A 144,179-nucleotide genomic window follows, 5' to 3' on the forward strand; every position below is an offset into this window, starting at 1 on the left:
GGTGTTTTAGTAAGCTCAGATAAGGAGGAAAAAGAGGGGGAGGTGTGGCGCTGCTAGTCAAGAACAGTATTACAGTGGCGGAGAGGATGCTAGATGGGGACTCTTCTTCTGAGGTAGTATGGGCTGAGGTTAGAAACAGTAAAGGAGAGGTCACCCTATTGGGAGTTTTCTACAGGCCTCCAAATAGTTCTAGGGATGTAGAGGAAAGGATGGCGAAGATGATTCTGGATAAGAGCGAAAGTAACAGGGTAGTTATTATGGGAGACTTTAACTTTCCAAATATTGACTGGAAAATATATAGTTCGAGTACATTAGATGGGTCGTTTTTTGTACAATGTGTGCAGGAGGGTTTCCTGACACAATATGTTGACAGGCCAACAAGAGGCGAGGCCACATTGGATTTGGTTTTGGGTAATGAACCAGGCCAGGTGTTAGATTTGGAGGTAGGTGAGCACTTTGGGGACAGTGACCACAATTCGGTGACGTTTACGTTAGTGGTGGAAAGGGATAAGAATAACCCGCAGGGAAAGAGTTATAGCTGGGGGAAGGGCAATTATGATGCCATTCGACATGACTTGGGGGGGGGGGCGGGGGGCGGGGGGTTGGAGAAGTAGGCTGCATGTGTTGGGCACACTGGATATGTGGATCTTGTTCAAGGAACAGCTACTGCGTGTTCTTGATAAGTGCATACCGGTCAGGCAGGGAGGAAGGCGTCGAGCGAGGGAGCCGTGGTTTACCAAAGAAGTGGAATCTCTTGTTAAGAGGAAGTAGGAGGCCTATGTGAAGATGAGGTGTGAAGTTTCGGTTGGGGCGCTTGATAATTACAAGGTAGCGAGGAAGGATCAAAAGAGAGAGCTAAGACGAGCAACGAGGGGACATGAGAAGTATTTGGCAGGTAGGATCAAGGAAAACCCAAAAGCTTTCTATAGGTATGTCAGGAATAAAAGAATGACTAGGGTAAGAGTAGGGCCAGTCAAGGACAGGGATGGGAAGTTATGTGTGGAGTCTAAAGAGATAGGTGAGTTACTAAATGAATATTTTTCGTCAGTATTCATTCAGCAAAAAGAGAATGTTGTGGAGGTGAATGATGAGACCCAGGCTATTAGAATAGATGGCATTGAGGTACGTGGGGAAGAGGTGTTGGCAATTCTGGACAGGCTGAAAATAGATAAGTCCCCGGGGCCTGATGGGAGTTATGCAAGGAATCTCTGGGAAGCCAGGGAAGAGATTGCTGAGCCTTTGGCTTTGATTTTTATGTCATCATTGGCTACAGGAATAGTGCCAGAGGACTGGAGGATAGCAAATGTGCTTCCTTTGTTCAAGAAGGGGAGTAGAGACAACCCCGGCAACTATAGACCGGTGAGCCTCACGTCTGTTGTGGATAAAGTCTTGGAGGGGATTATAAGAGACAAGATTTATAATCATCTAGATAGGAATTATATGATTAGGGATAGTCAGCATGGCTTTGTGAAGGGTAGGTCATGCCTCACAAACATTATCGAGTTCTTTGAGAAGGTGACTGAACAGGTAGACAAGGGTAGAGCAGTTGATGTGGTGTATATGGATTTCAGTAAAGCGTTTGATAAGGTTCCCCACGGTAAGCTATTGCAGAAAATACGGAGGCTGCGGTTTGAGGGTGATTTAGAGATGTGGATCAGAAATTGGCTAGCTGAAAGAAGACAGAGGGTGGTGGTTGATGGGAAATGTTCAGAATGGAGTTCAGTTACAAGTGGAGTACCACAAGGATTTGGTCTGGGGCCGTTGCTGTTTGTCATTTTTATCAATGACCTAGAGGAGGGCGCAGAAGGGTGGGTGAGTAAATTTGCAGACGACACTAAAGTCGGTGGCGTTGTCGACAGTGTTGAAGGATGTTGCAGGTTACAGAGGGACAGAGATAAGCTGCAGAGCTGGGCTGAGAGGTGGCAAATGGAGTTTAATGTAGAGAAGTGTGAGGTGATTCACTTTGGAAGGAATAACAGGAATGTGGAATATTTGGCTAATGGTAAAGTTCTTGGAAGTGTGTATGAGCAGAGGGATCTCGGTGTCCATGTACATAGATCCCTGAAAGTTGCCACCCAGGTTGATAGGGTTGTGAAGAAGGCTTATGGAGAGTTGGCCTTTATTGTTAGAGGGATTGAGTTCCGGAGTGATGAGGTCATGTTGCAGCTGTACAAAACTCTGGTACGGCCGCATTTGGAGTATTGCGTACAGTTCTGGTCACCTCATTATAGGAAGGACATGGAAGCTTTGGAGCGGGTGCAGAGGAGATTTAGCAGGATGTTGCCTGGTACGGAGGGAAAATCTTATGATGAAAGACTGATGGACTTGAGGTTGTTTTCGTTAGAGAGAAGAAGGTTAAGAGGAGACTTAATAGAGGCATACAAAATGATCAGGGGGTTAGATAGGGTGGACAGTGAGAGCCTTCTCCCGCGGATGGAAATGGCTAGCACGAGGGGACATAGCCTTAAACTGAGGGGTAATAGATATAGGACAGAGGTCAGAGGTAGGTTCTTTACGCAAAGAGTGGTGAGGCCGTGGAATGCCCTACCTGCAACAGTAGTGAACTCGCCAACATTGAGGGCATTTTAAAGTTTATTGGATAAGCATATGGATGATAATGGCATAGTGTAGGTTAGATGGCTTTTTTTTTTGACTGCCCATGTCGGTGCAACATCGTGTGCCGAAGGGCCTGTACTGCACTGTATCGTTCTATGTTCTATGTTCTATGGGTTAGTGGAGGGGCGATCAACTGTCAGATGTAATTAAACAATGAGAAGTGTGAGGTCAGCATTTATTGAGGACAAGCAGTTATAGGGAGTACACAAGAAATGGGAATAGACTGAGAGGGTAATGAAGTGAGAGAGCTTGGTGTACATGTAAACAGATCCCCAAAGGTATCAGTTCAATATGGCAAGGTCGGAAAGAAAGTACATGGAATGTTCTCCTTCATTGGCAAAGGAATATAATATAAAGTAAGGGTCCACTGGTGGAATTGTATCAAATACTGGTGAGGCCACAACTGGAGTAATGGTCACCACATTACAGGAAGGCCATTATTGTACTGGACAGAGTGCAGAAGAGGTTTGTAAAAATGTTGCCAGGGCTCAACACGTGCAATTACAATGATAGATTGGATAGTTTGAGGTTATTTTCTTCGGTACAAAGAAGGCTGAGGGGTGACTTAGTTGTGCTGTGCAAAGTTATGAATGGATGTGAAAGAATGGACAGAATAAAGTGGTTTCCCTTGGTCGAGAAGTCTGGAACCAGGGGACATAGTTACAACTGAAGTGGTAGAAGGAGTAGAGGGGACATGAGGACGAACATTTTCACCCAGGCGGAAGTGGGTGCCTTGAAATCGCTGCCCGAGTTGATGGTGGAGTCCATGACCCCAAACCCTTCTTTAAAATCCCTCATCTGCACCTGATATGTTTGTGAGCGACAGGGTTATGAACCGGGTGCAAGAAGGTGGGATTATAAAGGCACCCTGGTCTCCCCGGCTGGCATGAACAAAATGGGCTGAATGTCCTCTTACAGAGTTGTAACATTTCCAAGTTTCGATAGGACAACTCCTGGTCATATTATACACACCAGTTGCAGACTTATCCATTACTCATTCTTTTACAAATGGAACATTTTTGAAAATTGCAGTCTGGTCCATTATCATACAACATCGAACATACAGTGCATAAGGAGGCCATTCGGCCCATCGAGTCTGCACCGACCCATTTAAGCTCTCACAACCATCCTATCCCCATAACCCAATAACCCCTCCTAACCTTTTTTGGACACTAAGGGCAAAGTAGCACGGCTAATCCACCTAACCTTCATATCTTTGGACTGTGGGAGGAAACCGGAGCACCCGGAGGAAACCCGCGCAGACACGGGGAGAACGTGCAGACTCCGCATAGACAGTGATCCAGCGGGGAATAGAACATGGGGCCCTGGCGCTGTGCAGCCACAGTGCTGTCCACTTGTGGTACTGTACTGCCAATCCCAAAAGAGATTGAAGTGAAGAAATGTCCCTCACAGAATCAGAATGCCTGACTATGATGAAGACCAATCTCCAACCAAACACAAATGTTTAAAGTTGTTACATCTGCTACATTTAACTCCACAACCGAAACAACACATGATCATTGTGTAACTTACAAATGTTAACATTTTCGAACATGACATTATCTTATCAATGTTTCAGCCTTTGTTGTGCAAAATTCAGCGCTGTTGCTTTAACTGTGACTTTAACTGTCACTTCCTCCTAGTAGATATAACCTCTCTCATTTAACATTTCCTGGTTTGAATTTTTGTGAAGTGGCACTTACCCGCCGTCCTTCCAACTCACATGTCCTCAGCTCCCTCAGAGTGAACATGGAGGGTGGTGTCCTCTTGCTATTCTTTGGTGAGTAGTGCAGCAATCTTTTGTTGATCCGAGTGTGTTTTTGGCTTCTGCTTGGTGTGTGTACTAGCAGAGGAATAGTGGATCTGGGCCCCGAGGCGTCAGAACGCTGGTAGCGGAGAGAGTTAAAGCAATGCCAGTGGTGGAGATTGCATTAGTTTGTACTATCGGACCAGGAACTTAACTGTGTTGAATTCTGTGTGAGCAGCAATGAAAAAGTGAAGCTGGCTTTAGATTGGGGGAATGTCGAGCGATTTTGATGACAGCAGCAAGCCAAGAGAGTGTCTGCTACTTCGACTGACCTCCTGGCCCTGTTACACTGCATTGATCAGTGGATGTACCCTGAGGACATTATCAGTTGATTTACATAGTGTTTAATTAGCCTGTTACACCGCCAAATAACTGCTGAGCTCAAACACCAAGTGGGTCCTTTCCACCAATGTGTGAGGCAGAGAATCACTTGCCCAAGGATCGTGTTGAAGGGGTGTTGATTTATGAATCAAACATTAACGCTTCTATTTGTGACAGATTGTATCTACTTGTCGAATTAATGTGGCAGCACGGTAGCACAGTGGTTAGCACAGCTGCTTCACAGCTCCAGGATCCCAGGTTCGATTCCCGGCCTGTGTCACTGTCTGTTCGGAGTCTGCACGTTTTCCCCGTTTCGACGTGGGTTTCCTCCGGGTGCTCCGGTTTCCTCCCACAGTCCAAATATGTGCAGGTTAGGTGGATTGGCCATGCTAAATTGCCCTCAATGTCCAAAAAGGTTAGCTGGGGTTGATGGGCTACTGGGATAAGGTGAACGGATGGGCTTAAGTAGGGTGCTCTTTCAAAGAGCCGCTGCTGCAGACTCGATAGGCAGAATGGTCGCCTTCTGCACTGTAAATAACTGAGATGTAATCTCTAATGTGAACAAACACTGGAGCCTTGCAATCGGTGTTTCAGCTGACTATTGTGCTCAGCATTTATCTCTCAGTCTCTTCACACCCTGCACTTACTTTTATCCTCCAATTTCCTTGTGCTACTTGTGGAATTGTTCTTCCCTCTTTGTCTGTTAGGGGCCATTCGTGGAATGTTAAGACCGTCATGCTATTGAATGACTAGATTTCATACTTTCTTGAGCAAATAGCAAATAAACGCGGTCCTTATAGTGTAACAGTTACGGTATTCAAGGCATTAATCCTTTTGAGCTTAGGTTGGAATCAAGTAAGCCAGATTCTTATGTAATAAGTTAATTGAATTTTGGTTCTCCAGCACTGCGTCGCCCAATTCCCCAATTTCTGTCAATTGAGTTTCTGGCGCTACCAATCAGCTCACAGCTTCGGCAGCTTTGAAGGAATCGTGGACCAAAAGCATTGACAGAGTCACTTAATTCTGCGCCATTCTGGGGAAGAAACATGCGTTGTAGTTGCCAGTGTTACCAAAGGTCGCGGTTTTTATCCCGCACAGGTCAACCAACCCACTCAGTGTCTGTGCAAACAGGTAAACATTGAGGAGGCGGGTGCTGCATTTGTGAATACTAATCCTGCCAAGGTATTGACAAAGCTGGTGGGAACTTTTTTTATTCACAGTATTGTGACATTTCCTACTGCATATATTTGGAGCTGTTCTTTTATCTTTGAGTCAATTTCATTTCTCACAGTTGCTAAGTTCCTCTTTCTTTGTCGTGAATCTAATTTGAGTTGAAACCACAGTCTTCCTGTCTGTTGCTCAGTGCTTTTTCTCCCATTTATATCAATGGCAATTGTCAGCATGTTTGATGTGCTTTCTGCTCTGTTACATTTCCTAATTTCAGGCGCTGTGTGATAATTTCCAGCGTATGTGTTGCGGTCTGCACAACTGAACTTTCCTCACTGATACTTCAGTCAGGGCTCAGCTGTATGAAATTGTCATAAAACCTTCTCCTCATTCTCCATTCTACAAATGGGCAACAAACTGAGCAGTATGTCTGCGGAGGGGGCGGAGTCAAATGTCCTTGATTAAAACAGCTATCAACACTCCTCAGAATATTTCTCCCCATCTACATCTTTCACAATATACATGATCACTTTTCACAGATACATCCATTCCATAATGGAACTCCGCCAGTTGTACTGCACAGTCTGTTTGGTAATCTGTGAAGAAATCTCCCATCTCTACAGTGTACAATTCTGCTCTCATCAATTTTTCGGTCTCGAAATCAATCAGTCGCATAACTATTTCTGAACAGTTGGAGCATGGGACCTCATTCACTAATATTTAATATTTGGGTTCATCTGTCAAAGTCCCAGTGTGGAGCTGCAGTTGATTGGAATACAGGAACATAGGAGCAGGAACAGAACATTCAACGCCTTGTTACTGCTCCTTCACTCAACAGGATCATAGCTGGTCCTCCACAATAACAGCATGTTCGTTCACTATCAAGTTATCGGTTGATGTATTTTTTACGCGAAAGTTTTCGACATATATCTTCAACATGCCAAGGATTTAGCCCAGAGTTATCTATCATAGAATTTACAGTGCAGAAGGAGGCCATTCGGCCTATCGAGTCTGCACCGCCTCTTGGAAAGAGCACCCTACCCAAAGTCAACACCTCCACCCTATCCCTATAACCCAGTAACCCCATCCAACACTAAGGGCAATTTTTGGGCACGAAGGGTTATTTATCATGGCCAATCCACCTAACCTGCACATATTTGGACTGTGGGAGAAAACCGGAGCACCTGAAGGAAACCCACGCACACACGGGGAGGATGGGCAGACTCCGCACAGATAGTGACCCAAGCCGGAATCGAACCTGGGACCCTGGAGCTGTGAAGCAATTGTGCTATCCACAATGCTACCGTGCTGTCTATCGGAGCGAACGCTAAAGAGTCAGCAGATTTTGAGTGACGAATGTCCTCCTGATCTATGTCTAAAATGGTCTCCTTGTAATTTAGAGACAGTCTCCCCAGGCTGCCAGGAAACATGCATTCTCCATCCACCAGTCGAGTCTTAGAGAGTAATGTTTGGTTCAGTCGGATCATCTGTCATTCGCAACTGTACACTAGAGAACACAAACACATTTTTATCAGTGTCTCCTGAGGGGACAGCTACGCAATCCCTGGGATGGATATAGTGAAGCGAGTCCACTATTTCTGTGGCACATATGTTTGTTCTTATGCCAGAAGGCCACAATTATAGGGAACGCTGCGGATATTGTTTCACCATGGCTCTCTAAATGCAAGAAAACATTTATATTCCTGTCCGAAAAAATTCTTGCAATTAATGACATTGTACATTTTGACATCCTAGTTGTTTGATGAATTTCCATGCCAGCTTTTCGTGAGATATGGACAATGACATCCAAGTTCCTGAGAATTAAATAACTGAGCATTTGGAAAGTGGGGAACGGATCGGTCCAAATCGGCATGGATTTACTGAAGGGAAATCATGCTTGACCAATCTTCTGGAATTATTCAGTATGTGACCAATTATTATTCAGAGTGGACAATGGTAAGCCAGTTGTTGCTGTGTATCTATACTTTCAAATGGCTTTTGACAAGATCCCTTAAAAGACATTGCTGGACAATATTGTAGCTCATGGTATTGTGGGTAATAGATTGAAGTGGATAAATAACTGGTTGGCAGACAGGAAGCAGAGAGTGGGAATAAAGTGGCCATTTCAGAGTGGCAGGCAGCGACAATTGATGTACCGCAGGGTTCAGTGCTGGGGTCCCAGCTATTCACAATATTCATCAGTGATTTGGACGAAGCAATTGCAAGCAGTATCTCAAAATTTGCAAACGACACAAAGCTGGGTGGCAGTGTGTGCTGTGAGGAGGATGCAAAGAGGCGGCAGGGTGATTTGTACAGGCTGGTGGAATGGGCACATACCTGCCAATTGCAACACGATGTGGATAAATGTGAGGTATCCACTTTGGTGGCAAAGCAGGAAGGATGATTAATATGTTAACAGTGGCAGTTTAGGAAAAGGGGAAGTGCAACGAGATCTGGGTGTCATGGTTGAACACAGCAGGCGGTGACGAAAACGAATGGCATGCTGGGCTTCATAGCGAGAACATTTGAGTATAAGAGTAGGAATGTCTTGCTGCAGTTATACAGGGCCTTGAAGAGGCCACATCTTGAGTACTGCGTGAAGATTTGGTCTCCTAGTTTGAGGAAGGACATTCTTCCTTTTGAGGGTGTCAAGAGAAGATTCAGCAGATTAATTCCAAGGATGGCAGGGCTGGTGTATGAAGAAAGACTGGATAAACTAGGCTTGTATTCAGTTGGAGTTTCGAAGAAAGCGAGGGGATCTCATAGAAACATATTAAATCCTGATGGAACTGGGCAGGCTGGATGCGGAAGAATGTTCCCGATGTTGGGTCCTCCACAACAAGGGGCCACAGCCTAAGAATAAAGGGGGAAGCCATTCAGGACTGAGCTGAGAAAGAACGTCTTCTCAGAGAGCTGTGAACTTGTGGATTTACAAACCACAGAAAGCTGTTGGGGCCAGCAAGTTGGATATATTCAAGAGGGAGCTGGACTTGGCCCTTGCGGCTAAAGGGATCAAGGGGTACTGAGACCAATAGGGAGTGGGATACTGAATTTGCATGATCAGCCATGATCATATTGAATGGTGGTGCAGGCTCGATGGGCCGAATGCCCTCCGACTACATCTATATTCTACGTTTCCATGTTAATATCAAATCTCTCACTATTTCGTAAAATCTCTGACTTTCTGCTTTTCCAACCAAAGCGGAAAACATAACATTTTTACCACATTACGGTCCATCCGCCAGGTTGATGTCCACTCACCTGTCCTCTCAGAATCCCATGATGCCTCATTCCATCGCCACTCAAGTGACTTCTCCACCTGGCTGCGTGCTGACAGCATATTTGCAGCTGTTGCCTTTATACCTGTCACCAAACTCATCGATAGAAATTGTGAACAGCTGGAGCCCAATCACAGATCCTTGTGGTTCCCCTGTTTAAACCTTGCCCGAGAGCATGAAATGACTTCCTTTATTGCTGTATTCCTTCCGTATGTAAACGTCTTTTCAGTTCATGCCAGGATATCGTTGCTGTTCACATGTACCCTACTTTTGCCCATTCATTTTGCGTATCGGACAGTTCTGACTTCCGTCTGTAAACTCAATGCATCACGCCAATTGCTCTTACAGGAATGTCCTTCCTGGGATTAGGTTTCTAGTGATATCCATCACCCACCTCTTGAACCTGATCTCTCTCTCAAAGCTTGAAGCAGTTGAAGTTGTAACTTGTTACTCTATTCAGGGACAGACAAATGTTGCACAGTGTCTGATAACACCCTCCAACCTAACCTATTTAGTCCATGTTATGCCCACAAATGCATCCATCCATGTTTAGATGAGGACGTGCTGGTGCAATATTAACTGTATTTATTTATTTATGTGACTGGAATTCAGATTACATCAATAAATACCTGTGAACTTGTCTGCTGCTTCTCTAACAGGTGTGATACACTTTGGAAGGATAATATTGTTTAAAACTGAAGTCTTGCCAGCAATATATCCACGATAGGTTCTAATTCTCTTGACGTGAAACAAACTTCCCACTCGGATGAGAGAGAGTCTTGTAGTGTGTGTTAAATTACAACTGATCATATGTGAAGGGTTCTTGAACTGCAGACATGGATTGTCAGTTCGTGCATTCTCCATTAATTCACGACTCAGTGCATTTGTTATTATTTGTATTTATAGTAGATAAAGAGGTCATTCAGACGAAGAGCTCAGGTGTTGTCATTGACACTCCACACCATCCTCCTCTTATACTAGTTCATACAACCTTATCAGTACTTCCTCTAACTCTTTTGTATCAGTCAAATGTTTACAACCAAATTTCTCCTGAACGACATGAATGTTACCAGCATCAGGTGATCTGGAAAGTATCAACTTCTATATCCCGTGCACTCCCTGGGGGGAAAACATCTCCTCAATTGCACATTCCATGCATTGATATAAAGGCCGACCTCCCGGTTTTATAGCTGGATGCTGACCCGATCACAAGAGAATAAAGGCAATGTTAGATAAGTTCAGCACGTCCAGCAGCATCTGTGGTGAGAAGCAGTTAACATTTCAGATCTAAATGACGATTCTACTGAACTGGCTCTGCTGACTCTGTGATGATTTTGAGCGGAAGGAACCCATGAAATGGAAATTAGACTGCTGTTCAGCCCGTAGCCTGGACAGAGCAGATAAGCTGGTTGCCCTGGATGTCCTCTGTGACGGCCAATCAGCTCAGTGTGCCAAAGCTATAGAAATGAAGCATTGACCAAGTGTGGTGATAACGCTGCTGAACCAGTGTTCAATGCAGCGAAGTGAACATGCGCTGAATGGGCGGGGAATTAGCAAAGATAGAAACAGAGCTAGAAAGGCCTTTAGTTCAGTATTACAACTGTGGTTCTCAGCACAGGCAATCAAGTTCAAACTGGCTTTCATGATGTATATGGTTATGCGGTGGGACATTGACCAATGGCATGATTCAGTCATGAAGGAGGAGCTTCCGGAGATATGGGAAGTTAAGTTAAAGAGCAGCACTTGAAGCCAATAATGGAACGTCCTGGAATGTCTAATTTAGATTATTCTGTTAGATCTGAGTCAAGATCCTTCCGGAAACAGCTAAGTTCCTCTTTTCTCAACTGAAGTCTCTTCGAGGTCAAAACTTTTCTTTCCACTCTGACACTTAAGTGCTATTTCTGTTATATTTAATACCGACCACGTTCAAAACGTTGGCTTAATTTTCCAGTCTGTCTTGTAGGAGTACGTTCCTGGAAGACTCTGTATATGTTAGGAGCTGATGAATTTATCAGTTATACAATCTAACGCTCCTCTTGAGAAAACCAGGCTGCGTTCTCCCTCTGACAACCTGTATTAACTTCACTTCCTCATTCAGTCTGCTGGAGTTTAGCACACCATTGATATAGAGGTCTGTAGACTGAGAGGAGACTAATGAGAGGCAATGCTCTTTGTGCTCAGAATTTCCTTGTCATTTCTCACACACATTGATACATAGAAGTTGGCGGTAGGAGGAGGCCTTCTGGCCCTTCGAGCCTGCTCCTCCATTCATCACGATTATGGCCGATCATCCAACTCAATAGCCTAATACTGCTTTCTCCCCATAGCCTTTGATCCCATTCTCCACATGTGCTATATCCAGCCGCCTCTTGAATATATTCAATGTTTTAGCATCAACTACTTCCTGCGGTAATGAATTCCACAGGCTCGCCACTCTTTGTGTGAAGAAATGTCTCCTTATCTCTGTCTGAAATGTCTTACCCTGAATCCTCAGGCTGTCACCACTGGTTCTGGACACACACATCATTGGTAACCTCTTCCATGCATCTACCCTGTCTAGTCCTGTTAGAATGTTTTACGTCTAAGGACGGCATGTAGCGCAATGGATCGCACTGGGACTCTGGCTCTGAGGACCCGCGTTCGAATCCCTGCCTTGGGTTACTGTTCGTGTGGAGTTTGCATATTCTCCCCATGCCTGCGTAGGTTTCGCCTCCACTACTCAAAGATGTGCAGGTTAGGTGGGTTGGCCACGCTAAATTGCCCCTTAATTAGAAAAATAATAATTGGATAGTATAAATTGATATAAATAAACAAAAATAATTTATTTGTTTTTTGTTTTTTTTTAAATAAATAAACAAAAATAATTTTATAATCCTCTATGAGATCATCCCTCATTCTTCTGAACTCCAGAGAGAACAATCCCAACCTTGTCAATCTCTCCTCATATGTCCCGCCATCCCTGAAATCTGTCTGGTAAACCTTCGCTGCACTCCCTCGAGAGCAAGAACATCCTTCCTCAGAGAAGGAGACCAGAAGTGCACACAATACTCCAGGTGTGGCCTCACCAAGGCTCTGTATAATTGCAATAACACTACCTACTTCTATACTCGAAAGGTCTCGCAGGATGGGAATAGAGGGATACGGACCCAGGAGGTGTAGAAAATTGTAGTTTAGTCGGGCAGCATGGTCGGCACGGGCTTGGAGGGCCGAAGCGCCTGTTCCTGTGCTGTACTTTTCTTTGCTCTTTGTTCTTTGTTCAATTCAGACCAACATACAATTGGCCTTCTTTACCGCCTGCTGCACCTGCATGCTCACCTTCAGCGACTGGTGCACAATGACACCCAAGTCCCGCTGCACACTCCCCTCTCCCAATATACAACTATTCACCTAGGAATTTGTCTTCCTGTTTTTGCTTCCACAATGAATAACCTCACACTTATCCAAATTATACTGCATCTGCCATTGATTTGCCCACTCACCCAACATGTCCAGATCTTGCTGTAGGATCCCTGCATCCTCGTCACAGTTCACCCTCCCACCTAACTTGGTATCATCTGCAAACTTTGAGATGTTACATTTTGTTCCCTCATCCAAATTATTCATATATATTGTTAATATCTGGGGCCCCAGCACCGATCCCTGTGTTACCCCACTGGTTACTGCCTGACAATTTGAAAAGGACCCATTAATCCCTACTCTTTGTTTACTCTCTGCCAACCCGTTTTCTATCCACCTCAATACACTTCCCCCAATCCCATGTGCTTTAATCTTGTACAAAATCGCTTTTGCGGGGACTTTGTCAAACGCCTGCTGCAAGACCAAATATACCACATCGACTGCCTCCCCCTTGTCAACTGTACTGGTTGCCTGTTTAAAGAATTCGAACAGATTTGGCCAGCATGATTTTCCCTTCATAAATCCATGCTGTCTCTGACTGATCGTGCCAGTGATTTCTAAGTGTTCCACTATAAGGTCCTTGATAATGGTTCAATCATTTTCCCCACTACCGATGTTGGCTTACTGGTCTATAATTTCCTGCTTTCTCTCACCCTCCCTTTTTGAATATCGGAGTGACGTGAGCTACCCTCCAATCTGAAGGGACAGTTCCAGAGTCTATAGAATCCCGGAAGATGGCCACCAATGCATCCAGTATTTCCAGAGCCACATCCGAAAGCACTCTGAGATGCAGATTCCCACGCCCTCGATATGTATCCAGCATCAATCCTATCGATTTCCTAGCACCATTACTCTACTAATGTTGATCTCCCTCAGTTCTTCCCTCTCACTAAACCTTTCATTCTCCAACATTTCTGGTGTCTGATTTGCGACCTCATTTGTGAAGACAGAACCAAAGTGTGTACTCCGTTGCTCAGCCATTTCGTTCTCGCTTTTTGTGCATCCCATGTTTCTGTCTCTAGGCACAGACTGTGGCAATTGAGACTGTATATCACAGTCTCAATTGCCACAGTCCATGCCTCCATCTTTTCCATATTGCAACCAGGGCATTGAGATTCACATGATTTGTCTTTTCCTGGACACGTGTGGATCGGTAAAGATCTGTGACGTTTACACTCACACACTCCACGCAGCTGCACCACTTCGTCTTTATAAAGATTGCACTCAGTCAGCAAATGGAGCTTGTGTGTTATTTAAAACTACTTTAATTCGAGGACTTTCCTGAAGATAATGTGAGGTTATTGATCCTTACCATGGAATATTAGTCGTTTACATAAATGGAGCACCCAGTATCACAAATATAATTATATTCACGGGAGTCCGTTACCAAGCATGATCTTGCCCTGCTGTGCTCTGAGGAGAATAACTGTAATTATCATTCGTCTCCATATAAAGTAAGTGTCACCCTCCCTGATACAATTGGATCAATCTCATTTCATCCCTATCAATTGTTGGATACCCTCCCTAAAGTACCTGTTCAAAATTGGAAATGATGGCATGTTCAGGCATGACCGGTGACTTTTTTCAGAATCATTTATTTCATAAAACCATGGAGGAAAGAAGTACTGCATGGGGCCCGTCTAGTCGATTTCGCAACTCAATGAAATTATATCCGATCTGGTCTGCTAATCAATAACTCCCGCTTTTCTGGCTTATCCCCATAATCATTGATTTCCTCACTGATTAAAAGCCTGTCTATTTCAGCCTCGTATTTGTCAACGGCCAAGATCTCCAGACATCTGAAATAAGGAATTCCACAGGATCACTGCCACATTAGAGAATAAATCCCTCCTCACATATCTCTGAAATGATCGGTCCTGAACCTGGGATTATGCCCTCTTGTCCGAGACTCCCTCACAAGGGGAAACAACCATTCCCCATTTACCCTGTCAAGCCTTTCTTGACAATTCTATATTTCTCAATAATGTTCTCATCTGATCTTTCTATGTTTAGAGATCCTTTAATCTTTACTATTTCACAGAGTCTTCCGCATTACCAGTAGTTTGAGTATTTTGTATATGTGGACACTCTTCTCAATGTCAGATGTTAGACAATCAATCAGAAGTACAATGCTTACTGTACAACTACAGTAGTACAACTACTGTCTCCCTCCTTCCTGGAATATCGGTGTAATATTAGTAAGGTTTCAAGCGGCTCCATTCATTCAGGCTGACGGGGATTTGAGAATATTACGCCGAATGCACTTGTTATCGCTGTGGTTCACTTCCATTGAGACCCGCGGTTCAAGGCCTTAGATTTGACGGGACTTGTAATTCTTCACTTCCATAAATGTGTCCCGTATGTGTTGTACCCTTTCTGTCTTGGTTTTAGCTCCCTCCCACTTTTTCGCCGACCAATCCCTGGATGGTTGTTCCCTAATTTACTTTGAACACAATATTTCTCTCCGTATCATTCTCTCGCGTCTGTCTGTCCATCTGTCTGACTCTCTCCATCTGTACACGTGAGGGTCCCTGTATCCATCATCCTATGTGTGTTTATCCCTGACGGTCACTCGGTCTCTCTCTCTCTCTCTCTCTCTCTGGCCGTATGGCTGTATCTGTCTGTCTGCCTCTCTGTTTGTTTGTGCAGCTCTCTCTGCCCGTCTGTCTATCTCTCTCTCCCTCATTCATAGTCTCTCTCTCTCTCTCTCTTTCTCTCACTGTCTCTCTCACCCTCTCTCTCTCTCCATCTCTCTCTGTGTGGCTGTATCTGTCCGTCTGCCTACTATGTCTGTTCGTGTATCTTTCTCTGCCCGTCTGTCTATCTTTCTGTCCCTCAATCAGTTTCTCTCTCTCTCTCTCTTTCTCTCACTGTCTCTTTCATCCTCTCTTTCTCTCTCTCTTTCCGTGTGATTGCAAGAGGATTCAGTCTGTAAGTCCGCCACTATTGGTGATGCCCGGTACAGTAATTAATTATTTAATTTGTTCAAATTATTTAAACAAGATTCTCAGAATGTATCGTCACTCGCCTTATAAAAAACATCTTCCCCTGACCCATTGTTTTTCAGTGATGTGTTAATATGATGTTTATTTTGTCTGAGTTGATCTATTTCTGATCTGAGACCACAGGTTTCCGTTATAATATTTACCAACTCTGTTAAATTTAACCAGATACATTTTCATATGTTTAAGCTATTGTTAATCTTAATCGAGGACTCTTTACGTTAATGCACCAAGTTTGAAATTGTGACAGTGACAAAACTACACTTGTAAACTGAATTGAAGCACGAAACGGATCGAATAATTTGAACTGCACTTCCTCCATTATTCTGCTTAATCTGCTAACACCATTGAGATAGAGATCTGTACAGAGGGAGGAGACTAATGTCCTTTTGTATACACTGTACAGTAGCTGCTGCTTGTGGTCAACATTTATCCGGCAACCTTCACATGTTCAATAAAAAAACTCTATGGTGAATGCAGCCAGCCGTTTAATGATGGTGGATACAGATATAGGCAGACATAAACTGACACAGAGACAGAGACACAGACTGGGACAGACAAACAGAGAGCGACAGACAGAGGCCCAGGTTAATACAGGTATACAGGCACAGACTGCTAAACAGAATGTGACAAATGCATAGAGACAGCTGGACACACAGAGTGAGACAGAGACACAGATTAATACAGATATACAGACAGAGGCAGCTAAACAGAATGTGACAAATGCAGAGAGACAACAGGAAAATCGGAGTGAGACAGAGGCACAGATTAATACAGATGTAAAGATATGGGGAGCACGGTAGCATAGTGATTAGCTTAATTGCTTCACAGCTCCAGGGTCCAAGGTTCGATTCCCGGCTTGGGTCACTGTCTGTGCGGAGTCTGCACGTTCTCCCCGTGTGTGAGTGAGTTTCCTCCGCGTGCTCCGGTTTCCTCCCACCGTCCAATCATGTGCAGGTTAGGTGGATTGGCCATGCTAAATTGTCCTTAGTGTCCAAAATTGCCCTTAGTGTGAGGTGGGGTTACTGGGCAATGGGGATAAGGTGCAGGTGTGGGCTTGGGTAGGGTGCTCTTTCCAAGATGTGGTGCACACTCGATAGGCCGAATGGCCTTCTTATGCACTGTGAACTCTATCTATAAACAGCTAGCTAAACAGAATGTGCCAAATGCATAGAGACAGCCGGATAAGCAGAGTGAGAGGCAGACACAGGTTAATACAGGTATACAGACTAGACAGCGAAACAGAATGTGACAAATGCATAGAGACAGCCAGACAGAGACACAGATTAATACAGATATACAGACACAGACAGCGAAACAGAATGTGACAAATGCACAGAGATAGTCGGACAGAGTGACACACAGACACAGATTAATACTGATAGACAGACACAAACAGCTGGTAGATTGTGACAAATGCATAGAAACTGCCGGACAGTATGAGATAGAGACACAGATTTATACAGATAGACAGACATAGCCAGCGAAACAGAATGTGACAAATGAATAGAGACAGCCGGAGAGAGTGAGACAGAGACACAGATTAATACAGATCTACAGGTACAGACGGCTAAACAGAATGTGACAAATGCATAGCGATAGCAGGACAAACAGAGTGAGACACAGACACAGATTAATACAGATATAGAGGCACAGACAGCTACACAGATTGTGTGAAATGCATAGCGACAGTCACAGAGTGAGACAGAGACACAGATTAATATGTTGCTCAGAAGGGAAGGGGGAGAGGAGTAGAGCATTAGTCATTGGAGACTCCATAGTAAGGGGGATAGATAGGAGATTCTGTGGGAACGAGAGAGTCTCGCGGTTGGTGTGTTGGCTCCCAGGTGCCAGGATGCGTGATGTCTCGGATCGTGTTTTCGGGATCCTTAAGGGGGAGGGGGAGCAGCCCCAAGTCGTGGTCAACGTAGGTACCAACGACATAGGTAGGAAAAGGGATAGGGATATAAGGCAGGAATTCAGGGATCTAGGGTGAAAACTTAGATCTAGGACAAACAGAGTTATGAAAATGAAATGAATGAAATGAAAATCACTTATTGTCACAAGTAGTCTTCAAATGAGGTTACTGTGAAAAGCCCCTAGTCGCCGCATTCCAGCGCCTGATCGGGGAGGCTGGTACGGGAATTAAACCGTGCTTCTGGCCTGCCTTGGTCTGCTTTAAATCCAGCAATTTAGCCCTGTGCTAAACCAGCCCCTATTATCTCTCGGTTGTTACCCGTGCCACGTGACAGCGAGACGAGGAATAGGGAGAGAGAGAGGAGTTGAACACGTGGCTACAGGGATGGTGCAGGAGGGAGGGTTTCAGATTTCTGGATAATTGGCGCTCATTCTGGGTTCGGTTGGACCTCTACAAACGGGATGGTCTACACCTCGACCAGAGGGGTTCCAATATCCGGTTGGGGGGGTGGGGGGGATTTCGTAATGCTCTTGGGGAGGGTTTAAACTAGTTCAGAAGGGGCTTGGGAACCTGAATTGTAGCTCCAGTATACAGGAGATTGAGAGTAGTGAGGTCATGACTAAGGTTTCAAAGTTGCAGGAGTGTACCGGGAGGCAGGTAGGTGGATTAAAGTGTGTCTTCTTCAATGCCAGATTAATCCGGAATAAGGTGGGTGAACTTGCGGCATGGGTTGGTACCTGGGACTTCGATGTTGTGGCCATTTCGGAGAGCAGGGACAGGAATGGTTGTTGCAGGTGCCGGGATTTCGATATTTCAGTAAGCACAGGGAAGGTGGTAAAAGAGGGGGAAGGGTGGCATTGTTAGTCAAGGACAGTATTACGGTGGCAGAAAGGACGTCTGACGAGGACTCGTCCACTGAGGTAGTATGGGCTGAGGTTAGAAAAAGGAAAGGAGAGTCGCCCTGTTAGGGGTTTTCTATACGCCTCCGAAAGGTTCCAGAGATGTTGAGGAAAGGATTGCAAAGATGATTCTGGATAGGAGTGAAAGCAGCAGGGTAATTGTTATGGGGGACTTTAACTTTCCAAATATTGACTGGAAACGCTATAGTTCGGGGACTTTAGATGGGTCTGTTCTTGTGCAATTTGTGCAGGAGGGTTTCCTGACACAGTATGTAGACAGGCCAACGAGAGGCGAGGCCATATTGGATTTGGTACTGGGTAATGAGCCAGGAAAGGTGTTAGATTTGGAGGTAGGTGAGCACTTTGGTGATAGTGACCACAATTCGATTAAGTTTACTTTAGTGATGGAAAGGGATAGGTATATAACGTAGGGCAAGAGTTATATCTGGGGGAAAGGCAATTATGATGCGATGAGGCATGACTTAGGATGAATCGGATGGAGAGGAAAACTGGAGGGGATGGGCACAATGGAAATGTGGAGCTTGTTCAAGGAAAAGCTACTGCGTGTCCTTGATAAGTATGTACCTGTCAGGCAGGGAGGAAGTGGTCCAGAAAGGGAACCGTAGTTTTCTAAAGCAGTCGAAACACTTGTCAATAGGAAGAAGGAGGCTTATGTAAAGATGAGACATTAAGGTTCAGTTAGGGCGCTAGAGATTTACAAGTTAGCTAGGAAGGACCTAGAGAGAGAGCTAAGAAGAGCCAGGAGGGAACATGAGAAGTCTTTGACAGGTAGGATCAAGGATAACCCTAAAACTTTCTCTAGATATGTCAGGAATAAAAGAATGACTGGGGTAAGAGTAGGGCCACTCAAGGACGTAGTGGGAAGTTGTGCGTGCAGTCCGATGAGATAGGAGAGGTGATAACTGAATATTCTTTTACTAAAGTTTTGTACAGCTGCATCATCACCTCACGGCTCTTAAATTCAATCGCTCCGTTAATGAACGCTAGCACACCATAGGCTTTCTTCACAGCTCTATCCACTGGAGTGGCAACTTTCAAAGATGTATGAACATAGACCCCATGATCGCTCTGCTCCTCCACATTGTCAAGGACTCTACCGTTAACTCTGTTTTCCGCATTCATATTTGTCCTTCCAAAATGGACAACCTCACTCTTTTCAGAGTTAAACTCCATCTTCCACTTCTCAGCCCAGCTCTGCATCCTATCTATGTCTCTTTGCAGCCGACAACATCCCTCCTCACTATCCACAACTCCACCAATCTTCGTATAGTCTGCACATTTACTGGCCCGCCCTTCAACTCCCTCATCCAAGTCATTAATGAAAATCACAAACAGCAGAGGACCGAGAACTGATCACTGCGGTACGCCACTGGTAACTGGGATGCAGGCTGAATATTTCCCATCCACCACTACTCTCTGACTTCTATCGGTTAGCCAGTTCGTTATCCAACTGGCCAAATTTCCAACTATCCTATGCATCCTAACATTCTGCAGAAGCCTACCATGGGGAACCTTATCAAATGCCTTACTAAAATCCGTGTACACTACATCCACTGCTTTACCTTCATCCACATGCTTGGTCACCACCTCAAAGAATTCAATAAGATTGTAAGGCAAGACCTACCCCTCACAAATCCGTGCCGACTATCCCTAATCAAGCAGTGTCTTTCCAGATGCTCAGAAATCCTATCCTTCAGTACCATTTCCATTACTTTGCCTACCACCGAAGTAAGACTAACTGGCCTGGAATTCCCAGGGTTATCCCGATTACCTTTTTTGAACAGCGGCACGACATTCGCCACTCTCCAATCCCCTGGTACCACCCCTGTTGACAGTGAGGACGAAAAGATCATTGCCAACGGCTCTGCCATTTCATCTCTTGCTTCCCATAGAATCCTTGGATATATCCCGTCAGGCCCGGGGGACTTGTCTATACTCAAGTTTTTCAAAATGCCCAACACATCTTCCTTCCTAACAAGTATGTCCTCGAGCTTACCAGTCTCTTTCACACTGTCCTCTCCAACAATATGGCCCCTCTCATTTGTAAATACAGAAGAAAAGTACTCGTTCAAGAGCTCTCCTATATCTTCAGACTCAATACACAATATCCCGCTACTGCCCTTGATCGGACCTACACTCGCTCGAGTCATTCTCATATTTCTCACATATGTGTAAAAGTCCTTGGGGTTTTCCTTGATCCTACACGCAAAAGATTGTTCATGCCCTCTCTTAGCTCCCCTAATCCCTTTCTTCAGTTCCCTCCTGGCTATCGTGTATCCCTCCAACGCCCTGTCTGAACCTTGTTTCCTCAGCCTTACATAAGTCTCCTTTTTCCTCTTAACAAGACATTCAACCTCTCTTGTCAACCATGGTACCGTCTCTTCTCTGCCTGACAGGGACATACATATCAAGGACACGTAGCACCTGTTTCTTAAACTAGTTCCACATTTCACTTGTGTCCTTCCATGACAGCCTATGTTCCCAACTTACGCACTTCAATTCTTGTCTGACAACGTCGTATTTACCCTTCCCCCAATTGAAAAGCTTGCCCTGTTGCACGCACCTATCCATCTCCATTACTAAAGTGAAAGTCACAGAATTGTGGTCAGTCTCTCCAAAATGCTCCCCCACTAAGAAATCTATCACTTGCCCTGGTTCATTACCAAGTACTAAATCCAATATTGCCCCTCCTCTGGTCGGACAATCTACATAATGTGTTAGAAAAGCTTCCTGGACACACTGCACAAACACCACCACATAGACAAACACAGACTCACAGACTGAGACAGACACACAGAAAGGGTCAGTAGCATATATTGAAATGTTCATGCTAAGATCGCTTCCCCACAAAACGATGCATGGTATAACTTGTCATTGCACGGTAATTCACTGTCTTTAACCATTGGCGCTATTTCTCGTGGTCCATCCATGTGTCAGATGTGGTCCCTCACACCCCTCCGCGTGAACGCCCACTCCCAATAGACCGGGCTGATATAGGATATTCAGAGGGACATGACGTCATATCCCACACCAGCTCATTCAGAACTTTGGAAACATATCTGAATACAATCCTGTTCTCAAATCGCTCCACCTCCCGCTTGTTTTCTCAATAGACTTCAATCAGAATTGTCTGATTATCAATGACATGCCAGTGCAAACAACCACTGCTCCTTCAGCCAATCAACAGCTTTAGTTATTTACCAAACATCTATAACCGCCAATTAATCTTGCTGTGCACCAAGGAGAAAGCCCTCAAATTGTCATATCTCCCCACCCAATAAAGTCCCTGTCCTCGGGCAGATGTATCGAGCAGTCTGCCTGTAACCCTTTATAATACTGTCCGACTCATCCGAAAGTGGTTCCTTCATAATTCGACGCAAAAAAACGCGACTGCTCGGACGGTCAATTTTTTTCCCAGAATTTATTCTTTCATAACGCGCAGTACGGTAGCACAGTGGGTAGCACTGTGGCTTCACAGCTCCAGGGTCCCAGGTTCGATTCCCCGCTGAGTCACTGTCTGTGCAGGGTCTGCACGTTCTCCCCGTGACTGCGTGGGTTTCCTCCGGGTGCTCCGGTTTCCTCCCACTGTCCAAAGATGTGCAGGTGAGGCGGATCGGCCAAGATAAATTGTCCTTAGTGTCCAAAAAGGTGAGCTGGGGTTGCTGGGTTACGGACATAGGGTGGAGGCGTGGGTTTAACTGGGGTACCCTTTCCTATGGGCCGGTGGAGACTCGATGGGTCGATTGGCCTCCTCCTGCACTCTATATTCTATGATTTCTATGGTAAGACCACAGGGTCGGGTGTAGGCCATTCGGCTAATCGAGCCATTCAATTAGATCATGACCGATCTGACGTGATAATCCTCAACACCACGCTTCCCGCTCTTTCCGCATAGCTCTCGATTCCATTACTGATTAAAAATCTGTCTATCTCAACACTGAATGTTTTTCACGACCCAACCGTTGGACACATCGGCGGTAAATAATTCCACAGATTCACTGCTCTCTGAAAGAATAAATACCTCCCCATGTCTGTATAAAATGAGAGATGTCTTAGTCAGATATTAGTGCCTTTTGAGTTCGACTCCCCCACAAGGGGGACAACGTCAATCATCGACACCGACAATCCACCGTGAGATTCCTATAATTCCCAATAATCTGCTTTTCTTTTTAAAAAGTGAATTTATTACATTGTTTTAAATTATTTTTTGACATATTCATTCGCTTTTACATGCCACTTTGAAGCTTCATGTATGGGAACACTGATCTCAAGGCCATATGATAGGTACCTAATCTATAGTGTGAGATCTGTGGAAGGCTGCCAACAATTTGGAATTTGCAATTGGTGGGACTATGAGCGCAGAGAAGTCATCCAAGATTACTAATACTGCTCAATAGGTGTATTTTATGGTACACAAACTTTAATCTAAACACATACCTAACCATACTCATATTAAGGAAACCTCTTTGCAATTGACAGCTAATACAGTTTGTAAATTACTGAAAAACACAACTTGATCGCACTATCTAAAGCTTCCAAAATATATTCAAGGTTAGTAACCTAATACACTTCAATTTCCACATCTAAATAAAGTCAACATCAGAGCTACTTGCTTCTGAAGAGGAACAACTAAACCGGAGGGCGTAGACTTATTCCGGTTACGGCACAAATTTAGCGTGGGGATTTTCGCGGCTAAACAAATCACTTACAAGGGCCCACCCGAGATGAGAAGTTGTGATCTGACCGCGACAGACTGGAGGGTGGAGTTTATTGTATTTATCAATCAATATTTATGGTAGAAATCAAGCACCAGGGACCACATAGGTAATTGTAACTTAATTTAATAACAATGTAATAAGTAAGTTGGGCAGCACGGTGGTACAGTGGTTAGGAGTGCTGCCTCATAGCGCCGAGGTCCAAGGTTCGATCCCGGTTCTGGGTCACTGTCCGTACGGAGTTTCATTCTCCCCGTGTTTACGTTCGTTGCACCCCCACAACCCGAAAATGTGCAGGGCAGGTGGATTGGCCATACTAAATTGCCCCTTAATTGCAACAAAATGACTGGGTACTCTAAATTTATTAAAAACAAGAATATAATGAGCACTGATTTTTTTATTGATTACTTACTGCTAGAAATGTCAGTAAGCGGGCTAAAATGCTTCCCCTGTGAGATGTGGGAAATCCTTGACAGTTCAAGCGTTCAAATCAAGTGTATCTGCAGTATGTATACCCAATTGCAGATCCTCACAGATGCCTTCAATCGGTTGAAGCACAAGTTGGATCAATTGAGGAGCATTCAGGCGACGAAAAGCATCACAAAGAGGCGTTCTAGAGACCTGGTCACACCCCCGGTACAGATGGGTGACAGCTGTCATAACAACAAACTTTATTGTCACCAGTAGGTGCATCTGACATGTGGGAGACTTCCAAAGTTTGACTCTGTCTTTCTCTCTCTCAGTTATTCTGTATCCATCTGTCTGTCTGTCTGTCTGTCTCCCTCTCCCTCTCTCTCTGTCTGCTACCCCAAGTGACGAATGCTTACTTTAGCTTTTCATTTCCTCTTAAACCCCTTGTCGAATAATATTGCCATGTTTTTTATTCAGTTTCATGGCGCTAAAATCCCCAGCACGTCGGCACAGTGCAATATATCTGCCTGGTAACATATTCTGCCATATGTGTGGAACATTTAAGAGTTAATTAATATTGAAATATGTTAAACATAATTGGATTCGTGCAGGTATGGATCAGTCTGGATAAATAAGTGCAGGGGGTTCAGTCTATCAATCCGACATTTATGACGCCCATTTATTCAAGAATTATCTGTTTCATTTTTTCGAAATATTTGACAGAGATTTTCACCAAGCATTGTTCAACAGGGTCAGTAAACAAGACTTCCGATGGCCCATTGCTTCCACTCTCAATGGTTAAGTTTATTTTGTATGAGGAGCTCTGTCTCTGATCTGAAACAACTGGTTTCCGCTACAAACGCTGACTGTCACTAAAATACAACCAGGCGGAATTTAAAATGTTCTATCCACTAATTGTGGATTTTGTTTCTTCATTTATGGATTTCATGTTGCGTTTCGGACAGTGCACAAACTAATTCCAGATTCCGAAAATTGAAACAATATTCGGTTCTTATTATTTAAACGGCACGTTCTGCTTCATCTCCTTGATTTAACTAATTGAATAATCTGTACAGACGGCGGAGATTAATGTTTTTTAGTGAACACATTACGTATGGATCCATATCGTGCCAGGGACAGGCACACAGATAGTGACAGACACACAAAAAGGTAGAGACAAACAGAGGGAAGCATACAGGGACAGGCAAACAGAGAGTCACAGACACACAGAAAGGCAGAGACAAACAGAGGGAAGCACACAGGGACAGACACACAGATAGTGACAGGTACACAGAAAGGCAGAGACAAACAGAGGTAAGCACACAGGGACAGGCACACAGAAAGTGACAGACACACAGAAAGGCAGAGATTAACAGAGGGAAGCACACAGGGACAGGGACACAGATAGTGACAGGCACACAGAAATGCAGAGACAAACAGAGGGAATTGGCAAATAGGTTTAAGGAAAATCCCAAGGCTTTTTACACGTACATAAAAAGCAAGAGGGTAGCCAGATAAAGGGTTGGCCCACTGAAGGATAGGCAAGGGAATCTATGTGTGGAGCCAGAGGAAATGGGCGAGGTACTAAATGAAAACTTTGCATCAGTATTCTCCAAAGAGAAGCAATTGGTAGATGTTGAGTCTGGAGAAGGGTGTGTAGATAGTCTGGGTCACATTGAGATGCAAAAAGACGAGGTGTTGGGTGTCTTAAAAAATATTAAGGTAGATAAGTCCCCAGGGCCTGATGGGATCTACCCCAGAATACTGAAGGAGGCTGGAGAGGAAATTGCTGAGGCCTTGACAGAAATCTTTGGATCCTCACTGTCTTCAGGGTATGTCCCGGAGGACTGGAGGATAGCCAATGTTGTTTCTCTGTTTAAGAAGGGTAGCAAGGATAATTCAGGGAACTACAGGCCGGTGAGCCTTACTTCAGTGGTAGGGAAATTACTCGAGAGAATTCTTCGAGACAGGATCTACTCCCATTTGGAAGCAAATGGACGTATTAGTGAGAGGCAGCATGATTCTGTGAAGGGGAGGTCGTGTCTCACTAACTTGATAGAGTTATTCGAGGAGTTCACTAAGATGATGGATGCAGGTAGGGCACTGGATGTTGTCTATATGGACTTCAGTAAGGCCTTTGACAAGGTCCCTCATGGTAGACTAGTACAAAAGGTGAAGTCACACGGGATCGGGGTGAGCTGGCAAGGTGGATACAGAACTGGCTAAGGCATAGAAGGCAGAGAGTTGCAATGGAAGGATACTTTTCTAATTGGAGGGCTGTGACCGGTGGTGTTCCACAGGGATCAGTGCTGGGACCTTTGCTCTTTGTAGTATATATAAATGATTTGGAGGAAAATGTAACTGGCCTGATTAGTAAGTTTGCAGACGACACAACGGTTGGTGGAATTGCGGATAGCGATGAGGACTGTCAGAGGATACAGCAGGATTTTGATTGTTTGGAGACTTGGGCGGAGAGATGGCCGATGGAGTTTAATCCGGACAAATGTGATGCAATGCATATTGGAAGGTCTAATGCAGGTAGGGAATATACAGTGAATGGTAGAACCCTCAAGAGTATTGAAAGTCAAAGAGATCTAGGAGTACAGGTCCACAGGTCATTGAAAGGGGCAACACAGGTGGAGAAGGTAGTCAAGAAGGCATACGGCATGCTTGCCTTCATTGGCCGGGACATTGAGTATAAGAATTGGCAAGTCATGTTGCAGCTGTATAGAACCTTAGTTAGGCCACACTTGGAGTATAGTGATCAATTCTGTTGCCACACTACCAGAAGGATGTGGAGGCCTTAGAGTGGGTGCAGAAGAGATTTACCAGAATGTTGCCTGGTATGGAGGGCATTAGCTATGAGGAGCGGTTGAATAAACTCGGTTTGTTCTCACTGGAACGAAGGAGGTTGAGGGGACACCTGATAGAGGTCTACAAAATTATGAGGGGCATAGACAGAGTGGATAGTCAGAGGCTTTTCCCCAGGGTAGAGGGGTCAATTACAAGGGGGCATAGGTTTAAGGTGAGAGGGGCAAGGTTTCGAGTAGATGTACGAGGCAAGTTTTTTTACGCAGAGGGTAGTGGGTGCCTGGAACTCGCTACCGGAGGAGTTGGTGGAAGCAGGGACGATAGTGACATTTAAGGGGCATCTTGACAAATACATGAATATGATGCGAATAGAGGGATACGAACCCAGGAAGTGTAGAAGATTGTAGTTTAGTCGGGCAGCATGGTCGGCACGGGATTGGAGGGCCGAAGGGCCTGTTCCTGTGCTGTACATTTCTTTGTTCTTTGTTCTTTGTTGACACAGGGACAGGCGCACAGAAAGTGACAGACACACAGAAAGGCAGAGACAAACCGCGAGAAGCACATAGGACAGGCACGCAGATAGTGACAGACACACTGAAAGGTAGAGTCCAGCAGAGGTAAGCACACAGGGACAGGCACACAGATAGTGACAGACACACAGAAAGGCAGAGACAAACAGAGGGAAGCACACAGGGACAGGCACACAGCTAGTGACAGACACACAGAAAGGCAGAGATTAACAGAGGGAAGCACACAGGGACAGGCACACAGACAGTGACAGACACACAGAAAGGCAGAGACAAACAGAGTGAAGCACAAAGTGACAGACACGCAGATAGTGACAGACACACAGAAAGGCAGAGATTAACAGAGGTAAGCACACAGGGACAGACACACAGAAAGTGACAGACACACAGAAAGGCAGAGATTAACAGAGGTAAGCACACAGGGACAGGCACACAGATAGTGACAGACACACAGAAAGGCAGAGACAAACAGAGAGAAGCACACAGGGACAGGCACACAGATAGTGACAGACACACAGAAAGGCAGACATTAACAGAGGGAAGCACACAGGGACAGGCACGCAGATAGTGACAGACACACAGAAAGGCAGAGACAAACAGAGGTAAGCACACAGGGACAGGCACAATGAAAGTGACAGACACACCGAAAGGCAGAGATTAACAGACGTAAGCACACAAGGACAGGCACACAGATAGTGACAGACTCACAGAAAGGCAGAGACAAACAGAGGGAAGCACACAGGGACAGACACACAGATAGTGTCAGACACAAAGAAAGGCAGAGATTAACAGAGTGAAGCACACAGGCAAAGGAACGCAGATAGTGACAGACACACAGAAAGGCAGAGACAAACAGAGAAGCACACGTGGACAGGCACACAGATAGTGACAGACACAATGAAAAGCAGAGACAAACAGAGGTAAGCACACAGGGACAGGCACACAGAAAGGCAGAGATTAACAGAGGGAAGAACACAGGGACAGACACACAGATAGTGACAGACACAATGAAAGGCAGGGATTAACAGAGGTAAACACACAGGTACAGGCACACAGATAGTGACCGCCACACAGAAAGGCAGAGATTAACAGAGGGAATCACAAAGGGACAGGCACACAGAAAGTGACAGACACACAGAAAGGCAGAGATTAACAGAGGGAAGCACACAGGGACAGGCACACAGATAGTGACAGACACACAGGAATGCAGAGACAAACAGTGGTAAGCACACAGGGGCAGGGACACAGATAATGACAGACACACAGAAAGGGAGATACAAACAAAAGTAAGCACAGAGGGACAGACACACAGTTAGTGACAGACAGACAGAAAGGAAGCGATTAAAAGAGGTAAGCACACAGGTACAGGCACACAGATAGTAACAGACACACTGAAAGGAAGAGACAAACAGAAGTAAGCACACAGGGACAGGCACACAGATAGTGGCAGGCACACAGAAATGCAGAGATTAACAGAGGTAAGCACACAGGTACTGGCACACAGATAGTGACAGACACACTGAAAGGGAGAGACAAACAGCAGTAAGCACACAGGGACAGACACACAGATAGTGGCAGACACAATAAAATGCAGAGATTAACAGAGGTAAGCACACAGGGACAGACACACAGAAAGTGACAGGCACACAGAAATGCCGAGAATAACAGAGGTAAGCACACAGGGACAGACACACAGATAGTGACAGACACACAGGAAGGCAGAGACAAACAGAAGGAAGCACACAGGGACAGGCACACAGAAAGTGACAGACACACAGAAAGGCAGAGATTAACAGAGGGAAGCACACAGGGACAGGCACACAGATAGTAACAGACACACTGAAAGGCAGAGACAAACAGAGGTAAGCACAGAGGGACAGGCACAATGAAAGTGACAGACACACAGAAAGGCGGCGATAAACCGAGGTAAGCACACAGGGACAGGCACACAGATAGTGAAAGACACACAAAAAGGCAGAGACAAACAGAGGGAAGCACACAGGATAGGCACACAGACAGTGACAGACACACAGATAGGCAGAGATTAACAGAGGGAAGCACACAGGGACATGCACACAGAAAGTGACAGACACACAAAAAGGCAGAGACTAGCAGAGGGAAGCACACAGGGACAGACACACAGAAAGTGACAGACCGACAGAAAGGCAGGGATTACCAAAGGGAAGCACACAGGGACAGGCACACAGATAGTGACAGACACACAGAAAGGCAGAGACAAACAGAGGTAAGCACACAGAGACAGACACACAGACAGTGGAAGACACACAGAAATGCAGAGACAAAACAGAGGTAAGCACACAGGGACAGTCACACAGAAATTGACAGACACACAGAAAGACATAGATTAACAGAGGTAAGCACACAGGGACAGACACACAGATAGTGACAGACACACTGAAAGTCAGAGACAAACAGAGGTAAGCACACAGGGACAGGAACACAGATAGTGACAGACACACAGAGAGGCAGAGACAAACAGCGGGAAGCACACAGGGACAGGCACACAGATAGTGACAGACACACAGAAAGGCAGAGACAAACAGAGGGAAGCACACAGGGACAGGCGCACAGATAATGACAGACACACTGAAAGGCAGAGACAAACAGAGGTAAGCACACAGGGACAGGCACACAGAAAGGCAGAGATTACCAGAGTGAAGCACACGGGGCAGGCACACAGATAGTGACAGACACACAGAAAGGCAGAGATTAACAGAGGGAAGCACACAGGGACAGGGACACTGATCGTGACAGTCACACAGAAAGGCAGAGACAAACAGAGGGAAGCACACAGGGACAGGCACACAGAATGTGACAGACACACAGAAAGGCAGAGACAAACAGAGGGAAGCACTAAGGGACAGCACACAGAAAGTGACAGGCACACAGGTAGGCAGAGATTAACAGATGTAAGCACACAGGGAAAAGCACACAGATAGTGACAGACACACAGAGAGGCAGAGACAAACAGCGGGAAGCACACAGGGACAGACACACAGATAGTGACAGACACACAGAAAGGAGGAGACAAACAGATGGAAGCACAGAGGGACAGGCACACAGATAATGACAGACACACTGAAAGGCAGAGAGAACAGAGGTAAGCACACAGGGACAGGCACACAGGGAGGCAGAGATTACCGGAGGGAAGCACACAGGGACAGGCACACAGATAGTGACAGACACACAGAAATCAGAGATTAACAGAGGGAAGCACACAGGGACAGGGACACAGATAGTGACAGCCACACAGAAAGGCATGAGACAAACAGAGGGCAGCACACAGGGACAGGCACACAGAAAGTGACAGACACACAGAAAGGCAGAGACAAACAGAGGGAAGCAGTAAGGGACAGGCACACAGATAGTGACAGACACACAGAAAGGCAGAGACAAACAGAGGTAAGCACACTGAGAAAGACACACAGACAGTGGCAGAGACACAGAAATGCAGAGACAAACGGAGGTAAGCACACAGGGACAGGCACACAGAAAGTGACAGACTCACAGAAAGGCAGAGATTAACAGAGGTAAGCACACAGGGACAGACACACAGATAGTGACAGGCACACAGAAAGGCAGAGACAAACAGAGGTAAGCACACAGGAACAGGCACACAGAAAGAGACAGACACACAGGAAGGCAGAGATTAACAGAGGTAAGCACATAGGGACAGGCACACAGAAAGTGACAGACACACAGAAAGGCAGAGTTTTACAGAGGTAAGCACACAGGTACTGGCACACAGATAGTGACAGACACACTGAAAGGGAGAGACAAACAGCAGTAAGCACACAGGGACAGACACACAGATAGTGGCAGGCACAATAAAATGCAGAGATTAACAGAGGTAAGCACACAGGGACAGACACACAGAAAGTGACAGGCACACAGAAATGCCGAGAATAACAGAGGTAAGCACACAGGGACAGACACACAGATAGTGACAGACACACAGGAAGGCAGAGACAAACAGAAGGAAGCACACAGGGACAGGCACACAGAAAGTGACAGACACACAGAAAGGCAGAGATTAACAGAGGGAAGCACACAGGGACAGGCACACAGATAGTAACAGACACACTGAAAGGCAGAGACAAACAGAGGTAAGCACAGAGGGACAGGCACAATGAAAGTGACAGACACACAGAAAGGCAGCGATAAACCGAGGTAAGCACACAGGGACAGGCACACAGATAGTGAAAGACACACAAAAAGGCAGAGACAAACAGAGGGAAGCACACAGGACAGGCACACAGACAGTGACAGACACACAGATAGGCAGAGATTAACAGAGGGAAGCACACAGGGACATGCACACAGAAAGTGACAGACACACAAAAAGGCAGAGACTAGCAGAGGGAAGCACACAGGGACAGACACACAGTAAGTGACAGACCGACAGAAAGGCAGGGATTACCAAAGGGAAGCACACAGGGACAGGCACACAGATAGTGACAGACACACAGAAAGGCAGAGACAAACCGAGGTAAGCACACAGAGACAGACACACAGACAGTGGAAGACACACAGAAATGCAGAGACAAAACAGAGGTAAGCACACAGGGACAGTCACACAGAAATTGACAGACACACAGAAAGACATAGATTAACAGAGGTAAGCACACAGGGACAGACACACAGATAGTGACAGACACACTGAAAGTCAGAGACAAACAGAGGTAAGCACACAGGGACAGGAACACAGATAGTGACAGACACACTGAAAGTCAGAGACAAACAGAGGTAAGCACACAGGGACAGGAACACAGATAGTGACAGACACACAGAGAGGCAGAGACAAACAGCGGGAAGCACACAGGGACAGGCACACAGATAGTGACAGACACACAGAAAGGCAGAGACAAACAGAGGGAAGCACACAGGGACAGGCGCACAGATAATGACAGACACACTGAAAGGCAGAGACAAACAGAGGTAAGCACACAGGGACAGGCACACAGAAAGGCAGAGATTACCAGAGTGAAGCACACGGGGCAGGCACACAGATAGTGACAGACACACAGAAAGGCAGAGATTAACAGAGGGAAGCACACAGGGACAGGGACACTGATCGTGACAGTCACACAGAAAGGCAAAGACAAACAGAGGGAAGCACACAGGGACAGGCACACAGAAAGTGACAGACACACAGAAAGGCAGAGACAAACAGAGGTAAGCACAGAGGGACAGGCACAATGAAAGTGACAGACACACAGAAAGGCAGCGATAAACCGAGGTAAGCACACAGGGACAGGCACACAGATAGTGAAAGACACACAAAAAGGCAGAGACAAACAGAGGGAAGCACACAGGACAGGCACACAGACAGTGACAGACACACAGATAGGCAGAGATTAACAGAGGGAAGCACACAGGGACATGCACACAGAAAGTGACAGACACACAAAAAGGCAGAGACTAGCAGAGGGAAGCACACAGGGACAGACACACAGTAAGTGACAGACCGACAGAAAGGCAGGGATTACCAAAGGGAAGCACACAGGGACAGGCACACAGATAGTGACAGACACACAGAAAGGCAGAGACAAACCGAGGTAAGCACACAGAGACAGACACACAGACAGTGGAAGACACACAGAAATGCAGAGACAAAACAGAGGTAAGCACACAGGGACAGTCACACAGAAATTGACAGACACACAGAAAGACATAGATTAACAGAGGTAAGCACACAGGGACAGACACACAGATAGTGACAGACACACTGAAAGTCAGAGACAAACAGAGGTAAGCACACAGGGACAGGAACACAGATAGTGACAGACACACTGAAAGTCAGAGACAAACAGAGGTAAGCACACAGGGACAGGAACACAGATAGTGACAGACACACAGAGAGGCAGAGACAAACAGCGGGAAGCACACAGGGACAGGCACACAGATAGTGACAGACACACAGAAAGGCAGAGACAAACAGAGGGAAGCACACAGGGACAGGCGCACAGATAATGACAGACACACTGAAAGGCAGAGACAAACAGAGGTAAGCACACAGGGACAGGCACACAGAAAGGCAGAGATTACCAGAGTGAAGCACACGGGGCAGGCACACAGATAGTGACAGACACACAGAAAGGCAGAGATTAACAGAGGGAAGCACACAGGGACAGGGACACTGATCGTGACAGTCACACAGAAAGGCAAAGACAAACAGAGGGAAGCACACAGGGACAGGCACACAGAAAGTGACAGACACACAGAAAGGCAGAGACAAACAGAGGGAAGCACTAAGGGACAGCACACAGAAAGTGACAGGCACACAGGTAGGCAGAGATTAACAGATGTAAGCACACAGGGACAGGCACACAGATAGTGACAGACACACAGAGAGGCAGAGACAAACAGCGGGAAGCACACAGGGACAGACACACAGATAGTGACAGACACGCAGAAAGGAGGAGACAAACAGATGGAAGCACAGAGGGACAGGCACACAGATAATGACAGACACACTGAAAGGCAGAGAGAACAGAGGTAAGCACACAGGGACAGGCACACAGGGAGGCAGAGATTACCGGAGGGAAGCACACAGGGACAGGCACACAGATAGTGACAGACACACAGAAATCAGAGATTAACAGAGGGAAGCACACAGGGACAGGGACACAGATAGTGACAGCCACACAGAAAGGCATGAGACAAACAGAGGGCAGCACACAGGGACAGGCACACAGAAAGTGACAGACACACAGAAAGGCAGAGACAAACAGAGGGAAGCAGTAAGGGACAGGCACACAGATAGTGACAGACACACAGAAAGGCAGAGACAAACAGAGGTAAGCACACTGAGAAAGACACACAGACAGTGGCAGAGACACAGAAATGCAGAGACAAACAGAGGTAAGCACACACAGAGGTAAGCACACAGGGACAGGCACACAGAAAGTGACAGACTCACAGAAATGCAGAGATTAACAGAGGTAAGCACACAGGGACAGACACACAGATAGTGACAGACACACAGAAAGGCAGAGACAAACAGAGGTAAGCACACAGGAACAGGCACACAGAAAGTGACAGACGCACAGGAAGGCAGAGATTAACAGAGGTAAGCACATAGGGACAGGCACACAGAAAGTGACAGACACACAGAAAGGCAGAGTTTTACAGAGGTAAGCACACAGGAACAGGCACACAGAAAGAGACAGACACACAGAAAGGCAGAGATTAACAGAGGTAAGCACACAGGGACAGGCACACAGAAAGTGACAGACACACAGAAAGGCAGAGACAAACAGAGGTAAGCACACAGGGACAGGCACACAGATAGTGACAGACACACTGAAAGGCAGAGACAAACAGAGGTAAGCGCACAGGGCAGGCACATAGAAATTGACAGACACACAGAAAGGCAGAGATTAACAGAGGTAAGCAGACAGGGACAGGCACACAGAAAGTGACAGACAGACAGAAAGGCAGAGATTAACAGAGGTAAGAACACAGGGACAGGCACACAGATAGTGACAGACACACAGAGAGGCAGAGACAAACAGCGGGAAGCACAGAGGGACAGGCACACAGATAGTGACAGACACACAGAAAGGCAGTGACAAACTGAGGGAAGCACACAGGGACAGGCACACAGAAAGTGACAGACACACAGATAGGCAGAGATTAACAGAGGGAAGCACACAGGGACATGCACACAGAAAGTGACAGACACACAAAAAGGCAGAGACAAGCAGAGGGAAGCACACAGGGACAGACATACAGAAAGTGACAGACCCACAGAAAGGCAGGGATTACCAAAGGGAAGCACACAGGGACAGGCACACAGATAGTGACAAACACACAGAAAGGCAGAGACAAACAGAGGTAAGCACACAGAGACAGACACACAGACAGTGGCAGACACACAGAAATGCAGAGACAAAACAGAGGTAAGCACACAGGGACAGTCACACAGAAATTGACAGACACACAGAAAGACAGAGATTACCAGAGGTAAGCACACAGGGACAGACACACAGATAGTGACAGACACACTGAAAGGCAGAGACAAACAGAGGTAAGCACACAGGGACAGGCAAACAGATAGTGACAGACACACAGAGAGGCAGAGACAAACAGTGGGAAGCACACAGGGACAGGCGCACAAATAGTCACAGACACACAGAAAGGCAGAGACAAACAGAGGGAAGCACACAGGGACAGACACACAGATAGTGACAGGTACACAGAAAGGCAGAGACAAACAGAGGTAAGCACACAGGGACAGGCACACAGATAGTCACAGACACACAGAAAGGCAGAGACAAACAGAGTGAAGCACACAGGGACAGACACACAGATAGTGACAGGTACACAGAAAGGCAGAGACAAACAGAGGTAAGCACACAGGGACAGGGACACATATAGTGACAGACACACAGAAATGCAGAGACAAACAGAGGGAATTGGCAAATAGGGTTAAGGAAAATCCCAAGGCTTTTTACACGTACATAAAAAGCAAGAGGGTAGCCAGATAAAGGGTTGGCCCACTGAAGGATAGGCAAGGGAATCTATGTGTGGAGCCAGAGGAAATGGGCGAGGAACTAAATGAAAACTTTGCATCAGTATTCTCCAAAGAGAAGAAATTGGTAGATGTTGAGTCTGGAGAAGGGTGTGTAGATAGTCTGGGTCACATTGAGATCCAAAAAGACGAGGTGTTGGGTGTCTTAAAAAATATTAAGGTAGGTAAGTCCCCAGGGCCTGATGGGATCTACCCCAGAATTCTGAAAGAGGCTGGAGAGGAAATTGCTGAGGCCTTGACAGAAATCTTTGGATCCTCACTGTCTTCAGGGTATGTCCCGGAGGACTGGAGAATAGCCAATGTTGTTTCTCTGTTTAAGAAGGGTAGCAAGGATAATTCAGGGAACAACAGGCCGGTGAGCCTTACTTCAGTGGTAGGGAAATTACTGGAGAGAATTCTTCGAGACAGGATCTACTCCCATTTGGAAGCAAATGGACGTATTAGTGAGAGGCAGCATGATTCTGTGAAGAGGAGGTCGTATCTCACTAACTTGATAGAGTTTTTCGAGGAGGTCACTAAGATGATGGATGCAGGTAGGGCACTGGATGTTGTCTATATGGACTTCAGTAAGGCCTTTGACAAGGTCCCTCATGGTAGACTAGTACAAAAGGTGAAGTCACACGGGAAAGGGGGGAGCTGGCAAGGTGGATACAGAACTGGCTAGGGCATAGAAGGCAGAGAGTTGCAATGGAAGGATGATTTTCTAATTGGAGGGCTGTGACCGGTGGTGTTCCACACGGATCAGTGCTGGGACCTTTGCTCTTTGTAGTATATATAAATGATTTGGAGGAAAATGTAACTGGCCTGATTAGTAAGTTTGCAGACGACACAACGGTTGGTGGAATTGCGGATAGCGATGAGGACTGTCTGAGGATACAGCAGGATTCTGATTGTTTGGAGACTTGGGCGGAGAGATGGCCGATGGAGTTTAATCCGGACAAATGTGATGTAATGCATTTTGGAAGGTCTAATGCAGGTAGGGGATATACAGTGAATGGTAGAACCCTCAAGAGTATTGAAAGTCAAAGAGATCTAGGAGTACAGGTCCACAGGTCATTGAAAGGGGCAACACAGGTGGAGAAGGTAGTCAAGAAGGCATACGGCATGCTTGCCTTCATTGGCCGGGACATTGAGTATAAGAATTGGCAAGTCATGTTGCAGCTGTATAGAACCTTAGTTCGGCCACACTTGGAGTATAGTGATCAATTCTGTCGCCACACTACCAGAAGGATGTGGAGGCCTTAGAGAGGGTGCAGAAGAGATTTACCAGAATGTTGCCCGGTATGGAGGGCATTAGCTATGAGGAGCGGTTGAATAAACTCGGTTTGTTCTCACTGGAACGAAGGAGGTTGAGGGGACACCTGATAGAGGTCTACAAAATTATGAGGGGCATAGACAGAGTGGATAGTCAGAGGCTTTTCCCCAGGGTCGAGGGTTCAATTACAAGGGTGCATAGGTTTAAGGTGAGAGGGGCAAGGTTTCGAGTAGATGTACGAGGCAAGTTTTTTTACGCAGAGGGTAGTGGGTGCCTGGAACTCGCTACCGGAGGAGGTGGTGGAAGCAGGGACGATAGTGACATTTAAGGGGCATCTTGACAAATACATGAATATGATGGGAATAGAGGGATACGGACCCAGGAAGTGTAGAAGATTGTAGTTTAGTCGGGCAGCATGGTCGGCACGGGATTGGAGGGCCGAAGGGCCTTTTCCTGTGCTGTACATTTCTTTGTTCTTTATTCTTTGTTGACACAGGGACAGGCGCACAGAAAGTGACAGACACACAGAAAGGCAGAGACAAACCGCGAGAAGCACATAGGACAGGCACACAGATAGTGACAGACACACTGAAAGGTAGAGTCCAGCAGAGGTAAGCACACAGGGACAGGCACACAGATAGTGACAGACTCACAGAAAGGCAGAGACAAACAGAGGGAAGCACACAGGGACAGGCACACAGATAGTGACAGACACACAGAAAGGCAGAGATTAACAGAGGGAAGCACACAGGGACAGGCACACAGACAGTGACAGACACACAGAAAGGCAGAGACAAACAGAGTGCAGCACAAAGTGACAGACACGCAGATAGTGACAGACACACAGAAAGGCAGAGATTAACAGAGGTAAGCACACAGGGACAGACACACAGAAAGTGACAGACACACAGAAAGGCAGAGATTAACAGAATTAAGCACACAGGGACAGGCACACAGATAGTGACAGACACACAGAAATGCAGAGACAAACAGAGAGAAGCACACAGGGACAGGCACACAGATAGTGAAAGACACACAGAAAGGCAGACATTAACAGAGGGAAGCACACAGGGACAGGCACGCAGATAGTGACAGACACACAGAAAGGCAGAGACAAACAGAGGTAAGCACACAGGGACAGGCACAATGAAAGTGACAGACACACCGAAAGGCAGAGATTAACAGACGTAAGCACACAAGGACAGGCACACAGATAGTGACAGACACACAGAAAGGCAGAGACAAACAGAGGGAAGCACACAGGGACAGACACACAGATAGTGTCAGACACAAAGAAAGGCAGAGATTAACAGAGTGAAGCACACAGGCAAAGGAACGCAGATAGTGACAGACACACAGAAATGCAGAGACAAACAGAGAGAAGCACACAGGGACAGGCACACAGATAGTGAAAGACACACAGAAAGGCAGACATTAACAGAGGGAAGCACACAGGGACAGGCACGCAGATAGTGACAGACACACAGAAAGGCAGAGACAAACAGAGGTAAGCACACAGGGACAGGCACAATGAAAGTGACAGACACACCGAAAGGCAGAGACAAACAGAGAAGCACACGTGGACAGGCACACAGATAGTGACAGACACAATGAAAAGCAGAGACAAACAGAGGGAAGCACACAGGGACAGGCACACATATAGTGACAGACACACATAAAGGCAGAGATTAACAGTGGTAATCACACAGAGACAGGCACACAGAAAGTGACAGACACACAGAAAGGCAGAGATTAACAGAGGGAAGCACACAGGGACAGGCACACAGAAAGTGCCAGACACACAGAAAGGCAGAGACAAACAGAGGTAAGCCCACAGGGACAGGCATACAGACAGTGACAGACACACATAAAGGCAGAGACAAACAGAGGGAAGCACACAGGGACAGACACACAGATAGTGACAGATACACAGAAAGGCAGAGACATACAGAGGGAATCACACAGGGACAGGGACACAGATAGTGACAGACTCACAGAAAGGCAGAGATTAACAGAGGGAATTACACAGGGACAGGCACACAGAAAGTTACAGTCACACAGAAAGACAGCGACAAACAGAGGTATGCACACAGAGACAGGAACACATAAAGTGACAGGCACACAGAAAGGATGAGTGAAACAGAGCTAAGCACACAGGGACAGGCACACAGAAGGTGACAGACACACTGAAAGGCAGAGATTAACAGAGGGAAGCATACAGGGACAGGGACACAGATAGTTACAGACACACAAAAGGCAGAGATTAACAGAGGGAAGCACACGGGGACTGACACACAGTTAGTGACAGACACACAGAAAGGCAGAGATTAACAGAGGTAAGCACACAGGGACAGGGACACAGATAGTGACAGAGACACAGAAAGGGAGAGACAAACAGAGGTAAGCACACAGGGACAGACACACAGACAGTGACAGACACACAGAAAGGCAGGGACAAACAGAGGTAAGCACACAGGGACAGGCACACAGAAAGTGACAGACACACAGAAAAGCAGCGACAAACAGAAGTAAGAAGACAGGGACTGGCACACAGATAGTGACAGACACACAGAAAGGCAGAGATTAACAGAGGGAAGCACACAGGGACAGGCACACAGAAAGTGACAGACACACAGAAAGGCAGAGATTAACAGAGGGAAGCACACAGGGACAGGAACACAGACAGTGACAGATACACAGAAAGGCAGAGATTAACAGAGGGAAGCACACAGGGACTGGGACACAGATAGTGACAGACACACAGAAAGGCAGAGATTAACAGAGGGAAGCACACAGGGACAGGCACACAGAAAGTGACAGACACACAGAAAGGCAGAGATTAACAGAGGGAAGCACACAGGGACAGGCACACAGAAAGTGACAGACACACAGAAAGGCAGAGATTAACAGAGGGAAGCACACAGGGACAGACACACAGAAAGTGACAGACACACAGAAAGGCAGAGATTAACAGAGGGAAGCACACAGGGACAGGAACACAGACAGTGACAGACACACAGAAAGGCAGAGATTAACCGAGGGAAGCACACAGGGACAGGCACACAGATAGTGACAGACACACATAAAGGCAGAGACAAACAGAGGGAAGCACAGAGGGACAGACACACAGATAGTGACAGATACACAGAAAGGCAGAGACATACAGAGGGAATCACACAGGGACAGGGACACAGATAGTGACAGACACACAGAAAGGCAGAGATTAACAGAGGGAAGTACACAGGGACAGGCACACAGAAAGTTACAGACACACAGAAAGGCAGCGACAAACAGAGGTATGCATACAGAGACAGGCACACGTAAAGTGACAGTCACGCAGAAAGGATGAGTGAAACAGAGCAAAGCACACAGGGACAGGCACACAGAAGGTGACAGACACACTGAAAGGCAGAGATTAACAGAGGGAAGCACACAGGGACAGGGACACAGATAGTGACAGAGACACAGAAAGAGAGAGAAAAACAGAGGTAAGCACACAGGGACAGACACACAGACAGTGACAGACACACAGAAAGGCAGAGACAAACTGAGGGAAGCACACAGAGACAGACTCACAGACATTGACAGACACACAGAAAGGCAGGGACAAACAGAGTTAAGCACACAGGGACAGGCACACAGAAAGTGACAGACACACAGAAAAGCAGCGACAAACAGAAGTAAGCACACAGGGACAGACACACAGAAAGTGACAGACACACGGAAAGGCAGAGATTAACAGAGGGAAGCACACGGGGACAGACACACAGACAGTGACAGACACACAGAAAGGCAGAGACAAACAGAGGTAAGCACACAGGGACAGACACACAGAAAGTGACAGACACACAGAAAGGCAGAGATTAACAGAGGGAAGCACACAGGGACAGACACACAGATAGTGACAGACACACAGAAAGGCAGAGATTAACACAGGGAAGCACACAGGGACAGGCACACAGAAAGTGACAGACACACAGAAAGGCAGAGGTGAACAGAGAGAAGCACACAGGGACAGACACACAGAAAGTGACAGACACACAGAAAGGCAGAGATTAACAGAGGGAAGCACACAGGGACAGGCACACAGAAAGTGACAGACACACAGAAAGGCAGAGACAAACAGTGGTAACCACACAGGGACAGAGACACAGATAGTGACAGACACACAGAAAGGGAGAGACAAACAGAAGTAAGCACACAGGGACAGGCACACAGAAAGTGACAGACACACAGAAAGGCAGAGACAAACAGTGGTAACCACACAGGGACAGAGACACAGATAGTGACAGATACACAGAAAGGCAGAGACATACAGAGGAAATCACACAGGGACAGGGACACAGATAGTGACAGACTCACAGAAAGGCAGAGATTAACAGAGGGAAGTACACAGGGACAGGCACACAGAAAGTTACAGACACACAGAAAGGCAGCGACAAACAGAGGTATGCACACAGAGACAGGCACACATAAAGCGGCAGGCACACAGAAAGGATGAGTGAAACAGAGCTCAGCACACAGGGACAGGCACACAGAAGGTGACAGACACACAGAAAGGCAGAGATTAACAGAGGGAAGCACACAGGGACAGGGACACAGACAGTTACAGACACACAGAAAGGCAGAGACAAACAGAGAGAAGCACACGGGGACTGACACAAAGTTAGTGACAGACACACAGAAAGGCAGAGATTAACAGCGGTAAGCACACAGGGACAGGGACACAGATAGTGACAGAGACACAGAAAGGGAGAGACAAACAGAAGTAAGCACACAGGAACAGGCACACAGATAGTGGCAGGCACACAGAAATGCAGAGATTAACAGAGGTAAGCACACAGGGACAGACACACAGTTAGTGACAGACACACAGAAAGGCAGAGATTAACAGAGGTAAGCACACAGGTAGAGGCAAACAGATAGTGACAGACACACTGAAAGGGGGAGACAAACAGAAGTAAGCACACAGGAACAGGCACAGATAGTGGCAGGCACACAGAAAGGCAGAGATTAGCAGAGAGAAGCACACAGGGACAGACACACATTTAGTGACAGACACACAGAAAGGCAAAGATTAACAGAGGTTAGCACACAGAGACAGGCACACTGAAAGTGATAGACACACAGAAATGCAGTGGTTAACAAAGGTAAGCACACAGGGACAGACACACATAAAGTGACAGACACACAGAAAGGAAGAGATTAACTGACGGAAGCACACAGGGACAGACACACAGTTAGTCACAGACACACATAAAGGCAGAGATTAACAGTGGTAAACACACAGGGACAGACACACAGAAAATGACAGGCACACAGAAAGGCAGCGATTAACAAAGGTAAGCACACAGGGACAGACACACAGAATGTGACAGACACACAGAAAGGCAGAGATTAACAGAGGAAGCACACAGAGACAGGCACACAGATAGTGACAGACACACAGAATGGAAGAGATTAACTGACGGAAGCACACAGGGACAGACACACAGTTAGTCACAGACACACATAAAGGCAGAGATTAACAAAGGTAATCACACAGAGACAGGCACACAGAAAGTGACAGACACACAGAAAAGCAGAGACAAACAGAGGGAAGCACACAGAGACAGGCACACAGAAAGTGCCAGACACACAGAAAGGCAGAGACAAACAGAGGGAAGCACACAGAGACAGACACACAGACAGTGACAGACACACAGAAAGGCAGAGACAAACAGAGGTAAGCCCACAGGGACAGGCATACAGACAGTGACAGACACACAGAAAGGCAGAGACAAACAGAGGTAAGCACACAGAGGCAGGCACACATAAAGTGACAGACACACAGAAAGGCAGAGACAAACAGAGGTAAGCACACAAGGACAGGCATACAGACAGTGACAGACACACAGAAAGGCAGAGACAAACAGAGGTAAGCACACAGAGGCAGGCACACAGAAAGGGACAGACACACAGAAAGGCAGAGATTAACAGAGGAAGCACACAGGGAGAGACACACAGAAAGTGACAGACACACAGAAAGGCTGAGATTAACAGAGGTAAGCACACAGAGACAGGCACACAGAAAGTGACAGACACACAGAAAGGCAGAGATTAACAGAGGTAAGCACACAGAGACAGGCACACAGAAAGTGACAGACACACAGAAAGGCAGAGATTATCAGAGGGGAGGACACAGGGAGAGGCACACAGATAGTGCCAGACACACAGATAGGCAGAGGCAAACAGAGGAAAGCCCACAGGGACAGGCATACAGACAGTGACAGACACACAGAAACGCAGAGACAAACAGAGGTAAACACACAGGGACAGGCACACAGAAAGTGACAGACACGCAGAAAGACAGAGATTAACAGAGGTAAGCACACAGGGACAGGCACACAGAAAGGCCGAGATTAACAGAGGGAAGCACGCAGAGACAGACACACAGACAGTGACAGACACACAGAAAGGCAGAGACAAACATAGGTAAGCACACAGGGACAGGCACACATATAGTGACAGACACACAGAAAGGCAGAGACAAGCAGAGGTAAGCACACAGGGACAGACACCCAGGTAGTGACAGACACACAGAAGCGCAGAGACAAACAGAGGTAAGCACACAGGGACAGGCACACATATAGTGACAGACACACAGAAAGGCAGAGACAAACAGAGGTAATCACACAGGGACAGACACACAGACCGTGACAGACACACAGAAAGGCAGAGACAGACAGAGGGAAGCACACAGAGACAGACACACAGACAGTGACAGACACACAGATAGGCAGAGACAAACAGAGGTAAGCACACAGGGACGGACACACAGACAGTGACAGACACACAGAAAGGCAGCGACAAACAGGTAAGCACACAGACAGGCACACAGAAAGTGACTGACACACAGAAAGACAGAGATTAACAGAGGGAAGCACACAGGGACAGGCACACAGAAAGGCAGAGATTAACAGAGGGAAGCACACAGGGACAGGCACACAGAAAGTGACAGACACACAGAAAGGCAGAGACAAGCAGAGGTAAGAACACAGAGACAGACACACAGACAGAGACAGACACACAGAAAGGCAGAGACAAACAGAGGTAAGCACACAGGGACAGGCACACATATAGTGACAGACACACAGAAAGGCAGAGACAAACAGAGGTAAGCACACAGGGACAGACACACAGATAGTGACAGACACACAGAAAGGCAGAGACAAACAGAGGTAAGCACACAGGGGCAGGCACACATATAGTGACAGATGCACAGAAAGGCAGAGACAAACAGAGGTAAGCACATAGGAACAGGCACCCAGATAGTGACAGACACACATAAAGGCAGAGGCAAACAGAGGAAAGCCCACTGGGACAGGCATACAGACAGTGACAGACACACAGAAACGCAGAGACAAACAGAGGTAAATACACAGGGACAGGCACACAGAAAGTGACAGACACGCAGAAAGGCAGCGACAAACAGGTAAGCACACAGAGACAGGCACACAGAAAGTGACTGACACACAGAAAGACAGAGATTAACAGAGGGAAGCACACAGGGACAGGCACACAGAAAGGCAGATATTAACAGAGGGAAGCACGCAGAGACAGACACACAGATAGTGACAGACACACAGAAAGGCAGAGACAAACAGGTAAGCACACAGGGGCAGGCACACAGATAGTGACAGACACACAGAAAGGCAGAGACAAACAGAGGCAAGCACACAGGGACAGACACCCAGGTAGCGACAGACACTCAGAAGGGTAGAGACAAACAGAGATAAGCACACAGGGACAGGCACACATATAGTGACAGACACACAGAAAGGCAGAGACAAGCAGAGGTAAGCACACAGGGACAGACACACAGATAGTGACAAACACACGGAAAGGCAGAGACAAACAGGTAAGCACACAGGGGCAGGCACACAGATAGTGACAGACACACAGAAAGGCAGAGACAAACAGAGGAAAGCACACAGGGACAGACACCCAGGTAGTGACAGACACACAGAAGGGCAGAGACAAACAGAGGTAAGCACACAGGGACAGGCACACATATAGTGACAGACACACAGAAAGGCAGAGACAAACAGAGGTAATCACACAGGGACAGACACACAGACCGTGACAGATGCACTGAAAGGCAGAGACAAACAGAGGGAAGCACACAGAGACAGACACACAGACAGTGACAGACACACAGATAGGCAGAGACAAACAGCGGTAAGCACACAGGGACAGACACAGAGACAGTGACAGACACACAGAAAGGCAGAGGCAAACAGAGGAAAGCCCACAGGGACAGGCATACAGACAGTGACAGACACACAGAAACGCAGAGACAAACAGAGGTAAACACACAGGGACAGACACACAGGAAGTGACAGACACACTGAAAGGCAGCGACAAACAGGTAAGCACACAGAGACAGGCACACAGAAAGTGACAGGCACACAGAAAGACAGAGATTAACAGAGGGAAGGGACACAGGGACAGGCACACAGAAAGGCAGAGATTAACAGAGGGAAGCACATAGGGACAGGCACACAGAAAGTGACAGACACACAGAAAGGCAGAGACAAGCAGAGGTAAGCACAGAGAGACAGACACACAGACAGTGACAGACACACAGAAAGGCAGAGACAAACAGAGGTAAGCACACAGGGACAGGCACACATATAGTGACAGACACACAGAAAGGCAGAGACAAACAGAGGTAAGCACACAGGGACAGACACACAGATAGTGACAGACACACAGAAAGGCAGAGACAAACAGAGGTAAGCACACAGGGGCAGGCACACAGATAGTGACAGATGCACAGAAAGGCAGAGACAAACAGAGGTAAGCACATAGGGACAGGCACCCAGATAGTGACAGACACACAGAAAGGCAGAGACAAACAGAGGGAAGCACACAGGGACAGGCACACATATAGTGACAGACACACATAAAGGCAGAGATTAACAGAGGTAAGCACACAGAAACAGGCACACAGAAAGTGACAGACACACAGAAAGGCAGAGATTATCAGAGGGAAGGACACAGGGAGAGGCACACATAAAGTGCCAGACACACAGATAGGCAGAGACAAACAGAGGTAAGCACACAGGGACAGACACACAGACAGTGACAGACACACATAAAGGCAGAGGCAAACAGAGGAAAGCCCACAGGGACAGGCATACAGACAGTGACAGACACACAGAAACGCAGAGACAAACAGAGGTAAACACACAGGGACAGGCACACAGAAAGTGACAGACACGCAGAAAGGCAGCGACAAACAGGTAAGCACACAGAGACAGGCACGCAGAAAGTGACTGACGCACAGAAAGACAGAGATTAACAGAGGGAAGCACACAGGGACAGGCACACAGAAAGGCAGAGATTAACAGAGGTAAGCACGCAGAGACAGACACACAGACAGTGACAGACACACAGAAAGGCAGAGACAAACAGAGGTAAGCACACAGGGACAGTCACACATATAGTGACAGACACACAGAAAGGCAGAGACAAGCAGAGGTAAGCACACAGAGACAGACACCCAGGTAGTGACAGACACACAGAAGGGCAGAAACAAACAGAGGTAAGCACACAGGGACAGGCACACATATAGTGACAGACACACAGAAAGGCAGAGACAAACAGAGGTAATCACACAGGAACAGACACACAGACCGTGACAGACACACAGAAAGGCAGAGACAAACAGAGGGAAGCACTCAGAGACAGACACACAGACAGTGACAGACACACAGATAGGCAGAGACAAACAGAGGTAAGCACACAGGGACGGACACACAGACAGTGACAGACACACAGAAAGGCAGAGGCAAACAGAGGAAAGCCCACAGGGACAGGCATACAGACAGTGACAGACACACAGAAACGCAGAGACAAACAGAGGTAAACACACAGGGACAGACACACAGAAAGTGACAGACACACTGAAAGGCAGTGACAAACAGGTAAGCACACAGAGACAGGCACACAGAAAGTGACTGACACACAGAAAGACAGAGATTAACAGAGGGAAGCACACAGGGACAGGCACACAGAAAGACAGAGATTAACAGAGGGAAGCACACAGGGACAGGCACACAGAAAGTGACAGACACACAGAAAGGCAGAGATTAACAGAGGGAAGCACACAGGGACAGGCACACAGAAAGGCAGAGACAAACAGAGGTAAGCACATAGGGACAGGCACCCAGATAGTGACAGACACACAGAAAGGCAGAGACAAACAGAGGGAAGCACACAGGGACAGGCACACATATAGTGACAGACACACATAAAGGCAGAGATTAACAGAGGTAAGCACACAGAAACAGGCACACAGAAAGTGACAGACACACAGAAAGGCAGAGATTATCAGAGGGAAGGACACAGGGAGAGGCACACATAAAGTGCCAGACACACAGATAGGCAGAGACAAACAGAGGTAAGCACACAGGGACAGACACACAGACAGTGACAGACACACATAAAGGCAGAGGCAAACAGAGGAAAGCCCACAGGGACAGGCATACAGACAGTGACAGACACACAGAAACGCAGAGACAAACAGAGGTAAACACACAGGGACAGGCACACAGAAAGTGACAGACGCGCAGAAAGGCAGCGACAAACAGGTAAGCACACAGAGACAGGCACACAGAAAGTGACTGACACACAGAAAGACAGAGATTAACAGAGGGAAGCACACAGGGACAGGCACACAGAAAGGCAGAGATTAACAGAGGGAAGCACGCAGAGACAGACACACAGACAGTGACAGACACACAGAAAGGCAGAGACAAACAGAGGTAAGCACACAGGGACAGGCACACATATAGTGACAGACACACAGAAAGGCAGAGACAAGCAGAGGTAAGCACACAGGGACAGACACCCAGGTAGTGACAGACACACAGAAGGGCAGAGACAAACAGAGGTAAGCACACAGGGACAGGCACACATATAGTGACAGACACACAGAAAGGCATAGACAAACAGAGGTAATCACACAGGAACAGACACACAGACCGTGACAGACACACAGAAAGGCAGAGACAGACAGAGGGAAGCACTCAGAGACAGACACACAGAAGGGCAGAGACAAACAGAGGTAAGCACACAGGGACAGGCACACATATAGTGACAGACACACAGAAAGGCATAGACAAACAGAGGTAATCACACAGGAACAGACACACAGACCGTGACAGACACACAGAAAGGCAGAGACAGACAGAGGGAAGCACTCAGAGACAGACACACAGACAGTGACAGACACACAGATAGGCAGAGACAAACAGAGGTAAGCACACAGGGACGGACACACAGACAGTGACAGACACACAGAAAGGCAGAGGCAAACAGAGGAAAGCCCACAGGGACAGGCATACAGACAGTGACAGACACACAGAAACGCAGAGACAAACAGAGGTAAACACACAGGGACAGACACACAGAAAGTGACAGACACACTGAAAGGCAGCGACAAACAGGTAAGCACACAGAGACAGACACACAGAAAGTGACAGACACACTGAAAGGCAGTGACAAACAGGTAAGCACACAGAGACAGGCACACAGAAAGTGACTGACACACAGAAAGACAGAGATTAACAGAGGGAAGCACACAGGGACAGGCACACAGAAAGTGACAGACACACAGAAAGGCAGAGACAAGCAGAGGTAAGCACACAGAGACAGACACACAGACAGTGACAGACACACAGAAAGGCAGAGACAAACAGAGGTAAGCACACAGAACAGGCACACATATAGTGACAGACACACAGAAAGGCAGAGACAAACAGAGGTAAGCACACAGTGACAGACACACAGATAGTGACAGACACACAGAAAGGCAGAGACAAACAGAGGTATGCACACAGGGGCAGGCACACAGATAGTGACAGATGCACAGAAAGGCAGAGACAAACAGAGGTAAGCACACAGGGGCAGGCACACATATAGTGACAGACACACAGAAAGGCAGAGACAAGCAGAGGTAAGCACACAGGGACAGACACACAGATAGTGACAGACACACAGAAAGGCAGAGACAAACAGGTAAGCACACAGGGGCAGGCACACAGACAGTGACAGACACACAGAAAGGCAGGGACAAACAGAGGTAAGCACACAGGGACAGGCACACAGAAAGTGACAGACACACAGAAAGACAGAGATTAACAGAGGGAAGCACACAGGGACAGGCACACAGAAAGTGACAGACACACAGAAAGGCAGAGACAAACAGAGGTAAGCACACAGGGACAGACACACAGATAGTGACAGACACACAGAAAGACAGAGACAAACAGAGGTAAGCGCACAGGGACAGGCACACATATAGTGACAGACACACAGAAAGGCAGAGACAAACAGAGGTAAGCACACAGGGACAGACACACAGATAGTGACAGGCACACAGAAAGGCAGAGACAAACAGAGGGAAGCACACAGAGACAGACACACAGACTGTGACAGACACACAGATAGGCAGAGACAAACAGAGGTAAGCACACAGGGACAGACACACAGACAGTGACAGACACACAGAAAGGCAGAGGCAAACAGAGGAAAGCCCACAGGGACAGGCATACAGACAGTGACAGACACACAGAAACGCAGAGACAAACAGAGGTAAACACACAGGGACAGGCACACAGAAAGTGACAGACACACAGAAAGGCAGCGACAAACAGGTAAGCACACAGAGACAGGCACACAGAAAGTGACTGATACACAGAAAGACAGAGATTAACAGAGGGAAGCACACAGGGACAGGCACACAGAAAGGCAGAGATTAACAGAGGGAAGCACACAGGACAGGCACACAGAAAGTGACAGACACACAGAAAGGCAGAGACAAACAGAGTTAAGCACACAGGGACAGGCACACATATAGTGACAGACACACAGAAAGGCAGAGACAAACAGAGGTAAGCACACAGGGGCAGGGACACAAACAGTGACTGACACACAGAAAGGCAGAGACAAACAGAGGGAAGCACACAGAGACAGACACACAGACAGTGACAGACACACCGAAAGGCAGGGACAAACAGAGGTAAGCACACAGGGAGAGCCACACAGAAAGTGACAGACACACAGAAAGGCAGCGACAAACAGAGGTAAGCAGACAGGGACTGGGACACAGATAGTGACAAACACACAGAAAGGCAGAGATTAACACAGGGAAGCACACAGGGACAGGCACACAGAAAGTGACAGACACACAGAAAGGCAGAGATTAACAGAGAGAAGCACACAGGGACAGATACACAGATAGTGACAGACACACAGAAAGGCAGAGACAAACAGAGGTAAGCACACAGGGACAGGCACACAGAAAGTGACAGACACACAGAAAGGCAGAGATTAACAGAGGGAAGCACACAGGGACAGACACACAGAAAGTGACAGACACACAGAAAGGCAGAGACAAACAGTGGTAACCACACAGGGACAGACACACAGATAGTGACAGACACACAGAAAGGGAGAGACAAACAGAAGTAAGCACACAGGGACAGGCATACAGATAGTGGCAGACACACAGAAAGACAGTGATTAACAGAGGGAAGCACACAGGGACAGGCACACAGAAAGTGACAGACACACAGAAAGGCAGAGACAAGCAGAGGTAAGCACACTGAGACAGACACACAGACCGTGACAGACACACAGAAAGGCAGAGATTAACAGAGGGAAGCACACAGGGACAGGCACACAGAAAGTGACAGACACACAGAAAGGCAGAGACAAGCAGAGGTAAGCACACTGAGACAGACACACAGACCGTGACAGACACACAGAAAGGCAGAGACAAACAGAGGTAGGCACACAGGGACAGGCACACATATAGTGACAGACACACAGAAAGGCAGAGACAAACAGAGGTAAGCACACAGGGACAGACACACAGATAGTGACAGACACACAGAAAGGCAGAGACAAACAGAGGTAAGCACACAGGGGCAGGCACACAGATAGTGACAGATGCACAGAAAGGCAGAGACAAACAGAGGTAAGCACACAGGGGCAGGCACACATATAGTGACAGACACACAGAAAGGCAGAGACAAGCAGAGGTAAGCACACAGGGACAGACGCACAGATAGTGACAGACACACAGAAAGGCAGAGACAAACAGGTAAGCACACTGGGGCAGGCACACAGATAGTGACAGACACACAGAAAGGCAGAGACAAACAGAGGTAAGCACGCAGGGACAGACACACAGACAGTGACAGGCACACAGAAAGGCAGAGACAAACAGAGGGAAGCACACAGAGACAGACACACAGACAGTGACAGACACACAGAAAGGCAGAGACAAACAGAGGTAAGCACACAGGGACAGGCACACAGAAAGTGACAGACACACAGAAAGACAGAGATTAACAGAGGGAAGCACACAGGGACAGGCACACAGAAAGTGACAGATACACAGAAAGGCAGAGACAAACAGAGGTAAGCACACAGGGACAGACACACAGATAGTGACAGACACACAGAAAGACAGAGACAAACAGAGGTAAGCACACAGGGACAGGCACACATATCGTGACAGACACACAGAAAGGCAGAGACAAACAGAGGTAAGCACACAGGGACAGACACACAGATAGTGACAGGCACACAGAAAGGCAGAGACAAACAGAGGGAAGCACACAGAGACAGACACACAGACAGTGACAGACACACAGATAGGCAGAGACAAACAGAGGTAAGCACCCAGGGACAGACACACAGACAGTGACAGACACACAGAAAGGCAGAGGCAAACAGAGGAAAGCCCACAGGGACAGGCATACAGACAGTGACAGACACACAGAAACGCAGAGACAAACAGAGGTAAACACACAGGGACAGGCACACAGAAAGTGACAGACACACAGAAAGGCAGCGACAAACAGGTAAGCACACAGAGACAGGCACACAGGAAGTGACTGATACACAGAAAGACAGAGATTAACAGAGGGACGCACACAGGGACAGGCACACAGAAAGGCAGAGATTAACAGAGGGAAGCACACAGGACAGGCACACAGAAAGTGACAGACACACAGAAAGGCAGAGACAAACAGAGGTAAGCACACAGGGACAGGCACACATATAGTGACAGACACACAGAAAGGCAGAGACAAACAGAGGTAAGCACACAGGGGCAGGGACACAAACAGTGACAGACACACAGAAAGGCAGAGACAAACAGAGGGAAGCACACAGAGACAGACACACAGACAGTGACAGACACACCGAAAGGCAGGGACAAACAGAGGTAAGCACACAGGGACAGGCACACAGAAAGTGACAGACACACAGAAAGGCAGCGACAAACAGAGGTAAGCAGACAGGGACTGGGACACAGATAGTGACAAACACACAGAAAGGCAGAGATTAACACAGGGAAGCACACAGGGACAGGCACACAGAAAGTGACAGACACACAGAAAGGCAGAGATTAACAGAGAGAAGCACACAGGGACAGATACACAGATAGTGACAGACACACAGAAAGGCAGAGACAAACAGAGGTAAGCACACAGGGACAGGCACACAGAAAGTGACAGACACACAGAAAGGCAGAGATTAACAGAGGGAAGCACACAGGGACAGGCACACAGATAGTGACAGATACACAGAAAGGCAGAGACAAACAGTGGTAACCACACAGGGACAGACACGCAGATAGTGACAGACACACAGAAAGGGAGAGACAAACAGAAGTAAGCACACAGGGACAGGCATACAGAAAGTGGCAGACACACAGAAATGCAGTGATTAACAGAGGTAAGCACACAGAGACTGACAGACAAATGACGTAGAGAAAGACAAGGCTAACACATAGAAACATTCACCGAGATAGCCAAAGAAACAAAGATACACACAAACGGACAAATGGAGGTGGGTAAAGAGAAAGACAGAAACTAACACACAGACTCACACAGACACGTCCATGAGCACACAAAAAGACAGAGGCACATAGACTGTCACAAAGACTGAAATATAAAGACACATCAGCGCAAACATAGACAGATACACAGAAAGACTCATAACAAAGTATAAAGAACAAAGAAACGTACAGCACAGGAACAGGCCATTCGGCCCTCCAAGCCTGTGCCGACCATGCTGCCCGACTAAACTACAATATTCTACACTTCCTGAGTCCGTATCCCTCTATTCCCATCCTATTCATGTATTTAGCAAGATGCCACATAAATGTCACTATCGTCCCTGCTTCCACCACCTCCTCCGGCAGCGAGTTCCAGACACCCACTACCCTCCTTGTAAAAAGACTTGCCTCGTACATCTCCTCTAAACCTTGACCCTCGCACATTAAACCTACGCCCCCTCGTAATTAACCCCTCCACCCTGGGATTAAGTCTCTGACCATCTACTCTGTCTATGCCCCTGGAGACCTCTATCAGGTCGCCGCTCAACCTCCTTCGTTCCAGTGAGAACAACTCGAGTTTATTCAACGGCTCCTCAAAGCTAATGTCCCCTATACCAGGCAGAATCCTGGTAAATCTCGTTTGCATCTTCTCCAAAGCCTCAACATCCTTCTGGTAGTGTGGCGACCAGAATTGAAGACTACACTCCAAGTGTGGCCTAACCAAGGTTCCACGCAGCTGCAACATGACTTGCCAATTCTTATACTCAATGCTCCGGCTAATGAAGGCAAGCATGCCGTATGCCTTCTTGACTACCTTTTCCACCTGTGTTTCCCCTTTCAGTGACCTGTGGACCTGTACACCTCGATCTCTCTGACTGCCAATACTCTCGAGGGTTCTACCATTCACTGTAAACTCCCTACCCGTATTAGACCTTCCAAAATGCATTACCTCATATCTGACCGGACTAAACTCCATCTGCTTTCTCTCCGCCCAAGTATCCAAATGATCTAAATCCTGCTGTATCCTCTGACAGTCCTCATCGCTATCCGCAATTTCCGAAACCTTTGTGTCGTCCGCAATCTTACTAATCAGAGCAGTTACATTTTCCTCCAAATTATTGATTTCTACTATGAACAGCAAAGGTCCCAGCACTGATCTCTGCGAAACACCACTAGTCACAGCCCTCCAATCAGAAAAGCACCCTTCCATTGCAACTGTCTGCTTTATATGACCTAGCCAGTTCTGTATCCAGCTTGCCAGCTCACTTCTGATCCCGATTGGCTCACCTTTTGTAACAGTCTGCCATGAGCGACCTTGTCAACTGCCTTACTAAAGTCCATATAGACAACATCCATTGCCCTACCTGCATCTGTTACCTTTGTGATCGCCTGAAAAAACTCTATCAATTAATGAGACACGACATCCCCTTCACAAAACCGTGCTGCCACTCGCTATTACGGCCCCTTTCTTCCAAATGGGAGTAGATCCTGTCTCGAAGAATTCTCTCCAGTAATTTCCCTACCACTGACGTAATGTTGACCGGCCTGTCGTTCCCTGGATTATCAGTGCTACCCTTCTCAAACAAAGGAACAACATTGGCTATTATTCAGTCCACTTGGGGGATCACCTGAAGACAGTGAGGATCTAAAGATTTATGTTAAGGGCTCAGCAATTTCCTCTCTTGCCTCCTTCAGAATTATTGGGTCGATCCCATCAGACCCTTAGTATTTTTCAAGACGCCCAACACCTCGTCTTTTTGGATCTCAATGTGACCCAAGCTATCTACTCATCCGTCTCCAGACTCAACATCCGCCAATTGAAATGAAATGAAATTGCTTCTCTTACGATGCAAAGTATTCATTTAATACCTCGCCCAATTCCTCTGGCTCCACATATAGCTTCCCTCCCCTGTACTTCAATGGGTCAACCCATTCCCTGGCTACCCTCTTGCTTTTTATGTACTCATAGAGCTATATGTACATAACGAGAGCGAGACAACAACAATCACACAGGCTAGCAGAGACAGATGCGCAGATAGAGATACACGCACAAAAACGCACAGACAGGTCTGAAGCTGGGAAACGTTTCTCCGAGAATATGGTGCTCGAAGGTTGGAACCTGTTGCTGAAAATTGGAAGTGTTCCACGATTAATTATTAATTCCAAACCTCACACTGGGAGACGTACAGGCACAAACACACAAATACAGACTCATACAGAGAGACTGCGACAAAGGCAGAGACAGACACACTTACAGAGAATGATCCAGCCCAACATTATTGGTGACATAGAGAGCGTATACAGGAAGGAACTTTCCCCACGAGTAGAGGGGCACAATCCAGGGGATATGACGTAAGGAATATGTCATTTCGAGGCAATTTGAGGGAATACCACATTCACACAGAGGAAGGTGGGAATCTGAAACTGACTGCCTGGAAGGATGGAAGAGGTGGGAATCTACACAACATTGAAGAAGTATTTAGGTGAGCACTTGAGACTTCATAACATACAAGTCTCGGGACCAATTGCTGAAAATGGAATTAGAATAGATATGTGCCAGACGGCTGCTACAGAACCTCTGGACCGAATGGTCTCTCTGTATCCTGTAAAACTCTATGGCAACTCTGTCCCCTCAGCTACTTGACTTCTTATATATAAAGACATGGTAATACATTTAATTTAGAAAAAAAACTCCTGAACTGAGATTTACAATTAGTATTTGACAGTGGATCAATTGCAATTTGTCGGGGAAAGTTCCAATCTTTGGGTACCGTTTCCCCGGGAAAAATTATCCCGATCTTTCCGACTGAAGGCATTGGCACTCGAGTGTCTTTTATTCCCCAATATCCGCACTGCAGTGTTGGAGCCGCTGGGCGTGTCTTCCCCCGAGCAGCGAACATCCAGATGAGATTTAACTCAAGTTTTCAAAATCATAATTGATATTTATTGATTGCATAAGGATAAATCATCTTTATGTGCAGAATAGTGGGTAGCCAGAGGATACTCAATAGAACCTGATTGGCACAAGAAACAAACGGGCATAAGAGGGACTTTTTTCTCCACAGCGAGCTGCTTCACTGAAATGTACGTCCTGACATGTCAACAGCAAAGCTGAAAATAAAATCAGATGCTTACCTGCCGTCAAAAAGGAATACCTGGATATCAGGGAATTCGGGATGTGTGTTTAGTAACAACGGCTCTGAAACGGGCACTTTGGCGCTGCATTGGAACAGGCATTGTTTCGAGAATTCTAGGAATGGTGTTAATGCTCCTTTTATTCATTCTTATTTTCTCAATTTCAGTGATTTTCCTGATTGAAATGAGCGTTTCACAAAGTAAGTGGCGACATATCTCTCCAATTTCATAAACTGCCTTGAACTACTAATTTTTGTCCTGTTTAATCAATCCTTTTTTTCCATGGTAATTGATCTGAATATTGTAACCCATCGTGCTACAACACTGACAATGATAATGCAGGACCTGATTGTCAATGCGACCGGAAATTCCGTATTTTCTGTTGACACGTCACCCATTCACACACACACCGGGGGAGGATGACGAGGGAGGCATGTCGATTTCAAGTTGGCAACAGCTGAAGTTCTGTAAAATATGAGTATTCATTTTATGTTTGCAGTTACAATTCCAAGTATATGTACAGCACATTCAAAGGTGTCATTGCATGTCTTCGAACTGCTCCACTGTCCAATTGAGGCCTATCCTCGGAGTACCGAATAAACTGCAAAACCGATAACCCTCATGTCTGAAATTAACAACTAACTCAGATGCTCTAGCAGATCTAAAACACTCACCTAGTGAGTAATTGCTTGTTAGAATCGCCCATGAAATGGGCTTCTTCTACTCCTGAGATTTTCTCACATGCCATCTGAGCAGAAATGAAGGGAAATAGTCTCACTGTCAAGTGCATGACAAAGGTGATAATTGTCCACCAATATCATTCCCATCCAAATGCCTCACCAAACATTATTTTATTTATACAGTGGCAGCACTGCAGTAACTCGTCCTAAACGCCACAAGGGAGCAAATATCCATTGAACACCGAGCATGGAGATGGCATTGGAGATTAGCAAAAACTGTGACGAGAAGGAGGTCTTCAAGGGGGAGTGACTCAAGCGGAGAGTTTTTGGGGGCGAACCCCAGAGCTCAGGGTCCCAAAGCAGCTGCAGGAGCTCATTACAGGGTAATGGAAAGTCTAAGTGAGCTCTAAGGCACACAATTATATTGGCGTAGAGAGATCAGCGGGTTTCAGGAGCTCGGGAACAGAACACAGATAGGGATGACACATGGAGAGTTCCGGAATATAATTATTTTCCTCTTTAATGCAGGCAGTTTTCAATTCATTGGCTTTCGTTTAGAGGAGCACAATTTTTTTCTTAGAGAATGGAGCTCCGACATTAATGGGCCTTAGGTTGCATTGGGGCTGAGGATACCGGATATTCTGTTACATTCATTCTGATGCAGTGTGACAGATGTGTTCTCCACCGGGTGAGAGTTGAAATACACATGTGCGGAGGCAGGACAGACAGGTGGGCTGAGACAGGGGCGGAGTCAGCGGATGTCATGTAGATTGACGTTTTTGGTCTGAGCAATGATGCATTAATGGGGGCAGAAATCAACGTAGGGTCAAATATGATATCAAGATGGTGAAGTGTCTCTGTCAGCTCAGGCGGATATCAATGAGAAGGATCCAGTTCGTGTCTGGGGAACAAGTTTACAGGGTGCCAAGGGCGGACTGGTGTTTGGAACGAGATTATTAACATAGACACTGAAAGCAGATTCATAGGAAGGCCATCAAAGTACGGTTTTCCTCCATTTCGCAACAAATCCAAACTCGGAATATGTCAGTGGTCCTTAACTAATAGCTGGCTCCAACTGCTGCCTTCCTTTTGTTTTTAGATTAACATCACACCATGGAATGCATCGCTTCGCAGAGTATCCCCAGCAGATTCTAAACGGTCCATTCGTGAGGGCAGTAATTAGAACAAACAAATAACATATCAACACAGGAACAGTTCCTTCGGCCCACCAAGCCTGCGCCAATCCAGATTCCTGATTATCACTTAGCACTTATTGCCCAAGCGATCTGCGTCCCTCCATTCTCAGTCCGTTCATGTATCGAGCAAGATATGTCTTGAACGTTGCTATCGGCCTGGCACCACTACCTCCACTGGCACCGCGTTCCCGGCGCCCAACCCCGTCTCCGTGAAAAACAATTCCCCTGAACGTTCCCCCTCTCACGTTGAGCCTCTCGGCCTTGTAATTGAGCCTTCCACCCTGGGAAAAATATTCTGACTATTCACCATGTCTATACCTCTCTTACATTCGTAGACTTCAATCAGGTCACCCTTCAGCCTCCGTCTTTCAAACGGAAACAATCCGAGTTGATGCAACCTCTCCTCAGGGATAACTCCCTCCAGACCAGGCAATACCCCAGGACACCTTCTTTGCACTTTCTCCAAACCAACCACGCCCATCTGGTATAGTCGCGAGCAGAACTGCACATAATATTCCAAATGTGACCTAAATAAGGTTTTATATAACTGTAACATGATCTGCCATCAATTGTACTCAATACCCCGGTGGATGAAGGCAAGCAGACTGTCTGTCTTCTTGACCGCATTGCCCACCTGCATTGCATTTTTCATAGAAATATGGACCTGAACGCCCAGATCTCAGTGTATGTCAATGCTCTGAAGGGCTCTGCCATTTACTCAATAATTCACACCTGAATTTGATTTTCGAAAATGCATCGCCTCGCATTTAACCGGATTGAACTGCACCTGTCATTTCTCTGCCAAACTCTCCGATCTATCATTATTCTGTATTCTCTGACAGACCCCGTCACTATCTGCAACCCCGTATATCGTAGTGGTCCCTGAAAACTTGCTAAACAGAGCACCGTAGTTTTATTCCACATCATTTGCATATATTAAAAACAAATATAGTCCAAGCACTGATCCACGTGGAACACCACGAGTTACATAACTCTATTCTCAAACACTCCCTTGCACTACTACTCTCTTTCTCCTGTTGCCAAGCCAGTTCTTTTACAATCTAGCTAGCACACCCGACTCCCACGCAACTTTATATTTTTTAGCAGTCTGCCATGAGGGACATTGTGAATCGCCATACTAACGTCCATGTAGACGACATCTCCACCCTATCCCTCATGAATTAATTTTGGCACCTCCTCAAAAAAACTAAATGAAGTTGATAAGACAATACTGCTCCCGAACAAAACTATGTTGCCTGTCACTAACAAGTCCATTCGGTTCCAAATGCGAATAAATCCTGTCCCTCGGGAGTTCTCCAATAGCTTCCTCGCCATTGACGTCAGGCTCAACAGGCGATAGTTACCTCGTTTATTATTGCTTACCGTCTTAAACAAAGGGAATTTAGCTATTGTCCAGTCCTCTGGAACCTCGCCTGTGGTCAAAAATAATGCAAAGCTTTCAGTGGGATCCCCCGGTTTTACCTCTTTTGACTCCCATGACCCTGGAATATATCCCATCCGGCAGAGGGCACATGTCTAACAGTGCATTGATAGATATCCAGCACTTGCTCCTTCGTTATGCTGACGCGTCCTCTATTATTCACACACCCTTATAATCATATAATTTACAGTGCACAAGGAGGCCATTCGGCCCATCGAGTCGGCACCGGCCTTTGGAAAGAGCACCATACTCAAGGCCACACCTCGATCTTATCCCGATAACCCAGGAACACGTCCTAACTATTAAGGCAATAAGGGGCAATGTATCATGACTAATCCCTCTAAACTGCACATCTTTTGCTTGTGGGGAGAATGCAGAGCACACGGAGGAAACCCATGCAGACACATGGAGAATGGGCAGACTCCACACGAACAGTGACCCAAGCGGGAATCTAACCTGGGACCCTGGAGCTGTGAAGCAATAGTGCCGGCCACTATGCAAACTTGCCACCCAAACACTGTACTGCTGTGCCACCCATCCGCAACCCCAATATCCGTCATGCTCCTGTCCTTGGTGAATACCGATGCAAAGTACTCTTTGAGGATATCAACCACTTCCTCTGACTCCACGGATGCCCTCCCTCCTTTGTCCTGGAGTGGGACTAATCTTTCCGTAGAAACCCTCTTGCTCCTCGCATACGTATAAAATGCATTGGGATTTTAATAAACCCAATGGCAATGACATTTCAAGCCCACTTTTAGCTCACCTAATTCCCCGCTTGAGTTTGTCAGTCTTGACAGAGTCACTCGCCGCTGTAATAATTGTATGTACTTATTTCAGCGAAGAGAATCCATTGTTTGAAATTGCACAGATTAAAATAGATTTTCACACTTTTAAATTACATTTTTAAATCAGTTGTACTTAACATAAATATTGACGTCAAAACAAATCTTCACTTCCAGGAAAATATTTCTGATCAAACATCTCACTTTGGTAAAGAGTATTCCACTGATTTATTATATTTATTGTTATTTTATTTACTACTTTCAGATCTAGTTACATTTAAATATCTGTATCACGTGCTGAGCTGAGCTACTGAAATGTATTCTGCAATTTCAAATATCTCACTGTTTCTTTGCAACCAAACTCCTTAAAGTAAGATTGGTCAACATGAGATGCCGGAGCAAACATTTCCCTCCAGCACAGTTCAGCAGTTACTGAGTTATCACATTCTCACTGTACATGAAGTCCTGATGATCTATTTAACAGTCATTTCTGTTCCGGTCAACACAGTTCACCGGACAAAGGCAAATATATCACTTGATCAACCGACTGGAGTGTATTTAGAAACAGAGAACGTCACCATTACCTGCACCGGCCAGACATGTGATTCTGATAAAACCTTCTACGTTTACAAAGATGGTCAACATTTTACCGGTGCTGGAATTACCACACAGGACATCTCTGCAACTTTCTCATTTGCTGCAATCGGCAATAGAGGACATTTTGCGTGTTATTTTTATTGTGTGCATGATCAGAAAACATCCGCAGTGAGCGAATCTGTGATTGTGACAATAGCAGGTGAGGGACTGAAAACAGTGTTTTTTTAAGATAACTGCTTCAGTTCATTGTTATTTTACAAAGCCTGTTTCATCTAATGTAAGAACATTTTCGGTCAGATACTGAGAGGGAGCATTTTAATTGAATAAAATCCTGACAGAATCCATGAACGTTTGGGGCCTGGATACTTGACCTATAACTATGAGCCAGAGAAGACCACACGAGCCAATCAGGAGGAGGTGTGAAGTATCCAGTCCACAGATGATGTGGTCTGGAACTGAACTGCAGACTGTGATCATTGCCACATGATGGCGCAGTCACTCCCACGCTGCGTGAGTATTTAGAGAGTGCTGCACTGTCAGGGGCTAGATATAAAGAATTTAGGGTTTGAGGTCGATAATCCGGAGCAGAACTCCTTCTACAGCCCGTCCGTTTCCGCTACTGCGGAGGTGCTGCACTCTTGGAGGTAGATGTAAATAATTCAGGAACTGAGATCCATAACACAGGCTGACACGAACCTCGATGCCTGTACTGAAGAAGGCTGCACTGGGCGGGGAAGATGTATATGCTTTCAGGCTTGAGCTTCATAATCCACGCCGACATTAGCCCCCACCCCAAACCCGTGGAAAAAATGAGGGAGGGCTGCACTGTCGGAAGTAATACGTGAATGAGCCGATTTAAGCATATTTGATCGCACTCTCATGAGGCAGAGGAAAGCACATTTAACTCCCACTCCATGCAACCCCTTTTTAAATTCTTATTTCCCAGATGTTGGTTTCGCTGGCTGGGCCACAATCTATTCCAAATCCCTAATATCGCTTCAGAATGTGTTGGTGAGTTGCCTTCTTGAAGCACAGTCCCTTGTGCTGCACACACCGTTAGAGAGGAAATACCCCGGTCTTCACAATTGGACAGTGAAGAAACAGCGATATATTTCCAACCTCTGAGTTATTTGCCACAGGATTCCTAGTCGCCACAGTGTTTGTAAGGCTCGTCCAGTTCCGTTTCTGGGCTTAGTAAGCTACCCTGAGGAACTGCTGCAGTGATGTCCAGACAATGATGTGAGTGACCTTCAACAACCACAACCATCATACACTGCGCTTTGTATGACTCGAAACAGAGGATAGTTTCAGAAATCATTCACATTGACTCCAGTCTTGCTAAGGCTCCTTGAAGCCATATTCGACCTTCGATATCAATGAAAGTGTTAGCTATCGTTTGGGTTCCAGCTCTTCTTTCCTTGCTTGACCCGAGGCTGTAATGATGCCAGCAGATGAGTAGCCGTGGTAAACCGGATCTAAGCGGCAGTGAGCAAGTTATGGCTTAGTAAATTCCGCTTGATAGCACTGTTGATTTAGTCAGGGAGCAGCTCAGTGGACTGTGAGACCGGTTTGTTTTCCGGAGAGACGCCATCAGTGGGTTGTACTCCTCGGGCAACCTACGGTATCCATGTGACCTCTCCCTGTCAGTTGTTCCCCCTGCCTGCGGTGTGGTGATCGGCAGGTTAAATCCCAACAATCAGCTCTCTCTTTGATCTGTGGCTGTGATCCTCAGAGACTCAGGGTGCTTTGAGACAGATCAATGGAGATTTTTGTTCTAACAATGGCCCTAATATGTATTCTTCTGATACATTTAGAACTAATCTATCCACTTTCTCTTTACCATAGATCCGCTGGCAAAGCCAAGGGCAGTCCTTGATCAATGGACCGGAGTATATGTAAGAGGAGAGACTCTCACTATTACCTGCACAGTTACTGGAGATAATCGAGAAAAATACTTCAAATTTTACAAAGATAAACAACGTTTGTCCACCCGTCGAATTGACAGAAACGTCAAAATTGGACCAATCCGGGCCACTGGTAGAAGAAGTGAAGGGCGATATGCCTGTCAATATAGAATTTCCGTCGGTGGAAGGCAGCTAATATCCTCAATGAGCGAGACTGTGGAGGTGACCATTTCAGGTAAATAACATAGAAATGAAACTTCTGTTTATTCTGTGGGCTTTGATTATTGATTATTTCCGCTCCGGTTCACGGCAATAACAATTTAACTTTCATTTGGGGTGGCTGCCCGTCACCGAGGTGGCACGGTAGAAGCGACAGTATTTCTAAATGAGTGTCCTGTGGCGGAGGGGGTTTATTACAGGCATAAAGTACCGGACTGTGCCATTGATTTCCGAGATCAACGAATGCCCAATTCCGTACCCCCTTCCCCCTGGAGTGGTATCTACTGCATATACTGTCAAATATCACCCTACAACCTGCACCCACCGCGTCATTCATTCTCCTTGTTCGTATGACCAGCAGTTCGACTTCATTTGGGTTATCTCCAGTTGAGATCTGCGGACCGATAATTGTAGCTTTGTCTCGGAGATCGGCATGTTGTCATATCATAGAATTTACAGGGCAGAAGGAGGCCATTCGTGTCTGCACCGGCTCTTGGAAAGAGCACCCTACCAAAGGTCAACACCTCCACCCTATCCCCATAACCCAGTAACCTCACCAACACTAAGGGCAATTTTGGACACTAAGGGCAATTTATCATGGCCAATCCACCGAACCTGCACATCTTTGGACTGTGGGAGGAAACCGGTGCACCCAGAGGAAACCCACGCAGACACGGGGGGACGTGCAGACTCCGCACAGACAGTGACCCAAGCCGGAATCATACCCGGGACCCTGGAGCTGTGAAGCAATTGTGCTATCCACAATGCTACCATGCTGCCCCGGTAATCTCCTCAATATCAAGCAACATAATCGTAAACTCACTGTACCCCCTCCAAAGCCTCCATATCCTTCAGGCTCAATGCCGTGGATGAAGGAGAACCTGACACATTCCTTCTTTCCGAGTTTCTCTACCTGCGTTTTCACTTCTAGTTACCTGTCGACCTGTACACTCAGGTCCCTCTGCCTTTCACTACCTCGGAAGTTCTGATATTTATTGCTTATTTCGCACTCGTATTAGACGTTTCAAAATGCATTACCTCACATTTGTCCACATCAGACTCCATCTGGCATCTCTCTGCCGAAGTCTCCAACCGATCAGTATCCTGCTGTGCAGACGCGATGGGCCGAATGGCCTCCTTCTGCACTGCAAGCTCTATGTTTATGTTCATCAATTGCAAATATATATCCAGCTCTCTTAGGCAAAGTCCTATGCAATCCACCTCCAACAGTCGGCAGCGCATTCAAAACCCCAAAAACATATCACTCATAGCTCTCTTGATTGCCGTCTTGTAATTGTGACCGCTAGTCACTGACATACTAATTAGTGGAAAAGGAATATCCTCTTCACCCTGTCAAAATTGTTCAGAATATTCGCCGCTTAATGTTCTCTGATCCAAGGAAACCTGTCCAAGGAGGAGGGGCCGCATCTCACCTGCAGGGGCACTAATATCTTGGCTGGTAGGTTTGCTAGAATCACTAGGGAGGATTTACCGTAGGATGTCAGGGGTTGGAAACCCCTCAGCGTTAGCGTAGAAAGTGTAATAACTGAAGGGGAACATAGAACAAAATAAGAGAACGACATTACCCGCAGGCAGAGCAAAGAAGGTGACAAGTTTGGGAAGGGCGGAGTCAATGCAGGACTCAGGATGCTGTATGTTAATGCACACAGTGTACGCATTGAAATTGGCCGGTACGATGATGTGGGCATCACAGAGATGGGGCTGCAGGGGGAATCAGGACTGGAATCTCCATATACAAGGATGTGTCCTATGAAAAGGGCAGGCAGGTGGTCAATGGGGCGGGGTTGCATTGTTGGTAAGAATGAAGATAAATCGATAGCAAGGAGCGGTATGGGATCAGAAGGCTTAGAATCTCCAGGTAGGCTGAGGAATCGCAAAGGTAAAAGTACCTGATGGGAGTTATGTACAGGCCCCCTGGCACTGGCCAGGATGTGTGGCAGATAATAAATCAGGAGACAGAAAAGGCAAGTCAAAAAGGCAATATTGTGTTACGGGCGAGGCGTTTTCAGAACCCAAAATGTATCATGGAGTTCAACCAACCTCTTCCTTTAATGGATGTGTTGCTTTTCCTAGCACACGGCTTTTTCCTTAGGTGTGGGATTACAATTATGGACATGTGGGTTTTTAAACACAAAACAATGTGTATTCCATGAACTGAACTTAACATCTGAAAAAAACATTGGATCTCTTAACACCCCTTACTTCAAAGATAACTCAGAAAATATTGCAACAGTCATTAACTCCTTAAAATGTTCCTTCAACTTTCAAGAGACTTAACACCTTTAAACAGTATGACATCAGGTTAAAGGATATATATTATTTCTGTAGCATGGCAGAGATATAGTAGCTCGGTTGACTTCAGCTCCAGCACCTTGCTTTCTTCCTGCAAACTCTCTGGAAACACACAGACACACACAACCTGCTTTTTTCCAACTGGCTTTCTCCCTCTCAGCAACTCACAGCAAACCAGAACTGCTCAAGCTCCAGTCTCACACTGGCTTTCTCCTTTTAATCAGCTCACAGCAAAACAGTCAGGCACTTTTAAACTGCTCTCAGCAAAACCAGCCAGTCACTTTTCAAACTGCAAAACCAAACTGCCAAATGGCTGAACTGAACTGAGCTCCACCCACTCTATGACATCACTGTTTTCTTAAGGGCACATTGCTTAAACATCCAGTTCTTAAAGGCACTCTCGCATGACAATTGCAATAATCATGGGCGACTTCAATATGCTGATGCACTGGGAAAATCAATTCCGTTGTGGATCCCAAGAAAAGGAATTTATGGAATGCCGAACAGATTTTTTTTAAGAGCAGGTTGTGACAGAGCCTGCTCGGAGACAGGCAATTCTGGATTTGGTGATGTGTAATGAGGTAACTTGATTAGGAACTTAAGGTGAAGGAACCCTTAGGGAGCAGTGACCACAATATGTCAGAATTTACCCTGCAGTTTGATAGGAAGAAGTTGGAATCAGATGTAACGGTATTAACATTAAATACGGGAGACGACAAGGACACGAGGAAGGGGCTGGCCAGTGCTCATTGGAAAAGAAGCCTAGCAGGGAAGACAATGGATCAGCAATGGCAGGAGTTTTGGGGGATTATTCCGGAGGCACAACAGAAATTCATCCCATTGAGGAGGAAACATGCTCAGGGGAGGACAAGGAATCCATGGCTGACGAGGGAAGTCAAGGACCAGATAAAAACAAAAGAAAAAAGGTTGCAAAGTGGCGAGGATTAGTGGGAACCCAGGGGCTGGGAAGCCTTTAAAAGCAAGCAGAGAACTACTAAAAAAAACAGAAACGGGGGAGAACATGAAATATGAGGACAAGTTAACTAGCAATATAAAATACATAAAAAAAGGTAAGAGAGGCAAAAATAGATATTGGGCCATTGGAAAATGTGGCTGGAGAAGTAATAATAGGAAATAGAGAAATGACAGAAGAACTGAATACTTACATTTATTATGGGCCAGGGTTTAGACAACTCCAAAGTATATCATGGAGTTCAGCTGATCCACGACGTTTAATAGTTTTGCTTATGGGGAGCAAAAGGGTCCACTCTCCAGGAATTATGCAACAGAGACCATAAGTGTTTTTTAAAAAACAAAACAATGTTTATTCTATTAACCCAGTTAACATTTTAAAAAATACACTGTAAACATCTTATCAAATACAAACACACGTAACCCCAGAGATACAATACTCTATAGATAGCCCTTAATGCCTTTCCGAGCAACATCCATAAGTTAACCCTTTTAACAACGACAACAGGTTTGAATTCTCTCCATAAGCAGGTATTACTTTGAAATTATCAACTGAGCTGAAGACACTTTAGCTGGTCGAGAGAGGTCATTACACATTTGTTTGCTCTGAAGATAGCTCTATGGAATTCCTTGCCCAGTGAATCAGTAGAGGCTCCTTCATTAAATGTTTTTAAGATAAAGATAGATAGTTTTTTGAAGAATAAAGGGATTAAGGGTTATGGTGTTCGGGCCGGAAAGTGGAGCTGAGTCCACAAAAGATCAGCCATGGCCTCATTGAATGGTGCAGCAGGCTCGAGGGGCTATATGGCCTACTCCTGCTCCTAGTTCTTATGTTCTTATGTGCACGTCTGACAACGAAACCAAAAACAGAGCCACAAAGCATATTTTCAGCTCAAAACGAAGTAAAAGACTGAAAGACAGCACAGCTCCAGCTACACACTGACATCACTGCAGCTATTTGCTAAACACCCATTTCCTAAAGGGTCATCCACCTGACACATCACACCAAGATTAAAAAAATAAACCATCAACTTTAGGACGGTTTCATTTTTCACCTTTTCATTTTCCGTTTAAGATATACTGACAGTAAAATATATTTACGTTTCACAAAACAAAAGACGCAAACAGGTATAACAACATAGTCCATTTTACTTCTTCTTCATCCACCGAATCTGCTTCTCTTCATCACATTCGTGACAAAGCATCGGCTATCACGTGTTCTCGTCCTGCCACACATATTATTCCACATCGCTCACATCATCAGCGACTTTGAATCGTTTGGTATAATTTGGGATGGCTAACACAGGAGCAGTGGCTAACACAGACTTCAAGCCGTCAAATGCCAGTTCACACTCCACTGATTTGCTACGTTTCTTTGGCAAATCCGTCAGTGGAGCGACCACACTGCTAAAATTCGGCATAATTTACCGGTAAATTCCACTCATGCCAAGAAATCGCATCATTTCCCTTCGTGCTGAGGATACTGGAAACTCCCCAATAACGTTTGTTTTCACAGCCCGTGGCACCATTCGACCCTCTCCGATTGTGTGGCCAAGGAAAGTGACTTGGGTTTTCCAAGTTCACTTTTAGCTATGTTTACAACCAAACACGGCTCCTGAATTCGATCGAATAACCCCAACAGACGCTTCAAAATGGTCTTTGCATGTCTGGCTGAAAATTACCAGATCGTCGATGTACACCGCACAATTGGGTAATCCTGAAACAACTTTGTGAGGTAATCGTTGAAATGTGGCTGGGGCGTTTTTCATGCCAAATGGCATAACCTTGAATTGGTATATACCATCTGGAGTCACAAAACCTGAAATCTCCTTCGCCCTTTCGGATAAAGATACCTGCCAGTAACCTTTAAGTGTTTGGAAATAAAAGCTGATTGTCCCACTTTCGCATTCCTCTGAGCGTGGGATAGGATAAGAGTCCGTTCTTGCAACTGCATTCACCTTTCTATAGTCCACACACAACCGTTGGGTACCGTCCGGTTTCGGTACTATCACTATGGGTGAGGTACATTGGCTGCAGCCCACTTCAGTTGTGCCATTTTAAAGCATACTTTCAATCTCTCTGTTATGCAGTGCGTATTTTAAACGATTAAGTGGACACGGATGTTGTTTAATTGGAAAAGCATTTCCCACATCTACATCATGTATAGCCATTTTAGTACTTGCTAACCTATCTCCACAAACCTGCCCATGTGATATCAATAACTCTTTCAGGTCAGTTAGTTTTTCCTCTGGAACTTAGCTCAACAATTTATCCGAATTTTTAAGAGCATCCTCGTTTTACAATTTAATTGGAGGAATGTCAAAGCCAAAGTATCTAGATTCAGTTCTTCACTTTAAAACCTCCTCCTTTTGCTCTCCTTCCCTTTCAAAGTACCTTTTAAGCATATTCACATGACACACTCGGTGAGTATTCCTTCTATCTGGCGTTCCTACCACATAATTTACCTCACTTAATTTCCTTTCAATCTGATAAGGTCCACAAAACCTAGCTTTTAAAGGTTCACCTACCACTGGCAATAATACTAAATCGTTGTCTCCACTGGGAAAACTGCGAACTTTTGCTTTCTTGTCCGCTACCCGTTTCATCACATGTTGTGCAACCTTTAAAGATTGTCGAGCCAATTCCCCTGTTCTATTTAATCGTTCAGGACAATTTGACACGCAGTCCAATAATATAAGTTCCGACTGCTTACTCACCAATTTTTCCTTATTCAATTTAAGTGGTTTTCTTACCTCACGACCAAGCATTAGTTCAAAAGGACTGAATTTGGTTGACTCATTAGGTGCATCCCTAATTGCGAACAGTATGAATGGAATTCCTTTAATCCAATCCTCTGTATAATCTTGACAATAAGCCGTCTTTAACGTCTGATGCCACCTTCCTAACGCTCCCGGCGATTCTGGATGGTACGCAGTTGACTTAAATTGTTTTATTCATAAGCTATCCATAACTTCTTTGAATACCCTTGGGGTAAAACGTGATCCTTGATCCGATTGTAATTCTGTGGGTTGTCCATCTACGGTAAATAATTTAAGTAACTCCTTCACATTCGTTCTAGCTGTAATATTGCGTACTGCAATGGCCTATGGAAACCTAGGAGGCACATCCATTATAGTCAAAATATATTGATTCCCACTTTTCGTTTTAGGAAGCCGTCCTACGCAATCAATTAAGACCCTTGTAAAAGGTTCCTCAAATGCTGGAATGGGTATTAAAGGCGCTGGTTTTATCACTGCTTGAGGTTTCCCTATCACTTGACATGTGTGACATGACCGTCAAAATGTAGCTCCATTTTTATGTAGTCCAGGCCAATAAAAATATTTTTGAATTTTAGCTTGAGTTTTCCTTACTCCCAAATGCCCTTCCACTGGGACCTCATGTGCAACTCGCAACACCTTCTTTCTATACACTTCCGGCAATACCACTTGCTGAACTCCTGCCCACTTTTCATCCGCCTGCATATGCAAAAGTCTCAATTTTCTCATCAAGACATCATTTATACGGGAATAACATTCTGATATACACTCAGATTCCTCTTCCGCGTATGCTTTCTGATACATCCGTTTTATTTCTTTATCTTTCTGTTGTAACTCCGCCAATTTTCCTGAACTAAAAATATCCGCCTCATCCTCCACCTGTTCTTATCCAACCATCTGATCAAAATTCGTTTCTGATAATTGCACTTCAACTTCATCTTTACTCTTTGATTTCTCCTCTTGTCTTATCCTATGACTTTGCGACCTTGTTACTACACAATCCGGAAACATCACAGGGTATTCGTCCTTCAACACGTCAGTTGTCTGATTTTCCACTGGTTTATCAACCACAGTAGACATCACTCCCACCTGCGATCCAGCTTTATCATTACCTAAGATTAACTCTATTCCTGGACACGATAGTTTGGCTATTACTCCTACTACCACTTCACCACTCATCGCTGTGCTTTCCAACCTTACCTTATATAATGGAACACTACTTCTCTCACCCTGAATTCCACATATTACCACCTTTTCTTGCAATATTCCTCGCAAACTACATAATTCCACATCTCTTACCATCAAAGTTTGACTAGCTCCCGTATCTCTTAAAAATGTGGCTTCTTTACCTGCTTCTACTGATACACATGAGTAAATTTTAATCACACAAGTAAATTATTTAAAGAGATCTGGCACCTTCTTATCAACTACCTCTTGATCAGGCACATCCTTCGCTTCACTGGGGCTGTTCTTTCCCACGTTAACACACCTCATTCTCTTATCCTGTTTTACCACACCAGTCTCCCCAGTGCTTTTCTTCAACAACCAACAATGTGACTTTATATGGCCTAGCTTATTACAGTGAAAACATTTGAAACGTTTCCTGACTCTTCCAACCTCCTGGATTTATTTCTTAATCTGAGGTACACTCTCCTTATTATCTCCCGTCAGATTACCTTTACCTTTACCGCTTGAGTATTTCTCTTTTCCCCAGTTTCTATCCCTCACAGGCTGAAACTGATGTCGGAAACCAAACATTGATTGATGAACTAATTCATAATCATCTTACATTTCTGCTGCTAAAATTACAATTTTAACCTTCTGTTCTTCCACGTGAGTTCGCACTACATCCGGAATTGAAGATTTAACTTCTCTAAATGTATTATTTCTCTGAGAGCGTCATACGTTTGATCTGTTTTCAAAGCCCCTATCCACCTATCAAAAGTACTCTGTTTGATCATTTCAAACTGCACATATGTTTGACCAGGTTACCTCCTTAAATTTCTAAACCTTTGTCTGGCTTCAGGCACTAGTTCATATGCACATAAGATGGGTTTTGTCACCTCCTCATACGTTCCAGATACCTCCTCCGGTATGATACAAACACTTCACTAGCTCTACCTACCAACTTCGTTTGAATCAGTAATACCCACACGTCCTGTGGCCATTTCAGTTGTTTAGCTGCCTTCTCAAATGAAATGAAAAAGGCTTTTATCTTCTTCTCATCAAACCTTGGCAATGCGTGGACATATTTAAATAGATCCACACCAACCTTCGACTATGACGCTCAAGCTTATTATCCTCAGTACGATCCTGAAACTGTACGTGTCCCTTTACATCTGCCAATTTTCACTGACTGGTGTTTCATGGCCATTTTCCGAAGTTCAAACTCTCTCTCTTTTTCCCTTTCCTCTCTCTCTCTTTCTCTCACATTTGCTTTTTCCTCTCTATCTCTTTCTCTGTCATTTCATTTTTCCTCTCTATCTCTTTCTCTCTATTTTTCTTTTCCCATCATTGCGTTTTCAAGCTGCTTTCATTCTTTCTCATGTTCCAGTTGTTTAAACTGTAACTGAAATTTTGCCAGTTCTAATACGTCCGACTGTATCTCAGGCTAGTTTAAATGTTCAGCTACCGCCGTATGTACCTCACCTTTTCGTACGCTGTCAGGCAACATTAACTGCAATGTCTTTGCCAATCTAAAAGCCTTTTTTTAGTCTCTGTTCGTCAGGTACTGCGTGTGACCTTCTCCAACCCCCAAAACACCCGAGCCTCTGAATGAGCCATTGTCTAACACACACTGCCTTCTTAAACTGGAATACCACACCTGAAAAGCAAACTCAAATATGGTCACCCCTCACTGTCTTTAAGTTTACTAAGTCAACCCAATCACGAAAGATAGATCTTCATCCCGGACGAGCCCACAATTTATTATGGCCCAGGGTTTAGAAAACTTCAAAGTATGTCATGGAGTTCACCTGAGCCACGACTTGTAATAGATTTTGGTTATGGGGAGCAGACGGGTCCACTTTCCAGGTGCTATGCAACAGAGACCATAAGTATTTTTTGAAACAAAACAATGTTTATTCTAAGAACCAAGTTACAAATCATCAAGTGAGCTGAAGACATGTTTTAACTTGTAGAGAGAGACATAATTACACATCTGCTTGCTTTGAATACAGCCCTACAACTCAAAGCCAAACTAAACAGAGCCAAAATGCAGCTTTATAGCTCAAAATAAAAGTGAGAGACAGAAAGACAGCCCAGCTCCACCACACACTGACATCGCTGCAGCTATTTGATAAACACCCATTTCTTAAAGGCACATCCACCTGACACTTTGCAGCAGTCATCACGGTGGTAGGCGCCAGTGGGATGTCAGAGCTTCAGGGGAATCAGGGTGAAGGGGTGAGTGCAGTGGCCATTGCTAAAGATAATGTTCTGGGGAAACTGAAAGGTCTGAAAGTGGATAAGTTCCCTGGACCGGTTAGATTACTCCCTAGGGTCCTAAAAGAGATAGCTGAGGATATTGTGCAGGCATTGCTGGTGATCTTTCAGGCATCACTGGAGTCAGGAACGGTCCCAGAGGACTGTAAAATGGCTAATGTGATACCACTATTTAAGAAGGGATGGAGGCAAAGACGGGAATCTATAGGCCGGTTAACCTGACTTCGGTAATTGGTATGATTTAATAGTCCATTATTTAAGATGAGTTAGCGGAGTACTTGGAAGTGCATGATAAAATAGGACTGAGTCAGCACGGCTTTGTCAAAAGGAGGTCATGGCTGAAAATACTGTTCTTTGAGGATGTAACAAGGAAGTTAGGCAAAGGAGAACCAGTGGTCGCGATTTATTTAGATTTCTAGAACGCCTTTAACAAGGTGCCGCATAGCAGACTCTTCAATAAGTTAAGAGCTCATGGTGTTAAGGATACGAACCCGGCATGGATAGGGGATTGGCAGACTGGCAGAAGGCTGAGGGTCAGGCAAAAGGGATATTTTTCGGGATGGCTTCCAGTGACTCGTGTGCCTCAGGGATCAGAGCTGGGAGCACAGCTTTTCACACGATACATTGACAATCTGGAAGAATGAACTGTTGCTAAGTTTGCAGATATGCAAAGATCTGCAAAGGGACAGGTAGTATTGAGGAAGAAGGGGGCTGCTTAAAGACGTAGACAGGCTAGGAGAGTGGGCAATGAAGTGGCAGAAGGAGTACAATGTGGAAAAGTGTGAAGGTATGCAACTTGGAAGAAGGACTGGAGGGTCGACTACTTTCCACATGGGAAAAGCATCGCAAATCAGAAGCAGCAAGCCACTTGGGAGTCCGTTTTCACGATGTTCGTACGTTTAACGTGCAGGGTCATTCGGCAGTTAGGAACGCAAATGCAATGTAAGCATTCATATGGTGAGGGCTAGGATTCAAGCCCCAGGAATGCACTTCTGAGGCTGTAAAAGGCTCTGATGAGACCCCCATTGGAGGATTGTGAGCAACTGTGGGCCCCGCATCGAAGGAAGGATGTGATGGGCCTTGGAAAGGGTCCAGTGGAGGTTCACAAGAATGATCCCTGGAATGAGGAGCTTGTCGTACGAGAAACGGTTTAGGTCTCTGGGTATGAAGTCGTTGGAGTTTAGAAAGATTAGGGGGGATCTTATTGAAACACAGGATACTGCGAGGCCTGGATAGAGTGGCTGTTTCCACTTGTAGGAAAAACAAGATCCAGAAGACTCAATTTCAGACTAACGGCATAGGCAGCACGATAGGACAATGGAAAGCAGTGTTCCTTCACAGCTCAGGGTCCCAGGTTCGGCTTGGGTCACTGTCCGTGTGGGGTCTGCGTTGATTTCCTCCGGGTACTCCGGTTTGCTCCCACAAGTCCCGAAAGGTGTGCTGTTAGGGAAACAGTCCATTATGAATTCAACCTCTGTGTACCCGAACAGGCGACGGAATGTGGCAACTATGGGATTTTCACGGTAATTTCATTGCAGTGCTAATGTACGCCTAATTGTGATAATAAAGAATAATATTCTGTAAAAAGAGATAGGAGAATTTTCTTCAGCTCGATGGTGGGGATGCTGCGGAGACCAAGTCACTGAGTTTCTTTAAAACAGAGATTGACAGGGTCCTGATCAATAATGGGATCAGGGTTATCGGGAGAAGGCAGGAGAATGGGGATGAGAAAATTATCAGCCATGATTGAATAGCGGAGCAGACTCGATGGGCCGAGTGGCCTAATTCTGTTCTTGTTCTTAGTCTTATGGAGAACAAGCCCAGTTTCTCCGGTCTTTCACTGTGTCTAACATCCTTTATTGCTGGTATAATTCTAGCAAATGCTCTCCGCACCCTCTCCATGCCTTCAACATCCTTCAATAAGGTGCCCAAAACGGAACACAATACACCAAATGGAGTCTGACCAATGATATGTAGAGGTGTAGCATCATTTCCTTGCTTTTATACTCTATGAGTCTTTATGACCCCGAGGATGTTATCAGTATTCTTTACACAGTTTCAATGCCCATCCACCTTTAGAGAATTATGCACTTCAGCCCCGAGGTCCGTCGGCTCCTGTATCTGCGAAAAGTTGCACCGTTGAGCCTGTATTGTTTTGCCATTTGTCTTCGACCAAATAACCTCACAATTGGCTACATTGATGGGATTGTTGTTTTTCTGATAAGAAGCCTTTGGCCAGCAACGTCCTACAGGGATGAATGTTTTTTACATACATCAATGACGTGCATGTTAATGTCGCAGGCGTAATTGGTAGATTTGCAGGGTACAGGAACATTGGGGATGTCCCTGACAGTGAGGAGGGCATTCTTGGACTGGGAATGATACGGATCAACTCGTTGTTGGGCACAACAACAGCAGATGGAATTTACTACTGATAATCTGCGGGGATGCATTTTACGAAGTCTAATAATGATAGGATAGACAGAATGTACGGTAGTTTCCAAGGGAGTATGGAGGAGCAAGGGGACTTTGGTTGAAAAGTCGATGGATCCCGAAATGTGGATAGATAGGGCAGTGCAGAATGCACACTGAACGACTTCCTTCATTACGCGGCGTATAGACTAAAGGAGCAAGGAGGTATTGCCCAAATGTGCATAACATTGCTTTGGCCACAGATGAAATACCGTGTGCAGTTCTGGTTGCCACACGATTGGAAGGGCGCTAATGCACTGGCGAGGGTGCAGAGGAAATTTAGAAAGATGCCGCCTGGGGTGGAAAGTTTCAGCTATGAGGACAGTCTGGAGAGGCTGTGCTTGTCTTCCCTGTAGAAGGAGGTTGAGGGAACGATCTGATTGAGATATACAGAGGCACAGAAAGGCAATATCGTAATAACATTTTCCCATGGTAGATCAGAGGGAATATGTTCAAGGTGTGGAATGAATTCCTCAGAAGGGAGCTGAAGAAACATTATTTCACCGAAAGGGTGGTGGAAATATGCAAGACACTGTCTGAGTGTGGTAGAAGCAGATACACTCGGAACTTTTCGAAATTATCTGGACAAGGACTTCAATCGCCAAGGCATTGTTGACTATGGACCATGTGCTGCTAAATAGTATTGGCATTGAATGGTATTTCACGCACTGAGGACCCGGGTTCGATCCCGGCCCTGGATCACTGTCCGAGTGGAGTTTGCACATCCTCGCCGTGTTTGTGTAGGTTTTACCCCTTCAACCCAAAGATGTGCAGGGTAGGTGGGTTGGCCACACCAAATTGCCCATGAATTGGAGGAAAAAAGAATAGGGTACTCTAAATGTATCTAAAAATAATAATGATATTTAGGGGCAGCACGATGGCACAGTGGTTATCACTGCTGCCTCACGGCGCCGAGGTCCCAGGATCTGGGTCACTGTCCGTATGGAGTTTGCACATTCTCCCCGTGTTGCGTGTGTTTCGCCCCCACAACCCACAGATGTGCAGGGTAGGTGGATTGACCACGCTAAATTGCCAATTAATTTAAACAAATGAATTGAGTACGCTACATATATTTTTTTTAATAACATGTCATGGTCGACATAGACGTGTTGGACGGAAGGGTCAGTTTGCCTGCTCTATGACTGTATCGTCACCTACTCCCCAATGACTTCATCAAAACAAATAAGTGGTGTATTCTATTTCCTGTAAATGTTGCCCTAACCTTTCTTGCACTGTCCAGAAAAATCCCAGATTCTCCAGTCTCTATATATAACGCATTTCCCTCATCACTGCGACCGTTCGATTGATGTACTCCAAGGCTATTTCCATGGCCTGGCATTTCTTAACAGTCTGGTGCACAGCATTGGAGACAAGTTAAAACTATTGTTGCACAAATATTTAGCAGAACTCCCTTTGTTACTCCATGTGCTTATTGCCAGAACACATATCAGTTATCTGTCTCTTTCAAGGATGTCATGCCAACGCGCTTTAAGGTCCACCTCCTCCTGCGCCTCATTTTTCTGCTCCATTTACTTTACATTCAAAACACTGTAAACCTGCCAATTCCCTGTCCAGTTCAACAGATGAGGATAGCGCATTTAATATTGTGAAGGAAAAGATAGGTAGATTTTTGAACAGTAGAGGAACTCAGGGTTATGATGAGCGGGCGCCTAAGTGGAACTGAGTCCACAAAAAGATTAGCCGTTATCTTATTGAATTGCGGAGCAGGCTCGAGCGGCCAGATGGCCCATTCCTGCCTCTAGAACATAGAACATAGAAAAATACAGCACAGAACAGGCCCTTCGGCCCACGATGTTGTGCCGAAACTTTGTCCTAGATTATGCATAGATTATCACCGAATCCACAGTGCAGAAGGAGGCCATCCAGCCCACCGAGTCCGCACCGGCCCCCGGAAAGAGCACCCTACCCAAGGTCAACACCTCCACCCAACACTAAGGGCAATTTTGGACACTAAGGGCAATTTATCAAGGCCAATCCACCTAACCTGCACATCTTTGGACTGTGGGAGGAAACCGGAGTACCCGGAGGAAACCCACGCACACACAGAACTGTGGGTGTAGGTACACCACGTAGACTGCACTAGTTCAATAAGTTAGCTCTCCACCACCTTGTCAAGGGGTAATACGTGCTGGTAATGAGCCGAGCCAGCGACACCCACATCCCATGAATGAATGAAAAAAACTCTTGTTCTCCTCATTCCTCCAACAGAATCGACTCAATTCATGTTCTCCTGCTTTAAAATTAATCAGTTGTGTTTCCTTCGCATTATACATCTCTGTGTCGTCTGTAAGTGCATCCCTCCTCGCTCCTCATTACACTCTCCTGCCTCGTCGCATCTGTGATTGTATTCATTTTAATTGTGCCGTTTTACCAAAGTTCAGATTATAATCCACTCCCGACAAGTCAGTAGTGAGTTTGCAATCAGTCGTCACTGTTCCTTTCTTTCTAATTGCAGATTTACATAAACCACATCTCTCAGTTGATTTGGATGGTGTTGGTGAGGGTGGAGATATCACTTTGAATTGTACAAGCCCCATGGAAAGTCCTGGCATTGCATTTTACTTATACAGGCAAGAAGAACCTCCTTTAGTCAGTGTCAAACCTCCTGATGAAGACAGACATGCTGTCACTTTCGCCATCAAGAATATCGACCACTCGAAAATAGGAAAATATACCTGTCAGTATGAAGCAAACATCAATGGAAGAAACCTATACTCGCCTTATAGTGACGCTGTCAGCATCACTGTTAGAGGTAAGTGAGATTGGCTGTCAATATATCCATCCGATTTTACTGAAGGTTTCGCCCTGTATTAATTTCAATATGCGATCCTGGTGACACTTGCTACTGTAATTAACAATTCAAACGTATGTGGGCATGGGAACATATTTTTCCCCTCCGCAGGTTTCCAATATTGACCCAATGGATTGTGAGCATCGCAGGTGTAACACACACAGAAGGTGGGAATAATGGAACATCTGTTTGATAGTTGGCACACGGTGGTATCCCATGAAGATTCTCATGACTTACAGTCAAAATGAGCAATCGGTCTGGTGTAAATGAAACGTAAAACCCCTTAAAATCAATGGATTGATTTGAACCCCATTGCTGATTAGCAGTTTTCACTGTGGCCCACTTTTTAAAAACTAGGAAAAACGGACTGATAATATCAAATTATCCAAATAATGTTAAACCAAAATAAAAACATTATAAAAGATACCACAAGGTCAGACAATGCTATATCATGTTACATGCAGAAGGGAAACGGCCAAATGTCCCGTTTTAACTGGAAGTTTTCAAAATAATAATGAGCTTTGATTGGTTACATAAGCAAAAGGTCTGTGCAGTGGCGAGGGAGTGTCTAAACAGGAGATGTTGATTGAACATCATTGACGAAACGAGCAGAGCTGAGATTATTATAGTGTCTCCTCTGTAGGCATTTTCTGTGACGTGGGGAATGCAGCTAGAAATGTTGGTGGAAGCATATTCAGTAACTTTCAAACGGAAACTGGAATATATACTGAATTAAAAGTTAATGGAGGATGAAGAACGAAACAGTTTGGTGGGAGATTGAGACTAATTGAATATGAGATTAAATGCGACAGCACAGATGTTATGGATCGAAGGATCTCCTCCTCGTTTAGATAATTGTGTGTTTCTACATCTAGTTTTCAACTTCTGTTTATTTTCTCTTCCTCTGGCCTGGAGAAACTGTTTGTGTCTGCAGTATTCCCGTCTCAATTAGTGTCCCAACACGTGTACCACATTGTTGACCTTGAGTAGAAGATGCTCATTCATAATGTTCTGTTCTTTCTCCCATTATCTCATTCAGAAAGTAAGTCTATTGCTCCCCTAGCGGCTGGTGTTGGTTCTGCTGCGGGTCTAATACTCATCCTGGCTCTCCTGGGCGCCTGCCTCTGGCGGAAAGGTAGGTCATACTCGGTATAACAACAGGTAAGTACATGCACCGACCAAGGTGAATGTCGCCTCTTCGTGAACACTATGAGCCAATTCGCTAAACAATCCAGCCAATTGGGCAACACGGTAGCACAAGTGGATAGCACTGTGGCTTCGCAGTGCCAGGGTCCCAGGATCGATGCCCCCGCTGGGTCACAGTCTGTGCGGAGTCTGCACGTTCTCCCCGTGTCTGCGAGGGTTTCCTCCAGTTGCTCTGGTTTCCTCCTACAGGTCAAAGACGTGCAAATTAGGTGGATTGGCCATGACAAATTGCCCTTAGTGACCCAAAAAGGTTCCAAGGGGTTATTGGGTTACGGGGATAGGGTGGAAGTATGGGCTTAAGTGGATCGGTGCAAACTCGATGTGCCTAATGACCTCCTTCTGCACTGTATGTTCTATGTTCTATATAATTGTCTCTGACATGCAGTGCATGTCGAGCATCACATAAAGGATGAGATAGCCAATGACGAATCTTGAAGAATCATAGGCAGAAAATAACCTTGTGCGGATGAGGAAGGCAACAGTAAATATCAACTGTTACTCGAAAATTCAGTGGCACTGTGTTCACGAGAGCTAAACGAGTGGCTGAGCTGGTGACTCAAAATCAGACAGCTGATATTGCACAGGTATTACTTTGCTATCACTTGCGACAGAACGTGCATATTGCTTTGGAGGATAAAAAAAAAAGCAAATGTCTACCCCAGCACTGTCAGATTACGAACAAAGGAGCGTGGGTTCAGAGAGGTGATTTTAAACACGGTGTTAAAAGAAGACATGATATGGAATCTGCAACATGACTGAAAAGACAAAGGAAGACAGCAACAAGTTGGTAAAATATAATCTTGTACATATATATGGAAATTGTTCAATCAGTGTTGAGATTAAGTAATGACTGCCAAGGACTATACTGGTGACGAATGGCTTGGCATCATTCACCCAATAGCTGGATGTTGCAATGGGCTGAGGGCACCGCAGCGACAATCTGGGGGATGTGTGAAATTGACTTCCTTGTCTGGAAGCATTTGACTGTCTAATAGGTACAGCTTCTCCACACCATTCTTCAATCCACTGATTCCTAGCCCACTGCCATCGGCCATTGTGTAACTCACATCAATTGAAATGGACATTGAGTTTGGTATCACCACACGCCCCACGTTTAGACCCATCCACTACATTAGACGCACCAACTGCTCAATGGACACTTGCCCATAGAAACCCCCACCACACTGGAATTTTCCAGGTCATTCCACTGAGTCCCACACTGGTTTCAGTTCGAACAGTGGACGCTCATGCCAACACCTCTGTCGGGAAGAAATTCCCTCACTTTGCAAACTTCCCCACATATCAAGACAATATTCTTTTGCAAGTGTTTAATTAATGTTCTTCTACTTGAATGTTTTCTATTGCTCATAAATCTTACTGCTCAAAGTCTCTTAAACAATCTACCATCCCAACAAATATACCAGAGTTTTCTTCGCCGAATGCTAGCCGGGATGTTATCATTTTTAAAAACCGTACATCTCTCAATTCCATTAATTCTTTATTCATTCCTCATACCGCTGACCTAAATGGGCTTCCAAACAGGAACTATTCTTTCTCATCCCCACTTCCAATCGCACCCTCGACATAGCTTTGAATCCAATGACTTGCTCTCCCTTGTCTGCATAACCACCTCTGCCAAGTTCTGAATTCACTCCGTCAACACCTTCATATTCATTACCCTCACCCAAACTCCAAACGAAATTGTTTAGTCGTGTAAATTGAACTTACACCGTCGTAATAATCACACACAGTGCCATCCACTGACACGACAGTGGGAATCACTTTGGATGGGACGTGAACTAATTCTTCAGGGCACTTTTTATAGAATCCCTACTGTTATGGGCTAGGCGGTTTCAGAACCCCAAAATGTATCATGGAGTTCAAACAACCTCCCGCTTTAATGTATTTTTGGCTTTTTCGAGCACACAACTTGTTCCCTAGAAGTAGGATTACAATTATGGACACGTGGGGTTTTAAACACAAAACAATGTTTATTCCATGAACTCAACTTAACATCTTAAATAAACATTTGATCTCTTAACACCCCTTACTTCAAAGATATCTCCGAAAATATTGCAACAGTAAATAATTCCTCAAAATGTTCCTTCAAACTTCCAAGAGACTTAACACCTTTAAACAGAATCACATCAGGTTAAAGGCTTTACTCTTATGAGTTTAAATCACCCAAATGATCCAGAGATAGTCTTTCATGGCAGAGATCCAGCTCACTGCAAACACAGACACTCCCAAGCTCTTTTCAATCTGCAAAACTAAACTGCAAAATGGCTGAACTGCACAGCTCCACCCACACTCTGACATCATTGTTTTCTTAAAGGTACATTGCTTAAACATCCATGTCTTAAAGGTACTCTCACATGACACTACAGTGCAGAAAGAGACCATTGGGCCCATCAAATCTACTTCGGCCGGTAGGAAGAGCACGCTACTTAAGCCCATGCCTCCACCCCATCTCTGTAACCCATTCATCCTATCTAAACTTTTGGATAGTAAGGGGCAATTTAGCATGGCAAACCCACCTGACCTGCACAGCTTTGGACGGTCGGAGAAAAAGCGGAACATCCAGAACAGCCCACGCAAAACGGGGAAATAATGGAAACCCCACGCAGACAGTCCTCGAAGCCGGAATTGAACCTGGGTCCCTGTCGCTGGGAGGCAGCAGTGCTAACCACTGTGCTACAATGCCGCTAAGATTCAGAATCAGCAGTCAAACAACCTGAAAGTCTCCATTCATATTTAGATTGGCTCTGGCGTCTCAAAGAGCCTCACTGCTCTTTGAAATTCTATGAAACTTCCTTTCCTGCAGACGCAGTATTGGTTCGCGGTTTCTAACCCGTGTGTTTCCTTCACAGGGAAAAGAAAAGAGAACAGTCAAACCAGGTGAGACCATTCCCGCTAATACTCAGTGACATGGGTCAGCCTAATGCTCAGAACGATTCGATGATTAGAAGAATGTGTGCTCTCTGGGTGCAGTGTGAATTGGTCTTTAAGATACGAGATTTAGCAACTTACATGTAAATAAGCATCTACCAGGCACACGCACACTGGAAAACACAATGACACAAAGAGACACGATTCATAAATCATAGATGCACCACGCACGTGCAATCATTCGAAATGACGCACTTACCTTCGCACTCATTCACTGTCATTCACTCATGGCCAAGGGCGGACATGTGACACAGTCACTCAGACACACAAAAGCACAAGCACGCCTACATTCACACACGCACACACTCGCGCACACCCTCACAAATTCTCATGCACAGTCACATTCACCCACACGTACCGATATGACACACACGCTTTCAGAATCTTAAATTCGCTCACACACATTTACACACGCACTCACAAATCCAGATACTCACACTCATACATGCAGAATGTAAATACAATCCACACTCCTACCTACACACTCACACCAATCTCGCAAGTGCACTATCACACACATAAATTCTCTCACGCACACACTCACAATTGCAGACTCAGACACGATCCACACACTCACATTCACACACTCAGACCATCAAACGCACCACATACTCACTCACACAGGCATCCATTGACACACAGACTCATGCGCATGATAGGAGGGATGTGAATGAACTGAAAATGGTGTGGAGGAAATTGACCATGATGAAAGCAAATTACTGTGGATTCTGGGACCGGAAACATAAATGGAAAATTTGTGGACACTCTCAGCTGGTCTGACAGCCTCTGTTGAGAGAGAAGGGAGTTGATGTTTTGAGTCTGGATGACTCTTTGTCAAAGCTGTGGGGAACTGGGAATAGGGTCAGATTTATACGTATTAATGGAGGGTCGGTGGGGGGGGGGAGGGGCGCGTGTGGCATTTGAGCTGGATAGAGCCCCAGTGAAATGTGGAGATTGAGAGAGATGTCATGGTAAGTAATATCAAAGAATGTAAAAGGGTTGACAAAGGTTAATAATGGTGCTGACAGTGACACATTGAGGGATTAGAATACATTAATGGTAGAACACAGGTATGTAGCGTGTGAAAGGGCAACTAGGAGCAAGTTGCATAGGCCAAGTTGGGTAGGCAGAGGGGGGGGGGGGAACAATGGTGCGGAAAGAACATATCGATGGAAGAAACGAAAATACGTTGAGCGCGGGGATTCACTGGAACATAGTAGCAGGCCAAGGACGGACATGTGGACGTGAGCGCAGGACGGTGAGTTAAAATGTCAGCGATAGGAAGGTCTGGGTCCTACTTGTTGGCGGACCCATGGTGTTCTGCAAAGCGGTCACCCAGTCTGCGTTTAGTCTCTCTAATGTAGAGTAGGTTTCATTGGGGCAGCAAAAACAATAGGCCAGTTACACGTGAGCGCTGCATCACTTGAAAAGAGCGTTTAGTCATTTGTGTGCATGCAGAGGTGCAGTGGGAAGAGAATGAGGTATTTAGGGGTTGGGGGAGACCACAGTCTCCCGGATGGAACGGGCCCTCCGAAATGCTGACATGGGGAGTAACGGAAGATGTGTTTGACGGTGGCATAATGCTGGAGTTAGCAGAACTGGCTGATGATAATCCTTTGAATGTGGAGGGTGGCGGACGGAGGGGCGAGTGAGGACAAGGGAAACTTGTCATTTTTCTGGGAGGGGATTTACCAGGTTGTTGCTTGGGCTGGGTAGTTTTAGTTATGAAGAGCGGGAGACGTGGCTCGTGTTCCATGGAACTGATTGCACTGAGGGATGAATAAATGTAAATACGTTGACATAAATTTAAAAAAACGTGAGTGAAGTTGCAAGAAGAGCTCACAGTCAGAAGATGTTAAGTCCAGAAGGCTGCAACGTGCCTAATCGTAAGATGGTGTTGTTCCTCCAGTTTGCGCTGGGCTTCAGTGGACATTGCAGCAGGCTAAGGAAGGGCATGTGAATGTATAGAATTATGAGGGGTGCATATAGTGTAGACAGGAAGAAACGTTCCCCCTTGGTTAAGGCATCAATTGCGATGGGGGATAGTTTAAAGTAAGGGGCATGTGGTTTATTGGGGATGTGAGGAATAAAACTTTTTTACCCATGGGGTGGTCGGAGTTTTGAACTCATTGTCTGAATGTGTGATGGTGGCAAAGACATATGGAACAGAAAATGAGTATTTAGATGAACACTTCTGATTCAAGGAGACAAGGTTATGGGCCAAGTGGTGGAAAATCTGATTCGAAAAGATAGGCTTGGCCACCGCAGATGAGATAGGCTGAAAGGCCTTTCTGTACAGTATAACGTTATGATTCTATGGCTATGCACACTCATACACCACTCACACACTCACAAATCACTGTCACACACATACACACACGCACATGCGCAGTCACACATCCGCACAGCACCCAAACGCACATACCACTGACATAGTGACACACTCAAACACACACTCTCTTTCTCACATACACGCATACCTGTACACACATAATCAGACCGTCAACATAATCGCAGGCAGAGCTTCAAGAACGCACAAAACTTTCACATAAACACCCGCACTTAAATACTGACACAGGGACACACCCACGGAAACACGCACATGCACACACAGTAGCACTCAGACTCACCACAAGACACACAAACCCGCCAGTGTGCGTGCGCGTGCACAAACACACACACACACACAATTCAATATAATCTCAGGCTCTCACTCACACTGAAACTCATATATGCACACAACATGCACACCCTCAAGCACCGACACACATGCACATTCAAAAATGTTTTCGCGCACACATGTCCAAACACAACCCTTCAACTGATGTATTTAAATTTCAGTTATGGGCTGAAGCCGTGACACAGAAACATTTCTTGGCCATTCCAATTGTAGCGTATTTACACAATACACCGGAATAATCCCTACATCTCATTCAGTAACAGAGAATCTATCACCTGGGGTGATACCAGATGAAGAGGACTGAATGTTTTTTTTCTGTTACTTGAAGGGACACAGTGTCTCCTGCCGACCAAAGCGATGAACCTGTTACATGTGAGTTCAGATTTCCATTCTTACAGCAAAAATTGTCCTTTGTGTTCAGATATCTGTTGTCACCTCATGAATATGTAAGTGCAGAGATTCCCGACACAATTGTAGCACAGTTGTCAGGAATAAGCTAATGGATCAGCCGCACTGTTCTAATTGACATTGGCCATCTTTCTCTAAGTCCCAGTTAGTATAGGTGATCCAGAAAAAGCATTGAATGTGCTAGTGATCAATTCAGCTGGGTCTCTGATTGACATCAATATACAATAGTATATTGTGGTGTAATTGGATCATGCATGTGAAGGGTCCTTGGAGAGCAGTGTATCATTAAATGTAGCAACAAAAGTTAACATTTCTGAAAATAAACTCGAAAGTGGTTTTATTCTGAAAGGGTGGAACTGAAAAACATAGAAAGTGAAGCTAAATAAACAACCAGCCTTGGGCAGGAATGGAGTGTTGACTTCAATGTTGGTCAACAGATAGCAAAATGGTCAAACTAAATATATCTGAACAATTGAGTGAATCTAAAATCTGTGCATGGATGGTCATGGCAGGTTCGCATTGTTGCATAATTCTATTAGTGGTAATGGAAGGCTGAAGGGTTAATGACCACAGTTCTTCAACTTTTTGAGAGTATTTTCATGGAGAAATCACAGAAGGATGTGGCTGATTGTGGATCAGAGCAAACCCAGAGAACATTAAAATTAATGTCACAAATAAACTAAGTGTGAATTAAAAATGAGATTATTTAAAAGAAAAAGACAACGAATTTCATTTATATATTATTTGGAAAGCTAATTGGTCACAAATCATTTAAAAAAAAAATAGTCACACAACAGGTCACATGCAACTCATTAATGAATGGTCAAATATTCTGAGAGTTGAATCGTCAATGTGTTGTTTTCAAATTGTTTTGTTTCGTTTAGATGCTGTTCTTAACCTACAATCTGAACCGGAGAGTAATAAGGTAAGTTCTACTTGGCTCTGAGAGTGTATGTGAGGGGGGATGCATGTGACTTGTGTGTGTGGGAGAGTATGTGCGCGCAAGATTGTGCACCTGGTGGGGGTGGATGTTCGGGTATATGTGTGCCTTAGTGTGTGCGTGAGGGATAGTGTAGTATGTTTGAGTGGGTATGTTTGAGTTGTGTGTGTGTGGAGGAGGGAGCCTGTATGTGCGTTCGAGTGTGTGAGTGGGGGTGTCTGAGTTTGCATCTGGACGTGTCAGGGAGAGTATGTTTGGTTTGTGTGCTAGGGAGAGTATGTTTTTTGAGTGTGTAAGGGAGTGTCTGTGTCTGCAGGTGCGTGTTAGGGGCAGTGTGTGTGCTTGCATGTGTGTTTGCGAGGGAGGGTTTGTGAGTGCATGAGTGTGTGTGCTTGAGTCTGTATGCGAGTGATATTGTGCGTGCTTGAGTGTGTGACAGGGTAAATATGTGTATGTTTCAGTGTGTCTACGTGGGTGTGTCTGAGTGTTCGTGAGGATGACTGTGTGTTTGACTGGTGGTGTCTGTTTGTCTGTGTGTAATAGAGAGTGTGTGTAGTTTACCTGTGTGCCCAAGGGAAAGTGCATGTGGTTCAGTGTGTATTTGTGGGAGAATGTTTGTGTGCGAGAGGGTAAGAGTGAGTGTGTGTGTGTGCTTGAATGTGTATTTGTGGGAGTGTGTGTCCATTGAAGAGTGTGTGTGAGATATGGAGCGCACATGCTTGAGTGTGTATTTAGGGAGCAAGGCCAACAGCGTTCGTTGAATTCCAGTTCAGACTGACGCCATTCATGAAGGCACCACATTCTCAACCTCGCCCTCCGCCTGAGGCGTGGTGAACTTCAGGTTCCATCACCACCAGTCAGCCCCCTCAAAGGGGACAGCAGCCTGAAGTGAACTGGCACAGTGGCGACATTACTGTTTTTCAACTTCATAAGGAGTTGAATGTGCGTATCTTTGTGTGCACCTGCGGGAGAATGTGTTTGTGTTTTCGTATGTAACTTAGTATATATCTGTTTCTGTGTCTGTAAAAGACAATATGTGAGTGTTTGCAAAGTGTATTCTTTGATGCTCTTTTTATTTCGTTCATTCTTTATCAAATAACGTGCTGCCTTGCATCACTGAACCTTTTCTTGCGTTTGCACACAATAATTCTCTTTCCCCTCAATAGATGTTCATTACAATACATGGTGTGTCCATCATATTTTGATTTGCCTTCAACATGCCACCGAACTTTATGGAGCTAAGAGAATCGAACGGATATGAATTTGTCTAAATATGTTAGACAGCTGATCCTCAGTAAATAGAGAATTATCGAGCAGTGATGTGTTCAGCTACCCTTTACAGGGCATGGAGTGGATTGAACGTGTATTTCTAATTATTGCAGCTGTGTGTAGAGAACAGAAAACTTTATCATCTGGACATGCATGTTTCTATTGTTTTCATTGAGCAGGTGTGAACATCTAATGTCCTGCACCAACAATCATTGAGCCCACCTTGAATGTCAAGTTCTCCCGACCATTAACCTTGAAGCAGAATTCTAATTGTACTGTGCATTGGCAATAATAATACTCTTTATTTTTACAAGTAGGCTTACATCAACACTGCAATGAAGTTACTGTGACAAGCCCCTAGTCGCCACATTCCGGCGCCCCTTCGGGTAAACAGGGAGAAATCAGAATGTCGAATTCTCCTAACAAGCACGTCTTTCGGGACGTGTGGGAGGAAACCGGATCACCCGGAGGAAACCTCGCAGCCACGGGGAGAACGTGCAGACTCCGCACAGGTCCGCACAGACAGTGACACAAATCGGGAATCGAAACTGGGGCCCAGGCGTTGTGGAGCAAGATGCTAACCACTGTGATACCATGCCGCTCAAGATCACACCTGCCCAGTTTCTTGTACCTAACTTCAGGATGGACATAATTGTATGGGAGGCAGTTCAGGGAACGTTCACGAACACAACTCTGGGGTAAAGGGGATAAGGCTGATGAGGAACGGTTAACCAAATCAGGCCTGTACCCAGTGTGTTTACAGAATTGCGAGGTGTCTTTAACATACAATGTCTGGGCTAACACGGTGGCGCAGTAGGTTAGCCCTTCTGTCTCACGGCGCTGAGGTCCCAGGTTCGATTCCGGCTCCAGGTCGGTGGCCAGATGCAGTTTGCACATTCACCCCGTATTTGGATGGGTTTCGCCCCCATAACCTAAAGATGTGCAGGGTAGGTGGATTGGCCACGCTAAGTTGCCCCTTCATTGGAAACAAATAATTGGGTACTCTAAATTTATATTTAAAATACATCGAACTGTCTGTGTGCAGGGGTGCGCTATGTATGGATGAGGTGCAGCGTGATAGGGTAGCTGCGAAGGCAGTGCTTCGACTAGTGTGGTATCTAAATTATGGGGGTCGGAGGTTGGATGCACAGGTTCATAATAAGGAGTCCACCACTGTATCCGGAGATAAGGCGGAATGCTGTCTCTCACAGGGTCATTAGAAACTGGAATTTTCTCCCCCAGAGAGCAGTAGACATTTGGATATTGAATATATTCGCGACTGAGTTACATTTATTTCTGAAAGACAAGAGAGTCGAGGGGTGGTGGGGCGGGGCCGGGGGCAGTCAGGAAGTGGAGGTAAGGGGGAAATCAGATCACCCCGCTCCTATCGAATGGAGGAGCAGGCTGGAGGTACCGAATGGCCTATTCCTGATCCTATTCCATTCGTTGTCATAAGACCATAAGACCACAAGACATAGGAGCAGAATTAGGCCACTCGGCCCATCGAGTCTGCTCCGCCATTCAATCATGGCTGATATTTTCCTAATTCCCATTCTCCTGCCTTCTCCCCATAACCCCTGATCCCCTTATTAATCAAGAACCTATCTATCTCCACCTTAAAGACACTCAGCGATTTGGCCTCCACAGCCTTCTGCGGCAAAGAGTTCCGCAGATTCACCACCCTCTGGCGGAAGAAATTCCTCCTCATCTCTATTTTAAAGGATCGTCCTTTTAATCTGAGAAGGGGTGCTCTGGTTCTAGTTTTTCCTACAAGTGGAAACATCCTCACCACGTCCACTCTATCCTCGCCTCGCACTATCTGGTACGTTTCAATAAAATCCCCTCTCATCCTTCTAAACTTCAACGAGTACAGACCCAGAGACCTCAAACGTTCCTGAAACGTCAAGTTCTTCATTCCAGGGGTCATTCTTGTGAACCTCCTCTGGACCCTTTCCAAGGCCCAGCACATCCTTCCCTAGATATGGGGCCCCAAACTGCTCACAATACTCCAATTGGGGTCTGACCAGAGACTTATACAGCTTCAGAAGTACAGCCGTGGTCTTATAGAATAGAATAGAATCATAGAAGTTTACAGCATGGAAACAGGCCCTTCGGCCCAACCAGTCATGCCGCTCAGTTTTTACCATTAAGCTAGTCCCAGTTGCCCGCACTTGGCCCATAACCCTCTGTACCCACCTTACCCATGTAACTATCTAAATGATTTTTAAAAGTCAAAATTGTACCCGCCTCTACTACTACCTCTGGCAGCCCATTCCAGACACTCACTACCCTCTGAGTGAAGAAATTGCCCCTCTGGGCCCTTCTGAATCTTTCCCTTCTCACCTTAAACCTATGCCCTCTAGTTTTAGACTCCCCTACCTTTGGGAAAAGATGTTGACTATCTACCTTATCTATGCCCCTCATTATTTTATAGACCTCTATAATATCACCCCTAAGCCTCCTACGCTCCAGGGAAAAAAGTCCCAGTCTATCCAGCCTCTCCTTATAACTCAAACCATCAAGTCCCGGCAACATCCTAGTAAATCCTTTCTGCACTCTTTCTAGTTTAATAATATCCTTTCTATAATAGGGTGACCAGAACTGCACACAGTATTCCAAGTGTGGCCGTACTCCTCTTGACATGCTAACATTGCATTTGCCTTCTTAACTGCCGACTGAACCTGCACGTTAACCTTACGAGAATCTTGAAAAAGGACTCCCAAGTCCCTTTGTGCTTCTGCTTTCCTAAGCATCTTCCCATTTAGAAAATAGTCTATCCCGAGATTACTCCTTCCAATGTGCATAACCTCACACTTTTCCACATTGTATTTCATTTGCCTCTTCATTGCCCACTGTCGTTGCTGGTCCAAGTCCTTCTGCAGCCCCATTGCTTCCTCAATACTACCTGTCCCTCTTTGTAGCGTCTGCAAACTGAGCAACACTGATCACTATCTTCTCCCAGATCATTAATGTATATTGTAAAACGTTGTGGTCCCAGTACAGACCCCTGAGGCACACCACTAGTCACCGGCTGCCATTCTGAAAAAGACCCCTTTATCCGCACTCTCTGCCTTCTGCCAGTCAGCCAATTCTCTATCCACGCCAGCATATTACCCTTAACACCATGGGCTTTTAACTTATTTAACAGTCTCATGTGCGGCACCTTGTCAAAGGCCTTCTGGAAATCTAAATAAGTGACGTCCCTGATTCTCCTTTGTCTAACTTGCTTGTTACCTCCTCAAAGATCTCTAACAGATTTGTCGGACACGAACTCCCTTTGACAAAGCCTTGTTGCCTCAGTCCTATTTTACCAAGCACTTCTAAGTACTCTGTGGTTTCAGCTTTAATAACAGACTCCAAAATCTTACCAATGACCGAAGTCAGGCTAACCGGCCAATACTTTCCCATCTTCTGCCTCGCTCCCTCCTTAAACAGGGGTGTTATATTAGCCACCTTCCAGTCCTCTGAGAGCCTTCCTGCCTCCAGTGATTCCTGAAAGATCATCACCACTGCCTCCACAATCTCCTCAGCTATCTCTTTTAGAACGTGGGGTGTAGTCCATCCGGCCCAGATGACTTATCCACCTTTAGTCCTTTCACTTTCCCCAGAACATTCTCCTTAGTAATGATCACTGCCCTCACCTCTGCCCCCTGGACTCCTGGAGCTCTGGCATCCGACTGGTGTCTTCCACCGTCATGACCTTGTGACGATTGATTCTCGAGCCCCGTTTCCCTCTATCAGGATGTGTCCCTTTGAGGCCTGGAAGGCGGGATGTGGCTTCTTATCACCGCTTATCACGTCGCGTAATGTTCTTTCTCTGTCGAGTCAGCACGGCAGCACAAGTGATTAGCACTGTGGCTTCACAGCACCAGAGACCCAGGTTCGATTCCCTGCTTTTCTGGTCTGCACCCTCTCTAGTGCAATCACAGCCTTCCTGTCGTGTGGCGACCGGGACTGCACGCAATACTGCAGTGCGGAGTCTGCACGTTCTCCACGTGTCTGCGTGGGTTTCCTCCGCGTGCACGGGTTTCCTCTCTCAGTCCAAAGACGTGCAGGTTAGGTGGACTGGCCATGATAAATTGCCCTGAGTGACCAAAAAAGGTTTGGAAGGGTTGTTGAGTGACGGGGATAGGGTGGAAGTGCGGGCTTAAGTGGGTCGCTGCAGACTCGATGAGCCGAATGGCTTCCTTCTGCACTGTATGTACCATGCGTTCGTTTTTGTTAGTATGAAATCCAGCATCGCTCCTGAGCTAATACCTTCAGTGGAAACAGTTCGCAGACCGTCAGTCATAACTAAAACGGAAAATGGTAATAACACTCAGCTCGTCTGGAAAAATCTAGGGAGAGACAAACAGAGTTAATGTTTCGATTTCCAATGACTCGTCAGAGAAATAGAGATGGTGGGGTAAGTGATGGATTATGTATTGTTTCAGAAGAACTCGATTATTTGGGTCAGATTGGAAGATCAGACGTAGGGGGAATTTGTCAAATATGTAATGGGAAAAGACAAAGACTGTTATTGGCAGTGCTCAAGCCAAAAGAGGTGGTAATGGCGACAGAGAAGTAATTGAGCATGTACTGTTAATAGGATAACAAGGATCCCCGTTTTGTGAATGAAAAACTCAAGAGCAAGGGACAGAGGGCACCGTGGGCTGGAGGTGGGTCTTTGGGAAAAGCGGAAGGGATTTAAAAGGGTCAAGGTGGATACGTAGAATTATACAGCACGGAAGTGGGTCCACTGCCCCTCATGTTTGTACTGGCCATCAAGCACCTATTTACTCAAGTCCGATAATTCAGTACTTTAACTGTAGTCCTGCATGCTATGGCGATTCAAGTGTCATCTAAATGCTTCGAAAATGTTTCGAGGGCTACCGCCTTTACCGTACTTTCAGATTCACTTCCCTTTGGACGAAAAACGGCTTGCCTCAAATCCGCACTAAATCTCCTGTTTCTAAACTTACATCTCCTGCTCCAGGCTCTTGATCCCTCTACTAGGGGTAATTATTCTTCCTACCTACTCTATCTCTGACCTCATAATTATACACGCGTGTCGCACCCCCTCGCCCTCCGCCCAGCATGCTCTGCCCTACGGAGCACAGCCCAAGCCTAAACACTCTCTCTACAAAGTTTCGGCCGAGGAAAGATCCTACTGTTCTGGTCTTCACAGCCTTCCTATCGTGTGACGGCCGGAATTAGCCTCGGCTAATAAAGACAAGTATCCCATGTCTGCTATTACCCACCTCACCTACCCGTTGTTTTGCCTTCAGCAATACATCTACCTACACACCAATACTCTTCTGGCACTTTGTACGTCCTAGCGCTGTACTATCCATTGTGCATTCCCATTCCTTGTGAGTCCTCCCAGAGTGCAGCATCTCACACTTTTCCTGGTTGAATTCCAAGATGGAGGGCGAAAGTTCATAGGATGAAGTCGTTGAAGTCAATGTTGAGTTCAGAGTGTGGTAATTGGCTAGTCGGAAGATGTGTTGCTGTTTCTCCAGTTGTGAATATTTAGCATTGAGCCAATTTCCCAGGAACAACTGTTCCACCTTGCTGTTGAATGTTTGACACTCTTGTGCCACCTTGGTATCCGAACAGAATTCTGCGGAACTTACGTAAGACTTTCAAACAATTGACAGAACTTATTTATTTCAGGCCCAGCGTCAGCGAGGCATCGCGCAAGCTCAGGGCGACGACTCAACATTCTACGCAACGGTGAAGCTGTAGAGCTTTGGCAGGGATCCTGGACCCTCCGCAAGAAATCCAGGAGTTAGCTACCCAATGACAAGCAACATGTCACCCAATTCAATATTGTCAAAGGAAACTCGTTGTTTACCGGGAGGTATTCAGAGAGAGATCAAACTTCTTGAGACGTTCATCTCCACTCCTTTATTGAATCTATTAAGGGCCTGGGGACATTCTGCTTCTCTATGTTGCTGATATTGAATTTAATCTGTTCTGTCTAACTTCCTCTTCTCCATAAATATTAATGGCAGTAGCTAAGAATATTGAAACATCCAAAATTGTCTCCAACTGTCCTCCTCCATCAAGAGTCCTTTGAGTCAACGAGTTCCCAATTTTCAGTTTCTCAATTTAATTTCTGGACTGACTATCGTTAGAGTAATGTCTTCTGCTGTATAGATTCTCCAATCAGAGCTAATGGCGTATCTGCCTCTATCTTATGAAATAGGTTTAACATTGTAACCACCACAAACTGATCACCTATCGATTTTCTCTCCTCAACTGAATCATAGCTATTCTCATTACTTTACATTCAGAGCAAAGGAGCAGCTGTGCTCTTCCAACTTTAAGAGCAATGTGTCTCTACTGAGGTGCACTGACCAGAACACAACACGTGCATCACAGGTTGGATCGTACTATGCTTCTGCGGACCTGGAGCTGGAGCGGACAGCTCTTTCCAATTTACAACTATGAGAGCATTGGGACTGTGTCACTGCCTCCGTGTCGCAGCATGCTGCCTTCTACCGGCTCCGAGAATGTGACCTCTCTGCTAATCAGCATATTATTGTCTGCACAATTGACAGAGTCGGCACGGAGCCCATCATGCACTCAGGTAGTAAAAACGGAGATTGTGGGAAAAGGAAGCTTCTTCTCAAGGACCATTTCTCTCATTGTGTTGTGGGAATTAAAATGGATTTAGGAAGTTACAGGAACATTGATGTCCTCCTTTTGCTGATAGATTTCACTCCAATACAATGCTGAGTCACACCTGAGCTGAATGGCAGAAGGCAAATCTGGAGAGTGTAATCAGATGACACATACGGACTGGGAATTAATCCCTTCCATTGATTGCAATGAGTTTCTGTCCTTTGAGAATTATGGGATTGCTCCCTTCCTCCACAAGATAGTCCTTCCTGTTGAAAGACCAGGCTGTTCTAAGCACATTGAAGTTTAAGAGCCAATGTCCATTACAATCGCACTCATTGTTTATTTTTGGGGACGCCTATGTTCTCCAGTTATAGTTATTTAAGGTGCTTTGATCGATTCATTGTTTCTGAGTAGACATTTGCTCATGTCTATTGCGGCGGAAGGTTTTTTTTACAGTTATACTTACTTGAGGTGATTTGAAGATTTGTAATTTGCTGCGACTATGTTTTGAAACGACACTTATCGTTGAGGTTCTCAATAAATGCCCCAAACTTTCACAATGTCATGGTCTGGTGTGGTTCTGTTTACCAGAACACGGTCAAAGTGTCTCGTCAGGATTAGTCCTGGCACCATTTACGTGGTGTATGCAGAATCAATTCATTGAAGCGGGACATGACATTCGGAGGTCCGGTCAGCTTTGATTTGGACAGGAACATATCATCTAATATATCAATAAACTTGCCTCTTAACTGGAAAATAACTTAAAACAGCGATACAGGCGCGACATCACAGTTTGCTCCGCCCAGCGCAGCCCACATCCCTCCAATAAATAAAATCAAGCTTACCCACATAATTGAACCTCCTCATTCCTGAAAGCCTCCCTTTACATGTTTAGTGCCAACTCGTTAAAACATTCATCTCCGTCCTAAAGTCCAGCATCTTGAATTAGCTCCGGTGGTGGGAGCGGGGTGCGGGGAGGGGGAGATGGTGGAGGAGGGGGGAGGGGGGGCTGCATTGCCTCTCTGCCGGCTTCCGAACTAGGTTACAGCTGTGGCCAGAATAAATACTTTTGGGACATACAGGTACAATGTACATACAGTATCCATGAAAATGTTTGGAAAATTAAAGAATAGAAATCCAAGACTGTTTAGATAGAGATTATTGCTGCAATCATTTAACAGACAAATTATATTTTAACACTTGAAAAGGGCAGCACGGTAGCACAACTGGGTAGCACTGTGGCTTCACAGCGCCAGGGCCCCAGTTTCGATCCCCCGCTCGATCACTGTCTGTGCGGAGTCTGGAAGTTCCTCCCGTGTCTGCGTGGGTTTCCTGCGGGTGCTCCAGGTTCCTCCCACAGTCCAAAGATGTGCAGGTTTGGTGGATTGGCCATGCTAAATTGCCCTTAGTGTCCAAAATTGCCCTTAGTGTTGGGTGGGGTTACTGGGTTATGGGGATAGGATGGAGGTGTTGACCTTGTGTAGGGTGCTCTTTCCAAGAGCTGGTGCAGACTCAATGGGCCGAATGGCCTCCTTCTGCACTGTAAATTCTATGATAATCTATGATGTTCTATGTTCTATACATTAATCAGCAAGAGAAAATGGGATTGCAGATGCTGCATCACGAATCTGATATGGAGAAGATTGGAATGTTCGAAGGAGGAGAACAAAGACTGAAATTGAGATACTTGCATGCTTAAATGTAATATATGCACCTTAACGAGCATTAGTCGTGTTAAGTAATGGGAAATATATAGAGTTGAAAGACTTTAAAAAATGAAGTCAACGTTTTATATTGCTAGATCATTGTTAAGGGAAGGTGTGATGAACGCAGACATTTCACCCATATTGTATGATAGGCATTTGGTGCAGTAAGGGGTAAATGTCTGGGTTAGTGTTTGCTTGATTGCTGCAGTAGTGTTTTAAACACCCTGGATGCATGGCAGCTAAGCTTGTTGCTCCGAAAGTCTAATTAAAACATTGTATAGGTTTGGGCTAATGGGTTTTATGTATTTTAAAAGCGTTCCCCGTGTAGCAGTTAATTAGAGACAAGGTGTTCACTTTAATAATGTTATAAAGTTCAACCCAAGAGTTGAAGCAGTCAGTTGTTACCGGCTTCAAGAAAGTTACTTTTAGCTGGAAGGTGAGCTGGTAAGGTTTCTGAATATTTGAATATTTGAACATCTAGATATTCTGCATTATTCTGGCAGGGTGTCAGATCATTTCTTTCCACAGTCTCAAAAGATCTCTTCAAAGTGGAGTGTTCGATATATCTCAACACAACAATATTCCTGAACGCTAACTGCAGTTTAATGTCCTTTGGAATCTGAGATGCTCTTGCTGCTTGAGTGAAAATAAAGATCATAGTTCAGGATTATTGTGTCACTGCATGAATTAGCAATGTTTAAACGGGAATTGTACTTTATTTTCTTGTGTTACATGAAAGAAATTGTGTTGGTAATACATTTTATTCCTTTTTTATTCATTCATGGGATCTGGACTTCGCTGGTTGGACCAGTATTGATTGGCCATCGCGAATTGCCCTTTCACTGAGTAATCTGCTCGGCCATTTCAAAGAGTTTGTCAGAGTCAAACACATTGCTGTTACTCTGGAGTCACATGTAGGCCAGACCATGTGAGGACGGCAGATTTTCTTCCCTAAAATACATTAGTGAAGCAAATGGGGGTTTTGCGACAATCGTCAATGGTTTCATTGTCATCATTAGACTTTTAATGGCAGATTATTATTGACATCAAATATCATCATCTGCCGTGGTGGGATTCGCACTTGGGCCCCAGATAACTCCCCTCGGTTTCTGGATTATTATTCCAATGTGCCACGTCCTCCGTTTGCTGAGATAGCCCCCGAGGACAGGTAGACTTTCCTTACAGTCTTAGAAAATTAAAACAAATTATTGGCGTTCGTGTCCAGTATCTTAGCCATTGTTTGTGTCTAATCCATGATCGTAATGGAAGGTCTGATGAAGGAGCTATGCTATGAAAGCTACTGATTCCAAACAAACCTGTTGGACTTTAACCTGGTGTTGTCAGACTTCTCACTGTTTTCACCACAGTCCAACACCTGCATCTGCACATCATGATCGTAATAAATGGCACGATTGTCCCAGTCATAATTTCATGAACATCTCCCGGGCTCCAATTGACCAAAGGCTTCATTGGACCAGCCGTATCAACACTGTAGTTGAAAAAAAAGCAGGCCAGATATAATGACATCTGGAGAGAGTTTCACATTTTCTGGCTCGCCAAACCCTGTCGATCAGCTTCATGGACACACACCAAGTGTTTGAAGAATATTCACCGCTTGCCTGGATGATTGTGGCTCTGAAAACAATGCGGGTAAATGCAGCTCAAGACGGATATGTTGGCTTTGGCGCGCATAACACACAGATTCACAATGAGACTCGCACTGAACAATTACTCAGGCTAGAGAGAGAGAAACTGTCAGTGGTGATGTCACTGCGAACATCCACACTCGATGCTGACAGAGGAGTGACACTTCCCATCCTATCCCCTTCGATTCTATCCAATTCCATCCCCCTCCATCCCACCTCTATCTCATACGCATCGATCCCGTTCACCCACGCTCCGCCTCCACCATCGAAACTGTGTTAAAATATATGATACAATTTGTATCAATGGGATGAAGATACAGAACAGTCAGCCATATTTAAATCGAATGGCGTATGTGCCACAGTGAGCTTGTGTCGGAAACAAAAACCTTTGTTGCTAAAATAGAGATGTCTAGACGTCTAGATGGTGTAGAGGAGGAAATATGGGCTGGTTAGGAGCTGGTTTAGCTCACTGGGCTAAATCGCTGGCTTTTAAAGCACACCAAAGCAGGCCAGGAGCACGGTTCAATTCCCGTCCAAGCCTCCCCGAACAGGCGCCGGAATGTGGCGATTAAGGGTAACATTACTTAATTGAAGTCTTCTCATGACAACGAGCGATTTTCATTTTCATTTCATTTCATATCACACAGATCCAGCGGTCCAGGTAAATGCCATGGGGAATATGGCAGCCTGTGCAATATACATTAAGTTAATAAATGTGGAATTGAAAGCGAGTCTCAATAAGAGTTACGATGGCAACGAGCACCGTTTGTCCTCAGATAGCGATTTTCCAGATGGCGGGGGAGGGGGGGAGAGGATTAGCCGCAGAATGGAGGTGGATTCTGCCACGTTTGGTTGCTCTGTTCTACCAGTGACTCCATGTCCACGCAATTTTAATTGGCATTGCATTGGCCATTACAATTGCAGTTCCTGGGAACACGCGGGCAGTCAAGAAGGGCTAACAGCTGATCCCATGAAAGAAAATAATTTGTGCCACTGAATCGACAATTGGTTCGGGGCCACCTTTAAAACCGAATGTACCTTCAAAAGCCTCAACAGTGATTTGAAGTGGACAGAATTACAAAATATAAACTAAATTTCATGTCTTCACCCGACTCGGATATAAAACTGCATTGCACCGATCAATGGCACAGCACGACGGGTTAAATCAATCAAATTAATGTTCATAACATTAAACTCTGTGATTTCATAGCTTAATTATGGCCTATCCGAATTCATTAACTTACACAGGGCCAGAGAAGTATCAGTTCTAAACTTGTGAAATGCTTTGTCGAACTCAAAAATCACTGAGAAAAGAACATGTGAATACGATAATTGTACATAAATAGGCCTTGATATAATTTATTGTGTTGTAGAATGATGCAGACCAGAGACGTTCTGGTCCATCATAACTATTTCCGATGTAGTCTGTTCACCCCCAAACAAGCATTTATCAAAATCAAATAGAATATTGCAATTTAAGCTGCTCCCATTTGCATATCAGAGAGCGGTCCAGGTTACAGCAACCTGTGTTCACAGAAACATTTAATTCGATCCTTGCACCAATCCTGAATTCAACTTCATCTAGGCCGGCACGGTGGCCCAGTGGATAGTGCTGCTGACTCACTGCGTCCAAGGTCCCAGGTTCGATCCCGGCTTTGGGTCACTGCCCGTGTGGAGTTTGCACATTCTCCCCGTGTCTGCATGGGTTTCCCAACCCAAAAATGTGCAGGGTCGGTGGATTGGCCACTCTAAATTGCCCCGTAATTAAAATTAAATAAATCAACGCCCGCTGGTGACTGGAGACAGACTTTAATTATTTTCTCTATTCAAACACTTCCTGATTTTCGACTCCACCATCAAATCCACCCTTAACTAGCTCGGCTCTCAGGAGAACTACCGCAGTTTCTCCAATTGGACGAGATGAACATACTAATATTGTTGCGTTGGATCTTCCATAAATGAAGCTACAATAAAGCTTTTACACAGAATGGATGGTGGAGGATTGGAAATCATTTCCTCACTGGCTCTTGACGCGAGGATGATTGCCATTTTCAAATCTTCGATTGATAATTATTTTTATTTAATAGAGAGAAATAACAGATATCTGATTGAGCAGGTAGCTGGACTTACGAACCAGGCCCCACATATTGCCATTGAATAATGGACGAGGTTTCTGTTAGCAAATGACGGACACATGCAAGCACGTCCTATTGGTGCGTCTGTCTTTTTCTCTGCATTATGTCACGTTGTTCCACAATATAAACTTAGCAAACGCTAATTCGAACTCAGCAGTGAGTAGCATAAAAGCCACCCTTCAACTGGGTATTAGCAGAATGGCTACATTTACAAAACATGCATCGTGAAATTTACTACTGTGATAAATATAAGAATTGGTTACCTCTTTCTCTGTTCCTCTCTCTATGTTACCATATAATTTACAGTGCAGAAGGAGGCCATTCGGCCCATAGAGTCTGCACCGGCCCTTTGAAAGAGCACCTTACCTAAGCCCATACCTTCTCCTTAACCCCACACCTCCACCCTATTCCTGTCACCCCACCTAACCTTTTTTGGACCATAAGGGCAAGTTTTGCATAGCCAATCCACCTAACCTGCACAGCTTTGGACTGTGGGAGGAAACCGGAGCACCCGGAGGAAACCCACGCAGACACGGGGAGAACGTGCAGACTCCGCACAGACAGTGACCCAAGCCTGGAATCAATCCCTGGACCCTTGAGCTGTGAAGCAACTGTGCTAACCACTGTGCTACCGTGCTGCCCACTGGTTACTACTTCGCTCTCTCTTTCTCTCTGTTTCTCTATTTGTCCCTCTGTTACTGCTTCTCCCCTCTCTCTTTGTCTCTCTCTCTCCCTCTGTTACTGTTTTCTCTCTCTCTCTCTCCCTCTGTTACTGTTTCTCGCTCTCTCTCCCTCTGTTACTGTCTCTCTCTCCCCCTCTGTTATGCTTCTCTCTCTCGCGCGCGCTCCCTATCTCTCTTTCTCTCTCTCCCTTTCTCTCTCTCAGTCACTCTGTCTCTGACTGCTCCTCCTCATATTGGTGGTGCCTGTTCCCATAACATGTTTGGTGCTGTGCTGACTGCCTGACTGCAGAATGGGGGAGGAGAGATGGAACGAGAGAAGTAGAAGAGGGATACTTTCAAGGCCGTGAAGGGAGCAAGCCCGCGGAACTGCTTATTTGATGGGAACCTCCAAGCTGATGGTCCTGCACGGCCCGCACCCCCCCCCCCCCCACCCCACCCCCCCCTCACTCCCCAACAATCAACAACTGCCTTTCAGCGAGGAGGAAGCATTTGTTGTTATTCTGTCAGATGTGCTTGCTCCCGGGTGGGGATCTGGTAGACAGTGTGTTTTCTGATTCCCTTCCGGGCTGAGAACGTCGCACACCAGTTGATCCTGTGCATGGTGAGGGCCTATGCTTTTCATTGGTGTAGTCGTCCTAGAGAGGAAGTCCGGACCGTCTATCTGCTCGGCCCCTTCCTTGCTGAACATCTACTTTTGTTCCCCTATCCTCCCGTCCACCAGCTGGACAGGAGTCTCCAGTCACCGGCTCTATCCCAGCCACATGTCCCACCCTCCTGTGAGCCATCCTCCTCCTCCCGCCGTGTCCCTTGCTCTGTCTCCCCTCCCTGTCCTCGCTACTCCGCTAACTTTCTGGGTGGAGAGTCGGGAATGCCACTTCCCTCCTCCCTCGGGGCTGGTGCTCCACAATCCTGGCTGTCTCGCAGAAATGCCCTCCATGGTTTCTGGCCTGCACGAAGTGGTTTCATGGACCGGCTGCTGCTGCAAGAACGTCACCTCCTTACCCTCACACATCATACGGATCCTGGGGTGGAGGGTGTTGCATGTGGCAGTGTTGTACAGCCATTGATTGTACATGTTCGCCGACTCCCCGGAACTCTGCCATTGTTGCGGCAATGTGGAGTCCATTAACCGTGTCTCTGTGTTATAGGCTGTGTTGTGGGAAAATCAACCACTTCGGGAGTCAGACTTGCTGTGTTCAATCAGTGCAGTTTATTGTTACACGAAGCTTCGGGAGAAAGCTTACGGACCCCCGCGGTACGGTAGCCAACCTTTCTCGTGGTTTGAATGGCATTCGTTCATTTTATACTTTGGGTTCACAATGAGCCCAGATACAAAACAATTATCACCTTGTTATCTTTATACATTTTATAGATTGTACATCGCTATTTGTAAGCGTTTTGCCATTTACACATGGTTATAGTCAAAGAGGTTTTACAGGTTACAGGCAGCAGCAGGAAGGTAGTATCGATTGTCCCTTTGTTTCAGGAAATGGCCCAAGCCATTCATATTAGCATATCATTGTGTACACCCTGGCTGAAGTCAGCTTTATTCAAGCGGTGTCCCGCATTTATGTATTTCTTAATCTTTCTGTCAGGCTCCCTTTGTCCTGGATCTGTTCCTATCTGTCCCAATGGCACCCCGCTGGGCTCCAGGCATCAGTTATGTCTGCTTTATTCTCTGTGTCTCCATCATATGTGTCAGGCTACCATCTTCTGTGCCAAGTGCCCTCCTGAACCATTTCCCACTTCAGCTGCACTCACTCCTTCGCTTTCTGACCAAACTGTCATGTGAGAGTACCTTAAAGAAATGAATGTGTAAACAATGTACCTTTAAGAAAACAGTGATGTCAGAGAGTGGGTGGAGCTCAGCTCAGTTCAGCCATTTTGTAGTTTGGTTTTGCAGTTTAGTTTTGAAGTTTCAGTTTAAAAAAGTGTCCGGCTGGTTTTGCTGAGAGCAGCTTCAAAGTGCCTGGGTGTTTTGCTGTGAGCTGTTTAAAAGGAGAAAGCCAGTTTGAGAGAGCAGCTTGAGAAGTTCTGGTTTGCTGTGAGTAGCCTGAAGGGAGAAGCCAGTTTTGAAAAGAGCTGGGTGTGTGTCTGTGTTTTGCAGTTTGCAGCAAGAAAGCAAGGTAATGGACCTGAAGTTAACCAAGCTAACTGCCCACCTCAGACCCCCACCACTTCTTTGCTAGGGTGAAGCAGCAGGCGACCATGTACGGCCTGGATGAGCGTGAGCAAGTGAAGCTCACAGTTTTGAGTTTAGACCCTTCGGTCGTAGCAGCCCTTCCCGACCCACAGAATGTAGGAGGAGGCACCCTTGCAGAGATGCACACAGCGATACTAGAACCGATCGGTTACAACAGAGATGACCATATTGAAGGCCTGAATAAGTGCAGGCAGAAAAAGACAGAACACCCCACAGCGTTTGCTGGTCGCCTGTGGATCCATTTTACAGCAGATTTCGGCAATTTAGACCGCGCCCATTTGTCCCAAGACGGTATGGCCAAATGGATCCGCGCCCTTATCTCCCATGCCACAGAGGCAGGACAAAAGGCGTATACAAACTATGACCCCCTCAGAAGAAGCGCACAACGAAAAGTTGGTTTTAAAAAGACTATCCCGTGCCTGGGACCAATCTGTCCAAAACAAACCCGTAATTAAGTAACCCGAAGAACAGCAGACAGAGGCAGATATCCACGCAGTTAAGACGCACCAGAACCCCGCATGGGTGAACGAAGGCATGAACAGCCCCCGACAAAAGCCATAGGAGTGTTACAACTGTGGACAATTAGGACACTTTGCACGAGAATGCAATGCCCCACGAAAGCCACAGACAGCCCAGCGGGCAGTCACTCTGAATAAGAATAGGACAGAGCCCATACATAGTTTGAGCACCCGTTCAGACCAGACAGACATGAACGGGACTGACTGAAGGTGCTAGTGCTTCCCCACCTGGGTCTGCGACACACTTTGGGATAGGTCCGGCCAACCAGTAGTTGCAACAAAAGTACGGGGACAGTCCATCGAATTTCTCTGGGACATAGGAGGGTCCGGACCACAATAAGTTCCTCCACCATATTCCAAAAAGACACGTGGCCCACTACATCCACAATCAACCTCAGCGGCTTCACAGGCCACTCACAGCAGGGACACATCACAGCCCTGTACCCATTCAAATTGGCAATATTACGACAAGGCACGACATAGTTTTAGTCGATCTACCCCACACAGCAGAACACATTTTGGGCATTGATTTTATGAACTCCCACCACCTTTCATTTGATCCAGTAAAGCAATGTGTCTGGAAAATGGCAAAAATCCGCAAGAGCCCCCGCAACGCTCACAGTAGGTGAGCATGCAAACAAGATTCGCGCAGTCGGCGATTTCTGGTTTAACCCGACCACGATTATCACAGACAAGGAGGTTAGGGCAGTTCTGCAGAAGCACAGGACAGCATTCGCGACCCACAAACACGACTGTGACCGAATGACTGGTTCCGTTCAAATCACAGGACCTGACCCTAGACCCCAAAAGCAATACGGATTTCCTGAAGAGGCAGAGGGGAAAATCTCCAAAGTTATCGAAAGCTTATTTGAGTCGGGCATACTTAGATCGGTAGCGTCTACGAATAATGCCCCGATTTGGCCAGTGAGAAAGCCCGATGGATCATGGCGACTGACCATCCATTACCGTGAACTCAACAAAGTCCCCCTCGTACAAGCCCCCACTGCAGCCACAAGTCACGAGACCATGCTGAAACAGGGACTCAATTCACGATGTTTTACGGTTTTGGACGTCAGTAACGGATTCTGGTCCATTCCATTGACAAATGCGTGCCAATACAAGTTTGCCTTCACTTTTAAGGCCAGCAGCACACGTGGACATGCCTTCCACAAGGATTCCACAACTCCCCCTCCATTTTCCACCGACAGCTGGCAAATGGATTATCAAACTTTTCTCTCCCCGAATGTCTGGTCCAGTACATGGACGACCTATTACTGCAGACAGCCACCAAGGCAGAGCACATCGAGCTTCTGTCCGAACTCCTGGAACTCCAACAGCAAATTGGATGCAAAGTGAACCCCAAAAAGGCACACATTTTGGAAAACAAAGTGAAGTATTTGGGTACGATTATCACGCATGGTAAACGTGAGATCGAGCATAAAATAGTTGACTCGCTTGTCAAATTGCCCCTTCCCCAGAATGTTTCAGCACTCCGGTCGATTTTAGGACTGGTTGGCTACTGCCGAATCCATATTGACGGTTTCGCCACCAAGGCAGCTCCCCTCTCAGACCTCCTAAAGAAAGGAGCCCCTTAGGAATGGCTTCCGCAGCATACGGATGCTGTGGATGCTTTGAAAAGAGCCCTCATTGCAGCCCCGCACTACAGGTTGCAGGCCCGCTTTCTCCCTATGCTATAGAGATAGCTAGCACAGACCGTATCCTTTCGGCCGTGCTCCTCCAGGAACGGCACGAACAGTTAAGACCCGTGGCCTACGCCTCCAGAGTTTTAGATCCTGTGGAGCAGGGATTTTCGGCCTGTGAGAGGCACCTGCTCACAGTTTTCTGGGCGGTTCAGTATTTTTCCTACATAACCGGACTAAACCCCATCACAATCCTCACGGAACACCCCCGCCCACCCAACTTTTACTCGGCGGACTTCAGGACGGTATCGTAAGCCAGATTAGAGCAGCCACGTGGACCCTGCTTTTGCAGGGACGGGACATCACTGTAAAAAGGACCAAGACCCACACTTTACTAGCCGACAACCTTCAATACCCAGGCATCCCCCGCCCCCCCCCCCCCCCCCCCCCCCCCCCCCACGAATGTGAAATCATCTCACCGCACCACAACACAGGCCACTTTATCGCAACAACACGCCCCCAAAAAATAGGTAGTTCACCCCAGAGCCCCCAGCGCACAGACATGTGCGAATCCTTAATGATATATGTGGATGGTTCTTCCATTGTATTAGACGGGAAGCGTATTACAGGACGGGGCATCTATGTTGAGGACGCGCAGGGACGCGCCCTAGAAGAGGTCTCATTAAAACTACCAGGACACTTAGGCACGCAGGCGGCATACATTGTGGATCACCCAGTTTCCTTCCCCAGCCCAGCAGACATATACTTGGACAGCCTCCATGTCTGCAACAGCCTTACAGAATTCCTACCCGTGTGTAAAGCAAGAGGATTTGTTTCCGTAGATGGAAAACCCCTCCCTTCAGCCCCATTGCTCCGCCACATTTTCGAGAAAGCACAGGACAGGACATTTGGAATTGTTAAAGTTCGAAGTCACCAGCGTTCCTCCCCACCTGGACATGTAAAAGCCGATGCACTGGCTAAAGCAGGTTCCAGGCATGTATATATTTGGACACCTCCCGAAAGCGCCCCAGTGAATGCAGTTCAGGTCTCACAGACTAATGTCGAGGATTTAGTACAGGCCCAGAAGCAAGATAGCAATCTCAGGGAGATTTTGAAAGAAACATTTCCAGCAACTGAAGATAGATTTAAAAACGCACTAACAACACATGACGGTGTGGTCCTAAAATGCACCCTTTCTGTGGTTCCTGAACAGGACAGGAATCAGCTTATTTGTTTGTTCCATGACAGCCAGGGGCATGAGGGAATTGATCCCACTACAGCCCACCTCAGGCAGCTCTGTTGGTGGCCAATTTTAAAAGAAGACGGAACGCACTACGTTGAGAATTGCCTTATCTGTGTCCAAAACAATCCGGACAATCCGCAAAGAAATCTGAACTTAGCCACACCCGCCCCGTTAATGGCCCCTGGACTAACCTCCAGATTGATTTTATAGGACCATTGCCCCCTTGAAGGAATCGTTACAAGTACGTATTAGTCGTCATAGACACTTTTACGAAATGGGTAGAGGCATTCCCATCCAGAACTAACACGGCAAAGACCATAACCAAGATCTTAACCCACCACATCTTTCCGAGACAGGGACTCCCCCGCAGCATTGAATCCGACCAAGGTTCCCATTTTACGTGTCATAAAGAACATCCTCACGATATTTGTTATTACCCAAAAATTCCACATCGCATACCACCCCCAGTCAAGTGCTATCGTGGAGCGAATGAATCTGACCCTAAAAGCAACCCTCAGGAAGATGGTCCAACAAAACAGCACCACTTGGGATTCAGTCCTCCCTTTTGCACTAATCTTTTTGTGTAACACTGTTTCGACATCCACAGGATACACCCTACACGTTCTCATGACCGGACGCCCCATGAAAGGCACAGAAGTTTTATTAAGACTTGACTTGACCAGCCCAGAAGTGACGGCCCTCACACACGAGAAGGCAGTGATTCAATTAGTAAAGAATGTAAAAACGGCTCAGCTAGCAGCCGCAGTAAAATTGGGCACCAGGAAGAAACAGAGCAGGGTCTGTTTTGACAAGACAGTGCATGCGACTAAGTTTGATGTAGGACAGCTGGTTGTGCTCTCCATTTACAACCCTAGCACGTTCCTGTCACCTACGTATTCGGGTCCGTACTCCATTGCGAACAAAGTAAGCCGCTCCGTTTATAAGATTAAGTACCCCAACGGGAAGACCGCGTGGTTTCATATTAACCAGCTCAAGCTATATGGCTCGCAGTCAAACCACGCACCACGTCATGCTCGACGCAGCAGACCACGCCCCGCCCACAGTCAACGTATCCCTCCCCTCCCACAACACGCCCACCCCATCCACGGACTCGACCCCGACTCCACCCCCGAAATCTAGACTCCGCCCCGGAACGCCCACAGACAGCAACAGCAGCGACAGCGACTATGACTGTGACACAGACGGTAGCCACAGCATGCCTCCCTACTATCCCCATGCAACAGGCCCCAGATCCAGCGAATCTGAACACGATTCGAGTGATCCCTTCCTGATCACATGCCTTAACAAACCTCACCAAAGACCACCGCCCTCCGATGACGACCCCGACTCCATCCCCACAGAATTAGACACCACTATTTGGCACCGTGACAATTCGTACAGGCTCGTCCGAAACGACGAGATGGACCCTAAGTCACACTATGCAGCTTTAGCAATCCTCATCCATTCAAGAGTATGGCAACCGGGAGAAGATGATGACATCGAGTCTGACTCCCAAAACGAGAACCCCTTTGCGACCCTGTTCGCAGCTGATAACTGAGGTGCCCAGGAGATGGAGAAAAAAAGGAACCGATGGAAAGATACGGTGTCCTTTCTGATGGAACTGCACCATGTTTTTTGAATGTTTGTTCGTTAGTGTTATCGTTAAATGTTGTGTGTAAACTTGGAAAGTTTTTTCACGGCCCCACGTCACCACGCTCTTTGACGGCCAATGACTGTTAGAGGATCTAGTTTGTCCCAGACAATAGTTCAGAGGAACTAGTCTGTCCACTGAACTCGACTCTTAGCTGTTCTCCTAAATTCCAGAGGCAGCCACCCATGACGACCACATTCTCACCCGTTCTTGCCGGTTGCTCTGGCAGTGGAGAAACGGCATTGGTCCCGATCCTGCCTGAGGACCCCCCTCTGGTCAGCTACGCTCGGGTAGAGCACATACGGCATTGATCACCATCCTACCGGGAGATTCCATCCAAATCTTACCCGCCGCGGTCCATAGAGACCCCATTTTGGCTTCTTACGTTCAAAATTATTTTGTTTGGTTTTGGCAACCTATGGTTGCTTCCCTCTGCTATTTGCACCCTCAAACACTGGCGAGACGGCTCGCAGTACGGAAGTATTTTCTTAGATGTCTAGTTCAAATATTCGGTGAAAAAAAAATGAGGGAGTCACACATGGTGACCAATTATAAAGGGAAATTGGCACTAAAAGACAGAAATGCTAACGTACAAGATATTAAACAAGATAGTAACAGAAACTATGCTTGATTCACAGTATTCCAGAAGCTCTAGGAAGAGAGAAGAGACGAAAAGGAAGAGAGAAGGAAGATGAGAACAATGAAGACACCATACGTGCCTTTCGTTATCATTGTGATTTGTATTCGGTTACGCGTGAACGCGAACCACCTGACCCCCCCCCCCCCCAAACCCCCCCCCCCCTCCCCCCCCCCCCCCCCCCCCCCCCCCCGGCCGTCAATGATTCACTTCCCCATAGCACCCAGAGCCCAGTGACAAGTCACAACACACCATCATGGTGTGATAGCTTTATAACGTGGTACTCCCTTTCATACGTAATTGAATCCCTTTTAGCATTGGCAATATTCTGCAGCATCGTGCAGACTATCCGCATGAGAAAATGGCGAAGGAGAGCCTACCGCTCTCGCACCCCGGTATACAGGATGAGATCCCCTATTTTCGGTTTCCACCAGGCCCCCGAACCCCTTGATCTACAATGAAGGACATTCGTTTTGCGCCATTTGTAAATTAAGAACTATGTCTCATTTTGCAACTGAAAGATTGTACAACTCTATGCGTGACCGCCAAGCCAGAGGAAAATGTGAATGCTGCTATTATGTTTGTATTGTTAGGAATTTATTATGATTGGATGTTTAAGTGAGTGTAGTTTATGGACGATAGTTAGACGTACCGTTTTTTAATGTTGTAGTGCATGTCTATTGTGACATAGCGCCACTTATAACTGTCAGTTAAAAAAATTCGTGCATACTTATGGTCAGTGTAGAGGCCATGGAAGAGTGCTCGCTGGGTCAGGGAGTGAAGACGACGCAGTTCTGTGATCCTTCACGCTTCGCGTTAGGGATCACAAGGATGAAGTGTAGCCACCTGCGTTGGCAACTTCCCGACTTAAAATGGAGATCCTCTAAGAATGCAGGAAAATTCAGTCAGGCGCAGGAAAACAAGCAGGTGCAAAGTTTCCTGTTTAGCAGAATCTGCAGGAACCCAGACAGCACTGAAACCAACAACCATCTACATATTAATGAGCGATCTCCGGGAACAATTGGAAACATTTAAGGGAAACAAGGCCAAGCCAGACTCCTCGGCGCCAGCAGGAGCCAAGACAAGGGAAGGCCAACAGACACTTAGGGACAGCCCAGTGATCAGGGAACAGCTCCAATATTGGAGAAATCGATCCAAGTGATCAGAAGTCAGTCCAATCACTTGGAACCAGGTGCGGGGTCCGCCCAAAAGGGCGCGAAGCCCCTGGGAACTATAAAATAGAGTCTCCAAGTTCAATTCGCCCTTCTTGGCAGGGTGTCTCAGCAGCTCGAATCAACCCTTGAACGTGACCTGCTTCAGCCAAGTAAGTCTCCAGTCAACGCACGCTACGAGATAGGCGCTCCGAGCTACCAGTCTATACCAGCTTGGAAGCCTGCAGCCTCAGAATCAAACGAAAGGCCATTTGTTCCCCTGACCTGGTGGGCCAGTTCCAAAGATAAGTATAGTCCTTTAGTGTTAGAGATAGTCTAGTAAGTAGAGTTTTATGCATGAGTAGTGATTGCCTGTGTATAATAAATGTGTTTTGATTTGAAACTTACTAACTGGTGTATTGAGTTATTGATCAGCATTTGAACTTGAACCTCGTGGTGGTATCATAGAGATACCTGGCGACTCTAGAGCAAAGGTTATAAAACAGAGCGAATTCAGTAAAGATGCAACGAGCGACATTATTAACCGCCAAATTTAAGCCACCAGTTAGCAACATTTCCCTCTAATCTTTCCAGTTCTCACTCTCTTGGTTGTTGTTGGCCACAAACACGTTTTGGAACAGACAGACAAATTGCCCCCATGCAGTCAGGAAGTCTTACTCTGACCCTCCGTTGGCGTATTTGATATTCTCCAGGTGGAGAAATACCGAGAGGTCAGCGAGCCAGTCTGCAGCTGTGGGTGGTGCTGCTGATCGCCAGCCAAGCAGGATTCTCCGGCATGCGATTAGGGAAGTAAAAGCGAGGGCGTCGGCCCTCTTCCCCATGTGTAACACAGGCTGCTCCGATACACCGAAGATCGCCACTATTGGGCATGGCTTCACCCTTACCCCCACAACATTGGACATTGCCTCCGAGAAGGCTGTCCAGAAGCCAGCAATTTCGGGACAAACCCAGAACATGTGGGTATGGTTGGTCTGCCCCTTTTGGCACAGTTCACATTTATCCACCACCACCGGGAAGAAGCTGCTCATTCGGGTTCTGGTCAAGTGTTCTCTGTGTGCGACATTCAACTGCATGAGGCTTGCGCAGGAGGAGGTGAAGGTTGCCCTTATCAGTGCTTCACTCCAGAGTGCCGACCCCGCGTCTGTTCCCAGTTGGTCCTCCCATTTCCGTCTGGTCTCGACCAGTGGTGTTCGGGCTCTGTCCAGTAACTGACCGTATATTTTCGCACACAATTCCCCCTCCTTACTGTCCGTGGTCATCAGGTCCTCTAATAGTGCAGTCTCCGGAGGCCTGGGGTATCCTACTGTTTCTGCCGAGAAAATGATTTATTTGTAATATCCAGTCGTTTTTTCAACTACCATTCCTCCGTCAGTTCATTTATCGTCGCTAGTCTGTGCCCTACGTGGAAGTCCCTAACTGCCAGCGTTCCTCCCTCCTGTCTCCATTATTTAAACGTTGCGTCCAGCATAGCTGGTGGGAATCTGTGGTTACCACAGATGGGGGCCATGGAGGAACATAGCAGTTCGCCCGAAATGTTGTCTTCGCTGGCCGCACGTTTTCAGTATGGCTGCTACCACTGGGCTCGATGTCTATTATGCCGAGGAGGATTGGAGTGCTGCCGTTGCTAGGTCCCGGAGTATCGTTCCCTTGCAGGAGGCCTCCTCCATCTGTACCCACTACGAGTTGTGCTCGTGCAACCATCCCCGCACTCTTCCGGCTTTAATTTGCAGTAATGATTTGAGCACTCATGGATTTTTGCCTCCTCCACTCCCACCCTCAACATAGACACACAGAGAAAAGGTTTCAATTAAGCTGTCTAGGTTCTGGAAGATGGCCTTGGGGATGAAAATATGTAAGGACCTAAGCAGGAAGGGGAACCTCGACAGCACGTTCATTTTCATCGTCCGCATTCTCCCTGCCAGGTAGGGTGACAATGAGTGCCACCTCTGTACATCTTTTTACAGTTCCTCCTCCACCAGGCTGGTAATGTTCCATTTGTGGCACTGTTATCTGCATCCCAGGTTCCGGAATCTGTTTTGTGCTATTTTGAACGGGTCCCTCCAGCCCCGCCCCCGCCCCCCCCCCCCCCCCCCCCCACACACACACACTCCGGTTTGGGTTTCACTGGGAATGCCTCCCTTCTGCCCAGATTGAGTTTGTAACCTGCTATGAAAACAAAACACACAGAGGATCTACTTCGGAGTGAAAGTTGGTGGCAGAGAGTGTGGGACTGTTAGATTAGTTTACTTGAAAACTGGAATGAATGGCAGCATTTACTGACAGACTGCAGAGTTAATCAGGGAGGCAGGGATGATTGATATCAAGGCATTAAATGTGACATACATGGGTTCGTTTGAGGGGTGATCTTTGAATCACATACACGGTGAATGTACGGAACAACTGGGGGGTTACATGCCCCAAAGGCCTTATATCTTTAAAACACACCCTGCAGCCCTCATATTGACTCATTGTGGTCATGTGCGATTTGGTAAACATCTTCCATGGCCAACAGGAGGGAATTTGGTTGACAATTCTGTCTCTCACATTATATGATTGTGGGACATTCATGTGGGACAATTCAGCTTTTTACAATATATACCTAATTCTTAACAATGTTGCACATTATATCTAACCCTGCAGTTCGGTGTACTTTCTGTGTCTGCTGCTGTAATAGCAGCCCTGTGTGCAAAACAAATGACTCATCGCCAGGTGCACACTCAAAGATAATGGACGATTAACAAACTTTGCCCAAGGTCTGAATGCCTTCAGTTATTTGTGCCTGCCCGGCTAAATGTAAGCTGAAGAATTAGGAACAACAGGAAAAGGCTGCAGATTACATACTAATAACCATTTATGGCATGGGCTGAGATTATGGAGGATTAATTAGTTGCATGTAATGAATTGTGACGCGAATAAAGGTGATTGGCTGTATGAAAATGAGATAACAATCTGATTTCGCTTTAGAATCTGTGTATTAACCCCGTGCGAACTTAGCTATAGTGAGGAAGAGTGGTTTCTAAATAATGCGGAACCGCAGGCCTGTCTCCCAGATCTGATATAATAAACTGCTTCTTTACTCACTCAAAAAGGCGTACGTGTGAATATTTTCAACTCTAACAGAGTCATTACGAGGGCACTGATGAAACAGACTCCTTACTACAGCGCTTTTTAAATAAACACTATTACCAGCAGAGTATGGTTGACTGCTTACTATCGGGCACTGTTTTCATACACTCAGTTTAAAGGAGGATCGGTTGACACAAACACTGTTAACTGCAGGGCATTGTTTACATAGACTTTGTTGACAGTGGTGCACGGTTTTTAAAAAATATGTTTACTGTCGGGTACCGTTTACATAAACTCTGTTACAGCAGGCTACAGTATACAGAGACAATGCAGCAGTGTAATGTTTACACAGTCACTGTTCACTGTAGGAAACTGTTTACATAGACACTATTTACAGCAGTGCACGGTTCACGTAAACATTGTTTACTCTAAGACACTGTTGACATAGACACTGTTTACTGTAGCTCACTTTTTAAATAAAATCTGTTTATAGTTGTGCGCGATTTACATAAGCACTGCTACTATAGGAGACTGTTTACATAAATTAAGTTTGCAACTGTGTACGGTTTATATAAACACTGTTTACTGGAGGACACTGCTTATATAGACTCTGTTTACAGCAGTTAATGGTTTATATAAACACTATTTACTTTAGGGCACTCTTTGCATAGACTCTGTTCACGGCAGTGTACGGTTTACAAAGACAGTGTTTACTGTAGGACGCTGTTTACATAGACTCTGTTGACAGCAGTGTACGTGTTACATAAACACTGTTTAAAATAGCGCTATTTATATAAACTCTATTGACGGCAGAGCACGTTTTCCATAAACGCTGCTTACTGTCGGGCACTGTCTACATAGACCCTGTTTACAGCAGTGTACGGTTCACATCATCACTGCTTACTGTAGGGCAGTGTATACATTTACTCGGTTTACAGCAGTGTACGGTGTGAGTCACCCTGGTTAGCTGATGTCTGTATAAAAGACAGACAGAAAGCGCACTTAGTAAGCTTTGCGGAGGTGAAGGAGACACATCCTGAATGAGGCAGACCCAGAGTGGTAATTGGAACTTGATAATTTGGTGCAGTGAGGGAATCAGGAAAGGTAAGTGGTAAGTCTAATTTTGCTATATTTCATTTAAAGTGCAGTGTGTAGCTTAGTGTCTGATTGGCTGAAACTGCCCTCACCCTAATTGCTGAGAGGCAGTTCTCTGTCAGTCACCTGAGTCTTGTTTAGTGGCACAAGGGTATACATTGTATTCTTCTGTTTGAAGCTTAAGCAATGTGAGTCACCCTGGTTAGCTGGGGTCTGTATAAAAGACAGACTGAAAGCGCACTCAGTAAGCTTTGCGCAGGCTAAGGAGTCATCTCCTGAGTGAGTGAGACACATCCAGAGTGGGAATTCGAACTTGGTAATTTGGTGCAGGAAGGTAATTCGGTGCGGAGTGGGAGAAGGTGCTTTTTCCCTACTCGCCAACATTGAGGGCATTTAAAAGTTTATTGGATAAACATATGGATGATAATGGCATAGTGTAGGTTAGATGGCTTTTGTTTCGGTGCAACATTGTGGGCTGAAGGGCCTGTACTGCGCTGTATTGTTCTATATTCTATGTTCTATGTTTTGTTCCCCTTCCCCTGGCTTGTCACTGTTAATCTGCAGGGAGGGAACCAGAGAGCATCCTGAGAAGCTAAGTGATTCTTATTTCCTTTTCAAATTGTGTGGGATCACGTAAAGCTGTGACCTGATTGGCTGGTTGGGAATCTGTTAAATTTGAAAAAGAATGATCGCCAATAAATCTAATTGATTAACTAGATAGTGGAGTAACTAAACCTGCGGGCAGTGATCGACATTTAGCATTTAAGTTTACAGTAAAGATCATCTAGCGGCAGGGCCAAATAGTTATTTGTAACAATAATTCAAGTATTTATTTTAAATGAATTAATTAGTGCTTAAATGTCACTCAGCGGGGTGCAGTGCTCCGACTTTGACATGTGGCAGACACGTGACGCTTCCAGCGTTCCGGCCGACTACTTCTGCAGCGAGTGTAACCAATGTCAGCTCGTCACAGACCGCATGGTTCGGTTGAAGCAGCAATTGGATGCACTTAGGGTCATGCAGGTGGCGGCAAGTGTCATAGATAGGAGTTATAGAGACGTGGTCACACCCAGGGTACAGGCAGAGAGATGTGTGACCACCTGAAGGGGCAGACAGTCAGTGCAGGAATCCCCTGTGGTTGTCCCCCTCTCGAACATGTAAACGCTTTGAATACTGTTGGGGCTATAGCCTATCAGGGGAAAACAACAGCAGCCACATCAGTGGCACCACGGCTGGTTCTGATGTTCTGATGTTCAGATGTTCCGCCTCTCCCCGCCTCTCCCAGCATCTTCCCGCCTCTCCCCGCCTCTCCCCGCGTCCCCCCGCCTCTCCCCACCTCCACCCGCCTCTCCTCGCCACTCCCCGCCTCGCACCGCCTCGCCCCGCCTCTCTCTCCATCTCTCTCCATCTTTCTCCAATTCTCCATTTCTCCATCTCTCCATTTCTCCGTCCCTCCATTTCTCCATCTCTCCATCTCTCCTGGCCTCAACAACATAACGGGACACAAAGCGAAGCGAAGCGGTATCACCAGGAGCAGCGCACCCCTCCCCACTGAACTCAATTCATTCGATGCTCAGTTCGACCAGGAAACCAATGATCGCTGTCGAGTTCCCCAGCGGCCCATAACACACCCATAGCCACCATCATAGCTTCCGAAGTCAGATCGGCCTTCCAGAAAGTGAACCCTCGGAAGGCGATCCTTGGTCGTGCACTCAGAACGTGCATGGACCAGCTGGCAGATGTGTTCGCGGACATCTTTAACCTGTCCCTATGCTGCTCCGAATCCCACACCTGCTTCAAGAAGACCACCATCATACCAGTGCCAGAGAAGTACCAGGCAACGTGCCTCAATGATTACCGTCTGGTGGCGCTGAATTAAGTCGTAATGAAGTGCTTTGAGCGGTTGGTCATGAAGCGCACCACCTCGAAATGCCCAGAACGCCTTGATCGACTGCAATTTGCATACTACCGCAATGAGTCCATAGTTGACGCCATCTCCCTAGCCCTACACTCATCCCTGGAGCATATCGACAAGGGCTACTACATCAGACTCCTTTTGACTGACGACAGCTCCGCCTTTAACACCATAATCCCAGCCAAGTTCATATCAAAGCTCCAAAACCTAGGACTTGGATCCTCACTCTTCACCTGGATCCTCGACTTTCTGACCCACAGACCACAATCAGTAAGAATGAACAACAACACCACCTCCATAATAGTATTCAATACCGTGACGCTGCAAGGCTGCTTACTTAGCCCGTACTATACTCCCTGTACACACATGACTGCGTAACAAAATTTGGTTCCAACTCCATCTACAGTTTTGCTGACGATGCGGCCATAGTGGGCAGAATCTCGAACAATGACGAATTAGAATACCGCAGGGACGTAGAGAACCTCGTGGAGTAGTGCAGCGACAATAATCTATCCCTCAATGCAAGCAAAACTAAAGAGCTGGTCATTGACTTCAGGAAGCAAAGTACTGTACACACCCTGGGGCCGAGGTGGAGATGGTTAACCGTGTCAAATTCCAAGGCGTCCACATCACCAAAAATCTGTCCTGGGCCACCCCCGTTGATGCTACCACAAATAACGCACAACAGCGCCTATACTTCCTCAGGAAGTTAACGAAATTCGGCATGTCCACATTAACTCTTACGAACATTTACAGATTCACCAGAGAGAGCATCCTATCTTGTTGCATCACAGCCTGGTATTGTAACTGCTCGGACCAAGACCGCAAGACACTTCAGAGAGTCGTGAACACCGCCCAGTCCACCACACGAATCTGCCTCCCATCCATTGACTCGGTCTACACCTGCCGCTGCCTGGAGAAAGCGGGCTGCATAATCAAAGACCCCTCCCATCCGGCTTATTCACTCTTCCAACTTCTTCCATCGGGCAGGAGATACAAAACTCCGAGAACACGCACAAACAGACTAAAAAACAGCTTCTTCTCCGCAGATACTAGACTCCTAAACGACTCTCTTATGGACTGGCCCGATTAACGCTACACCCCTGTATGCTTCACCCGATGCCAGAATTATGTAGTTCCATTCTGTACCTTGTGTTGCCCTATTATTTATTTTCTTTTATTTCCTTTTCTTTTCATGCACTTAATGATCTGTTGAGCTGCTCGTAGAAAAATACTTTTCACTGTACTCGGTACACGTGACAATAAACAAATCCAAATCCAATTCGTAAACTTCGGTGTTTGAATATTTTTGATATAAGTAAAACAAATGCTGTGTCAGTGGATTTATTACTTTTGAGTCCTTTTCCAGTCTACTGCGCCACCCTGGCTGCTGACGTTCCTCCTCCTCCCGGTCGCCAGACGCCGCAACAATTCTCTCTGCGGTGGCTGCTGCTCCTCCTGGTGTCACCTCTTGGCCCCGCACCCCCGGCCCGGCCCGGCCTCCCCCCCCCCCCCCCCCACCTCACCCTGTCTACACACACACACACATAACGCAAGGTGGCCGCCGACCGTCTCTCCTTGTAATACCAGGATGGCATATCAGGGTGAGGCTGGCTGGTGATGAGCAGTTTCACTGGCAGTGTAAGGCGAGAGATGCCGTGTTGGTGGGTTTGCTTCTCTGCATTGAATGAATTGAAGAAGAGAATTAAAGGGAAATTTCAGCACATTCTTCAACTGCTGTGTGAACTGGGTCTGTGTCACGGCGTAAATAGCAGTGTTTGTGCAACAACTCAAGAGCTGCAACATGAAGCCTAATTGCAGAACATAAACATCTAACCACACAGACCGATGCTCCAGAGAGTCCATCCGGTTCCATATAGAATAAACCATGAACACTGATTATAACAGGATAAAATTGGCCGAGATAATAAACAGTAGAATGATGGATTTCCTCCGACTCTCCATCTCTCGGTCTCTGGGACTGGCCCCACTGCTGCGAGCCCGGTGTCTCCTGTTCACGACACTGTGTCTGACGGTGAAAACATTGAGGAGCAGAATCAGAACAAATGGAACACACGGGGTTAGAATGTTGTGGAGGAACTCGATTGCTGCCCAGGCCGGATATTCCATAACATCCCATATGAATCGCAAAACCAGGCGGCATTCTCCAGCCAATACCGACCTGACAACATAAAATACCAGAAAAAGTTCTTCAAACAGCTCAGCACAGTCACTGTCCCCAGAACCACAGCCGCCGATTTCTCGCTACAATATTTACTTTTCAGCTTTCAGCACGAAATAGCCACACATCGATCAAATGTGAAAGTGACGGTGAACCAGACAGAACAGTCAGTGGCTGCATAAAGCATGACGGCGTGGATATTGCACACGGGGATGGACCGCAGCAAAACAAACTGGTCCTTTAAAAGCAATGGGAATGTGTCTCAATATGGAACAGTATGTAATGGAACCTACAAAGGAACAAGCGGTCCTAGATCTGGTCCTGTGTAATGAGGCAGGATTGATTAATGATCTCATAGTTCGGGATCCTCTTGGAAGGAGCGACCACAATATGGTGGAATTGAAAATACAGTTGGAGAATGACAAGGTAGAATCAAACACTAGTGTTTTGTGCTTAAACAAATGCGATTACAATGGGATGAGAGAAGAACTAGCTAAGGTAGACTGGGAGCAAAGACTTCATGGTGAAGCAGTTGAGGAACAGTGGAGAACGTTCCGAGCGATCTTTCACAGTGTTCAGAAAAGGTTCATACCGACAAAAAAGAAAGACGGTAGAAAGGGGAAAAATCGACCGTGGATATCTAAGGAGGTGAGGGAGAGTATCAAATTGAAGGAAAAAACATACAAAGTGGCAAAAATTAGTGGGAGACTAGAGGAATGGGAACACTTTAGGGGACAACAGAAAGCTACTAAAAAAGCCATAAAGAAGAGTAAGGTAGACTATGAAAGTAAACTGGCTCAGAACATAAAAGCAGATAGTAAAAGCATCCAAATATATAAGACTAAAAAGAGTGGCTAAGGTAAATATTGGTTCTTTGGAAGATGAGAAGGGAGATTTAATAATAGGAGACGGGGAAATGACTGAGGAGCTGAACAGGTTTTTTGGGTCAGTCTTCACAGTGGAGGACACAAATAACATGCCAGTGAATGATGGAAATAAAGATATGATCGGTGAGGACCTTGAGATGATTGTAATCACTAAGGAGGCAGTATTGGACAAGCTAATGGGGCTAAAGGTAGACAGGTCTCCTGGCACTGATGGGATGCATCCCAGAGTGTAAAAAGAGATGGCTAGGGAAATTGTAAACGCACTAGTGATAATTTATCAAAATTCACTAGACTCTGGGGTGGTCCCAGAGGATTGGAAAGTATCAAACGTGACACCACTGTTTAAAAAAGGAGGTCGGCAGAAAGCGAGTAATTATAGGCCGGTAAGCTTAACTTCGGTTGTAGGGAAAATGCTGGAATCTATCATTAAGGAGGAAGTAGCGGGGCACCTGGAGGAGGGAAATTGTCCCATTGGGCAGACGCAGCATGGGTTCACAAAGGGTAGGTCGTGTCTGACTAATTTGGTAGAATTTTTTGAGGCCGTGCAGTAGATAACGGGAGCCAATGGATGTGGTACATCTGGATTTCCAGAAATCTTTTGACAAGGTGCCACACAAAATGTTGCTGGATAAACTAAAGATGTATTGCATTGAGGGTAAAGTGGTAGCATGGGTAGAGGATTGGTTAACTAACAGAAAGGAGAGAGTGGGGATAAATGGGTGTTTCTCTGGTTGGCAACTAGTAACTAGTGGGGTCCCTCAAGGATCAGTGTTGGGCCCGCAGTTGTTCACAATTTACATAGACGATTTGGAGTTGGGGACCAAGTGCAATGTGCCAAAGTTTGCAGACGACACTAAGATGAGTGGTAAAGCAAAAAGTGCAGAGGATACCTGAAGTCTGCAGAAGGATTTGGATAGGTTAGGTGAATGGGCTAGGGTCTGGCAGATGGAATTCAATGTTGCCAAGTGTGAGGCTATCCGTTTTGGGAGGAATAACAGCAGAATGGATTATTATTTAAACGGTAAGATGTTAAAACATGCTGCTGTGCAGAGGGACCTGGGTGTGCTGGTGTACGAGTCGCAAAATGTTGGTGTGCAGGTGCAACAGGTGATTAAGAAGGCTCATCGAGTCTTGTCTTTCATTGCTAGGGGGATGGAGTTGAAGACTAGTGAGGTTATGCTGCAATTGTCTCGGGTGTTGGTGAGGCCGCATCTGGAGTATTGTGTTCAGTTTTGGTCTCCTTACCTGAGAAAGGACATATTGGCACTGGAGGGAGTGCAGAGGAGATTCACTAGGTTGACCCCAGAGGTGAGGGGATTAGATTATGACGAGAGGTTGAGTAGACTGGGACTGTACTCATTGGAGTTTAGAAGGATGCGGGGGGGGGGGGGATCTTATTGAGACATATAAAATTATGAAGGGAATAGATAGGATAGATGCGGGCAGGTTGTTTCCACTGGTCGAGGAAAGCAGAACTAGGGTGCATAGCCTCAAAATAAGGGGAGGTAGATTTAGGACGGAGTGTAGGAGGAACTTCTTCACCCAAAGGGTTGTGAATCTCTGGAATTCCTTGCCCAGTGAAGCAGTTGAGGCTCCTTCTTTAAACGTTTTTAAGAAAAAGATAGCTGCCTTTCTAAAGAATAAAGGGATTCGGGGATATGGTGTACGGGCCGGATAGTGGAGCTGAGTCCACAATGATCAGACATGATCTCATTAAATGGCGGAGCAGGCTCGAGGGGCCAGATGGCCTACTCCTGTTCCATTTCTTATGTTCTTATGTAATATCAGGTCGAGAATAACGACCGGTAGATCCCCCACGGCCATGGCCACCAGGTAACAAGTGCCACTTTTGGTCAGTCCACAGATGTTTCTCTTCAGGGTCACAATTGTGATGACGTTCACTGAAAGGAAAGGAAATAAACACTGAAATTAAACATCAGGCTTGGTAAGTCATTACCAGTTTGATTGAGGTGGTGTTGACAACGTCAAACAAATAAACACGAACACACGCTCACAGATACAGATACACAAATAAACATACTCACAAACAAACTGTGGAACAAATCCACACTCACAGGAAGAGGGACAAATACACACGCTCACAGACACAGAGTAACAATTAAACAGGCACACCTGGGCACAAATAGACACTCATAGACAGGGACACAATTACTGGCGCTCACAGGCACACACATGGCACAAATACACACAAGCATAGACAGAATCACAAATACACACACTCACTGATACACAGAGACAAAAATACACACGGACAGGCACAGAGACACGAATAGACGCTCACATACACACAGAGGCACAGATACACACACAGGCATACACAGACACAAATATAAACACTCACAGACAGAGGCGCACACAGACATACTCAAGGACAGACAGAAATACAAATATACACAATCACAGGCACACAGAGACGCAAATACACACTCTCACAGACACAGAAAAACAAATACACACACTTACAGGCACAGCGAGACATAAATACAACTGCTGAAAACCACGCCCACATACATTGACCCACGCACAACCTCTCACAAAAACACGCCCACACCCTCACTCCCCCCCCCACAGACACAAATACACACAGCCTCACATACACATGCAAACTCTCACACACTGTCACGAACATCCACCCACACACAGTCACACAGAAACACACCGACCCACATACAGACACAATCACAAACCAACTCTCTAACACTCACGAATACACCCACCCACAAAATCACATACAATCGCACGCATACAGCCACAAAAAACACCATCACATGCACCCACCTACACACAAAACCACGCACAACCTCACACGCACCCATCCTACCACACACATCCTCACACACATCTACACACTCACACACACAGCCACAAACACAGCCACACACCTGCCGTCCCGCACACACAACTCCCACATAAACCCATCGTCTCAGACACACCCTCACAGGTCCACACACATTCAGCCGAACAGACCCAAAACCACAAAAACATACCCCACATGGCCGACGCACATGAATATATACAACCACACACACACACACACAGGCACATACACTCACAGATACACCCTCACACCCACACACCCAATAACACAAACACCCCCACACACCCTCACATTACCCTACACACAACTATAAAAACAGGCCACACACACAGAGCCACAAACATACCCTCACACATTCGCGCACGCATATACTCCCACTTACTTACACCCACTTCCATTTTCCTCCCACCCAAAACCCCATCAACACACACACACACACACACACAAACGCACACGCGCACACACATTTCCACGAACACATTGCCCCCCACGCAACCGCTCACACAAAATCCACACATGCCACCACCCACATACACACACTGTCACAGCCACACACATACACGCACATGCTGGTGCGCACACATACTCCCACATACATCCACCCACTGTGATACCCATTCACACACTCAACCACACCCAAACACGTGCAGTAACACACCCACACACACTCAACCAAACACACAACCACACACACACTCACCCATACACGCACACAAACACACGCATACTCACACACACGCACCGTACCCACAAAAAATGCCCCCCCCCCACAGTATCCCCACACACGAATCCATAAAACCACAAACACACATAGCCACTCAAAGACGTACCCTCACAACTACACACACCAGAATAGACAGACAAATACTCACAGGCACATGCACACGTGCTCACACCCTCAAACACTCCTACACACCCATTAAGACACCGAAACATACACCTATCCATAACGACAAAAAAAATCTCCGGCGCATAGCCACACACACACGCACTTACAGATCCGCACACCCACACATACACAAACACAGACACACACACTGACTCACACAAAACACACACAGATTACTTCACGCACACACACACCCATAGCGAAACACACACTCAAGCACACACCCACATATACACAGACTCAAACATACATTCCCATACATAAACACACAAAATAACGCTCACACGCATACTTGTAGAAACACCCATACTTACAAGCACACTCACAAGCACGCTCACAAACACATCGCAACAAAAACATACACCGACACATAAACTGTTCTTACCCCACAAAAGCACCCGCACACTCTCCCACATACCTCCACAAACACTAACGCACACACAAACACGCGCCCAAAAGCACACCCAAATACAGCCACGCAAACATTCACGCACATATCCCCCACACACAGCCACACAGAGTGCCACCTTCCCGCACTCAGAGAAACACACAATCACACACACACACACTCACACCAATACACAACCACACACACAGACTACTTCCCGCACACACGCACCCACACATACCCACGCCCTGTACACCAAGATCTCTCTGACCGTCAACACTCTTCAGGGTTCTGCCGTTCACTATATATTCCAGACCTGCATTTAACCTTCCAAAATGCAGTCGCTCACATTTGCCCGGATTAAACTCCATCTGCCATCTCACCGCCCAAGCCTCCAAACGATCTACATACTGCTGTATCCTCTGGCAGTCCTCATCGCTATCCGCAATTCCACCAACTTTTGTGTCGTCCGCAAACTTACTAATCAGACCATTTACATTTTCCTCCAATTCATTCTTATATACTAAGAACAGCAAAGATTCCACTGATCCCTGCGGAACACCACTTGTCACAGCCCTCCAATCAGAAAAGCACCCTTCCACGAAAACTCTCTGCCTTCTATGACATAGTCTTTCAATATCCATCATGCCAGCTCACCCCTGATCCCGTGTGACTTCACCTTTTGTACCAGTCTGCCATGAGGGACCTTGTCAAAGGTCTTACTGAAGTCCATATAGACAACAAACACTGCCCTACTTGCATTAAACAACTTTGTGGCCTCCTCGAAAAACTCTGTCAAGTTAATGAGACACGACCTCCCCTTCACAAAACCGTGCTGCCTCTCGATAATATAACCACTGGCTTCAAAATGGGAGTAGATCCTGTCTCGAAGAATTCACTCCAGTATTTTCCTTACCATTGACGTAAGGCTCACCAACCTGTATGTCCCTGGATTATCCTTGCTACCCTTCTTAAACAGAGGAACAGCATTGGCTAATCTCCAGTCCTCCGGGACATCACCTGAAGACAGTGAGCATCCAAAGATTTCTGTCAAGGCCTCAGCAATTTCCTCTCCTGCCTCCTTCAGTATTCTGGGGTAGATCCCATCAGGCCGTTGGGACTTATCTACCTTAATATTTTTTAAGACACCCAACACCTCGTCTTTTTGATCTCAATGTGACCAGGATATCTACACACCCTTCTCCAGACTCAACATCCACCAATTCCTTCTCTTTGGTGAATACTGATGCAGAGTATTTATTTAGAACCTCGCCTATTTCCTCTGGCTCCACACATAGATTACCCCCCCCCCACCCTGTCCATCAGTGAGTCAATCCTTTCCCGAGCTACCCTTTTGCTTTTTATGTACGTGTAAAAAGCCTTGGGATTTCCCTCATCCCTATTTCCTAATGACTTTTCGTGACCCCTTTTAGCGCTCCTGACTCCTTGCTGACGTTCCTTTCTACTTTCCTTATATTCCACAGAGACTTCTGTTCCCAGCCTTCTAGCCCTGATAAATGCCTCATTTTTCATTTCACGAGGTCTACAATATCTCTCGGAACCCAAGAATCCCGAAATTTGCCATATTTATCCCTATTCCCCACAGGAACATGCCGGTCCTGAATTCCTTTTACCTGACATTTGAAAGCCTCCCACGTGTCTGATGTTGATTTACCGCCAAACATCCGCCACAATCTATTTTATTCAGATCTCGCCTAATATTGTTATAATTAGTCTTCCCCCAATTTAGCACATTCACCCTAGGACCACTCGTATGCTTGTCCAGCAGCACTTTAAAACTTACTGAATTGTGGTCACTGTTCCCGAAATGCTCTCGGACTGAAACTTCTGCACCTGGCAGGGTTCATTCCCCAATCCTAGCTCCTGTACAGCCCCGCCCCTAGTTGGACTATTTATATATTGTTTCAAGAGGCCCTCCTGGATGCTCCTTAGAAACTCAACGCCATCCACCCCCTTAGCATTAAGTGAGTCCAGGTCAATATTGGGGAAGTTGAAGTCTCCCATCACAACAATCCTGTTGCTTTTAGTCCTTTCTAAAATCTGTCTACCTATCTGCTCCTCTATCACCCGCTGGCTTTTGGGCCGCCTGTAGTAAACCCCCAACATTGTCACTGCACCCTTCATATTCCTGATCTCTACCCACATAGCCTCGCTGCTCTCTGAGGTATCGTCCCGCAGTACAGGTCTGATACTCTCCTGAACCAGTCGCGCAACTCCTCCACCCTTTTTGCATCCACCTGTATAACGCCTGAAACATCTAAATCCTGGAATATTTAGCTGCCAATCCTGGCCTTCCCTCAACCAGGTCTCTGAAATGGCGGCAACAGCATAGTTCCAAGTACTAATCCAAGCTCTGAGTTCACCAACATTACCTGTTATACTTCTTGCATTAAAACATATGCACTATTTTCCTTGTCTGCTCCGACTATTTTCCCTGTCTGCTCTTCCTCAGAGCCATAGTGGCCTTATTTCCTTGCTCTCCCCCAATCTTTTCACCTTCGGACCTATTGCTCCGGCACCCCCTCCCCCCTGCACACTAGTTTAACCCATCCCGTGTGACACTAGTAAACCTCGCGGCCACGATATTTACGCCTCTACAGTTTAGATGCAACCCGTCCTTCTTATACAGGTCACAGCTGCCCCAAAAGAGGTCCCATTGGTCCAGATAACTGAAACCATCTCTCCAATACCAGCTGTTTAGCCACGTGTTTAGCTGCTCGATCTTACTATTCCTAGCCTCACTGGCACGTGGCACAGAGAGTAATCCCGAGATTACAACCCTTAAGGTCCTTTCTTTTAACTCTCTGCCCAGCTCTCTGAACTCCTGCTGCATGACTTCATCCCCTTGTCTGCCTATGTAGTCACTTCCAATATGGAGCACGACCTCTGTCTGTTTGTCTTCCCCCATCAGGATGCCTGCTACCCGTTCTGAGACATCCTGGACCCTGGCACCATGGAAGCAACATACCATCCTGGAGTCTCTTTCATGTCCACAGAAACGCCTATCTGAGCCCCTAACTATAGAGTCCCCTATGCCTATTGCTAATCTGCGCTTTGACTGTCCCTACTGTACATCAGGGACAGCCGTGGTGCCACTGCACTGGCTGCTGCTGTTTTCTCCTGATAGGCTATTTCCCCCGACAATATTAAAAGGGATATACCTGATCGAGAGGGGAACTCCTACACTGACTGCCTGCCCCTTCTCCTGGTCACCCATCTCTATGCCTGCACATTGGGTGCGACCACATTTCTAGAACTGCTATCTATGACGCTTTCCGCCACCTGCCTGCTTCTATGTGCATCGAAATGCTGCTCCAACCGAGACATGCGGTCTGAAAGGAGCCCCAGTTGGGTGCACTTACTGCAGATGAATCGATCCGGGACGCTGGAAGCCTTTCGGACCTGCCACATCTCACAGTCAGAGCACTGCACCCCTGACATTACGTTAAATAATTACAAAATAATTTTTTTAATGTTACTGTTAACTCTATGTTTCCTGTTTATCTGTTTCCGAGCACACGATTTCTACTAAAAATGTAAAAGCTAAATACAGTACTCTCCGGTCTCTGGCTTCGATACCCATCTAATTTATGATTAAGTAATTAATTAATTATGTTTAATTATTTTAACAATGTTTAATTTTTTAATTTATTGCAGATTCCCTACCAGCCAATCAGGTCACAGCTTTCCGGTGACGTCACTTTTCAGAACCCACCCCCTCCCACTCCCAGTCAGATCACTCAGAACAGCAGAATATCCCCGGCTCTCTCTCTCTCTCTCTCTCTCTCTCTCCTGCTCCCGGAAACGAAGGCCGCTGGAACCTAGGGGTAAGAATTTATATCACTTACCTGTTCCCAAGCTTCTCCCCGGCTATCTCTCTCTCGCTCTCTCTCTCTCTCGCTCTAGCTCTCGCTCCCGCTCCCGAAAATGAAGGCCGCTGGAACCTGGGGGTGAGATTGTATATCACCTACCTTCCCAGGGTGCTCCCTGGTTTTCTCCCTGCTTCCCGGAATGCATTATGGATCTCTCCCTGTTGATGACCAGTTACAAAGCCAAACGATGGAAACAGAACAAAAAGGGAAACAGCACCTCCTCCCACTCCCTGCCGAATGATCACACTGCCCAAATTACCAAGTTCCAATTCCCACTCTGGCTGTGTCTCACTCACTCAGGGTGTCTCGCCTTCACCTGCGCATAGCTTACTGCGTGAGTTTTCTGTCTGTCTTTTATCGAGGAGTCAGCTCAACAAGATGAGTCACACGATGTAAGCTTCAAACAGAAGAATGCAATGTGCACCCTTGTGCCACTAAACAGACCTCAGGTGACTGACAGATAGCTGCCTCTCAGCAATTAGTGTTGGGGCAGTTTCAGCAAATCAGACACTGAGGTGCACACTGACCTTTTAGCTGAAAAACAGTTTTGAAGATTTCAATTCGCCACTTTCCTCTTAACTGTTCAATGACCACACTGCCCAAATTACCAAGTTCCAATTCCCACCTTGGCTGTGTCTCACTCCCTCAGGATGTGTCTTCTTCACATGAGCAAAGCTTGGGTGTGGGTGTGTGCGTAAGGCAGGAAACCTGTGTTGGAATGTGGGCGAGCATGCGTTTGGATATGTGTGTCTGAGAGTATGGGTGTGGGTTTGTGTGCATGTGGGTGGGTGGGTATATGTGAGAGTGTTTGCGCGATATATGTGGGTGTGTCTGTGCGTGGGTGTCTGTGGGTGCGAGTGTGTGTTTGTATATGTGTCTGAGGGAGTGTGTGCATATTTTTGTGGGTCTGTTTGTGGGAAAGTCTGTGGGTGTGTATGTGGGTATGAGTGTGTGTGTGTCTGCGTCTTTGTGATTGGCTGTGCATCTGTGAGGGTGTATGTTGGTTTGCAGTATAGGTTTGATTCTGTGGGCTTGTGTCCTGTCTGTTTTGGGGGTTGTTTTCATCCAATGTGTCCATGTGACTGTATGAGAGTGTGTGTATGCGTAGTGGTGCATGTGTGTGTATGTGTGGGTAGGCTTGTGTGTGATGCGTGCATACTTCTTTGTGTGTGAATTTTTGTTTATATATGTTGCTGTGTGTGGATGTGTGTGTGAGTGGGTATGCGTTTCAAGGAGGGTGTCTGCGTCTTTGTGTGGGCGTGTGGGTGTAAGATTGTTCGTGGTGGGTGAGTGTTGGTATGTGTGGGTGAGTAGGTTTGGGAGTTATTTGTGAGGGCGTGTGTGGGTGCGTGTGTCTGTATGTGTTTGTGTGTGTGTGCTTGTGTATGGGGAAATGTGTCTGCGTTTACGGATGTATGTGGGTGCATTTATGGCTGTGTTTGTGTGGGGGGTACTGTGGGTGTCAGGATGTGTTTTTGAGGGCGTGTCTGCATGAGCGGGTATATTTGTGTGTGTGTTTGTGGGCGTGCCCGTGTGAGGGCATGTTTGTGTAAGTGTGGTTGCATGGTTTCAAATTCGTTTGTGTTTTTTGGGGGAATATTCTTGGGCGTACGGGTCTGTGTGTTTGTGGTGGGGAATTTGTGTTCTGTGTTTGTTGAGTCTGTGTGGGTGGATGTGGGTATGAGTGGATGTGTGACTGCATGTCTCTGAGTATGGGTCTGTGCAGGGAAATGTGTGGCTCTGTCGCTGAGTGGCTGGGTGTATGTGGGAGGTGTGTGCGTGTGTGCGAGGGACTGTGCCTGACATATTTGCGCGAGTGTATTTGTGTGGGTGGGTGTTAGGCTGTGAGGCTGTTTGGGCGTGTGTATACGTGCGTGTGAGTGAGTCGGTTTGCAAGTGTGTAGGTCAGAAGAGGTGTGTGTGTGTACCGCTGTGTGTGCGCGGTTGTGAGGATGGATGATGGGTGTGGGTGTGAGTCTATGTGGCTGTGTGACTGCATGTATGTGGGTATGTGTCTGTGTATGGGCATGTCTGTGGGTGTGTCTGGTTGTGTGTGAGTGAGTGGGTGGCTGTATGTGGAATTGCGTGTGCATGTGTGTGAGGGTATGTGTGCGTGGGCGTGCTTGTGCGGGTGGGTTTGTGGGTGTGTGTGAGGGTGTCGATGAAATCATAATAAGGACAAATTCCTCGAGGTTCGAATTAAGGTAATTTATTTACACAAATATATTTGCAGAAAGAGTGTTCCAGCTGCAAAGCCAGTGCACTGCACTCTGAGATTCGATTGAAGACAGCATATTTGTGCAGTCTGAAATAACAGCTTGACATAAACAGGCAAGTTTATATTAAAGAGACATTGGAAAGCACGTAAGATGAAATACATAGTACGCATGTTATTGCCCTTGCCTAAAACGACTCGAGTACACATTTTGTTATCTTTCGGAGGACAATGTGTTTTCATAATAAGGCCGAGATCATAATATTAAGCAGTATTTCATTTATGTTACTTGACCTACTTATTTTAATTCAAAAGCAGTGTTGAACTATAGTCAAGTATTTCTCAGCATGCTTCTAAGTTGGCAACTCATTAATTTCCCTTCCACAATTCCCTCCTTGTTGATCTTTTGATCAACACCTTTTAGTAAATTATCGTGTAGGGTGGGTTATAATGTAAGGGGAACTGACGTATGACAGTTCCTCGCGTGATTTGAGCCTGGTAGCAAGGAGGCAAGGCCATCGTACAATAAAAATATCTTGAGCAACATTAAAACAGTAACCATACGACAAGCAATATTACAATGGCGATTATAATCCAGAATACAATCCTCTGCCCTGACGATCCTCACCACCCAAAGCCAAAGTCCCATCCCGCCTTTTCATGTAATCTTGTCATCTCTCTACGAATGTAATCCACCAGATTATCATTTTTTTCTGAGTTATCAGAGATGTATGTGCAACAGTCAATTCCAATCAGGGCACAAGTGCCTCCCTTTTCAGCTAACAAGAACTCAAGAGCCCTTCTATTCTGCAGGGCAACCACTCTTGTAGCAAACATCTCAGTTTCTATCTGGTTAACAGGTTTTGCAGTGTCATTAGCTACCTGCTCAAGGATGTCTCACAGTTCGCGTAGTTCGTATGTATTAGTGGCAATTCCTAAAGTGGAATCACTATTCCCAGCATTTGTGCCAATGTCATAATGCATTGTGTCGTCCTGTGATGGGGATGGTCCTGCAATTGCTGAATGCGATGCACATAATGGACTACCTATTTCAAATAGCAGGAGCCTTCCCAAAATGTTCTGGTAAGGCCACAGATAAAATACGTGCCGTTATATGCGGTCAGGTTCAGTCATCATTCGTCTAATCGATCCCCTCCCAGGAGCCTCCACTAGTTTGATTTTCAATTCCCGAACAATCAAAGATGAATAGTCCTTTAGGTGTAAGGTTGAACATCGGGGGTTGCCAATTCAAAGTCTGATCACACTGACTCGTGCTGCTGAGTGGGTCCCATATGTGTTATGATTCTTAAAGCATATACTTCCTTTTGGGACTCCAGTATAATTGGGAAGGATCAACCAGGGCGGTTGACGTGTTACATTAAACGTAGGCCCCCACCATTCCTCACAGCTGTTCATATCGTATCCAGCTAATCTCCAATCTAACATATTCTGTGTATCGTTACCATGTCTTGCACTATTTTGTCCTAGAGCTCATTCTCCTATTTCTTTGCAGGTGAATGGGATAGGTCGCACAGGGAAGCCCTCGCCCAAGCATCTGGGAGTTTGTGTACAAACCCAACAACTAAATTTGTTTACCCTCTCTGCGTATGAGTGAGACATGTATATTAAGGTGTTAGTATGCAGTTTACCCCTTACATGATGTTGGATTAATATGATAATATAAAAACATCAACACCGTCATTCTCTTCAGGTTAGCGTCTCACTAGTACTCTCAAAGTTCCTTATGATATAGTTTACACGAGTTGCGTGGATCCTATCTGGCTTTTCTTTAATTTAACGGCTGTTCGGGTTGTTAGCAGCACTTGGTAGGGTATATTCCACCTAGGAGAAAAATAATCTTTGTTTAGTGCTTTCACATACACTTGATCTCCAGGTGTAAAGGGTGTATATTTACCTATTTTGGATGCATCTGAGGCCTGTCGCACCTTTTCATTTTTTTTTCAGCCGTTTCACACATGGCCTGTGTTATTGAAAATATGGAAAGATGTGTCATTGGAAACATGGAAGTCTGGCAATATCTGGTCTGAGAGAAACACGAGAGAATACAGGGAAAGGTCCCACAAAGGGCTAACAGCAGCTGCCAGGGAAGGATTGTAAAATGCAGATATCCTTGGTCAAGCGGTCTTAGCAAACAAGACAAACAGGACTTTGAATGAAGCCAATAACAATGGCTCACACCTTCATTGAAAGTAACTATCTTAGTAAGGATCTGGAAAAGCATGGATGAGGTTCAGTTGAATTTGGTGATAATTCTAGGTGTGAAAAATTGCTAATACCAGGTAAATTAAAGAAAACTGGAGATTATCAGTCTAAGAGAAACTTAATTCAAAGCCAATATCAAAGTCAAAATTGAGCTGAGGACAATTGGAAAATAAAACTATAGAAATGACGGGTATTAAAAGTAACACCTCTTGAAGTCAAAGCATTTTGAACATCACAAAGGAAACAATGTAATCAGATCTATGAGATGAAGTCATGTCAAAATGAACACTTAGTTGGATTAAAAGGTTTAGATCAAAGAAACATTTTACAATCAAAGAAAATAAGAGTTACTTTACAATAACATCATAAAAACTTATTTGTTAGAAAGCAAATATAAACCTCGAGACCAGAGCAGGAACTATCCAGAACCAGAACTCAGGGAGAGAGAGGAGAGAAGCAGCCAGACAGAATACAGTCAGCTCGGTCATGGGAAAGAGACAGGGCAGAGCAGCCGAGCTAAAATAGCTAAGTACATCTAAGGAAGACTAGAATTTAAAGAGTAGGCAGATTCAGCTCAGAGAAAGCTCTCACAGCTCGGTACATGGGAAAGATAGGTCACAGCAAATGAGCTCATCAGCGAATACATTTAAAGAAGACCAGATTTTAAAAAGAAGATTGATTGTCACGTTGGGCCTGAAGGTCCCTTCAACCAACCAGAAGGATCCAGAAGCAAGATCTTTTTACTTTTCTGTAAAGGCAGTGATTGCATCTTTTAGAAAAAGAGAAAATATATATATAATAATAAAATAACTTAAAAGTTTTAACCTGAAACAGTGGTTATTAGTCTACTTTACTTACTTGGCAATGCGGGACCCAGGATCGATGCTACTAAGTGGTAAGTAGATGAAATCTTCGATGAAGGTATGGGTTATACCAGGGGATAACTTGAAAATATAGTTTGACCTGAATAGCACCCACTGAAGCTTGCATCCGAGTCGGGGAGTGAGAATCCCTGATCACCATTTAGAATGTCGGCCCTTTTTGGTATAGGGGGACTTCAAAGAATAGTGGTGAGTTTTCAAAAACAGCTGGGCATATTTTAGTGATGTCTCATCTGCCCATATTAAGGCTGCTGCCGCTGGAGTCATTGCGGGATTTGTTCCAGTTGTCATGGGACGTTCCATTAATTTTTCAAACGGGGTTCAACCCGTATTACGATTTTTCTGATTTCTCAGTGCATGCATTACTATGGGTATGGCATCTGGCCATAGCAGCCCATTTTGTTGACACACTTTTGTAACTGCAGTTGTAATTATTCCATCCGCCCTTTCCACCATTCCTCAGGCTTGTGGCTGATATGGTGTACGGAATTTGCAATCAAATCCATGGCTTCTGTTAGGGTTTGGTCAGTTTCCTAGTGAAATGAGTTCCCCTGCCACTGTTAATACCCATTAGTATCCCAAACCTAGGTATTGTTTCCTTTAACATAATATTTACCACTGTTCTAGCATCATCTCTTTTGGTTGGAAAAGCCTCTACCGACCGTGAAAACATGTCCACTATCACCGATCATTCCTTTGACAAATCAAACATGTGTGGGCTACTTTTCAAATTGTTACCGTAATACCTCGAGCATAGCATTGTTGACATATGGCATTTGTCATTCCTCCTTTGCCCACATGAGCCTACCCATGGGCAAGGCGACACAGTGGCAAAAACAGACTTCTGGGGCATACTGCGCGGGTATCTGGGTGGATCCAGATTTGATGATTGTCTTGATAGCAACCTGCTTTTAGACAAGAGCGATGCTCCTGTAGAGAGGCTTGCTCCTGTGCCTGTTTTAACTTTGGTTCTGTTATGGTAGGTGGAAGTTCAACTGCAGCCGCTTGCAGTTGTGGCTGCTTTTTGAGAGCCAATTCCTTTGCCATTTTATCAGCAAATCTATTGCCGCATGAGACTTCGCGTCTGCGGTAGTATGCGCTTCGCACTTTAAAATGGCCATATTGCTGGGTAGCTGAACAGCACCTAGTAAATTTAAAACCAATTTAGCGTGTTTAATAGGTTGGCTGGAGGAAGTTATGAATCTTCTGTTTTTCCATAATTGTCCAAAATCATGTTCTACCCCAAAAACGGATCGGGAATCAGTATAAATATTGACTTTTATTTTTAGCGAGAATACATGGTTTAGTAAGGGCAAACTATTCGGCCGCTTGAGCAGACGTTCCCGGAGGCAGAGCAAAAGGTTCCACTATCTTGAATGGAGTTACGATTGCATAGCCGGCTAGGAGGGTCATATCATTTGGTCGGTTTGCTGACCCATTGGTGAGAAAGATGATGTCTGGATTTTCTAGTGGGTGACTCAATAAATCGGGTCGAGGTGGCTTCAACGAATTGTAAACAGTCATGACCACATATACGTTCTGCTTCCGAGGGCGCGGGCAAGAGTGCAGCAGAGTTGACAGCTGGCGCTCGCGTGTAGGTAAAGTTGGTTTTAGCGAGGATTACTTCGTACCCTGTCTGTCGAGCCGCAGTAGAATGCTGTGTTGCGGGTGAATTAAGCAGCAGCAGAACTGATTTTCTTCTACTCTGGCCGCTGTGGCTGCTAATGCTCTTAAGCAACTCGGCATACCCATTACCATAGCACATAGGGCCACCGAGTAATAGGCAAAGGGTCGTTTCACACCTCCATGCTCGTGCACCAGGACCCCTTTTGCAAATCCCCCTGCTTCATTCACATATAAAGTAAAGGGCTTGGTGAAATTAGGAAGTCCCAAAGCAGTGGCGTTAATCATGGCTTAGAACATTGAACATAGAACATTACAGCGCAGTACAGGCCCTTCGGCCCTCGATGTTGCGCCGAACTGTGAAACCACTCTAAAGCCCATCTACACTATTCCCTTATTGTCCATATGTCTATCCAATGACCATTTGAATGCCCTTAGTGTTGGCGAGTCCACTACTGTTGCAGGCAGGGCATTCCAAGACCTTACTACTCTCTGAGTAAAGAACCTACCTCTGACATCTGCCCTGTATCTATCTCCCCTCAATTTATAGCTATGTCCCCTCGTGCTAGACATCACCATCCGAGGAAAAAGGGTCTCACCGTCCAACATATCCAACCCTCTGATCATCTTGTATGCCTTAATTAAGTCACCTCTTAACCCTTTTCACTCTAACGAAAACAGTCTCAAGTCCCTCAGCCTTTCCTCGTAAGATCTTCCCTCCATACCTGTCAACATTCTAGTAAATCTCCCCTGCACCCTTTCCAATGCTTCCACATCCTTCCTATAATGCGGCGACCAGAATTGCACGCAATACTCGAAATGCGACCGCACCAGAGTTTTGTACAGCTGCAACATGACCTCATGGCTCCGAAACTCAATCCCTCTACCAATAAAAGCTAACACACCGTACGCCTTCTTAACAACCCTCTCAACCTGGGTGGCAACTTTCAGGGATCTATGTACATGGACACCGAGCTCTCTCTGCTCAGCCACACTGCCAAGAATCTTACCATTAACCCAGTACTCTGTCTTCCTGTTATTCCTTCCAAAATGAATCACCTCACACTTTTCTGAATTAAACTCTATTTGCCACCTCTCAGCCCAGCGCTGCAGCTTATCTATGTCCCTCCGAAACTTGTAGCATCCTTCCGCACTGTCCACAACTCCACCGACTTTAGTGTCATCTGCAAATTTACTCACCAATCCTTCTACGCCCTCCTCCAGGTCATTGATAAAAATTACAAAAAGCAGTGGCCCCAAAACAGATCCTTGTGGCACACCACTAGTAACTGGACTCCAGTCTGAACATTTCACATCAAGCACCATCATTTGTCTTTTTCCAGCTAGCCAATTTCTGATCCAAACTGATCACCCTGAATCTCATGCCTCCGTATTTTCTGCAGTAGCCTACCGTGGGGAACCTTATCAAACGTTTTACTGAAATCCATATACACCACATCAACTGCTTTACCCTCATCCACCTGTTTGGTCACCTTCTCAAAGAACTCAATACGGTTTGTGAGGCACGACCTCCCATTCACAAATCCGTGCTGACTATCAAGTTACAAAATGCTTGCTCCCTCTCTGGGGTCCAGGTCACAACTGAAGGGGCATCCCGTTGGGTAGTCTTGCGCAGTACTGCGTCCATCTCTCTATAATCCTGTATCCACTGCCTGCAATAGCCTATCATGCCGAGCAAGGTGAGGATTTTCTTTTTCGTACGCTGAATTGCAACCCTTGCTGCAGCCTGTATTCTTTCAGACCCAAGCCTCCGCTGCCCTTGGTGAAGTTGAAATCCCAAATACTGAACTGTCTCCTGACAGAATTGCAGCTTGTCCATTGAGGTCCTGTGCCCTCTTTCTGCCAGATGTGACAATAACAAAAGGGTATCCTGTTGGCAAGTTAAACCCTTCTCTGATTCCAATTAGAAATCCTATTGTAACAGCATTGAGCCGGACGACAACTGGCACTCACCCAAGTCTCTTTCAACCGCCGCAGCAAATACTACCGGGCTTTCTGTGTAGCTCTACGGGAGGCGCGACGAAGTGTACTGCTGATTCCGATGAGTAAAAGCAAATAGATATTGACTGTCCGGGTGCAATGGTATGGAGAAAAAGGCTGAGCATAAATCTATGACAGAGAAGGTGTCTGCTGTTGGTGGAGCAGAAGATAAAATAACATTTGTGTCCAGCAGCAATGGGGCAATTGGGATAACAATTTTATTGACGGCTCTGAGATCTTGCACAAATCGCTACTCGTTGGTCTTCCTACTTTTGGAATGGGGAGCATAGGGGTGTTACGGGGGCTTTGTGTTCTCTTCAGCACCCCTTGCTATAATAGTGCATTGGTCACTCCCTCTATCCCTTTTTCTGCTTCCGGTGCCAACCTGTATAGTTTTAAGCAGGGCAGGGCAACGTTATTCTGTAACTGCACCCTGTGCACTCGGGCAGAATGTACATTTCCACCATGATTTTTATGCTGGGCCCGTAGATGTGCCAGTACCTGGGCCAGTATTGAAGGGAGTAAATGATGGCTCTCTCGGGGCGTTTGTTGTCTTTCAAGTGTAGCGGGCCATTGTTCATCTTTCCAAGTCACTCTTCCCTCCTGTTTGCCATAAAACTCTAACAGGCAATTTCGTCCGTCCATTTCAACATCAACCTGATGTATGACTTTTTTCTTTCTGGCCCCTTTCATCAGTACTCCCATTTACTTTGCCTTAGCGGGATGTCTGACGGCCAATGTTAAATGGGGTTCTGAAGTTAATCCCATCCTAAAGAGGTCCCTCTGACTATTGGTCAACTGTACGAACATTCCTAATCCCAAAACACCGGAAAAAGAAATGGGGTGACATGCAATGTTGTCTGCCTTCCTAGGTGACGTTGCGCTTGTAAATTGTGTGCGGGCTCATTCTCACGAGCAGACCAAGCCGTACAGTGGGCCACTCTGCTCTCTCGGCTGGTATCTATCAGGTGTTTTAATAGTTGCGCCCAAGGGTCGGTAAGCTTTTGTACGGCTTCCTGTAGTTGTTTAACGATGGTGCTGTAAAGGTTAATGCCCAGCTGCCAGCAATATAACACAGACACAGAGCGATCTGGCTCTTGGTCAGAAGCTATTAAATGTAATAACTGATGAGCTCGTATCTCAGGTAGTTCCATAAACAAGCCACTGTTAGTGCAAAGTATTATTGCCCCCCAATTTGCAGAGTGTCTGTCTGCCAAGCAGAGGGGGAGGTGTAGTTTTTGAAATAATCATAGTATCGACCAGGGGGATATAATCAATTTCCAGGTTAGTCGGCGTGATACAGGCTCCGTCATGGGAATGCCGGCTACTCCCCACAGTGACAACAGAGGACTCGCTGGGAGTTAGATCCACGGACGACATAGTAGCGCCGGTATCGACCAGAAGGTCCACCTAATGAACTCCTATTTTAGCCGTTGTCATAGGTTCGTCTCTTACTGAGTTGGACAGTCTGATCGTGGCCGCTTGTACCACCTTTTCTCCGTGGCACCCTTATTGGTTTTGATCAGGGTCCGGGTCAGATTACGTAAAGGGAGGCGGGGGAGGGGGCATGTGTCCAAGTGGGACGTCTCCTTCCTGTGGGTTAAAGTTATATTCATGAGCCCAATGTCACTTTGCCCCGCATCTTCTACATTGAGCGTGGGATTTATCCCTCCTTTGCTAATGTCCACTGCCTCTACCCCTACCTCTCTTCCCTCTGCTGGCCTGCCGACCCCGGCCCTGCCCTGTCTTTCCTTGGTAGAATTGCCCTGTGATTCTATGCTTTTGATCTTTTGGGGATCTGAACAGTCCCTCTATGTCCATGTTTACCAAGGAGGTTCCCACTGCCTTCCATGGCTGTCTTTGCCAGGTGAGATTGATCAATTTGTAACTTTGTGCATCCTCTGGTCGCATGCAATTCAACAATGTCTGCACTGCTAAAGGGCAATTGTCTTCTAATGCAACACAGGCATGTTCCTCCCAACAATTCTTAAATCTGACCTCAAATTGGGGCAGCCTCTCACCCTTCTTCTGCAAACACCATGTCACCTCGCCTATGTCACTAAGCTTCTTGGCCCTTTGCATAGACATAGACATAGACATAGACATAGAATTTACAGTGCAGAAGGAGGCCATTCGGACCATCGAGTCTGCACCGGCTCTTGGAAAGAGCACCCTACCCAAGGTCCAAACCTCCACCCTATCCCCATAACCCAGTAACCCCACCTAATCCCCATAACCCAGTAACCCCACCCTACGGGCAATTTTGGACACTATGGGCAATTTAGCATGGCCAATCCACCTAACCCGCACATCTTTGGACTGTGGGAGGAAACCGGAGAACCCGGAGGAAACCCACGCACACACGGGGAGAACGTGCAAACTCCGCACAGACAGTGACCCAAGCCGGAATCGAACCTGGGACCCTGGAGCTGTGAAGCCATTGTGCTAACCACCATGCTACCGTGCTGCCCAAATACAGTGATAGCCTGATAGCCTCTTTCTCCCTATTTGCTAACCAGTGTTCAAGGGACTCATTACCTTCATTTAAATGGTCATCATTGTGAGCCCAGTCTCCGTTTATACCAGGTGGGACCGCGATCCTGTCTTTTAAAGCTGGCCAAGATGCACCAAAAGGGTATTTTAAAAGCAGCAATACAACCCCTGGGAGGGTCTATAAATAGCACACATTCGCTGGAACCAGTTGTGGAATGCGAGAGGTTTCTTTATTGGGTGCGGAGTCTCATGATCCATAGCCCTTACTTCAGCAGGGGTCCAAGGTTTTAGGACAGGTACATCTCCTATTATTATCTTGGGGTGCTGACTAACAGGTCCTGCTGACCGAAGCTGTCTGTCGGGCACTGTACTGTTGGGCAAAGTCATACCCCTATGGGAGAACTGTCCGGAGGCCGCCGGATCTACCTCCCCTGCAGGGGCGGCGGCTACATCAAGCTGATCATGTAGCAAACTGCTCTGTGCATTACTCCTTATCACCGGCTGCCAGGCCTGCCCCCCCCCCCCCCCCCCGCCCCCCACTGGCTGCTGTGCTCTCATTGCAGCTGCCATCAGTAAAAGTGTGTTGCATTCTTCTGACGGTGCAGATGCCTCACTTAAATCTTTAGGATATAGCCCTGCTGCTGTGCCGTCTCTGTCTGTTTATTGTCATTCTCATTCTTTACTGTATCTTTACTCTCTCCACCATTCTTACATTTGATCTTTGGGTTCTCATCCTTCACTGTATCTTGACTCACTTCGCTATTCGTACATTTGATCATTGGGGGCTGGCGCCTCCTAGCCACTTCCTTCCATGTCTGAAAGCACCACAGCATATAATTAGAATCCCAATTAGGGTCTCCACTCCCATCTCTTCCCATGTTTCAATCAGCGGTAATTTAAAACCCCCTACGGCCATGCGCCGTGGGACCACCCAGACAAATCGCTACTGAATGTTACCGCGTATCGAAGTTCTCCGGTTTCTCTTATCACAGTGTCAGTTGGTGATCCCGACGGGATGAGGGGATGTCCTATATTTCTCCGTTGCCTCACGATTGTTGTTATCCGCTGTCCTGGTATCTTACTCATTTTCACTCACTTATCAATCTCCTTTGCAGCGTCTGGCATCTTTATTGCCCCGAACGTCTGTACCGTGGCTTCGGGGTGACCTGTCAGGGGGCGTCCGAGTTTTTGGCTCATCGTGACTTCTGAAAAATATTTTAAAGCTTACACATATAACAGCAAGGACCGCGGTAAATTATTAACAAAAACTACAAGGAGCGCTCACCCGTGTTAGTCCTTTTGCGAATCTTGAAGCCTGCTGATTGTTCAGGTTTATTTTTAGTCTCTAAGGCACCTTTGTTCTTCTCATTCAGCTATCATTAATTTATTATTTAAGATAGCTCTCCTAGCATGAGTCACCTGGCCAGTAATTAAAGCTGCCGAGCCGCAGACCCCCCTTTCAGCTGGGGTCGCGCTATGGCTCTCTCCCTTTCAGCTGAGAGAGTCCTGTTTAGAGATTCGTTTCGGGGTTGACTTCCCGTTAAATTAGGGAAACTGCAACGACTACGCCAATAGTCAGCCCTTCGAGTTTTCGCCAAAGGTCCTTTATTTCACATTAAGATCGTGGGGGGATTAGATCTACGAAAGTCATTCCAAATGCCCTCGCTGTAGAACAACAAAGAACAAAAAAATGTACAGCACAGGAACAGGCCCTTCGGCCCGCCAAGCCCGTGCCGACCATACTGCCCGACTAAACTACAATCTTCTACACTTCCTGGGTCCGTATCCCTATATTCCCATCCTATTCATGTATTTGTCAAGATGCCCCTTAAATGTCACTATCGTCCCTGCTTCCACCACCTCCTCCGGCAGCGAGTTCCAGCACCCATAACCCTCTCTGTAAAAAAACATGCCTCGTACATCTACTCTAAACCTTTCCCCTCTCACCTTAAACCTATGCCCCCTAGTAATTGACCACTCTACCCCGGGGAAAAGCCTCTGACTATCCACTCTGTCTATGCCCCTCATAATTTTGTAGACCTCTATCAGGTCGCCCCTCAATCTCCTTCGTTCCAGTGAGAACAAACCGAGTTTATTCAACCGCTCCTCATAGCTAATGCCCTCCATACCAGGCAACATTCTGGTAAATCTCTTCTGCACCCTCTCTAAAGCCTCCACATCCTTCTGGTAGTGTGGCGACCAGAATTGAACACTATACTCCAAGTGTGGCCTAACTAAGGTTCTATACAGCTGCAGCATGACTTGCCAATTCTTATACTCAATGCCCCGACCAATGAAGGCAAGCATGCCGTATGCCTTCCTGACTACCTTCTCCACCTGTGTTGCCCCTTTCAGTGACCTGTAGACCTGTACTCCTAGATCTCTTTGACTTTCAATACTCTTGAGGGTTCTACCATTCACTGTATATTCCCTACCTGCATTAGACCTTCCAAAATGCATTACCTCACATTTGTCCGGATTAAACTCCATCTGCCATCTCTCCGCCCACGTCTCCAAACAATCTAAATCCTGCTGTATCCTCTGAGAGTCCTCATCGCTATCCGCAATTCCACCAACCTTTGTGTCGTCTGCAAACTTACTAATCAGACCAGTTACAGTTTCCTCCAAATCATTTATATATACTACAAACAGCAAAGGTCCCAGCACTGATCCCTGTGGAACACCACTGGTCACAGCCCTCCAATTAGAAAAGCATCCTCCCATTGCTACTCTCTGCCTTCTGTGACCTAGCCAATTCTGTATCCACCTTGCCAGCTCACCCCTGATCCCGTGTGACTTCACCTTTTGTACTAGTCTACCATGAGGGACCTTGTCAAAGGCCTTACTGAAGTCCATATAGACAGAAGTAAGGCAAACAATTTATATGATACAGTAAGCAATATCTTGGACAAAAGGCATTATTTAGATTAGCAAAAAGACAGAAAAGCGAGCAGGCTGGAGTTCGTGTTTAATAACAGGCTTTCAGTTCCTCGTCTCAGAAAAATAGTAATTGTTTGCAGTCAGCAAAACAATGTGCAGCTGTATGCTTGTTTACATTTTATGACGTTCTGACTGTTTCATACAGAGCATCTTGACTAAATATAAAGCTAACTATCCATCCTGCTTTGCCAAGTACCTATTTCCATGAAATATCGTCAAGCAGCCGGTTAAAATGAATACAGAATATTAAGGCAATTAATCCGCCAACTAAAGTCTCTTCTAGTTTCTGAACGGGAGGTCGTGCCTCACCAACTTGACCGAGATTTTTCAGGAGGTGACAAAGATGATTGATGAGGGATGTCTTTTTTTACATGAAATTCAGTAAAGCCTTGACGATGTGCCTCACGGCAGACGGATGCAAAAGGTGAAGTCACACGATATCAGAGTTGTTTTATTCAGATACATTTGGATGCCCAATTCATTTTTTTTTCAATTAAGGGGCAATTTAGCGTGGCCAATTCACCTGCCCTGCTTATCTTTCGGTTGTGGGGGCGAAACCCACGCAAACACGAGGAGAATGTGCAAACTCCACACGGACAGTGACCCAGAGCCGGCTTCGAACCTGGGACCTCGGCGCCGTGAGGCAGCAGTGCTAACCCACTGCGCTACCGTGCTGCCCACACGATATCAGAGTTCAGGTGGCAACATGGATGCCTTCCTGATTCGTCGACAGAAGGCACAGCATGGCAGATAAAGGACATTTTTCTAAATGGAAAGTTGTGCCTAGTGGTGTTTCACGGGGATCTGTGCTGGGGCATCTGTTGTGGTCAGTGTATATAAACGACTTGGAGGAAAATGTAGCTGATCTGATTAGTAATGCGCGGATGACGCCAAGGTTGGTGGAGTGGCAGGTATTGTTGAGGATTGTCAGAGGATACAGTCAGAGGATAGGTGCGAGGTGATACATTTTGGTAGATCTAACATCGAGATGAAATATACAGTATATGGCAAAACACTTCGAAACATAGAAAGTCAGAGAGATCTGGCTGTGCAGGTCCACAGATTTTTGAAGTGCCAATGCAAGTGGACAAGGTAGCGAAGAAAACATCTGGAGTGATTGCCTTCATTGGACGGCGCACCGAGTATAAACATTGGCAAGTCATGCTACGGTTGTAGAGAACCTTGATCAGGCCAGACTTGGAAAATTGCGCACAATACTGGTCGCCACACTACCAGAAGTGTGTGGAGGCTTCGTGGAGGGTGCAGAACAAGTTTACCAGGATTGTTCCTGCTCTGAAGGGTGTTGGTTGTGCGGAGAGGCTGAAAAGAATCATACTATTTCCATTGGAACGATGGAGGTTAAGGGGCGACCCAATAAATGTCTACACTATCTGAGGGACATGGATAGGATGAGTGGGCAGGAACTCTTTCCCAGGGTGGAGGGGTCAGCCAGTAGGGGCATTGGTTTAATGTCCATGGGCAAGGCTTAGATGAGATGTGCAAGGCCGTTTTGTTTTATAGTCAGAGTGCCTGGAACTGGTTGCCAGAGAAGGTTGTGGAAGCAGATACATTAACGGTTTTCACAAAAACCGGTCGATATATAAGCATACGGGACGAGCAGTGCTGCGGGTTTTGTATCAGGGTGGTACCATGACCGCTAAAGGCTTGGAGGGGCGAAGGACCTGTTCCTGTGCTGTATTGATCTTTGTTATTTGTTCGAACTCCGTTCATCAACACAGTAATTTACTATGTTTGGGGTGGGTGGCGATCTGCCACAGAGGAAGAGAAGAGCTTCCCTCTCCCTCATACTTTTAAACTTCTTCCCAGATAGAATTTTCGCTAATTTTCCTTCTGGTCTCTCCTCGTCTGCGCACTTGAGGTTTGCATAAAAATCCTCAAAGCTGATTATTGGATGTTGCCATGCCTTACTGACCGTTAGTCACTCTAACCCTTTGCTCCAACGATGTGTCTACAACAGCAGAGCTAATTGGCTACACAATGCTTTGTTTTATGTCCTTTTCAAGCACTTACTCCGATCCATCACCTGAAGCTCACTGCCTGCTTAATTCACGCTCTGGCCGGAGGATTGAAGTATTTAACTCAGGACCATATGGACTGCTGTAATGTTAAAGGTGTCCTATCTGGCCTGCCAGTATGTTGCTGCCCTCTGCCAGTGGCACCGAAGAAGCAATCAGTCCTCAGAACAAGGGTTTCTTACAAAGCAAATATAAACAGTTATATTAGATTGAAGACTCTTACCTTGAACTAGAAAATGCTACCCTATAGGAAGCACTTGTCCTGGCTCGCATTGAAGGGTGCGCGCTGTGATTTACCAAACTCTGGTCTTGACTTGTGAATGTTGATCCCAGCGTTATCGCTTCTGAAAACACGGAAGCTTTTATTTGTAAGCTTTCAGTTCTTATTCTTTCCGCTCCCTTCTCCCACAAACATCATTGTGCAGAGAGCTCCAATTTTCTCTGTTAGCTACTTTAATGTCAGCCATTGTCCTATTTCACCATCATGCTTAGCTATCTTTACTATTCAGCAAAACATTACAGTCCGCCTTTCTGACCCTGTCAAGTGTATTTTATTATCTATTTCGTGCCACTTGGTTAATATGTACCAGCAATTTTTTCGGACTCGTATTTGGAAACAATACGATCCTTAATTAATTTTGTATGTCATTGTTCGTCCACTTTACTTATTGTATTTCAGCATCAGGATACATAGTATAACGTTTCGGATCAGACTTCTTCACTTTCGATCCGAATGAACACTTCATCATGTTATGGTCACTGTTCTCTCAAGGATCCTGCACAAGAAGCTATTGATTCTCCCATTACCAAATAATAAATCAAAGATAGCATATCCCATGTTGGTTAATCGACATATTGGTCGAAGTAACTATCTCGTACACATTCCAGGATTCCATCTACTCCCGTATTATTGTTTCTTTGATTTGCTCAATCTACATGTAGATTAAAGTCACGAATGATTAGTGTTGCACCCTTGTTATGTGCATCTCAAATTAACTCAAAATCCCATCCCGTGACTTTACAATGAAGGTATTAGTGTTGTGACAACGCCCAACAATATACTCGTCTCCCTTTTGCTATTTATTTTCACTCAGATTGATTATACATTTGAATTTTTCGTGCATATGACTTATTTTACTGATACACTGATTTTATTAACGAACAACATCACCACACCTCCTTTTTCTTTTTGTCTGTCCTTACTAAACATGCAGCCATGTTTTCTTTATCCGTCATTTTTGCTCTTAATTCATCTACCTTAGTCCAAATGCGCCATGTATTTTGATACTATGCGTTTAAATTTGCACTTTTCAACATTTTAACGCATTATTTTTGTACTTATCCCTTGTTGTTGTTCGCCCGTGTTTTCCACCTTCCACATTTGTCTGCTTTCCTGTCTTTCATTCCGATGGATTCATTCTCTGATGTGTGCCTGCTCAGATTTTCATTCCCCTGTCAATCCAGATCACCCATACCCCAACATCAAGAGCGAATTTCTCTGAAAGGTTATTTGTTCCTGACCTGCGGTTGTGCAACTTGGTGATATGCACTATCAGTTGTAATTGTCATATTATTTTTCTTATTTCATATTCAATGGATATTTTTAAAATAATACTTGTCAGTCACTAATTCCTGGTACAACCGAACTATAGATTTGAACATAAGCAGCAAGGTAGCATTGTGGATAGCACAAATGCTTCACAGCTCCAGGGTCCCAGGTTCGATTCCGGCTTGGGTCACTTTTTTGCGGAGTATGCACATCCTCCCCGTGTGTACGTGGGTTTCCTCCGGGTGCTCCAGTTTCCTCCCACAGTCCAAAGATGTGCAGGTTAGGTGGATTGGCCATGATAAATTGCCCTTCGTGTCCAAAATTGCCCTTAGTGTTGGGTGGGGTCACTGGGTTATGGGGATAGTGTGGAGGTGTTGACCTTGGGTAGGGTGATCTTTCCAAGAGCCGGTGCAGACTCGA

The 144,179-nt window shown here is 46.0% G+C and overlaps 1 protein-coding gene across 1 annotated transcript; it reads left to right on the forward strand.

Moving 5' to 3' along the window:
- The first annotated feature begins 4,359 nt into the window (after positions 1-4,359).
- Positions 4,360-93,970, forward strand: LOC140399699 (uncharacterized). The gene is made up of 10 exons (XM_072489233.1): positions 4,360-4,396; positions 55,905-55,937; positions 60,348-60,635; positions 62,282-62,575; positions 77,014-77,310; positions 78,389-78,484; positions 81,426-81,453; positions 84,513-84,556; positions 85,477-85,517; positions 92,457-93,970. The coding sequence occupies exons 1-10, from the start codon at positions 4,366-4,368 to the stop codon at positions 92,526-92,528; spliced, it is 1,224 nt and encodes a 407-aa protein (XP_072345334.1). The 5' UTR covers positions 4,360-4,365; the 3' UTR covers positions 92,529-93,970.
- Positions 93,971-144,179: the final 50,209 nt, after the last annotated feature.

The sequence above is a fragment of the Scyliorhinus torazame genome, chromosome 23 (assembly GCF_047496885.1).
Source record: "Scyliorhinus torazame isolate Kashiwa2021f chromosome 23, sScyTor2.1, whole genome shotgun sequence".
Taxonomy (NCBI): Eukaryota; Metazoa; Chordata; class Chondrichthyes; order Carcharhiniformes; family Scyliorhinidae; genus Scyliorhinus; species Scyliorhinus torazame.

Coding starts and splice junctions, on each gene's coding strand:
- LOC140399699 (XM_072489233.1), top strand. CDS start 4,366: ATGGAGGGTGGTGTCCTCTTGCTATTCTTTG. Junction 4,397..55,904: donor TGTCCTCTTGCTATTCTTTG/GTGAGTAGTGCA, acceptor TCTCAATTTCAG/TGATTTTCCTGATTGAAATG. Junction 81,454..84,512: donor AAAGAGAACAGTCAAACCAG/GTGAGACCATTC, acceptor TGTTACTTGAAG/GGACACAGTGTCTCCTGCCG.